Source organism: Myotis daubentonii, chromosome 5, assembly GCF_963259705.1.
Source record: "Myotis daubentonii chromosome 5, mMyoDau2.1, whole genome shotgun sequence".
Classification (NCBI taxonomy): domain Eukaryota; kingdom Metazoa; phylum Chordata; class Mammalia; order Chiroptera; family Vespertilionidae; genus Myotis; species Myotis daubentonii.
In genome coordinates, this window is record NC_081844.1 from 47,160,895 (window position 1) to 47,289,339 (window position 128,445).

Consider the following 128,445-nt stretch of genomic DNA (forward strand, 5'->3'; position numbering starts at 1 on the left):
CCTCCTTTTTCCCAATTTCATTTTTGCACTCCTTTTTTTGGTCCCTACTTTTCTTTTCTTTTTTCTCTTTTATCTTTTTCTCTTCCTTCTTCCTTATCCCCTAATTCTCTTTATTCGGGTGGTCACCTTTATTTGGGGTTATTAATATCATGAATATATTTGTGTATAGTGCCTGGTACGTGGTGCCTTGTTGTGTTGTATTTTGTGTCTTTAAATCAACGCACCAGATCCAAGCAACAGCAACCTCCTGAGCACCACACCCTCTGCTGAGGAACAGCAGCTGTACGTGAAACCTCACCCCACCAGCCAGAAGAGCCACCACAGCTGTGAACAGCACCCACCAGAGGAGCTGCTGCCAACTGAAGAGCAGCTGCTACCACAACCGCCCGAAGAGCAACCACAGACCAAGGAGTCACTGCCACCAAGGGAGCAACGACTGAACGACTCAATGTCTAGATATGTCAGTGAGATCAAACATGGGTAGACAAAGAAACCCCCAAAGGAAAGAGAAGGAGGACTCTCCAGAAAAGCAGCTAAATAATACAGAGGCATGCAACATGACAGAAAAAGAATTCAGAATAAGGGTCCTAGAGTGCATAAACCGGATGGAGGAAAAAATCGACAACCTCTGCAAGAAGCAAGAAGAAACAGATGAAAAAATCAATAACATATGGAAGAAGCTAGAAGAAACAGATGAAAAAATCAACAACTTAAGTAAGACCCAAGAAGAAATGAAGAGTGATATAGCTGCAATGAAAAACACCATTGAAAGTATCAACAGTAGACTAGGAGAAGCAGAGGACCGAATTAGTGAATTAGAAGACAAGGAAGCAAAACACACCCAAAATGTACTGCAATTAGAGAAAAAAATTAAAAGACAGGAGGAGAGCCCAAGGGAGCTTTGGGACAACATGAAACGAAACAACATACAAATAATAGGGGTACCAGAACAACAGAAAGATGAACAAGGATTAGAAAACCTATTCGAAGAAATAATATCAGAAAACTTCCCTGAGGTGGGGAAGAAAAAAGTCACACAAGCCCAGAGAGTCCCATACAAGGTGAACCCAAAAAGACCCACACCAAGACACATCATAATTACCATGGCAAATGTTCAGGACAAAGAGAAAATCTTACAGGCCGCAAGAGAGAGACGGAAAGTCACATACAAGGGATCTCCCATTAGATTATCAAATGATTTCTCAACAGAAACACATCAGGCCAGAAAAGAATGGACAGAAATTTACAAAGTGATGCAAAGCAAAGGACTGAATCCAAGAATACTCTATCCAGCAAGGCTATCATTCAAACTTGAAGGGGAAATAAGAAGCTTCACAGACAAAAAAAGGCTAAGGGAGTTTATCACCACCAAGCCAGCAATGCAAGGAATGCTAAAGGGACTGGTATAAAAAGAAGAAATAAAAAGCTCAGAAAGAAAACAGCCACACACACAAAAAAAAATAAATGATTACAAACAAGTACCTTTCAATAATAACTTTAAACGTAAATGGACTAAATGCTCCAACCAAAAGACATCGAGTGGCTGAATGGATAAAAAAACATGACCCATACATCTGCTGTCTACAAGAAACCCACCTCATTAGAAGGGACTCACACAGACTGAAAGTGAAAGGATGGAAAAATATCTTTCAGGCAAATGGAAAGGAAAAGAATGCTGGGGTAGCAATACTTATATCGGACAAAATAGACCTCAAAGTGAAGGCCTTAACAAGAGATAAGGAAGGCCACTTCATAATACTAAAGGGATCAATACAACAAGAAGATATAACCCTGGTAAACATATATGCACCCAGTGCAGGAGCACCCAAATTCATAAAAAAACTCCAGGAAGATAACAAAGGAGAGATCGACAACAATACAATCATAGTAGGGGACTTTAATACACCATTGACAGCACTGGATAAGTCCTATAGACAAACAATCAGCAAAGATACAGCAATCCTAAATGACTCACTAGATCAGATGGACTTAATAGACATCTTCAGAACACTTCACCCCAAAGCCAGGGAATATATGTTCTTCTCAGGTGCTCATGGGACATCTTCAAAAATAGACCACATATTGGGTCACAAGCAAAGTATCCCCAAATTCAAGAAGATTGAAATCATAAAAAGCATCTTCGCAGACCACGATGGCATAATACTAGAAATAAACTACAATAAAAACAACCCAAAATACTCAAACACCTGGAAGCTGAATAGCGTGCTATTAAATATTGACTGGGTTACCAATGAGATCAAAGAAGAAATTCAAAACATCCTGGAAACTAATGACAATGAAAACACAACAATCCAAAACCTATGGGACACAATGAAAGCAGTCCTGAGAGGGAAGTTTATAGCGCTACAGGCCTATCTCAAAAAACAAGAAAAAATGGTAGAAAATCACCTAACTCTACAACTCAAAGATTTAGAAAGAGAGCAACAAGAAAACCCCAGAGTGAGCAGAAGGAAGGAGATAATAAAGATTAGACCAGAAATAAATGACATAGAGACCAAAAAAAACAATACAGAAAATCAATAAAACAAAGAGCTGGTTCTTTGAAAGGATAAACAAGATTGACAAACCTCTAGCCAGACTCACCAAGAAGCAAAGAGAGAGGACCCAAATAAACAAAATCAGAAACGATAGAGGCGAAATAACAACAGACCCACAGAAATACAAATGATTGTTAAAAAGTACTATGGACAGCTCTACTCCAACAAACTAGACAACCTGGAGGAAATGGACAAATTCCTAGAAAAATACAACATTCCAAAACTCAATCAGGAAGAATCTAAAAATCTCAACAGGCCAATAACTATGGAAGAAATTGAAGCAGTCATCAAAAAGCTTCCATCAAACAAAAGCCCAGGACCAGACGGCTTCACAGGGGAGTTTTACCAAACATTCAAGGAAGAACTAAAACCTATCCTCCTCAGACTACTACAAAAAATTCAAGAGGAAGGAACACTTCCAAGCTCATTCTATGAAGCCAGCATCACCCTAATACCAAAACCAAGTAAAGACAACACAATGAAAGAGAATTACAGGCCAATATCCCTCATGAACATAGATGCCAAAATCCTCAACAAAAGCTTAGCAAATCAGATCCAGCAGTACATCAGAAAGATCATACACCATGACCAAGTTGGATTTATCCCAGGGATGCAAGGATGGTACAATATCCGCAAATCAATAAACGTGATACATCACATAAACAAATTGAAAGAAAAAAACCACATGGTCATATCAATTGATGCAGAGAAAGCATTTGACAAAATTCAACACCCATTTTTGATAAAAACTCTCAGTAAGGTGGGAGTAGAAGGATCATACCTCAACATAATAAAAGCCATATATGACAGGCCCACAGCCAGCATCATACTCAACGGACAAAAACTAACACCATTTCCCCTAAGAACAGGAACAAGACAGGGATGCCCCCTCTCACCACTCCTGTTCAACATAGTACTGGAAGTGTTAGCCATTGCAATTCGGCAAGAAGAAGAAATAAAAGGCATCCAAATTGGAAAAGAGGAAGTAAAACTGTCCTTATTTGCAGACGAAATGATATTATACATACAAAACCTTAGAGACTCCATCAAAAAGCTACTAGACTTAATACATGAATTTGGCAATGTAGCAGGATACAAAATTAACCCCAAGAAATCTGAGGCATTTCTATACACCAATAGTGAACTTTCAGAAAGAGAGATTATAAAAACAATCCCGTTTACCATCGCACCAAAAAAATTAAGCTACCTAGGAATAAACTTAACTAAAGAGGTAAAAGACCTCTACTCAGAAAACTACAGGACGTTGAAAAAAGATATAGAGGAAGACATAAACAGATGGAAGAACATACCGTGTTCATGGATTGGTAGAATCAACATCATTAAAATGTCCATACTACCCAAAGCAATCTATAAATTCAACGCACTTCCCATTAAAATACCAACAGCATACTTCAGAGATCTAGAAGGAACTCTCCAAAAATTCATCTGGAATAAAAAAAGACCCCGAATAGCTGCAGCAATCCTGAAAAAGAACAAAGTAGATGGGATCTCAATACCAGATATCATGATGTATTACAAAGCCACTGTTCTCAAAACTGCCTGGTACTGGCACAAGAATAGGCATATAGATCAATGGAATAGAATAGAGAGCCCAGAAATCGGCCCGAACCAATATGCTCAATTAATATTTGACAAAGGAGGCAAGAACATACAATGGAGCCAAGATAGTCTCTTCAATAAATGGTGTTGGGAAAATTGGACAGATACATGCAAGAAAATGAAACTAGACCACCAACTTACACCATACACAAAAATAAACTCAAAATGGATAAAGGACTTAAATGTACGACAGGAAACCATAAAAATTCTAGAAGAATCCAAAGGCAACAAAATCTCAGATATATGCCGAAGCAATTTCTTCACTGATACAGCTCCTAGGGCACTTGAAACGAAAGAGAAAATGAACAAATGGGACTACATCAAAATAAAAAGCTTCTGCACAGCAAAAGAAACCATCAACAAAACAACGAGAAAACCCACTGTGTGGGAAAACATATTTGCCAATGTCATATCTGATAAGGGCCTAATCTCCAAAATTTATAGGGAACTCATACAACTTAACAAAAGGAAGATAAACAATCCAATCAAAAACTGGGCAAAGGACCTAAATAGACACCTTTCAAAAGAGGACATTCAGAAAGCCAAGAGACATATGAAAACATGCTCAAAGTCACTAATCATCCGAGAGATGCAAATCAAAACAACAATGAGGTACCATCTCACACCTGTCAGACTGGCTATCATCAACAAATCAACAAATGACAAGTGCTGGAGAGGATGTGGAGAAAAAGGAACACTTGTGCACTTCTGGTGGGAATGCAGACTGGTGCAGCCACTATGGAAGACAGTATGGAGTTTCCTTAAAAAAACTGAAAATGGAACTCCCATTTGACCCTGTGATCCCACTTCTAGGAATATATCCCAAGAAACCAGAAACACCAATCAGAAAGGATATATGCACCCCTATGTTCATAGCAGCACAATTCACCATAGCTAAGATCTGGAAACAGCCTAAGTGCCCATCAGTAGATGAATGGATTAGAAAACTGTGGTACAGCTACACGATGGAATACTATGCTGCTCTAAAAAGGAAGGAACTCTTACCATTTGCAACGGCATGGATGGAACTGGAGAGCATTATGCTAAGTGAAATAAGCCAGTCAATGAAGGAAAAATACCACATGATCTCACTCATTCATGGATAATAGAGACCATTATAAACTTTTGAACAATAATAGATACAGAGGCAGAGCTGCCTCAAACAGATTGTCAAACTGCAGCGGGAAGGCCGGGGAGGGTTGGGGGGCAGGAGGTAAGGGGGTAAGAGATCAACCTAAGGACTTGTATGCATGCATATAAGCATAACCAATGGACATAAGACACTGGGGGATAGGGGAGGCTAGGGGACTGTCTAGGGCAGGGGGAAAAAATGGACATATAGGTAATACCCTTTGTAATACTTTAAGCAATACATTTTAAAAAAATAAAAATAAAAAAAATAAAATAAAATGGCATAGTTAACTTATGCTCTCACAAGGACCTGCACAGGGATATTTACAGCAGTTTTATTCATAATCACCAAAATTTGGCCCTGGCCCATGTTACTAAGTGGTTAGAGCATCTGCTTGCACACTGAAAGGTCGAGGGTTCCATTCCCAATCAAGGGCACGTACCTAGGTTGCAGGTTTGATCCCTGGCAATGAGGCAATGTGTCTCTGACATCAATGTGCCTCACTTTCTCTCTTTCATCCCTGCCCCCTACCTTCCACTCTCTCTAAAAAGTAATGGGAAAAATATCCTCGGGTGAGGATTAATGAAAAGTAATAATTACAAAATTTGGACACAACCACGATGTTCTTCAGTAGGTAAATGGATAAATAAACTATGGTACAGATAATGGAATATTATTCAGCACTAAATACAAAGGAGGTACTAAGCCATGAAAGAAATGTAGGAACCTTAAATACATGTTGCTAGGTGGAAAAGAAGCCAATCTGGAAAGAGCAGGAACTCTGTTTCATTCAGCGCTATAGGCACAGGGCCTCACACTTAGGAGAGTATATGGCAGAGCACAGGGCATGTACATTCCTATCTCCTCTATCTCTTCCTCCCTCTAGTCCAGCGGTTCTCCCTGTGGGTCACGACCCCTTTGGTGGTCGAACGACCCTTTCACAGGGGTCGCCTAAGACCATCCTGCATATCAGATATTTACATTATGATTCATAACAGTAGCAACATTACAGTTATGAAGTAGCAATGAAAATAATTTTATGGTTGGGTCACAACATGAGGAACTGTATTTAAAGGGCCAGAAGTTTGTGAACCTCTGCATCTAGTCCCAGACCAGCCTTGATTCTGAGCTGATAGTAAGAATGCAATAAATTCCTGATTTGTTCAAATGACTGGCTAAAACAATTTTGAAAGAGGAGAGTTGAACTAAACTATAAAAGACTGGCAGGCATTTCATAGAGAGAGAGAAAAAGAGGGCTGGGAAGGGCATTCCAGGTGGGAAGGAGCATGCAAAGAGAGGAGAATCCTGGCATCTTTGGAGGATGTGGGAAAGATCATTCTATTGGAGTGGAGGTTCTTGGAAAATAGATGCTAGGAGCAAGGTGAGGATGCCACATGGAGGGAAACACCAGGGGGAGAAGACCAAATGGTTATAAACTATTGGGGGACCACTTTCTTGCAAGGCCTTCATACTAACCTTGTCTCCACTTTCTTCATCACAGTTTCTCATGGGGGTGGACAAGAGGTCAAGTGCTAAACAATTTTGAAAGAGGAGAGTTGAACTAAACTATAAAAGACTGGCAGGCATTTCATAGAGAGAGAGAAAAAGAGGGCTGGGAAGGGCATTCCAGGTGGGAAGGAGCATGCAAAGAGAGGAGAATCCTGGCATCTTTGGAGGATGTGGGAAAGATCATTCTATTGGAGTGGAGGTTCTTGGAAAATAGATGCTAGGAAGCAAGGTGAGGATGCCACATGGAGGGAAACACCAGGGGGAGAAGACCAAATGGTTATAAACTATTGGGGGACCACTTTCTTGCAAGGCCTTCATACTAACCTTGTCTCCACTTTCTTCATCACAGTTTCTCATGGGGGTGGACAAGAGGTCAAGTGCTCCCTCGGCTATTTCTCCTGTGGGAACATCACCAAGTGCTTGCCTCAGTATCTTCATTGTAACAGCGTGGATGACTGTGGGAACCAAGCTGATGAAGAAAACTGTGGTGAGTGGACCGCCTGTAGTCACAGCAAGAATCTGAGGCCAAAGGACTGACTGACCATGAAGTCCTGAGACCTCTTGTAACAAAAATAGAAATAGGAAGAGAGAAAACTACAGAGAAATGCAAAATATATGTCACTTAAGAAAATCTTACATTTATTTCATTAGCTTAAGATATCCATTCTTGCCCTAGTTAGTTTGGCTCAGTGGATAGAGCATCAGTCTGCAGATTCAATTCCGGTCAAGGGCACATGCCTGGGTTGCAGGCTCAATCCCCAGTGTGGGGTGTGCAGGAGGCAGCCGATCAATGATTCTCTCTCATCATTAATGTTTCTCTCTCTCTCTCTCTCTCTCTCTTTCTCTCTCTCTCTCTCTCAAGTCAATACAAATATATTTAAAAAAATTAAGTGGTTGGCGCCACTCAACCCTCACTTTAAAAAAATTCATTATTTTCTATATATTAGTATCACAGCCAATATTTCAGGAAAGTGGTGATTGTGCACGTAGTAAATTTTTTAATGCGAGAACCTGCCTGGTTACTCTCTTGGAGGTGGAATGGAATAGAGATTGAGAATATGAGCACGGGAGCCAGACTGCCTAGTTTGAACCTGAATACAATAACCAATATGCATACTTGAGAATGTTTCTTACCCTCTCTTAGCCTCAGTTTCCTCGTGATAAAAGGGTTCAAAAATTGTATCTAAACTGAAAGAATTTGAGAAGATTAAATGTAAAAGATTGTAAGTGTACAGGCATATAGCAGGCACTCGTATAGTGTTTCTGCTCTTATCTTTTGCTTACTTCAGTTATGAAGGAAAAATGAGATCTCCTAAGAAAGAAAAAAACATATTAAGTCCAGCTTACCTACTATTTAACAACCATATTTATGACCTTATAAAGCAGTGGTTCTCAACCTTCTGGCCCTTTAAATACAGTTCCTCATGTTGTGACCCAACCATAAAAATATTTTCATTGCTACTTCATAACTGTAATGTTGCTACTGTTATGAATCATAATGTAAATATCTGATATGCAGGATGGTCTTAGGTGATCCCTGTGAAAGGGTCGTTCAACTGCCAAAGGGGTTGCGACCCACAGGTTGAGAACCGCTGCTATAAAGCTTCTGGCCAATTAGTATACCTGGGCAAACAAGGCTGTCAGGACTTTCTTCAAATGTCTGAAGCTTCAAAAACACAAATGTGTAAAAGAACTTGAATTGGCTAGATCTGACAGTGAGAAAATGAGCTTTGGTTAATCATGTAAAATAATGCGATTTCTCACTCATGGGAAAATAAGGTACTATTTGGGGAAGACAAAGACATCGCACAACAATTGTTAAGTGCTGCATAACGAACTGTTACACTGAAGAGGCCTTGCTGTTATCAGTCCCTCTAGTATCGTAGACTTTTTAATGTGCCCCCTTGAAGAAATTAAACTTCTTGGAATGCTGTCTCTAGATACTGGCAGAAACTCAAGAGTAAGCAACTAAACTGCTGAGCTTAAGCTATAGTAACCTTTGATTTAAATGCCTATATATGTGTTCTTTTCTATAGATAGATGGATAGGTAGGTAGGTAGGTAGGTAGGTAGATAGATGGGTGGATGGATAGATAGATAGATAGATAGATAGATAGATAGATAGATAGATAGATAGATAGATAGATAGACAGATCGATCATCTTGTTAAAATAACTGAATGCTACAGAAAATTTTTTAAAACTAAGATAAAAGTGTCTGCTCCCTGCGAACGTCCCCTTCCTCCTGCTTGCAGTTCAGATGGGGAGAGTGACTGCAAGCTCCCAGCCAATAGAAATGGCAGCAGGAAGCAGGGAAGGGAACCTGGTAGGAGCAGCCAATTCACCTCCAAAAGTAATTTCTCTGTGAGAAAGGAGTGGGAACTCCTGCCTTAGTGAGAGACCAAATAACAAAAGTAACAGTCCTTAAAGTTATGCAAGTTTCTCAAGATTCACCAACCAGCACATTCGGATGGAAGCATTGGAGTGTAGAGATCAGGCTTGGGAGGCCTGGGCATGAATCCTGCCTATAAGGAGGGTAAAAATGACTGTTTTCTTTATGCAAAGTAGGAATAATAAGAGTATTTGTATCCAGGGGATGTTAAGAGGATTCAGTAAGATAATGTGTCTAAAGATGTTTAGCAGGGTATCTAGCATATAATTAGCGCTCACTAAATGTTAGCTGGTGTGTGAGTCAGCTATAACTCGATTACAAACTTAGTGTCCTAAGCAATAACCATTTATTTAGCTAGTGATTGTGTGGGTCAGCACTCAGCTGGGTTTGTCTGAGAGCAGCCATGCAGTTTCCTGCACATCAGCTTTGTCGGCATGCCTGGGACCTTGGCTGAGACAGCCGGTAACTCAGCTCTGATCCGCCCGCAGGTTAAGAGGGCTTGTTCTCAGGGTAGACACATGACACCCAGGAGTGAAGTGAAAGTCTGCAAGGCCTCCTGAAACCTCCGCTCAGAAATGTCCCATGGCATTTCCACCACAATCCTTACTGAGGCAAGTCTGCAGGCCAGACTCGTTTCAGGAAGTGAGAGGGATCCTTCCTCCCGCTGAGAGAAGCTGCAAAGTCACACTGCAAGGGGCTTGGGTTGAGGGAGGGCAACATTTGAAGCCACGTTTGCAAATTCTACCACAGTTGCTGTTCTCATTGCGTTTCCCACAAACTTTAATGTTGACTCTTGGTGACTCAGAGTCTCCAGCTGCAGGACTTTTTTCCTGTCTGTTAAACAAGTTAAGTACTTCTAGGAATAACCATGGTTTGTGTATTTACTATCTTATTGAAACAGTAGCTACTATCTGAAGGAATGAGTTTTCTACACTCTTGATTTTATAGTTAAACTAGTGGCCTGATGCACAAAATTTGTGCATGGAGGGGGGGTTTCCATCAGCCCAGCCTGCACCCTCTCCAACGGGGACTCCTTGGCAGATGTCTGACTGCCGGTTTAGGCCCGATCCCACAGGCAGTCAGACATCCCTCTCACAATCTGGAACTGCTGGCTCCTAACTGCTCACCTGCCTGCCTGCCTGATTGCCCCTAACTGCCCTCCCCTGCCAGTCTGATCTTGCCCCCAACTGCCTCTGCCTGCCTGATTGCCCTCATCTGCCCTCCCCTGCTGGCCTGATCTCACCCCCAACTGCCCTCCCCTGCCGACCTGATCTTGCCCCCCAATTGCCCTACCCTGGTGACCTGATCTCCCCCCAACTATCCCCCCCGCCTGTCTGATCTTGCCCCCAGTGGCCCTCCCCTGCCAGCCTGATCTCCCCTAACTGCCTCTGCCTCGGCCCCCACCACCATGGCTTTGTCCAGAGGGAATTGGACATCTGGAAAATGGCCAGTCAACCCAGTATAATTAGCATATTATCCTTTTATTAGTATAGATAGATTATATAGGATAGGATTGCTTAAATGGGGGGGAAAAGCCTTTTACAGCAAGAGGAGATGCTCTTGGCAGACAAAAATACATAATCCCTATATCTGGACTGATAGCTAGCCATATGCACTATACTGCCAAACCAGTCATTAAAAAATTGAACCGCTTTCTTACACCTTACACCAAACAGCTATTGCCCTTAAAACCCCTCTTCAGCCCCCACCTTAGGTTCTGCCTTCACACTTCACCCAGATTAGGTTCTAATTGCTTGGTTTCTATGCCAGTCAGCATCTCTGGGCCTGTCTCTGGGCCAGATCAGAGAGGTGGGGCTGATCAGCAGTCCCCACAGAGGCCCGGAGAAAAAGAGAGGTGCAGTTACTGGCCAGGCCCAGAGAGAAAGGGAGAGGCAAGGGCTGATCAACAGCTGCCACGGAGGCTATGGATCAGACCCTGCTTCTCTCTCCAGACTTCTCTCCACACCTGATCTGCAGCCCCATCAGCAGTCAGTGCTGGGTCGCCACACCCGCAGTGGCGGCAGCCCGTGCTGGGTTGCAACAGCAACCCAGCACTGACAGCAGGACTGACTTCCGGTCAGTCGAGCCTTTTGGTTGTTTTGGACATTACGAACCCTGGGATTTTATATATTAGGATATTTTTATTGATTTCAGAGAGGAAGAGAGAGTGAAAGATAGAAACATCAATGATGAGAGAATCATTGATGGGTTGCCTCCTGCACACCCCATACTGGGAATCAAGCTTGCAACCCAGGCATGTGCCCTTGACTGGAATAGAAGTGGCAAGGTCACTCTGTTTCCATGTTAGTATGTCTATAATCCATAGGGGAAGTGGAAACCTCTTCTAATACATTTTGGGTGTAGTCGATTAGTATCCGCTAAATATTCATGTCTCCCCAGACCCTTAGAATGTGACTGTATTTGGAAATAGAGTCTTGCAGATGTAATGAGGTTAGAGTTTCTGGTTTTCCCCAGATTCAGCCTAGGGAGAAGAAAGGTAAAGAAGACCCTTCCACTCTCTCTCACTTCTTGTCTAGCCTAGAAATAGCAAAGCCCACTTTTCTTTTTTCTTCGTTCCAAATCTATTAGCAATGCCCAAACCTAGGCCTTTGAAAAGCACATACTAAGAATTTGACTCCTTTCTTATCTGCAAGCTTCTGCATCATCCATTTCCCAAGGCAACGAAAGTGGAAAACTTTAGCTTTCCACTTACAGGAAAAAGGGCAGAGAGTGCAAGGAATTCAAGGGGAGAAAAACTTTGTTAATGCCCCAAAATATGTTCCTGTCCTGGCTTGGCACTTACTAAGCTATGAGAATTAGATACGCAGCATTTATTGATCAGTGCAATAGTGATTATATATATATACTACAGGCCCGTTGCAGGAAGATTCCTGCAAGAATAGGGCTTCCTCAGGCCTATTCCTGCAAGAATAGGGCTTCTTGCAGCCAGAGCAAAACCAGAAGCTGCCTCACTCCTTCCCATCTTCGCTGCCTCGGCTCCCGTGTCTGCTGCCTCGGCTCCACTCCCATGTCCGCTGTCTTAGCTCCCTCCCTTCTCCGCCACTTCGCTCCCTTCTGCAGTGCTTGGGTTCCTTCTACACTGTCTTCAGTCTTCACACTGTGCCTGTGTATACAAATTAACCACCATTTTGTTGGGTTAATTTGCATACTTGCTCTGATTGGCTGCTGGGCATAGCAGAGGGATGGTCAATTTGCATGTTTCTCTTTTATTAGTGTAGATATATATGGAATTATAAGAAGGTTTCAAGTATATTCAGTGATTCTTTTAATTGTTAATTGGGACTGCATTTAAAATTCTGAAACACTAAATATTCCTTTAGTTCCTAAGTACAGCTTGTTATACTGCTATCAGAATGACGGCAGTTTGATGTAGAACTTAGCTGTTCTCATTTTAGAATATTGCATTAAAGTTGCTGGCTTGTCTTTTTTAAGGTTAAAAGACAGGAGAAAAGTGGCATGGACCATTAACTATGTGTGTTAACACATTTCATACCACTCAGGAGTTTTCTCGTGTTTCACGCGCCATCTGTTAAGGACTGCTCACGAGTGTTCTCGTTTTTCACGCCCATGGAAAAAGAAACGAATCTAGATACTTATGTAAATTTTGTTTGGTCCCTCTTCATAGAGGAAAATGTTTTACGCAGTACCATATGTTAAAAAAAGTACTAGGAGCTTTAATTGTTTAATTGTTTTTGTAAATAAAAATGTTATAATTATTGAAAAACAACACCTAAAGTGCATTATGATGATTTAAATAATGTGCAGTTTGCCCAAAAACGTGAGGTCCCTGGCGTATGTCTTAGAGATTTCTATGCGGTACGCAATGTGTTAATATACAACCATGCATTGTGTGTGCAAAAATGATTGCTTTTCTATTTATCATTCTCAAGATAGCATTGGAAATACTTAAGTAGCTGAACCCTTGACTTTTCTATAAATATGTTTTGACCTCAGATTTATTTATCTGTTTATCCAACAATGCTCAAATGATATTTGGGTTAACTCCACAAGGATTTTTTCATTTCAGGACACTTTCCACTAGATAGGACACAAAATTCAGTTGCATAAATGGCCTCAATTTTCTTTAAAATAGGCTCAGGATAATGTCACACCTCGTAATTTCTTCAAAGGGTTGTTTCCAAAGGTACTAATGTTATCAGAGAAGTTGAGGTGTCCGCTCCCCCACTGGGTGCTGGGGGTGGGGTCCTTATAATACCTCGAGAGAAAGAATTTTCTGAGACTCACATGAGTGATTTTTATTTTCGTGGAATTACTTCCCTGGGTTTCCAAAGTCCCATTTCCCTTAGTTCATTTTTAGAAGTGTCATTGTGGTTTCAGTAGAGCTAGAAGCAGAGCTAGTGTCCAGAGTTTTCTTTCCATGTTGGATCCGGGTCCAGTTCAGCATCAGGCTAATAGCAGTTCATTAGTCCATTATGAAGCTGCCCAAATGACATACCTATAATATTGGGCCTTCCCTTTGCTCCTTCTTGCTATTAATAACTAGTTAATTTCAATGGTATCACTAAGATCCCCAGAAGAGGTAAAGCCATTCTGCCCAGCAAATTGCTGTTGTAATTCCAATCTAGGGACATTCCATACAACTAGCTTGATGAATTGCTCTGCCTGGTCAGGCAGCATCCAGAGGTTTATTCTAATGACCCAGGGCACTTTCTGAGAAAAAGATACTCCACTGTGTCCCAAGAATGGGTGCTGAGAATTGAGTAAATGTCTTAGAATCAGGAATGCTTGCCTTTGCATAAATCTGAACTTTGTAGATTAACCGCCTATTTATTTATTCATCCATAAAGCATGTTGTACATTTTGTAACAAATAGGATTTATGCCTTCATTTAAATAAAAGAGACCATTTTAGCACACAGTATCATCCCACCCTCCTTTGTTCTGGCCTCCTCGCTGACAGAGGCACAAGTCCCTCAGCTTTTGATTTTTCAAAATCCAAACATCCAGGGAACCAGGGAGTGGCCTCTGCACATCTGTGGGAGCATTTGGGAAGCTAACTCTGAGGACAAGCTGCAGAAGAGTCCCCTGGGAGCTGGTGAAAGGTGTGGAGCCCTGAGCCCCATAAATCTGCATTTTAGCAACCACCACAGGTGAATACCACACCTGTTAACGTTATGGAATGATTCACTTCCCAATGCAAACAATTTTATCACCAATTCAGAACACCTGGACAGCTGCTTAATTAGCCTCGGCCAGTGGTTTGCCAACTTTAGCGGGCACTGATCAGCCGCAGGGCTTGTTAAAATGCAGGTTGCTGAGCCTCGTCTACAGAGTTTCTGAGTCAATGCCTCTAGAGTGGAGCCCAAGGGTTTGCTTTGCATTGAAGTTCAAAAGAAATGGTGAAACTGCTGGTCCTGGGTCTACACTTGGAAAATTACTGAGCTAGACTTACTCTCTCCTGTGCAAACGCAAAAACAAACACTTTCAAAACTGCGTGGTATCTTATTAAAAGGGTTAAACAAAATTAAAGATATTTCTTTGCTGCCTTTCATCATACTGGCATGTATTATTAATTCCATGTGGGGAGAGAAAATGCAGTATTTCTCACATATATGTTACCACAGAACTCTCTTGTCAAGGAGAATCCTGGGAAACTACTTGAAAAAGCCTAATATAGCACCGTGACAAATTAGTGCATGCAGGAAACTTGGACTTTCCCCCCCCCCCCCCTTTTTTTTAAATAAGGGAACGTTTATTTAGAAAGTTAAAGAAGTAGTAGAAGGGCCCTTGGAGCTTAGCAAAAAGAGGGAGAGATATATGTGTTTTTGTTCACAGGGGAGTTGAGGTATCCCTTTCCCCACTGAGTGCTGGCGGGGGTGGGGGAGGGGGGGTCCTTAGGATATCTCAAGAAAAAGAATTTTCTGAGACTCCCCTGATAAAAATCACAAGAGGATGAGTGATTTTATTTGCGTGGAATTACATCCCTGGGTTTCCAAAGTCCCCTGTCCCTTAATCCAGTCCTGGAAGAAGTGTAGCTGGGGATATAGGACAGCTAAAAGCAAAGTCAATGACCAGAGTTTCTGTTCCATGTTGCAGCCGGGTCCAGTTCGGCATTAGGTGAGTTACAGTCCATGAGTCCCCTGTGTGGGGGGCCATGTGGACCAACGCAAGAGAGCACAACACACCAAGAGCACAAGAGCCCGAGATCAAACCTCTTTTCCGGGGATTAAATATCTCAAATTTCAAGCCTTTGCAGTGGCCACACCTATTCTGGCCAATGACCTGTTCCCAGGTGTGACTGACAGACAAGTACCTTCCTGACACCACCCCAGCTTTACCGGGCATGTGTCTCTCTTCCTCCCTGTCCTGTCCCTTTCCCCAGAGATCTGCAGGGAATAGACTGGTGGCTGCTTGGGGAGTGTGAAGTTTTCGCTTCCTGGTGAAGCTGCCCACATGACTCACCTACGATATGTGGCCTTCCCTTTGCTCCTTTCCTGTTATTAATAACTATGTTAAGTATAACGGTATCACTTTGAGGGACAAATGAGGGAGGAGAGGTGCAGGCATACTCTGGAAAAGAGAGAGAGAAGATGCTGGACTGTCCCATTTCCATCCCCCCAAAAAATGTATACACACTGTAACAGCCATCAGCTCGATTTTGAAAATGTAATGTATTTTAGAAAATACTGCCTTTATAATTATTCAAAGTGTGTATATACATTTTGGGGGGACACTCTATATAAATAAGCATAGTGTGAAACAATTACAGTAAGTGTAACAAAAGAGCCATAAGCAAATTGCCCTTAAATTAGGGGCCACTTGCATTAATCTTATTTGGGTTTGGACCACCTGATTGTTAACAATCAGCAAGCCTGCTAGGAAAAGAAATATGCTGCTTCTGGTTGACAGCTTTCCATTGCCAAAGCTAGCTGTCCTCCACTGCAGCGTGAGAAGACTGACTGAGGTGAATCTCATAACATAGTTCTCCCAAGACTTGTTCTAAGACTCACCTAAGGTACTTATGGAAAATTGAAGTCTAGGCCACCCTGCTTACCAAATAAATCAGAATCCACGGTAGAGGAGCCTGAAAACCTGTGTTTTTAGTAAGTACCCCAGATTCCAGGATTTTATTGTAGCATAAGAGAAACTGGATTTTCTCTAAGTATCTGTGAGGACAGAGCTGCATCGTCCATCCTTCCATTCATTTACCCATTCATTCATTCATTCAATTAGCAAATATCTATTAAGTTCATGTAGCATGCAAAACCAGATTTTTATTCATCTATGCCATTAATTTTTATTCCCAGCAACATTACATTCATTTTTAGCTAAAAAATATATTGCTTAGTCAATGTATACATTTTTAACAATGCTATTCATATAGTACTACCAATATGTACTGGAAAGCAAATCCCCTAGCAATATTCTCTTAATGCAGTGCTCTTTATATTAATCCACGATGTCTCAAACCAAAAAAAAAATCAAAGGATCAAATTTCAGTGGGATTATTGCTAAAGTGTGAAAAGCCATTCAGTTCATTGCCCCATACATTCTTAAAATATAAAGATACAGGATTTAAAATATAGAAACGCATATACCAAAAACTGTTTTCTTAAAAATGCGAACTTTCCAACTTTGCGGTTTGGGCTACATTCCCTAAGTTCTATAGACCTGCCTTCTTGTGGGAGGAAGAAAATGCTTCCGGAAGGCAGAGAAGAAGCCAAAAAAGAATTACTAAAAAGCTTGTTTGTTTGAAGATGTTGTTGTTTAAAAAGAGATCTCCACACATAATACTGTGACTTGGGGAAATATAAGCAGGTTTGTCCTGTCTCCTTCTGCATTCTAAATCCCCCGCTTCCTTTCTGACATCACTTATGTTCTCCTTTCCTTTTTTTTTTTTTTAACTGTTGGGGAGTGGGGGGCGGGGAGAGGTGTAAAGGTAAAATAGGGTACAAAAGGAGAAGGAAGGAGGAGGATTAAAAAGAGACAGAGACAGAGAAGAAAAGCAGCACAATAACTACATCATTTGGATTTGTTGGACTGAAATGTTTCAACGAAGGCCACTTAGAGTGAATCCCTTAAAACAGAAGAAGGGCAAGAGAGTTGATGGCGGGGGCAAAGGATTAGGAGAGAGCACGAAGCCCATGATTTTAATCACTACACACTGTGAATGGTAAAAATGCAGCAAATTTGAAATAGTTCATTTGTGGAAGTCCAGTTAAATATAGGGCCTGCTTTAAAAAACAAAAAAACAAAAAAAACACACAGAAATATCAACATGTTCTGGCAGTCAGCCAACCTCCTCATCTCATGAATTTCATAGCAGCAGTCAAGCACAGCCCACAGAAATAGCCCTGTGTTCTGGAGTGCCATCGCCTCACCTACTTTCCATTGCTGTCTTCTGAGGTCAGGAACATGAACATGAACATGAACATGAACATGAACATGAACATGAACATGAACATGAACATGAACATGAACATGTATGTGCACCTCCTCCTCCTACAAAGCGCCACAGCACTGGCGGCCTGCAGGGTTAAGGCCTTCAGAAACCCGCAAGCCCACTTTTCACCCTTACTCTGTAGACACACACAAAATTATTTATAAAAATAATCAATGCCTCAACGTAGCAAGAGCCAAGCAATTTACCTCACTCACATATTTTATTTCTGATTTGTCCACGTATAAAAGTTTATAACACTACGATGAAAATTAATTTATTTTTAAGTTGATTTTTTCATAGTACCTCAGTGATTTGCAACATTTTCACCCATTCCATCAATAATGATAATGATGAGTTTAAATTCCAGTTAATAATGACTTGTTTATTATATAAATGAATTTTTGTGTAATTCACATAATTTTGATGTAGGGGCCTCAATAATGGAAATGAAATAGATAACTGAAAACAAATAGTAACAATCAAATATTTAGCCCTGAACGTGGAACTTGGTTGGTTAGAGTGTCATCCATATACACCAAAGTTTGCAGGTTCAATCCCCAGACAGGGCACATATAAGAATCAACCAATGAATACATTGAAAAGCATCTCTCTCTCTCCCCTCCCCCCCACCCTTTCCTCTCTCTCTAAAATCAATAAACCTGATGTCACACAAAAGTTGGACTTCTGTTAAAATAATTTATTTGGCCTAGAAAATAAAATAAAATGACTGTTTTAATTCTTTATTTTAAATAATTATGTTTCTTAGTGAATCCCTTAAACTTCTCAAAATCAGTTTTTTATCTGTAAATGGTGATGACAACAATGATCAAATATAGTAATTGTGAAGATAAAATAAAGTTCCCAGTACAGTGTAGTAGGCACTTGCTAAATATTATTTCTCTCAATGTTAAGTGCTAATATTCAATTTCTCTGTTAAAATGAGAGAATTAAAATCTCTCACAGAATTTTTTTCTCTTTTTTTAAAAATATATTTTTATTGATTTTTTTACAGAGAGGAAGGGAGAGGGAGAGGGATAGAGAGTTAGAAACATCGATGAGAGAGAAACATCGATTCAGCTGCCTCTTGCACGCCCCCCACTGGGGATGTGCCCGCAACCAAGGTACATGCCCTTGACCAGAGTCAAACCTAGGACCCTTCAGTCCGCAGGCCGATGCTCTATCCGCTAGGGCAGAATTTTTTCTCTTTTATATCTAAAGATATGAACCAAGTTTGTAAAAGTAAAAACTTGCCAAAACTCAACAAACTCAGCCAAATCAAGAAAAAGACACATTTTCATGCCATAAATTTCAAAACCTGACAGCCAATGACACAAATAGATGATTCTGGATCCCAGTGGAGCAGAACGCTTCAGAAGGCTCTTGCGTCTATCCCCAGAACCCATAAGGAGAAGCAGAAAAATGCTGAAAAGTATCACCAACATTCATTCCTACAATGAGACCACAAAACTAAACTACACTGAGACACATGGGTTCAGAATAAAATGCACTACTTTGTTCTCATTCATAAGATTCCACTTGAGCTCCCCAAGTGTCTTCTACCAACCAAAATATGAGTGCGTGCACCCCAAACCCTGGCTATAAAGGAGCTGTGAAATGCTGTAAGCTTTTCAGCCTCTGCTCTACAGCAACATGCCAGGCAAGGGGGTGTTGAATGGAGGTTGAGTGAGTTCATCTATACTATCCACTATTGCAGCTGATACAATGGCCACATCCCTCATAATCTATCCCTTTGGTGACTCACCATCCATATGCATTTGCCTCTCAATAACTCCTGTTGTTTCCTTTCTCTTTTTTTTAACTATCATGACCATCTATCCATGTTAAAACATCTCCAACATCAGTTTTCATATTAAAGAAGATAGAGGGAATCATAATTAACATGCCAAGAACAGTGTGTCATGTTTCAGTACATCTAAAGTACTGTATCTTAAAGTATGGTCCAAAGAATCACCTCCAGTATTTATTAAATATGGAGATTAGGAGACCCATCTCTGACATATAACATCAGGATCTATAGAAGTGGGGCCCAGAAATTCACATTTGTAACAAGTTCCCAGAAAATGTTTATCTCACTCAGTTTGAGAATCACTCATTAATTTTAAAGTGAGAACCTATTTCCCCCAACACACCAGAATATTTCTGTGTTCTTGAACTTTTCTGCTCTCTGATTTTTATTTTAGGGGACAACAATGGATGGTTCTTGCAAATGGAGAAAAATTTTATCAATTATAACAGAACGGCCTTCCCATATCTCTTTGAGTCAGAAACACCGAAATGTTGTAAGTAACCAGAGGAGTTGAGTCTCCTTTTCCATGAGTTCATGAGACACCATGTCTTTCAAAGTTGGATCCAACATTAAAAAAAAAAAAAGGCTAATTATAGTTTTCCTATTGCAAACTCTATTAGAAATGCAGTCTTAATTTGAAAAGTTTATATAACAATGACTCAGGGATCTTAACTGTAAAAGTAATAAATCATGCTAGGTATGTTGTAAATAAAATGACTGTCAGTCAAGGTTGCCATTTTATATGTCCCCTTTTTACAGTCACTATAAACTCCGATATAAAGGAAACTGAAAATAGAAGAGCATAAAGCTATTTGGATTTTAAATCTTGTAAGTGAAAAATCTTCTGAGGTCTAAACCATGCTTTAGAGCTACAGAAAAAGGCCTTATTAATTATAACCTCCCATGTTTAATGATATATCAAAAACTTACAAAAACACTAGAGGGGGATGGGAGGGTATAACCTTGAGGATTAAGCCTTTAATATTTTAGATCAGGAAGATCTATATAAATAAATTCTTTTAAATAAATTTAGTCTATTCTAATAAATTGTGCCAATGTAAATTTGCACCTTGGAATTGTAATTTTGATTCTAGCTTTTCAAAATCTCAGTTGAGCCCTAGCTGGTTTGGCTCAATGGATAGAGCCTAAGCCTGTGGACTGAAGGGTCCCAGGTTCAATTCCAGTTAAGGGCATATGCCTGGGTTGTGAGCTCAATCCCCAGTAAAGGTGTGCAGGAGGCAGCTGATTCTCTCACATCATTGATGTTTCTATCTCTCTCTCCCTCTCCCTTCCTCTCTGAAATCAATAAAAACATTTAAACAAACAAAACAAAACAAAAAAACCTCAGTTAAAAAGCAGGGGTTGTGGGGAGGGGTACTTTACTATTTTTGTTTCCTTTATGTTCTACCACAAATTGTAAATTATAGCTTTTGTCTTAATTTTTAACATTTCTGTCTTTACTACTCAAATGAGATTAATAAAAACTACTAGCAATCCCGTTTAAGGGGGTGTACATTCTTCCCGCAAGTCTCACAGGCTACTCAGCAATCTGTCTCGGCCTCACGTTGTTTCCCAGAAGATGAAGACCAAATTACTAGATCATTGAAAAGCTAAAAGCTTTGGGGAAAGAAAAAAGTTAACAGGTATAATTTAACTGCTAATATAATGAAAAAATAACAATGGATTAAGCCACATTTCTCAAAACATAGTTTTTCTTTTCTTTTTGTTTTATGTATACTTTTCATAAGATCCAGAGACAGAAGCATCAATCAGACCGTCAAACCTCAGAGGGAAGGTAGGGGAGGGTGAGGGTAAGGGGGAGAGATCAACCAAAGGACTTGTATGCATGCATATAAGCCTAACCAATGGACACAGACAACAGGGGGGTGAGGGCATGAGTGTGGGGTGGGAGTGGGGCAATAGGGGGATAAGGACACATATGTAATACCTTAATCAATAAAGAAATTTAATAAATAAAAAAATGTTTAATTAGATCTTTTTATATCTCACCTATTCCCAAAAGGCTTTAGGCAGTTCACAATAAAACTATGGCTACTAACAGACTTAAACCATTAACATAACATAAAAGACAAAAGTTCAAAGGTGAATAGGAAAAGGAATGGAAAAGGAAAATAAGGAAATCTTCGCTGAGAAAAGTTCAGTAGCTGCATCCAAAGCTTAGTTCTGAATTTTGCAGTCATTAGGTCAAAGAGGGGGAAAACAGGCTACATGGCTTTCATAGTCTGGTTTCTAAAGTAAAAACAAACAAATGGGAGGAAAACCGATCAAGTGAGCAAGAGAAATTAATTTTTTCCTGAACCTGAACTCTGAGAGAAATTGTCACAAGTAATATTACACAACAGAAATGGAGCTATACAAGAAGTGATGTATCAAAAATACAGAGGTGATTTTTTTATCAGTACTTAAAAGAACAAATATATGTTTTTAATTATTTTTAAAGACAATTCAAGGAGAGGTGGTAATAATTAAATATCTTTTTGAAACTTAAAAGCACGCAATGTAAAATGGGATGGGAAGTGTAGTGTAAAATTTGGGCGTGATACTTGAATTAAGGTTCCTATTGTGCCACTTTATCTGAATGAGATTGTTATAAGGATTTATTGGAAATTAAACTGAGGAGGGCTTATAATCATTTTTGGCTGAATGACAGAGTGTGAGGAGCTCACATTTATAAAGGGTACCTCTCAAGAAAAGTGTCACAAAAAGCATATGTCTACTGTTAACTAACGTATTAATAAAGTTTACATTTGAGGGATTTAGAAAGTACAGAGATTTGGGAAGAATTCTTTACTCAGCCATAATTTCTCTAACTAGCTGGTACATTGTTCATCCTTTTCTATTTTAACATAGTGGAAATTTCATGTTCAAACCATTTTTATCATATTTTCAATTAGCATTTTAGCATAATCTAAAAGCATAACCATTTGATAACCACTGGAGTTAAGCTAATCTCACTGCCCTTCTTACTCTCACTCCCAGGACCTTCATCTTCCTGCCAAACCCTCACCATTCCTTCCCCACAACATAAACACACTCATGCTGGAAGGGCTTTTACGTGAAGAGACAGAATCAGTTTTCGGAGACTCATAACCAAAGCGGTCACTTACCACTATAAAGCTGTTTAAAAGTTCTTGGCAGAGTCTCCGTTTACAAAAAACACAAATCCTAAGCTATGATCTTGATCTCTCGTGATCTTGTAAAGGTGTCTGCAGAGTTATTTGGGAGGAGAGGAAGTACAGCTGTCACCAGCCAGTATCTGAGCAAAGGAGAACCCTTCCTATTTCCAAGGCTGCAGCCAGTTGTGCTGGTGAGCAGTCACCCACCCGCTTTGTCACGGGAATCTCTGCTCTGCCATGAAGACACAGTTCTAGTCTCTGAAAGCTCTACTGTGAAAGTCACAACTGAAGCCTGCAAGCAGGACATTCTCGTAGAAAGTTTGTTTGTCCTGATCTTTTAAAATGTTGTTCGCTGTGATCATTTTTAAAATAGGTAATTGTATAGAAAACACTGTACTTCTGAATCTTGGAGGAAGCTGGTTGACTTAGCTACACATGTTCCTCTCTTAATATGGCAACAGTTCGGAGACGCTGATCCACTAGGACATCTGGACACAGCCTGTTCTACTGTGCCTGTTCTCTGTCGACATTGGAGCCTGTAACCTTAACCTCTGCTATGCAGTTCAGGGCTTCAAAGTAAATGTAGAAGGGGAGCATTCCTCATTGCTCTCAGTAATCATCCACTCCTCATAGAGCAGTGATGGCGAACCTATGACACGCGTGTCAGAGGTGACACGCGAACTCATTTTTTTGGTTGATTTTTCTTTGTTAAATGGCATTTAAATATATAAAATAAATATCAAAAATATAAATCTTTGTTTTACTATGGTTGCAAATATCAAAAAATTTCTATATGTGACACAGCACCAGAGTTAAGTTAGGGTTTTTCAAAATGTCAAGCTCAAAAGGTTCGCCATCACTGTCATAGAGGCAGGGATCAGACTGTATTTATTATACCTAGTAATAATCCCATTTTACTCTTTAGCTATATAAGCGCATTACGGCAAGTCTCATGTAGACTTTAGAAATACTGGGTCACATCTTTTAGACTATCACTCTAGCCCCACATGATAACCAAAGGCATATATCCCATTCTCCCTCTTTCCAACACCATTAGTAAGACTAGAATAGCTTTGTATAAAAATATATTCAATCCCATAAATGACATTTTAGACATTCTTACATCCCTACAAAAGCCAAAAGATCACTTTAAAATCCTTTGAAAAACTCCTGAATTTTTCAGGAAAAAATAAATCTACCAACGCTATATCTCAGCATTTAGTTCTCCGCCTGCATGATTGTTAAAAATGATTTAGTCCTCCATTAAAGATTTGGTTATATTGTCAGTAAACACTTTATTCTTAAGTAGCATCTTTAATGTGGACATTAAAGGCCATCACACACTATCATAACACCCTCAGACTAGCTTTTCTCCTGAGCTAACTAAGAGCAAATGATTTTGTTCATTTACAAAATTAAAAAAAAAATAAAGGAGAATTGCAGTCTGCTATTTAAATCTGTATATTTTTATATCTTAATGTTCAAAAGAGGACATCCAGAAAGCCAAGAGACATATGAAAACATGCTCAAAGTCACTAATCATCCGAGAGATGCAAATCAAAACAGCAATGAGGTACCATCTCACACCTGTCAGACTGGCTATCATCAACAAATCAACAAACGACAAGTGCTGGAGAGGATGTGGAGAAAAAGGAACACTTGTGCACTGCTGGTGGGAATGCAGACTGGTGCATCCACTATGGAAGACAGTATGGAGTTTCCTTAAAAAACTGAAAATGGAACTCCCATTTGACCCTGTGATCCCACTTCTAGGAATATATCCCAAGAAACCAGAAACACCAATCAGAAAGGATATATGCACCCCTATGTTCATAGCAGCACAATTCACCATAGCTAAGATCTGGAAACAGCCTAAGTGCCCATCAGTAGATGAATGGATTAGAAAACTGTGGTACATCTACACGATGGAATACTATGCTGCTGTAAAAAGGAAGGAACTCTTACCATTTGCAACGTCATGGATGGAACTGGAGAGCATTATGCTAAGTGAAATAAGCCAGTCAATAAAGGAAAAATACCACATGATCTCACTCATTCATGGACAATAGAGACCATTATAAACTTTTGAACAATAATAGATACAGAGGCAGAGCTGCCTCAAACAGATTGTCAAACTGCAGCGGGAAGGCCAGGGAGGGTTGGGGGGCAGGAGGTAGGGGGGTAAGAGATCAACTAAAGGACTTGTATGCATGCATATAAGCATAACCAATGGACATAAGACACTGGGTGATAGGGGAGGCTAGGGGACTGTCTAGGGCGGGGGGATAAAATGGATACATATGTAATACCCTTTGTAATACTTTAAGCAATAAAAAATAAATAAATAAAATAAAGGAGAATTGCAGTCTGCTATTTAAATCTGTATATTTTTATATCTTAATGTTCTAGCACCATGTAATGTCAAGTTAAAAGCAAACTTTGGAACCTTAATTTAAAGCACTGACCAAATTGCTTAGGTAAGACATGATAGACTTTGTACTCAATAATTTTCATAGCTTTTTCTTACTTCCCATTACCCTCCTGTTCCTGGTCCCTCACTGTCCTCATGTCTTACTTCCTCCTCTTTATTCAGCAGTCGGTTCTGTGCCCGTGAAATGTCTTTGCCGAGATTTACAGCTTGACTGTAATGAGTCCAAATTACGAGCTGTTCCATCAGTTTCTTCAAATGTGACCTCCATGTAAGTAGAAAAGAATGGCTTTCCCTGAGCCGGAATATAGCCCTTGGAATACTGTGTCATAATGAAGGCCTTGTCATTCTTGATATAGTGCATTTTTACTCAAAGACCATGTCTTTGCTCCATGCTCAATTCTGGTTGCTGATATTTATTTTGCATTTATTAAATGCTACCCTCATTGTAAATTATTCCATGTATTAACTTAGTTAGTCCCTCATAACAATATAGTGTCACCATATTTCATCTAAACAAAGGATGCCATCAATTGTATGTGCTGCTGAAGAAAAAAAGCTGCCAATTAAACTCTTCTATAGAGCTTTCTTATTTTATCAAGTATTTACTTGACACATATTGAAAGAGCTCTTTTAAAGTTTATTGAACATAAATTTTAATACACTCTGATATATAAATTTTTAAAAGTTAAATAAATGGGATTAAATATTCCCAAAGCTTCACATTTAAAATTGAACTCTTCTGAATCACATTTGATTTGGAGATGTTGATATTGGGTTTGTTTCTAAAGTAGCTCAAACTTATATATGTAAAACAGAAATCTTGATAATAAGTGGTTTGTTGATCCGGTACAAATTTGAATTCAGCAAACTTCAGCGCCACAAATACACACATTTGTCTGAGACTTTGAAAAGAAATCAGTAAAAAATAGATATTTTAATCCAATATTTTTGCTGAGGGTTTTTGTTTTCATCCAGATGTTTTAGTGACTTATGGCTCTGTGTATATGAGGGCAAAATAGAAGTTATTCTTAAATTTATAAATGTTGGCAAGGTCTGCCTTGTTTTAACCCAAACCACATAACCCAGCAAATCATATGCTTGGTATATATAAGAGGTGGGGAATAGCTATGAGGATAGTGGTACCATCAAATTAATAGAATCTCGGAGTTTACCCAAGTGATGTCATCTGGGGACTTTACCCAAATTGACAATAAGCTGAGAGCATCCAGCAGGGTAAGCTCCAGAGACTTTTCCAAAGGAGGCAACTTTCCCACCTAAACTAAGGAAAGCATTCTTTCCTATCCCCAATTCACCAATGCTCTTTTTTATAGTAATTAGTCTTACTAGAAAAATAATAATAATCTCTTCCCCCAAAATCTGAGATCCTATGGAGAGTTTCCATGATTTAAATTCTGACTGGAACTGCTGGATTTTTATAATGTATGATGATTTCATTCTATATTCAAAGAAAAAAGTATCACCCCAATGCTTATATCAAATTACTAGAAAATGCAAACCAAAGGATACCTTGATGCTACCAATCTTATTTTTCCACAAATAAAATTTCATTTTATTCTTAAGCAATTCAGCTAATCTTTGTAAACAAGAAACAGAAGAAGGGCACTGGAGAAATAGAGGAGGATAAGGCAATGACTAACTAGAAAGTACATGTCCCACCTAAAGGTATACTGATTTAATTAAAAAAAAAAAAAAGCTCTTCTGACTCAGTACAAATATATAAATACTAGAGGCCCGGTGCACGACATTCGTGCACTCAGGGGTTGGGGGAGGGGGAGTTCGGGTTCCCTCAGCCCGGCCTGCACCCTCTCACATACATACATCACACATACATATGTACATACATACATATATACGTAGAGATGTGTGCAGATATATGAGCCACCAGTTGTCAACCCTTGGTATAAGGAAAAAACAGGGATCATAAATGATGGGATACAGAAAGATGAGGATGAAGGAAGACCCCAAGATGACTAACTGCGAGGTTTCTATTCTAAGTAATAGAGTGATCCAAGGATGGGGAGACTGGTAACAATAAGTAGGGGAGGACTCCAGTTTTAGATGTGTCTTTCAATTTGAGGTTAACAGGTCATGCAGTGGAAATTTCCAACAGGAATTTGGAGATGTGAGAACAAAGCACAGAAGTTTATGCCTGTACCCCTTTATTTTATTTTGTGTTTTTTAAAAATAGCATTTTCGTGCACTTTGGGTTGAGCAGCTTGATTGAGGGTGTCCATTTCTATTTTTCTCTGCAGAACACTGACTTAGCACCACATCTCGTCCCAGTATTTGTTCCATTCCACAGATAAAAGGCTTTAGAGCAAATACATTAGGAGAGTAAATATCAAAGTTTATTACTGAGCTCAGTCCATATTTTAAGTTGGAACTATCATACAGAAATGTCAGAAATGGACTAAATCATATATAAGTAAAGTAGTAAAGAAGCCAATAACCCAAGTAATGCTTATTGAAGTTGGGATTTTTAAAGATATTTCACATAAATGCTAATGAACAAAAGAGACAAATATATAAATACTAGAGGCCCAGTGCACGACATTCGTGCACTCAGGGGTGGGGGGAGTGGGAGTTCGGGTTCCCTCAGCCTGGCCTGCACCCTCTCACAGTCCAGGAGCCCTTGGTGGATGTCTGACTGATGGCTTAGGCCCACTCCCCACCTGCCCACCCCGCCACCGGAGCAGGCCTAAGCCAGCAGTCGGACATCCTTAGTGCTGCTGCAGAGGCGGGAGAGGCTCCTGCCACCACCACTGTGCTCGCCAGCCATGAGCCCAGCTTCTGGATGAGCAGCGCTCCCCCTGTGGGAACGCACTGACCACCAGGGAGCAACTCCTGCATTAAGTGTCTGCCCTCTGGTGGTCAGTGTGCGTCATAGAGACTGGTTGTTCTGCTGTTCGGTCAATTTGCATATTAGCCTTTTATTGTATAGGATGTTTATTTCTGCATTGTTCTAACTTGCTAAATATTAACTCTATGAAAGTTGACATTAAGGTCCTGGAATTTAATCATTAAAATGATATCATCCAATAAGAACTTCCTTTATAAAAACTAGAGGTAGCTCTAACAATAATAATAAAGCCAGCAGTTGCTCTCTTTCATTCACATACTTCACTTTGTGAAGAGTCAATCTTGGAATTTTAATTTTAAAATACAAAAATCTATTACATTAAAAGTATTTGGGTTTGTTCTACTAGGTGTGAATAATAACACCTACCTCTTTGCATTTCAATGGGGCCCTGTGAAAATATAGAGAATGCTATTTGTGAAAATATTTGACATCATTTAGGAAAAAACAGCCTATAAATTCTAGGCACCATTAATAAAAACTCAAATGTTCTAAGAAACATTATTTAAGAGATCTTACTAGGTAAATGATCCTCCCTTCCCTTGAAGGAAACCTGTTTTCTCCCAAGGGTCATTTGGATATTTGTAGCATCATTTGCAGGCCACACAAAATTATCAGTTTAAAAATTTAGCCTGCTATATTTGGTCAAACATTTAATTAACTCACCACTAATGCCTTGGCAGGGCCAGACCAAATGCAATTAACCTCTTCCTCTTGGGTTCTCTGAGGGGACCTCCCTTGTGTCTCTTTTAAGTATATTGTGCACCGGGCCTCCAGGGCTAGTAATAATAATAATAGCATCATATTATGAGAGGTAATCCATTTTTCAAAATTAAAGAAAAGACTGACATGGACAGATTATGTATGATTCATGTAAAGGATCCCAGCTGCAATTGTTTTGGAGTTTTTTGTTTTTGTTTTTTGTGGGGTTTTTTGTTTTGTTTGTTTTTTGCTTGTTTTATTTTGTTACTACTACTTTACATTGCTTTTCTTTAAAAAAAAAAAAAAAAGAAAGAAAGAAAGACAGAAAGAAATGAAAGGTTTAGGTCCTTCTCAACACAACCACAATTAAAGTGGAGGACCTGGTCTGTGTCAAGCTGCTTTTCAAATTGTGATGCAAGGCAAAAGCTTTCCATATGATTTATTAGACATTGAAATGCACCACTTATTAAATAAAGATGGTTCAATTGTATGTACCAATTGTCAGTTTTCTTCACAACTAATTTTAAAAGAAAGTAAAGGTAGTGGAATTTGAGCAATGAAATACTGCAGAATATAAAGTTATTTAAGTCCTTGAATGTGTTTTAAAAAGAAACACTATTTTTATTATCATGCAAAAACTGAGATGTTTTCTAATGTTTGTTAAATAAAAGTAGAAAAGGAGAACATAACTAAAAATTGTTTTCTCAGTTTTATTATCTTTAATTTGTATGTCAAATTTATAGTGCTGTAATCTAATTTAAGAAAAGAGAATATATTTAATTAATACAAAATCAACCATTAGACCATGTTTAAATGATGCTATGAATATGAGCATAGCATCATGAAACAAAGTATTTCCTGAAAGCTGCTGCTAAAGTAAATAAAGTTTATAATTATCCATATTGTTATGGCTTAAAAATAAAGAAAAGCAAACTTCAAGTAAGAATCCAAATTACCTTTATTTCAGGTCACTTCAGAGAAACTTAATAAGAAAACTTCCTCCTGATGCCTTCAAGAAGTACCATGATCTTCGGTCATTGTAAGAAAAAAATTTAATTTTTTAAAATTTAATTATTGGTATTAAAATTAATTAATTTTTTGGCATATCTGTTTCTTCCCATATCTGTAACACCAACACTGCTACTGCATAAACTTAATCCCTCTTTGGGGACTTATTTAGCTATTAGTTGGAGACTACCAGATAATTTTTTTTCAGTAGCTCTAGAAGCCATTCTAGAAAAATCTTATATACCTATCCCCAAGGAAACTAGAGAATGTGTGTTGTAAATCTTCCTGCCCTACTCTGCCAAAATGAGGGCCATCAAGAGGTTTCACTCTCTGCACTATTTAACAATGGGTCACCTCAACACACACCTTAAAGAAAGATGTGAAGAACTTGTACTACATCTACAGCCAAGATTAGATAGTGAAGAGTTTTCCCCATAGCCCAGCTGACATAGCTCAGTGGTTGAGCATCTACCTGTGAACCAGGAGGTCACAGTTCAGTTCCCAGTCAGAGCACATGCCCGGGCTTGGAGGCTCCATCACCAGTGGGAGCGTGCAGGAGGCAGCTGATCAATGATTCTCTTTTTAAAAATATATACTTTTATATATTTATTGATTTCAGAGAAGAAGGGAGAGGGAGAGAGAGATAGAAACATCAATGATGAAAGAGAATCATTGATCAGCTACCTTCTGCATGCCCCACATTGGGGATGAAGCCCCAAACCTGGGGATGGAGCCCAAAACCCGGGCATGTGCCCTGATAGGGAATGGAACAGTGACCTCCAGATTCATAGATCATCTCAACCACTGAGCTACACAGGCTGGGTCAATGATTCTCTTTTATCATTGATGTTTCTATCTCTCTCTCCCTCTCCCTTCCTCTCTGAAATCAATTATATGTATGTGTGTGTATACATACATATATATGCTGTATATGTGTGCATTTTTCTTTAAAATAGCAGACAGAAATAAAGCACAATCAGAAGAAGCAAAATTAATCCTTTTCAATGAAATGTTCTTAAAACCCAGATAATCTGCAAAAAAAAGTATATTTCATATTTGAAAATAGAAATTCCAATAAAAATTACTTTTTAGAATTTTATTCTGGGGCATTTATCAATCAACAAAAAAAGAACTTGTCAAGATTACGCCTGATACAAAAATTTCAAGATGATATTTCTTTATGCTATATTCTGATTTCTGTAATATGAAGAGTTTTCCTGATCTGTAGCACCACCTTATGTCCACATGTTTAAAAGAAGTTAGGACTTCAAATTTAAATAGCAAAATTCAGGTTTATATAACACAGTAGTTTAGGATTTTTAAACAATGAACATTAAATTAATTCGTGAACAGCCACTTTGTTCCAAATAATAAAAAATCAAAATAGCCTAATTTAAAAAAAATTCTAATTGGTTATCAGATGTATAGCTTGGCTCAGCCTCCAGAAAATATACATTGCTTGCTCATTACAATAGTGAGAAATAAATAAATACTAGTAAATGTTAAAGTCTTTGTATTAGTGAGAAAGATGCATTACCTACTGTGCGATTGGGCCACATGATCTGTGAATTGCTATGCATAATAAATTTAATAATAACATTTTATAATCAAAGTTAGGATTTCTTGCATGTTGCAGAAATAGGGGATCTCTTTTAGTCAAAATTTCTAATTAACTTCATATTGGTTTCTCATTTATCATTCCTAAAATTTATAAAATTTATATGTATACTCAGACTACCCTAAAGGACAGCTCTCAGAGCAAGAACTCAGGCTTGGAGGCCTTCCTTGGTCATCCCCACCACCTGGGCCATAGAAGCACAAAGCTTCTCTGGTGAATATGATGCAATTGCTTGTGCCTGGGACCTATTTCCTTTGACCTCCAGCTGCCTCAGGGTCAAACTATCAGTGTGATTTTAGTTATTAACTATGTAAGCCTGCCTTCTTGTCCTGATATTCCTATCTAATTTATATTCTTTTAGTCCTGATTCTTTTCATTTTCATTTTTCTCTTTGTTGTGTATATTCCTCATAAGATTCCTCCAACATTTTTTGTGTGTGGGGGGGGGCAAGACTTTGGGTGTCAAATTAATAAGATTAAAGTCAACTTGCTTAGCAGATTTGTGATTAACATGGAATATTTCTGGGGGGCCTTAAAGATGTCACATACTTGTATGTTTGCCAGCACTATGTCAAATACCAACAAGTTTGAAAAATTATAGCAGGAAATGCTAAAAAGTCTGACTTCTGAGCCTGTTTTATTAATAAGTGCCTTACTGTGCACTTATTCATTCCTAGAAAATTCAAATATTAAATTTTAGCTATTACCTTTTTTACCTTTACAACTGGTATTTCTAAACTAAAAACTAGCCTAATCATGCATGAATTTAAAATAGCAAAACAAAGTTACATTATGTCCACCTTCACTAAATTATTTCATTATATATACCTTTTATAATTAAAAAAATTTTAATTGTGGTAAAATACATATGACATAAATGTACCCTCTTAACCATTTTTAAGTGTAGTTTTAGAGGCATAAGTACATCAATTCATTGTGTTACCATCACCACCATCTAGCCACAGAATTCTTTTCATCTTGCAAAACTGAAAGTCAGTTTCATTGTTTTCCATTTATTTATTTTTAATCTTAGAACAGTTTTAGGTTTACAGAAAAACCATGAAGATAATACAGAGGGTACCCACATACCCCTCACCCAGTTTCCCCAATTATTATCATCTTCTATTATTATAGCATACTTGTTACAATTAATGAATGACTATAGATACATTATCATTATGTTTTCCTTTTAATAATCATTTTCACAGGTTCCTGCAAGACAATAAGATTAGATCCATATCCAAGCATTCTTTCAGAGGACTGTACAATCTCATTAAACTGTAAGTACCAATTAAATTTGCCTGTTCCACAGTGGTTTGTCAGCCTGTCCTATCCCAGTCCATACCAGCCCTCCTGCCCACAACAATGCCAAGGAGATGTGCAAAGAGCTGAAGGGGCACATAGCATTGCAGCTAAGTGCATGGGATTCTGAGTCATACAGGCTTTCAAGTCCTGACTTCATCACTCACTTAAGTGTGTGAAGTTTAGCAATTTTTTTTTCCTTTCTAAGAATCAGTTGCCTCTCCTATAAATATAAATTATAACAGTACCTACCTTAAGGTTGTTGTGAGGAACAAATGAGAAAATTTATAGAAAGAATTAGGCACACTGTGCCAGGCATATAACAAGATCTATCCTATATAATAAAACCCTAATATGCAAATCTACCAAACGGCAGAATGACTGGTCGCTATGACCCACACTGACCACCAGGGGCAGACACTCAAAGCAGGACTGCCCTCTGGTGGTCAGTGCACTCCCACAGGGGGAGCACCACTCAGCCAGAAGCTGGGTGCATTGCTGGTGAGCAAGCACAGCAGTGGTGGTGGGAGCCTCTCCTGCCTTCAAGGCAGCACTAAGGACTCCCCGGGCCTAAGCCGGCAGGCGGACATCCCCCGAGGGGTCCCAGACTGTGAGAGGAAGCAGGCTGGGCTAAGGGACCCCCCCCCCACCACCAAATGCACAAATGTCATGCACTGGGCCTCTAGTTATTATATAATGCATTAGTCATGGTGACAGGAATAATGATTGAATGAATTTAATCAAAATAAGAAAGTCTGATGATTATTAAAATTCATGAAGGAAAAAACCCAAAGACTTCCCCAGTTATTCTTTTTCTATTAATCCTGCTTTTATGAACATACTAGGTGTGCCAGTTAATGAGAATTTTTTTCAATAGATGGAGTTACACATATGTTAATATATATGCAATTTGATATGTATGCTATTTTGTTGTATTGACAACAAGCTTCAACACTTCATATGTCAAATTTTCTGAAGGTGTTAACATCATAGATATTTTTACACTTAAAAAATGTCGAATTTCGTGCCAAAAAAAAAGAGCATTTGTGGGAAGTTTTAATTCATTATTTTGAAGAAAAGTGCTGCTGAATACTTTGGGACACTTATGGTGAACATGCTCCATCTCAAGGTATTTGTAAATGCTGGTTTAAACGCTTTAAAAGTGATGATTTCGATGTGAAAGACAAAGAACATCCAGGTCAACCGAAAAAGTTTGAAAACCAACAATTACACGCATTATTGGATGAAGATGGGTGTCAAACTCAAAAACAACTTACAGAAAGATTAAACGTTGCTCAGCAAACAATTTCGATCATTTACAGGCAATGGGAAAGATTTTAAAGGAAAGAAAATGGGTGCCACATCAACTGAACAAAAGACAAATGGAAAACCAAAAAAGTCGTCAGTAAAATGTTGCTTCAACAGCACAAAAGAAAGTCTTTTTTTGCATCGAATTGTGACTGGCGATGAAAAGTGGATTTATTTTGAGAATCCCGAATGCACAAAATCATGGGTTGATCCAGGTCAACCATCAATGTCGACTGCAAGGCCAAATCGCTTCAAAAAGAAGACAATGCTCTGCATTTGGTGGGAACAGGAAGGTGTGGTGTATTATGAGCTTCTAAAACCAGGTGAAACCATTAATACTGACCACTACCAACAACAAATAATCAATTTGAACCACGCTTTGATTATGAAATGACCAGAATATTCCAGAAGACATGGCAAAGTAATTTTGCTTTATAATGATGTAACATCACACACTTCAAAAGCACTTAAAGACATGTTAAAAGATCTTGCCTAGGAAGTATTAACCCACCCGCTGTATTCACCAGACCTTGCTCCTTCATATTCCCACTTGTTCTGATCGATGGCACATGCACTTTCTGAGCAGCACTTCAAAACATATGATGAAGTGGAAAATTGGGTCTCTAAATGGTTTGCCTCAAAACAAGAAAAGTTGTATTGGGACGGTATCCACAAATTACCTGAAAGATGGGAAATGTGTAGCTAGCGATGGACATTACTTTGAATAAAGCACTTTTGATGTTTCTCTTGAAATTGTGTTTTCTTTGATTACAAAATCCATTATTATTAACCGGTACACCTAGTATAAAGGTTGAAAGAGTAAAACATTTTTTAATTGTGGTAAATATGCTCACATAAAATTGACCATTTTGACCATTTTAAGTGTACAGTTCCATGGCAATAAGTACATCCACCTTGCTTGTAGCCATCACCACAATCCATCTCTAGAACTTTTCTATCTTCTTCAACTAAAACTCTGTACCCATTAAATAATAACTCACCACTCCCCCACCCCTGAACTCTCACAACCACCATTCTACTTTCTGTCTCTATGAATTTGACTACTCTAGGCACCTCAGATAGGTGGAATCATATCTTATTTGTCCTTTTGTGTCAAGCTTATTTCACATAGCACAGTGTCTTCAAGGTTCATTCAGATTGCAACATGTGTCAGAATTTCCTTCCCTTTTTAAGGCTAAGTAGTATTTCATTGTATGTATATACCACATTTTGTTTATCCCTTCTTCCATCAATAGACATTTGGGCTGCTTCCACCTTTTGTCTATTGTGAATGATGCTGCTGTGAACATGGGTGCACAAATATTTGAGTCTTTGCTTTCAGTTATTTCAGATATATACCCAGAAGTGGCTTTGCTTGGTCATAAGGTAATTTCTATGTTTGATTTTTTTTTAAGAACATCCATACTGTTTTCCACAGCATCTTCATAGTTTGACATTTTCACCAGAAAAGCACAAGGTTTCAATTCCTCCAAATCTTCACCAACTAGTTATTTTTTGGATTTTTGTTGGTGTTTGGATTGTTGTTTTTATAACCATTATCCTAATGGGTGTGAACTAGTATGTCATGGTTAAGAGTAAAGCTTTTTAAAATAGCCTTTCTCAAAATTCCATTTGTAGTTATTGAATGGAAACAACAACAACAAAAAGTCACATGAATAAACAACTCCCTCTATTTTCCTTTCTGCCCCTTGCTTTCTATTCTAACCCAAGAGACTCCAGCAGATTCCTAGCTTATGGTATCAGAGTTTGGGGTTGAAGGCCACCTAATCATTTTACAAGCAAAATGAAAGAAGCCACTGGAGACTCAAAGCCTTCACAGTAATCATGTTCGCCATGTTCTCTTCTCTCCTATCCCAACCCTGCTCTTTCTTAGCAAATTAGCCATAGTCAATATTCGACTCATGCTCATCAGCCTCCTCACTATCTTTCTCTCCAAACCCCCTATGACTGTTCAAAACGTGCTCAACCACATCTTCTTGGTTTAATGTTGCATGGATGTGGAAGGTGGTACAGACCCGGAGAGTAAATTTAAAAGTGTCCTCCATCTCTTCCCATGGTTGTTGTTGTGGTGGGTGTTTGTTTGTTTGTTTTTCATAAAACTGGAATATTGTTCCGCTACTAAAGATGTCACAGACGTTTAGTTTTTCGTAGATAATCCTCACTTACCTGCTCTTCATTCATCCATTAATATTCACCAGCCCTTATAATGTGCAAGTTCCTCAGCTAGACTCCATGGGGAGCCAAGAAAGATAAGTCAGACCAGCTTTCTTCTAGCAGCCTGCACATCAGTGTTTCTGGTACAGCCTTGTACTACCGCTGGGGAGAGGTAGGCCTCTCGTTCTCCAGAAGTTTAGTCTTAGGTGGAGAAACAATCGCAGCATGCAGCCAACAAGAGAGAATGATAAAAGAGGTTACTTAATTAACCCCTAAACCTGTATCATTCAAACCAAAACTGCTGTGTACAATGATTCAGTGAAAGGATGGACCACTCTGTGTCCAGAGCAGTGAAGAGTGGCTCTGAAGAGGGACTGGGCTCAACAGATGAACACGGACTGCATGGATGGATCAAATGTCTGTACCTGGTGGATTTCCACTGGCTTTCAAGGGAGCCCCCCGAGGTATTCAGGGAAGTGTAGAAGCTATTCTTCACCTCTTCTTGTGCCCACCTGAGGCTCCAGGTTTGAAAGGGAGGGAAGGAAGTGGTTCTAATACGGGGCATCATCCCTTCCTGCCCCTAAGCAAAAGTCAAACTTGGTGGGGGAGGGGGAGGTTCCTGTCAGGAGAAATTTTACAGGATGTCGACTTAAGATCTGCCAGAGTGGAGAAAAGAGAGAAATCAGTGTGGTCCTTGTTATCAGTGGAAATGAAACTTGAACCAATACTTGTATATGAAGCATAGGCAGAGAGGAAAACGAAGAGGAAAGACATTGAAGTGGGAGGCATGGATGGAAACACTGTTATAATAAACTAGAGGCCCAGTGCACAAAAATTTGTGCACTTGGGGTTGGGGGGATTCCTTAGCCCAGCCTGTGCCCTCTCGCAGTCTGGGACCCCTCGGGGGATGTCCACCTGCTGTCTTAGGCCCGTTCCCTGGGGATAGGGCCTGTCAGACAGACATCCCTCTAGCTGGCAGTCAGACATCCCTCTAGCAGCCTGGGAGCCCTCAGGGGATATCCACTTGCCAGTGGGGAGCAGGCCTATGCTGCAGTCAGACATCCTTAGCGCTGCTGTGTAGGCGGGAGAGGGTCCCACCACCACCGCTGTGCCTGGCTTGTGGCTGAGCAGAGCTCCCCCTGTAGGAGTGCACTGACCACCAGGGGGCAGCTCCTGCATTGAGCGTCTGCCCCCTGATGGTCAGTGTGTGTCATAGTGACCAGTCATTCCCAGTCGTTCTGCTGTTAGGGTCAATTTGCATATCACTCTTTTATTATACAGGATAATATCTACTGAGTACTGTGACTTGCCAGTGCTGATGCCATGCATTGCCTCAAATTTTACAACAACCCTTAGGAGCAGGCACTAATATTATCTCCATTTCAGAGTTGAAGAAGTAGTGGCTCTCAGAAGTTAATTGCTTGCTTAAGGTCACACTATAAATAAGTAACGCTAAGAATCAAACTGCAGCAGACTCAGAGCAGGGTATTGATGCACTAAAGCAATTGAGCTAGAAATAAACATGGCAAGAGGAGATCAATGTAGAAGAGAGGGGGATTTACTCTGTAAAAGTGTGAGAGGTTGGGTAGGTATGGTGGGGTCAAACTCTTTAGCAAGACATGCCATGTCCTTTTAACCAGAACAGAGGCCCCTGTCTGCCTCCCAGGTGCATCTCTTAACTGTCTTCACAGCTCCATGGTGAGGCCACACTGAATTATCTGGCGATCCCTTCACTAGTCACTCTCTTCTTGCCTTTGCATAAGCAATCTCTTCTAACTAGAATAACTTCTACTCATTCTTTGCTTTGTGAATGACATGTCTTCGTCTAAGGTTCTTCTCAATCGTGCATCCTTTTGTAAAGCCTTCCTGTTTCCTCACTCTTTCATGCTCTGCAGCCCCAACCCCAGCAAAGCCAGGTGCCTTCTCCTCTGCATTGTCAGAGTAACATGCATGGTGCACTTCTCTCCTCTCCCCTACGTTGCTGTAATAACCTATTCACATGCTGCTTTCCCTTGAGATTCAAGGTCCTTCAAAGAAATAAATGGTATGCTTATCATAAAGCCATAGAGTAGGTGCTCAAAACAATTTGATGAATAAGTGAATAGATGAATGAAGACATGGCTGATTGGTTTATTGATTGATTGTGAGAGAATTAAAAACTAGACATAAAAACATAAATGATAAAGAACTTTTAGATCCAAAGCCAGGGAAATGGCTTGATGAGAAGAGTATATAAAAAAAAAACAAACTTAAGATGTATGATTACTTTTTTTTCATTTTCTTATTATAAAATATCAGGAATACCAATTTTACTGTGGTCATTTCTCCTTTTTCAGGCATCTTAGTAACAACAGAATAACCTCCTTGAAGCCTGGTGTTTTTGAAGATCTCCACAAATTAGAATGGCTGTACGTTTAATTTATGTGGCATTTTATGGTATTGGTTTTTATGTTCTAAAACTGTATAAGTGAATTGATTTTTTTTTCCTTCTGGCTGGCAGGATAATTGATGATAATCACCTCAGTCAAATTTCCCCACTAACATTTTATGGACTAAATTCTCTTATACTCTTGTAAGTACTAAAATTAAAGCAAATATTTTAATTAAAAGAAAATACATGTATGAAGATTACTGCTTCTCAGAAGGAAGGTGGGGTGGGGAGAGATTATGCATATATGCATAACCCATGGACACATACATGGCTGATGAAAGTCTGGGAGGCCGTGCAGAGTGGAGAGGGTCAATGGGGGCAAAAGGTAGACATATGTAATACTTTCAACAATAAAGATTATTTTTTAAAGAATGAGAAACAAAAATATTTGGGGGTAAAAGTAATCTTCCTATAGTTCCTATTCTGGTTTTTTTTGTTGTTGTTGTTATTAGTGTTTTGGTGTGTTTTTTTTTGGGGGGGGGGTATGCTTAAATGTTAAATATTTTGATTTATTTCTACTTTTTATTTTTATAATTTTCCATATTATCAACTGTGGCATTATTTCTCATTCTATATCTTATTTGAATAATAGGTTGAAAGTTTATGGAAAAGTATTTACTTTAGTGGTACTAACTTTCCAAATGCATAACAAAATATAAAAATGATTTTATATTTTTCAGTGAGTTTGTTCCATATAAACGATAAATCTACATCCTTTTTAAAAATAATTACTGCTTTAAGTTTAACAGCATTAAGTTTGGAATTGTGAAACCCTAAAAAAGGATTTACAACTAAAAGCCATTACTTAATTATAGTTTATAAGGCTATTTTGTAGTTTTAACAGGTTTTAAGATTTTCTGTCTTCTACAATTTGAGCCCATCCAAACTGAATACATCCTCACAGTGGTATTTTATTGAAATATTCTTAAGCATACCATTACTACCTTATGTTAATCTTGGTAAATAAAAATAACATTCATTTAAAAATCACCTCCTTTCTGGCCAGTGTGGCTCAGACCTATGTTGAGCGTTGACCTATGAACCAGAAGGTCACAATTCAATTCCTAGTCAGGGTACATGCTGGGTTGCAGGTTCAACCCCTAGTAAGGGGCTTGCAGGAGGCAGCTGAACAATAATTTTCTCTCATCATTAATGTTTCTATCTCTCCCTCTCCCTTACTCTCTGAAGTCAATAAAAATATTTTAATTAAAAATAATATCACCTCCTTTTTATTGCCCACTGTTGAAAGGCACTGGCTTTTCTTTTAGTTACTAACATTACTGCTTCCTCTATATGACAGATATTATTTATCTAATTTTACCACTAACAAGCAATGAAATATAAAACACAGGACAAAAATAAAGAAAACAACTAAATTAATAGATTTCCATGGTTTCACCATGTTTGGCTTAAGTTAAATAAAATAACTAGAAAAAATGTGATTTTTTAAAATTTCTTTTCTTTTTCAGAGACCTGATGAATAATGTCCTCACCCATTTGCCTGACAGACCTCTTTGTCAGCACATGCCAAGACTGACTTGGCTGTAAGTTGCTCTGTCTTTTCTTAAAGACGTCAACTAACTTTTCTAGTTTTGCCTAGTTCGTTTGGGTATTAGGTTTTGTAAAATGGTAAATTGTTAATGTCATATCACGTTTCCTCAAATGACTTTAACATGATTTTGTTATTAAACATCCCCATCATCAAACTAACTCCTCTAAACTCTCCCCAAAATAAAACATCTCAAAAACAACAACAAACAAAGAAAAACACTTGGAGGCAGAAAGAAGGCAGAAGGGATGGCATAGCATCTACATAACATCTCCCCCTTTTCCCTGTTGACCTATCCACCTATTAATATGTACAAAAAGACTAAATTTTCTAAATTCTGCATAGTGAAAATGTGATACTTAGAATTTAATTTTGAAGTCTAATCACAATAGAATATGTTCCATGAAATGTGTTACCGAATAGCTTTGCTTGTTGTAATAAGTATCACTCCACTATTCAGAACTCAATTACCCTGTAAATTTTCCTATTAAAATACAGGTAAAATGAAGAAATAAATAACCAAAATAACAATTGAAATATTTGATCAATAAATGTCAAATACAGTACCATATGAAAACTCCCTCTGTTTCTTATTATGTAGGAAATTCCCAAATTTTTCTTTAATTCTAAGCCCAAAGTAGATTTAAAATGCCAAATTAAAAGTAAGGGGGAAGCCCTGGCTGGTTTTGCTCAATGGTTAGCGTGTCAGCCTTCAGATTAAGGGTCCTGGGTTTGATTCCAGTCAAGGGCACCCCTGGGTTGTGGGCTCCATCCTCAGTAGGGGGCATGCAGGAAGCAACAGATCAATGATTCTCTCTCATCATTGATTTCTCTCTCTCTCTCTCTCTCTCTCTCTCTCTCTCTCTCTCTCTCTCTCTCTCCTTCCTCTCTGAAATCAATAAAAAATATATCTTTTTTTAAAAAAACATAAGGGGGAAGAAGCCCTGGCTGGTTTTGCTCAGTTGCTAGAGTGTCGACCTACAGACCAAAAGGTCAGAGGTTCGAGTCAAGGGCATGTACATGGGTTGCAGGTTTGATTCCAGGGCCCAGTAGGGACTCTCAGGAGGCAACCAGTCAAAGTATCTCTCTCACATCAATGTTTCTCTCTCTCTCCTCCCCCTGCTTCTCTTCCACACTCTCTCTAAAGATAAATGGAAAAAGAGATCCATGGTTGAGGATTTAAAAAAAAAAAAAAAGTAAGGGGAAAGTTAGAGTAAGAAACTATTTTTGTAAGAAGTGACAACTATCAACCTGATAATTAAGCAGGAGGGAGAGGTACTATAAAAAGCAGACATAGTAATTCAAAACATACTATAGTTTGGAACTATTTAGGGGAAGGCAAATATCTCAGAAATCATGACTTGGTCCAGAGGGCATCTTGGTGTAGTCATTATGGAAAGGGCAAATTAAGTTTAATATCCTGTGTTGTAATTAAATTTTGGTTCAGATAAATACATTAATGGTTAATCATGCTCAGTAATCCAAACTTAGTCATAAGTAAATTAGCAATGAAGGAATCATGCATTGAGACCAGAAGCAAATATGGGAGATACTAAGCTTTCCCTTTGCGTTAAAAATGATAGCTATATATCACTTCAGATAAAAATAAAAATTATTAAGATTTATTACTAAAAAGTGGACTTTTAAAATTTTTAAGTTTTAGCTATCCAAACAACTCATTCCATGTACATTCCTGATAGTGACTGTTACCCCTGTTTTAATGCTAGTAATAATTTTTACTTTATAAGTATTTATGTCTTTTCAAATAATTGTAATATCTTTACCCTGCCCATGAACTTTGATTTAGCAAGTATAAACTAGAAAATCTGATAAATGTGTTGGCCTAAATAAATAAATAAATAAATAAATAAATAAATAAATAAATAAGTTTAACTCTGATTTAGTGAAAAAATACACATAAAATAAAAAGACATATGATAGCCCAGGATAATATGCTTCCAAAATATATGACAGACAACAGATTAAAACTTTTAATATGGCTCTTTCAAAGCAATTTTTAAAACTGTAAACATTATAGTAAAGGTAGGGAAATTTTAAAAGGAAGCAACATAGGTAATAAATAAGCATATGGACAGATGGGCAAAAGCTGAAGGAAGGTGAACTAAATATCAAGAGAGTGAGGTAAACTTTTAATTTGAGATAAGACTGAGCAAGATTATATATGGGTTGAAGGAGCTAATATATATAATTTGAATATATAGAAAACAGGGAGGCTATATTACGGAGCAAGGTACTGGAAGACGTGGAAAAGGATGGAAATGTGATACACATAGAGCAATGAAATGAAGGAACTAACCTTACTACAATCAACATGGCTCAATTTCAAGAACATAATATGAATTACAAATAAACTATACAGGTTGGGCATACAAGGATATGGAGAACTATTAACATACTTAATCAGTTAACTCTAATTGATGTATATCAAACTGCAGTGTCCCTTCTCAATAACAAAACTGGTTTATTTGGGACAGCAATGTACCCAGCTAAAACACTACCTTCCAAAACTTCCCTACATCTAGAGCTATCCACATGACTAACCTCTAACTAATGAGGCTGAAGAAGTATAGTGTGGCACTTCTGGGAAATCTCCTTGAAGAGAAAAAGGCAAACCTTTCTTTTCCTTCCTTACCTAGAACAAATGGATATTATGGCCAAGCATTATCTTGGACCATGAAGGCTAGGACATGTGAACAGTGAATGTGAAAGATCTGGGTTTTTAACAACTTTGTAAAACTGCCATACTAGCTCTGGGCTGCCTAATTCTACATTATTTTTTTCTTAAAAAGAATTCATTATGTATTTATGCTGTTATAGTTGGGTCTCTGTTATATGTATCTGCACCTAATCCTAATAGATATAAAACTGCAAACAAAGAATGCCCAAAGAGCATTCACCGAAATTGACCATGTATTTTAGGACATACACAAACCAAACTCGAGAAAACATATGGAGGGATTGGCCTAAAGCAGGAGAAGGGCTATCTCTTCCTCTGAGACTAGAAAGAGACCAGGTGCACTTACAGGTAAGTCTGTAGATGTTGGGCAGAAAGTCAAAGGCTTTTCCCTCCTTGATCACCTCAATATTTTCTGTGAAATAGGAGTCAGAAATGTTTAAAAGGTTGAGAGGAAGTAGAGGACAAGGAGGTTTGCATGATTAGAATGTCACTAGGGCAGTGGTCGCCAAACTGCGGCCCCTTGAGTGTGGCTCTTCCACAAAATACCACGTGCGGGCACACACATACAGTGCGATTGAAACTTCGTGGCCACACTCAAGGGGCCAAAGAGCCACATGTGGCTCGCGAGCCGCAGATTGCTGACCACTGCACTAGGGGATAAGAGAGAAAGTTGAGCCGGAACCGGTTTGGCTCAGTGGATAGAGCGTCGGCCTGCGGACTGAAAGGTCCCAGGTTCGATGCCAGTCAAGGGCATGTACCTGGGTTGCGGACACATTCCCAGTAGGGGATGTGCAGGAGGCAGCTGATCGATGTTTCTCTCTCATCGATGTTTCTAACTCTCTATCTCTCTCCCTTCCTCTCTGTAAAAAATCAATAAAATATATTTAAAAAAAAAAGAGAAAGTTGAGAAGGAATAGCCAAGATTGTTGGTGTTTTTGTTTTGTTATTGTTGTTCTACAGATTAAAGAACCAAATTTTTATTTTTGACAAGTTCTGCCTTGGATAAAGAGAAAAATGAAATGATTAGATTCAGAGGCTCATCAAGTTGGAAAAGTGGTCTAAACAAACAAACCAAGAACAACAACAACAACAAAAACACACCCTTTTCAACTCCCTAAAAGCTAGGAGCTGGACAAGAAGCAGGTTTGGATGCTTCAGCTAATATGTTTGCTGCAAACCAGATCCCTGCATATCAAGGACCAAAACCTCTAATTGTAGGAAGAAAGCCAAAGCCAACTTACAACTCAAGGTTAAAACAAATTTAAAATTAAATAAAACTAACAATGTAATCAAAAGTCCCTAATTTGAAGTTTCATTAGTAGCTAATATCACCTAAGGATATTTTCTGAGGCTTAAGAGAGCATCACCGCCTGGTGGTAGATTCATGGAACAGCAATAAATATTACGAAAGGCCAAAGCTTTGGCCAAACCTAATGACCTTAAGTGCTTAGTTTCCAATTTAAGAACATAATAGGAATTTTTCTTTAAAAGAATGTTCTAGAGCAGTGGCTCTCAAACTTCTGGCCCTTTAAATACAGTTCCTCATGTTGTGACCCAACCATAAAATTATTTTCGTTGCTACTTCATAACTGTAATGTTGCTTCTGTTATGAATCGTAATGTAAATATCTGATATGCAGGATGGTCTTAGGCGACCCCTGTGAAAGGGTCGTTCAACCGCCAAAGGGGTCACGACCCACAGGTTGAGAACCGCTGTTCTAGAGTATTGTATTCCATGTAGTACAAAAATCCCTTCTACAAAATTCTTGAGTTATGGTACTACCTCTGTAAAATATCTATAGTGAGACAAGCTGCTTCTCTGAACACCATAGATGGCGAGCTTAAACTTAAAATGTTTTGTGTCTTTCAACCAGTAAATCTAATTTTGCAACCTGATACAACATAAGAAAACCCTATATCTTCGACAGCCTTACTTCAAATATATCTCTTGTTTTACTCTTCTCTATTATAAACACACCCTTTTCACCCTAGCTGGTTTGGCTCAGTGGATAGAGCGTCGGCTGAAGGGTCCTGGGTTCGATTCTGGTCAAGAGTACATGCCTGGGTTGCAGGCTCTATCCCCAGTAGGGGGCGTGCAGGAGGCAGCTGATCAATGATTCTCTCTCATCATTGATGTTTCTATCTCTCCCTCCCCATTCCTCTCTGAAATAAACAAAAAAATATACTTTAAAAAATAATAAAAAATAAATAAATACGCCCTTTTTTCCAAATGACTTGATTCTAGATCCCTTACATCCAGATCTGCCAGAGATACTTTGATTTGTCAATATCTATTTTTTATTGCAGTGCCCAAAATAAAACTAACTCTCCCAGATGTAGCCTAGCCAGCAGAATATCGCACTTCTATTATTGCTACTCATGTTTCCCTTACAGATTTTAGTAGCTGTGTCACACTGTAGCTCATATATTTGAGTCATGATTATCCCTATAGGTCTATGTTATAGGGTGATCAGTAAACTCAGTGTTGGTACTGAGATTTAAGAATCAGCATTTACTTTTGAAAGTATATCCCTACCCTCAGCTAATTCTGAGGGTCTGCAAACATTCACCATAAACCAAACAATAAAAGAATACTTTCATGATAAATACAAGAGAATAATAAAGCATAAACAGTCTGACAAATTCAGCTGCTTAGACCAGGCTCCTGACAGTGACTAAGTCACGTAGCAGGAGAGTTCAAGTAGGGTCAATAGGGTGTCGCAAGAAAATATATACACATACTTTGAATAATTATAAAGGCAGTGTTTATTAAAATGCGTTTCATCTTCAATATTGAGCTATCAGCTGTTAAAGTGTGAATGCGTTTCTTTGGGACACCCTCTGTATGTAATCCCTAAACTGGGAGTGGACAGCCAAGAATAGCCTGTGCGGATTCCTCTGTAAAAACCTGTGTGGCAATATAATAAAGCAATGAGGTTATTTATAGTGGGAAAGGCTAGTGAAAAATTTTTTCTGAGGAGTATTTAGGCAAGGGAGGTAGAAGCTAAGTATTGTTTTGGCAGTAGTGGCTTCTGCAGGCTGCAGCAAAATAGGGTCACACCACTTAGAGAAATGCCATTGGTAACTGTAGACAGATGCTTAATACAGTCCACTATGAAATCTCTGTTAATAGTGAGTGTCTACCATAACAAAGATTTTCAATTTGACTTCTCATTCTTTTCACATTTCTCAGAATAACATGTGCCCATATGGACACGTGATATAGATATGGTGATTCAAACAATTTTTACAATTAACTGCGAAAAAAGAAACATTAAATATATGTAAATATTATTTCAGCTATTATGTAAGTGGCTACCTGTAAGAATCTATATAAAATAAACAGCATGTGAAATGATTTTATTAGAAAGCAAATAATTCTCAACCAATTTATTTCTGTCTATGATTAAAATTTAGCTTTATCATCTTTTATGTTTCAGGGATGTTGAAGGCAACCATATCCATAATTTAAAAAATATGACTTTTACCTCCTGCAGTGGTTTAACTGCTTTGTAAGTAATGTTTTATCCTTTTCAAATAATGTTATATCTCTTTACAAAGAAAATGATTTATGTGAACAGTAGCTAGCATAAACATGCATAGTAATTTACGGCAAATGTTCACTATCAGCTTGAAGTTTTTTGAAACTGAAGCACATTGGCAAAATTGCTGAAGTTCAAATTAAGGGTAACCACAGAGTGTCAATAGACATAAATCATTACAATGTCACTGTATTATCTGAGGCCTGTTTTTCCCAATCTGAAATAAAACCCATTTTAGTGGAAAGAAATTCTTAGAGACCACATAGAATCTGTCCCTGGGCCTCAGTATGAGAAACACTATAAGCAAAAGTCTTACTCTATAAGAATATTTGCTCTTTATAAATTATTACTGCAAAAATAGTGAGAGGGGATTAATTATAATAAAAAATGTTTTAGCAATACTGCAGAATGTTCACGCCCTAACTATATAATTGTAGACACCGGGATAAAGCTTAGAATGTTCCTGAGTATCATTTACCCTTATGCCTCTCTGGCCTATTTTAAATTCACACTGCCTCTTCCATGAAAGTGAAGGATTCTGGGGCTTCCTTTAATATAAAAATACAGCGGCCTAATTCACAGTTGATTTTTCCAGGAGAATGTTTTTCAAACTGTGAGTTGCAACTCACAAGTGAGTGGTGAAAGTAATGTAGTATGTCCTGACCATAATTAAAAAAAAATGAATTGAATTGAATAAAAATATCAGAGTGTAATTTCCATAATTAAATGTATTGTTTCAAGCATCTTGGATTGTGTAGTTGTATTTTATGTCCCAAAGTAAAATGCATTTCTTTTACTGTCGGTTACCATAGAAAATTTTGAAAACCATCATGTTAGAATATGCAGGGCTCCTGTGTATTGGCAATGCAATAGCTACCACTAAAACAACAATAACTTTTCTCCAATTATGCCTCCCATTGTAATGGAATCAGGCCACTGAAATATTTGAACTCTTCTGCAGTGAGTTCAGCAGTCCTCAGATGCAGGATGCTCTATATTAATCATGCAAAATAGTTCATATGGATGTTCACATTAATTGGCTAAAAGAAACCAAATTGCACCCAGCCAGGTGTGGCTAGCAGTTGAACAACGACCCAGGAACCAAGAGGTCACTGGTTCGATTCTTAGTCAGGGTAGATGCCCAGGTTGTGAGCTTGATCCCCAGTGTGGGGTATACAGGAGGCAGCCAGTCAATTATGCTCTCTCATCATTGATGTTTCTATCTCTCTCTTCCTCCCCCTTCCTCTCTGAAATCAGTAAAAATATGTTTTTTAAAAGAAACCAAACTGTACCTAAAGAATATGTATCAAATATATATCCAAAAAATTTAGAACTTCTTTTTTGTTCTACTTGTGTTTGCTTTTTAAACCTGTGCATGATGTTAATTATGTTTTCTCTTGGTACAGAGATATTAGGAGGTGGTGGTACTGGTTTGGAGTAGTTGGAGGAAATAAATACTTAAGGATGAGACGAGGCCAATATCCAAGCATGTCACACAACGTTTAAAGAATTGGGAATCCTTTGACTTTTCTATGAGTTAGTCCTTTATGCCAGCTCGTCCACATGAGATCCTGCAGAAGTGAATTGTCCAGAGTTACAGTCATCATTCAGCATCCCAAACTAGAGCTCTAACTTGGTCCAGCTTAGGCTAGACTTCCTTCAGCAACTCCACCCTAAGTTACATCAACTTCCAAATATGTATGAATGATAATTGTTTAGAGCATATTTTGTTAGACAGACATGCTACGTGGGCTGAAGAAGTGACTCTAAAACAGCTCCCTAATGCTCTCATGGTCTGATATTCAGACTGTTCTCAGAGTCCAGAGTGCTAACCATTACACGATGGAACCCCCTAAAGACTGTTCTCAAGAGTTGAGATTTTCTTTTTTTTTTTTTTAATTAAATCTTTATTGTTCAGATTATTACATTTGTTCCTTTTTTTTTTCCCCCCATAACTCCCCTCCTCCCATTTCCCGCCCCACCCTCCGCCCTCACTCCCCACCCACTGTCCTCATCCATAGGTGCACGATTTTTGTCCAGTCTCTTCCCACATCTCCCACACCCCTTTCCCCCCCAAGAATAGTCAGTCCATTCCCTTTCTATGTCCCTGATTCTATTATAATCAACAGTTCATTCTGTTCATCTGATTATTTATTCACTTGATTCTTAGATTCACTTGTTGATAGATGCATATTTGTTGTTCATAATTTGTATCTTTACCTTTTTCTTGCTCTTCCTCTTCTTAAAGGATACCTTTCAGCATTTCATATAATCCTGGTTTGGTGGTGATGAACTCCTTTAGCTTTTCCTTATCTGTGAAGCTCTTTATCTGACCTTCAATTCTGAATGATAGCTTTGCTGGATAAAGTAATCTTGGTTGTAGGTTCTTGGTATTCATCACTTTGAATATTTCTTGCCACTCCCTTCTGGCCTGCAAAGTTTCTGTTGAGAAATCAGCTGACAGTCGTATGGGTATTCCCTTGTAGGTAACTGAGTTTCTTTCTCTTGCTGTTTTTAAGATTCTCTCTTTATCTTTTGCTCTTGGCATTTTAATTATGATGTGTCTTGGTGTGGTCCTCTTTGGATTCCTTTTGTTTGGGGTTCTCCGCGCTTCTTGGACCTGTAAGTCCATTTCTTTCACCAGGTGGGGGAAGTTTTCTGTCATTATTTCTTCAAATAGGTTTTCAATATCTTGCTCTCTCTCATCTTCTGGCACCCCTATAATTCTGATGTTGGTACGCTTGAAGCTGTCCCAGAGGCTCCTTACACTATCCTCGCATTTTTGGATTCTTTTTTCATTTTGCTTTTCCGGTTGGATGTTTTTTGCTTCCTCGCATTTCAAATCATTGACTTGATTCTTGCGCTCCTCTGGTCTGCTGTCGGGCGTCTGTATAATATTCGTTATTTCAGCCCGTGTGTGCTTAATTTCTAGTTGGTTCCCCAATATAAGATCGAGGGTCTTAATAGTTTTCGTGTAGATCTCATTAAGTTTATCGGCAGCTTCTAAACAGTTCTTGAGAGACCTTAAAAGTGTGGTTCTGAACTCTATTTCTTCCATTGACAATTTTGTCCTGTTTCTTTGTCTCCGCATTTTGTTATGCTTCCTTGGTGCACCCCCTAGTGGTCTTTGTTCGCAGTCTTATAGATAAATCTTGATTGTTGTAGCTAATTCCAGGGAGGGTTTGACCTCCAGGCCAAGTGGCTATGAGAATCAGCTGTGTCAGCAGTGAGAGAACTTCTGTCCTCTAGGGAGGTGCTAATCTAGCCTTTGCCTGAGGCTATCCGGCAAATGTCTCTGTGCAGGGCTTGGGCGGGGCGGGTCGCACAGGATCAACAGGGTGGGCCGGAGAGAGCAGTTATGGCGGCTCTCAGTCCTGTCCCCAGGGGCTCTGCCTCTCTGAGTCCCAGCACCTGCTGCAAAGCTGGGAGAGAAAGCTGCACTCGCTCTGACCGAAGCCAGACAGTCCCGCTTCTCCCGTTTGAGTCTGGGTCCCTAAAGACTCGCCCGGATCTGGAGCTCAGAGTCTGCGACTCCCTCCCGATTGACAACACCAACCACGCCCTCCACCACCAGCCCGCTCCGCACACTCCGCACCTCAGAATTTGACTTCAGCACTGCGCCTCCTCTGAGTGTCCGTATGCGTTTCTCTTTCCTCCTAGTTGTAGGACTTCCACTCAGCCAGCGTTCCTGTGGTTCTGGGTGATGTCTGTTCCGTGTTTTAGTTTCACTTTTGAAGTAGTTGTTCAAAGCAGCAAACTCTGGCGTTAACCTATGCCGCCATCTTGGTTCTCCTCAAGAGTTGAGATTTTCACTATTTCCCTTGCAAAGCTCTTCCCCATTTCACTTTAAAATTGTAATGTTTTATTTTTGTCATTATTAAAAGATTTGGAAATTTGAGATTAAAATTAGGTTGAGTAACATCATACTCCTTCAGATTATCTTGATGTGAAAAGTACACTATATATAATTACCTTTGTTTTTGCAGGCTGTTCATCTCCTCTAATAACTCATTTATCAAGAAGCTATAATGTGTGTGTTGTTTTTTCACTTTCAGGATAATGGGGGAAAACAAAATTAATGACCTAAAAGAAAATGCTTTTGCACCTCTCCAGCAATTAGATGAATTGTAAGTTTGATTAAACACATAATGATAAAAATTTTCTTTCTACTGTTGTAGTTCATATTTGCTATGTATATATGCTTTTATACATTAAGAAATCTTTATTATCTCTTTTCCTAGCATAATTTATATACACCTTGGGCAACAAAGGAATTCTGAGAGCATATAAAAATGTGTGTTAATGAAAAATATAAAATAGATATTTGAGGAAAATGAAGTAAAGGAAACATAGATGCAGAGAAAAGAATAAATTTAGGGTAAATTTAATAAATAAAATACATCCAACACCACTCTGTTCCACTGCTAGAGGGACAGCAAATTTGTCTTGAAGTTTCCTAAAGAGTTAGGATTCAGAGACCATTAAGATAAAGGGACTTCACTTTGCTAATTCTGAAACCAAAGGGTAATCTCTGATTCATAAAGAAATTAAACACTGCCATGGGTAACATCCCAACCTATAATAATAGAAGAGAGAGATCAATTAAATCAGCTATTTATATGTCCCTTTTTTAAAATCAGTAACAATTCCAAAATAAGACCCAAAGCATGGAGGCATGGAACAGATTGTCGCTCCCTTTTTTAAAACTTTTAGAGTTCTAGTAATTAATATTAGTCATCAATAGCATTGTTAAAAGTGCTATGAATCAAGTATAGAACAATAAATAAAATCTTAAGAAAATAATAGGACTTTTTCAATTATTTCCCTAGGGACTTAAGAAATAATAAGATTGAACATCTTTCACCGCATGTATTTAAGGATCTAAAGGAGCTCTCAAAATTGTAAGACTGATATTTTGTCACTTCATTTCTTTAATTTTTAATTTATGTTTTAAATTGTGATCAAATATGTACACATAAAATTACCATTTTAACTATTTTTAGGTGTACAGTTCAGTGGCATTAACTACATTTACTTTATTGTAAAAACATCACCATCATCTATCTCTAGGACTTTTTTATCTCCCCAAACTGAAACTCTATACCTGTTTAACAATAATTTCCCATTATCCCCCCACACACCAACATCCACCACTCTGTGTTCTGTCTATAAATTTGACTCCCTCGGGTATCTCATATAGGTGGAATCATACAATATTTGTCCTTTTGTGACTTGCTTATTTCACTTAGCATAATGTCTTCAGATCCATCCATTTTGTAGCATGTGTCAGAATTTTTGAGTATTATTTTTCTAAATAATAATATTAATTCTATAATTGTATTTATGTAATATATATTGTTCACAATAACAATCCACTGTATGTATATACCATAATATGTTTATCCTTTCATCCATTGATGGACACTTGGGTTGTTTCCACCTTTTAGCTATTGTGAGTAATGCTGCTATGAACATGGGTATACAAATATAAGTTCAAGACCTTGTTTTCACTCTGACCGGTTTGGCTCAGTGGATAGAGCGTCGGCCTGCAGACTCAAGGGTCCCAGGTTCGATTCCCGTCAAGGGCATGTACCTTGGTTGCGGGCACATCGCCAGTAGGGGTTGTACAGGAGGCAGCTGATCAATGTTTCTCTCTCAATGATGTTTCTAACTCTCTATCCCTCTCCCTTCCTCTCTGTAAAAAGTCAATAAAATATATATATATTTTTAAAAAGTCCTTGTTTTCACCCAGCCTGTGCGGTTCAGTGGTCGAGCACTGACCCATGAACTAGGAGGTCACTGGTTCAATTCCATGTCAGGACACATGCCCTGATTGCAGGCTCAGTGTGCAGGAGACACCAATTGATGTTTCTCTCTATCTCTTTCCCTTCCTCTCTCTAAAATCAATAAAAAACATATATATATATATATATATATATATATATATACACACACACACACACTAGGGGCCCGGTGCACGAAATTCGTGCACTGGGTGTGTGTGTGGAGGGGGAGGGAGTGTCCCTCAGCCCAGCCTGCCCCCTCTCACATACTGGGAGCCCTCAGGCATTGACCCCCATCACCCTCCAATCGCAGGATCGGCCCCCAGCCCAGGCCTGACGCTTCCGCCAGAGGCGTAAACCCCCATCACCCTCTGATCACCTGATCGGCCCCTTGCCCAGGCCTGACGCCTCAGCCAGAGGCGTAAACCCCCATCACCCTCTGATCACCTGATCGGCCCCTTGCCCAGGCCTGACGCCTCCGCCAGAGGTGTCAGGCTTGGACAGGGGACCCCCATCTACCCCCGATCACTGGCTCTGGCCCCCGCCCAGGCCTGAGGCCTCTGGCCCAGGAATCATGCCTGGGCAGGGGACCCCCATCTCCCTCTGATCGCTTGCTCCACCCCCCGCCCAAGCCTGACGCCTCTGACCCAGGTTTCAGGCCTGGGCAAGGGGACCATCATTTCCCCCCAATCCCCGGCTCCGCCCCCTGCCCAGGCCTGATGCCTCGGCCAGAGGAGTTGACCCTCATCACCCTCCGATCACCAATCACCGGATCGGCCCCTTGACCAGGCCTGAGGCCTCCGGCAGAGGTGTCAGGCCTGGGCAGGGGACCCCCAGCTCCCCGCGGTTGCAGGCTCCGCCCCTGCCCAGGCCTAATGCCTCTGGCTGAGGCGTCCGGCTCGGGCAGCGGGGACCCGCAGCTGCAGCGGCCCCGCGATCGTGGGCTCCGCTTTAGGCCCAGGCAAGGGGCCCGTAGCTCCCGGGACTGCCAGCTTCGACCGTGCCCAGCTCCCATCGCTGGCTCCACCCCTGCTTCCTGCTATCACTGGCCAGGGCAGCAAAGGCACCTGATTCTCCGATCATGGCTTGGGGGCAGGGCAAAGGTGGCCCCAGGGCTGCCTTTGCCCTGCCCCCCAGCTCTTAGCTCCCCCCTGGGTTTCCGATCACTGTCAGTGACAGGGGGCTTCTTCCTGCTTTCCCTTTCGCCTCCCTGCATTGTGCCTACATATGCAAATTAACTGCCATCTTGTTGGCAATTAACTGCCAATCATAGTTGGCAGTTAACTGCCAATCATAGTTGGCAGTTAACTGCCAATCATAGTTGGCAGTTAACTGCCAATCATAGTTGGCAGTTAATTTGCATATAGCCCTGATTAACCAATGAAAAGGGTATCATCGTACGCCAATTACCATTTTTCTCTTTTATTAGATAGGATATATATATATATATATATATATATATATATATATATAAATTTTAAAAAAAAAAAAAAACCTTGCTTTCAGTTCTTTTTATATGTAGCCTCAGAGTTGTTGGATCAACTCTGAGGTCACATATTCTTAATTTTTCAAGGAAAATTATATTCTTAATTTTCAAGGAAATATCATACTGTTTTTTCATAGTGGCTACACCATTTTCCTTTCTCACTGGTAGTGTACAATAGTTATAGTTTATCCACAACTTCAACAACACTTTTTATTTCCTATTTTGTTAATAATAGCTATCCTAATGGATATGAAATGGCATCTCGTGTTTTTGACTTGCATTTCCCTAATGATTAATGATGTTGAATATCTTTTAATTTGCTCATGCATTTGTATATTTTTTGGACAACTTATAATATTAAAGTATTTTACCCATTTTAAATTGTGTTTTGTTATTGTTGTTCTTGAATTATAGAAGTTCTTTATATATTTTATATATTAAATCTTTTCAGATATAATTTGAAAATACACTCATTCTGTAAGTTGCTTTTTCACTCTGTTGATAGTATCTTTGATGCACAAAAGTTTTTAATTTAGATGTAATCCAATTTTTCTATCTTTTCTTTTGTTGCCTACGCTTTTGGTGTCATATGTGAGAAATCTTTGCCTAATCCAATGTCATGAACCTTTTCCCCTAGATTTTCTTCCAATAGTTTATAGTTTTAGCTTTTATATTAAATCTTTGATCTACTTTGAGTTAATTTTGTAAATGGTGTAAGCCAGTAATTTTCAACCTTATTCATCTCGTGGCACACATAAACTAATTACTAAAATTCTGTGGCATACACAAAATATATTTTTGGCCAATATGAAAAAAAAAAAATAGGTGTACTATTGATTCATTCACACCAGACAGCTATTGTTAGGTTGGCTGTTGTCATTTTTTCATTTGACAATCTAAGGGAAAAGAGGTCAGTGTCCCTCACTAAATAGTCAGGTATTGCATGTTTTAAAAATTCTTGTGGCACACAGGCTGAAAATTGCTGGTGTAACCTATGGGTCTATATTCTTTTTTTTCTTTTTTCTTTTTTCTTTTTTGTCTTTTTTTTGGTATGTGGATATCTATCTAGTTTTTCCAGCACTATTTGTTGAAAAGACTACCCTTTCTCCATGGAACAGTTTGGCACCCTTGTTGAAAACCATTTGACCATATACCTAAGAGTTTATTTCTGGGCTCTCTATTCCATTGGTCTACACAGGGGTGGGCAAAAGTAGGTTTATGATTGTAAGTACATGAAACATAGTTTATTCCTATATTATTATTTATTAACTAGAGGCCTGATGAATGAAATTCGTGCAAGGGGCTCGGCTCTCTCAGCCTCAGCGGCTTGCCTTGGCCCTTGCAGCCCTGGCTTGTTCCGGAAGGTCGTCCAGAAGGACATCCGGAAGGGCGTTAGGCTGTCTGGTCTAATTAGCATATTACACTTTTATTATTATAGATTATTGTATTATCTATTCGTATTACAACTGTAAACATACTTTTGCCCACCCTTGTATATCTGTCTTTATGCCAGTACCACATGGTTTGATTACTGTATTTTTGTAGTACATTTTGAAATCAGGAAGTGTGAGACCTCCAACTTTGTCCTTCTTTTTCAAGATTATTTTGGCTATTCAGGCTCCCTTGAGATTCCACATGAACTTTAGGATAATTTTTTTTTTATTTCTGTAATCTATATTGGGATTTTGATAGAAATTGCACTAAATCTGTAGATTACTTTGGGTAACATCTTAACAGTGTAAGTCTTCCAATTCATAAGCACAGAATTTATTGATGTCCTCTTTATTTTCTTTCAGCAACATTTTGTTTTCAAAATATAATTCTTTCACCTATATATTGAATTTTCTCCTAAGTATTTTATCCTTTTGATACTATTATAAGTGGAATTGTTTTTCTATTTTATTTTGGATTTTTCATTGTCAGTGTATATAAATACATTTGGTTTTGTACTTGGGAACTTTGCTGAATGTGTTTATGAGTTATAACAGGTGTTTTGTGTGTGTGTTTGAAATCTTTAGGGCTTTCTACATATAAGATCATGTCATCTGTGAACAGAGGTCATTTTACTTCTTCCCTTCTAATTTGGGTGCTTTTTATTTCTTTTTATTGCCTAGTTGCTCTGGCTAGGACTTCCGGTACAATGTTGAAAAGAAGTAATGCACGTGAACACCCTTGTCTTATTACTACTGGATTTAGAGAAAAAACTTCCAGCCTTTCACCACTGACTATGATATTGGCTGTGGACTTTCATATATGGCCTTCATTATGTTAAGATAGTTTGTTTCAATTCCTAAACTGTTGAGTCCACTTTTGTTTGTTTTTTTAATACATTTCATTTTTCAATGTAATTCTTCCTCTCTTTTCTTCTTTCTGTAATCACCACCCCCCATGGACACCCCTATTCCTCTCCCCCACCTAACTAATGGTCTAATCTAGAGTAAATGTCTTAAAAAGAGAACTTGCCCTGAGAAACGTCTTTTTAATCAATGATTCTTGTTTCAAGGTGTTGTTTTACAAAGACTCAGAAGTTTTCTACATTCAAATTCTGCTGTACTATCTGATTTACCTCTTTGTTCCTAGCTAGAGCCTTTTACTTTTAATTATGCCTCACAAATTGCTACAACATACCACTCTTTGACATATAATTTATGTAAAAAATTCTCAATGTGATTCTATGAATTCAAATTTTTTAAAATTTACCTTTATTATTAAAAGTATTCCAGATGTCCCCTTTGTTTGTTTGTTTTCCCATTGACCCCTCTCTACTCCACACCCACCCAACCCAGGCCTTCATCACTCTATTGTCTGTGTCCAAGGACTATGCACATATGCATATAAATTCCCCAGGTTAATCTCTCCCCACCCACCCACCCCACCCCACCTTCTCTCTGAAATTCCTCAGTCTGTGCCATGCTTCTATGTCTAGGTTTTTCTATTATTTAAACCATACCTGATTCTAGGCAAATGTGAAGTAGGTGTGGCTCCTCTCTGGGTACCCTACCATGTTTCTGGTAGGAGCTATTTCTTGACAACTCCACCTCCATGCTCATGTCTTAGTCCTCTCTCTCTCTCTCTCTCTCTCTCTAGTTCTCTCTCTATCTTTAGATAGATAGATGATAGATAGATAGATAGATAGATAGATAGATAGATAGATAGATAGATAATAGATAGATAGATAAACTTACACAATTATAGAGTACTTCCTAAGAGCCAGGAACTGTTTTATCTACATTAATTCATTTAAATGCTAATGTACGCTATGAAGCATGTGCTATTACTGTACTTTTTTTTGTTGATGTTTAAAAGTAACCCAAAGTTAGCAGATATACTTTATCTATCCTCAAGCAGTTTCCAGAAATAACTTATTGCTGCCTTTTTTTTAAAACACAGGAGTCTTTCCTATAACCCAATCAAGAAAATTCATGCAAATCAATTTGATTCTCTTGTCAAACTCAAGTCTCTGTAAGTATGTGCTTATGGGGATGTTTTATGATAAAATTTTTATTTGTATACTAATAGCTAATAAATTCTATGAAATAAGATTTATAGAATCTTTCAAATCAGAAGATTTATTCCCAGGATATTAGTTAAGCTCTATAAAAACATATATAATGAGTGCACACTGGACTATAAATAGGTAACTATTGGTTTTATCTTATATATTTGTAAACTAAAAATTAGATAATGATGAATCATTTCAAATTTTTCTATAATCACCAGGAGCTTATATTGGATTGATTGCTTCAATCCTCTGAAGGCACCTATGCATATTCATTCCTCCATTTGCACTGGATTTCTAAGATTTATATGCCCACCTTTATTCCAAGAGAGAATATTCTAGATTACATAAATCATCCCTTGTACCATAAAAACATATTCTGATAGGATCTAAGAATTGCCTTAAAAGATAAGCTTCAGTTCATTTAGGTGTTCCCTTAGCAAAATGACATTTTATTAGAAAAAAAAAATTTAATTAGTAGGAATTTTTCAAAAATATAAAACTCCTCTGCCATTTTAATATTGTCTGAAAGATAGTGCTTGTTTATTTATTCTGCAAACATTTATTGAGTGGTTACTATCACAAAGCATTGTGCCATCTTTGAGCATACAAAAACAATCAAATAAGGGAGATGTATATGGGTATATGTGAATAACAGAATCAAAAAGGGGTTGGGGAAGTGCCTAGGGCAGGCTGAGTACGAATGTTTAGTTTAGAGTATATGTTAACTAACAGCATTTTATTAAATTGTCCTTCACAAAACCTCATTTTATTTTACCCTGTATAACATGTTATTTTGATTATGAATTTGATATTTTTAGCAGTCTAGAAGGAATTGAAATTTCAAATATCCAACAAAGGATGTTCAGACCACTTATGAATCTCTCTCACATGTAAGCAAATGTTTTTCTTGTTCTTCACCTTGATTTTAATATTTTATGTTTCCACATGTATTGTGCTAATGCATCCATACCCCCAATCCATTCAATCTGTTAACATTTTCAAGTGACTAAGTTGCCTAAACAATAATTAACTCTTAAGTGTTAATATTGAATGGGGTGACATTTAGTTTCCATGGTTTGGTAGAATCAAAGATTTTTGAATGTCAGAGAACATGAGTATGGAGGGAACCCACTCAGCTTTGTAAGTTCTCCTCACTCTTATACCACTCATAAATATTGATGTTTGCCCAATGATCTAGTAATTTGTACACATAGTATAAGTGCTACCAAATAAAGTAGGAATTATAAGCATCATAAGATAATTATAAATAAATAATTGCTATAAATGGAGGAAGCTAAAAATGCCCTCAATGTCGGGATATAACTGAAGCAAGTGTGTATAGATACCATGGTAAACGAAAAATATTTCATTCAGTGCGTCTGATTGTGCCATTGATTCGATGCTTTAGAAACATTTTCTTTAATTGAATGCAGTCTTCTAACAGGAATTAGAATGATCTCCTTGTCAGAATAATTAATTCTCAATAACTTAGAAAGTGTCATGTCAGTCACCACCACTCTATAATCTTGCTTTACATTTTAAATCTAACATATGACTGTCTGTTTTTGTTTTCCATTATTCCTCAGAAATAAGACTTGTAAAAGTTTCCTTGGTTCCACACAACATAAAATACTTTGATTAAATTAAGCAAATTAGAATTTATTGGAAGAAAATGATATAGCTCCCAAAACCCAACAAACAACTCAAGAAACAAACTTGAATTGAGCAGACACCATGGCAGATCTAGGTATGCAGGCAGCAAGAGTTAAACAAGACAATTTACTGTAATTGTCAAGCTTTTATCTTGTATCATTACTAACTCTTTATCCTGTAAAGATCATTTATATTTTTGGCCAGAGTACATAACTTTAGAGGCAAAAAGATCTCATTTTATCCCAATTTCTACATTTATTAGAAAATTTCCTAGCAAATAATGTGCTTCTATGAATGATTCATCTCCTCCTGCTGATACTAATACCTATCTCATGGAGTTAATTTGAGAATTTGTTCCTGAAACCTAGCAAATGCTCAATAAATAGTGCTGGTGTTGGTGGTAACACAATAATTTTTTATTATCCAGGTAATGTCTTTATTCAGCAAGGAAGGTCTCTCTATTGATAAAAGAATTCCCTCCACAAATATGTTCCAAAATCCAGTGTAAGAGATAGGCATACTAGCAAGTAGTTATAGGACACACAACTTCCGTAACAAAAAAGCCATGGAAGCACAGAGAAGAGAGCACTTAACTCTCCCTTCCCCAGAGGGTTCAAAAGCAAGATCAGTGGCAGCAACAATAGGAACCATGTAACAGTGCGTTTACATATACTAAACACTAAAAACCCAAAATAGTTTCATTGACGGGTTCTCTCTATCACATGTTAACAGTTTATTTATATTCTAAGACATGGCTAGCATTTGGATATTCATTACGCCTACTTGCTGCTCTCACCCACATGTTCTTTTACAATAACAATCAAGTTAATGAGAATTAAACTTAGGTTTAAAGCTTCAGTATTCCTAATGTTTTACACCCCCCTGAGTCTCATTAGTAAGACATTGCATTTTCTTTCTACTGAGAAAATGTAGAAAATACATATTTATGGATAGTGAGGCCAGATTAAATTTAAAATCTTATTTTACCTCCTCTTTGCATACCAGCTATTTTAAGAAATTCCAGTACTGTGGATATGCACCACATGTTCGCAGCTGTAAACCAAACACTGATGGAATCTCATCTCTAGAGAATCTCTTGGCAAGCATCATTCAGAGAGTGTTCATCTGGGTTGTGTCTATAGTTACATTCTTGGGAAACATCTTTGTCATTTGTATGCGACCTTATATCAGGTCTGAGAACAAGCCGCATGCCATGTCCATCGTATCTCTCTGCTGTGAGTATTTCCTCACTGAAGAGGAATTCTAGTTTCAAAATATAGAAAAGCATTGCTATTCGAAAATTAGTAAACAGGGACAGACATAATTATGAGATTTAAAATTTTTCTCCTTTTCGCTTATATATTGTTTTCACATTCACTACAATGAAAATAAAATTTCTTTAGTGATGAGAAAGAAAATAAGTTTTATTTTATTTTTCCAGTCCCCCTATCCCCCTCCCCTCTGACAGCTGTCAGTCTGTTCCATGCATTCATGCCTCTGGTTCTATTTTGTTCATCAGTTTATTTTGTTCATTAGATTCCACATGTGAGTGAGATCGAATGGTATTTGTCTTTCTCTGACAGGCTTATTTCACTTAGGGTAATAATCTCCAGGTCCATCCATGTTGTTGCAAAAGGAGAGATTTCCTTCTTTCTAACAGCTGTATAGTATTCCATTGCATGGATGTACCACAGCTTTTTTATCCCCTTATCTTCTGATGGGCACTTGGGCTGTTTCCAGATCTTAGCTATTGTAAATTGTGCTGCTATGAACTTAGCGGTTCATATATTCTTTCAAATTGGTGTTTGGGGATTCTTGGGATATATTCCCAGAAGTGGGTCAAAAGGCGTTTCTGTTTTTAATTTTTTGAGGAAACTCCATACTGTTTCCACAGTGGCTGCACCAGTCTGCATTCCCACCATCAGTGTACTAGGGTTCCCTTTTCTCCACATCCTCGCCAGCACTTGTCATTTGTTGATTTATTGATGGTAGCCATTCTAACAGGTGTGAGGTGATATTTCATTATGGTTTTAATTTGTATCTCTCTTATAATTAGTGACCTTGAGCATTTTTTCATATGTCTATTGGCTATCTGTATGTCGTCTTTGGAGAAGTTTCTATTCATGACCTTTGCCCTTTTTTTAATTGGATTGTTTGTCTTCCTGGTGTTGAGTTGTGTATAAGTTCTTTACATATTTTGGAAATTAACCCCTTATTTGATGTATCATTGGTGAATATGAAAATGAGTTTTAAAAGAAGAAAACTCAGTCACTTTACACAGATTAATGAAGTTCTCATTTATTACTCTCCACATAAACAAGCTCTTATTTATTAGTTTTAGTTTTCTTCTCTGGCGGCATAATATATTATTAAAGCTTGTAAATCTTTTACTATGCATAAAACCTTTCATGGTCATATTTTATATCTAGAGCTATATTTACTTTTTTGTTTGAATGTCCAATTCATAAATATTGACTTAGTTGTTTTTCTGGACTCTGAGATCCTAGAACCTTTTGCAGTCATAATTTGAAATATTTACAGAAAATGTTTTTAGTTCATATGAAATATTTTAAAGTTTTTGAAATGTGATCGCAAGCTAATATGTTAAATGAGGACTACAAAGAAAAATAAGCATGAAACTAGCCATCAGGATGTTCATAGTGTAAGTAAAGTGGTCTATAATTTACCTATATACTCTCAAGCAACCATCAATCTATACACTGTGTGCTGTCCCATGTCTTAATCCTATCCTCATTCAAAGTCTAATGTCCAATTGTGTGAGGGTGTTTTCCATTGCAAGCTAAATTATTTACTACTTTGTATTGTTAGTTACAAAATTTTGAGGACTCTCAATTTCCTTGGTGAAGGCCAGAATATAATTTCAGTATTTAAGGACTAGGGTCAGCCTTATGATTTATACACTGATGGGATTTTAGGAACTTTGTGTAGACTGCTTGTGCAGTCAGAAAAAAACCTTATCTACTTTCAGATATGTAATGTTTGCTTAAAAAGCAAATACACTAAGTAGGGCATTACATTGACAGCTAATTTAGGGGATGGGAAGACCTAAAATGAGACAGAGAAATGTAAAAAAAAAAAAAAAAAAGGAACTGAGAATCAGAGAGAACAGGCCTGCTTTGGCCAGCTCTGGATAAATAATGTCAGTCCCCTGAAATTGTACTGACTGCAAAGCACGTCAGAATTATTCGTATTCTAAATTATGGGCTTCAAAATTCAGAGTCACTCCTCCATCACAGCAACTTCTGGATTATTCTCTCTGAGATTTTGGATGATGTCTTTAGCTTGTTAAGCTGGGAGAATTTCAGTGGAAGAGATGAACCAAGTAATAACATCCCCATCTTGGTCCCTAATCCAATGCTCAATATAATTGCATTTTATTCATTTATTCAACACTTTTGGGTGATGGAGCTAGAATGAAAAACATAACAGACAAGATCCCTGCTCTCACAGATTTAATGTTCAAGGAGAACAGAGAAATGATTACTTTTTAGTTGTAAAGGATGTTATAAGCATGGTTATCAAGAGAGTTGAAGAGGCTCTTACCCATAAATGAATTGTTAGAATAAAAATTACCTGCCCCAAGATGGAAGAAACTTGGCTAGTTTGTTTTTGGGTTTTTTTTGCTAAAATATTAGATATATTATGTATATATATTATTACATATACTCAAATATTAATACTTATTGATAAGTCTTTTATACCTATTTATTTCTCTAAATTTGTGACATTTACTGATCCCTATAGGTGCTGACTGCCTAATGGGAATATACTTATTTGTGATTGGAGCCTTCGACCTAAAGTTTCGTGGAGAATACAATAAGCATGCACAGCTGTGGATAGAGAGTTTTCATTGTCAGCTTGTGGGATCTTTGGCCATTCTCTCTACCGAAGTATCAGTATTACTTTTAACATTTCTGACAGTGGAAAAATACATCTGTATTGTGTATCCCTTTCAATTTTTAAGGCCTAGAAAATGCAGAACAATTACAATGTTGATTCTCATTTGGATTATTGGGGTTATAGTGGCTTTCGTTCCATTGAGCAATAAGGAATTTTTCAAAAATTACTATGGTAACAATGGAGTATGTTTCCCTCTTCATTCAGAAGACACCGAAAGTATTGGAGCCCGGATTTATTCCGTGACAATTTTTCTTGGTAAGAAAATCTGTATTATGAGCCTTTTCATACAAATGTTACAATAAATCACAACATGAACCTCGTTATACCTTCTAATGTTTACAAAATTTTTATATGAGATCTTCTAACCAGTTTTTCTCATTGACATTGGGGGTGAATACCCTAAAGGGATTTTTAAAAATTTCCTTTAATCATATAAATTCCAACATGATGCACCTTAATAAAAGACAAGACACTAAACACGTATATATTATGCATTCACCCTAATAATACTAAGCAAAATATATTTTAACTCTTTGCCTTTATATTATAAACAACTTCAAAGTAGCCAGACAAGTTTTTGGCTTGAGTACACATACAAGTGTTTTCTCTTGTAATTTTTTTCAAAATATAATAATATAATTGAATTATTACAAAAATAATACTAGAAAGATTAGTTTAATAGGCCCAGTATATTCATTGAATCACTATCATCTCATTTTAATATGCCATTTCAAAATTAAACATTTTATCATTCCTCATTACTTCAAAAATACTTCAAAGTCTTAAAAATTCATGATTTCTATATACCCTAGCAATTATGAAGAACAAAAAAAACTGTATTGGTCTTTGTTTCTTAATAACAGCTAAGAGTAGGTTTTGTTTGTTTGTTTCTTTTGTTTTGAAAGAGTATTTATATACATTAACAATAACCTTTGTGTTCTAAATAGGTATTAACTTGGTGGCATTTATCATCGTAGTTTTTTCCTACGGAAGCATGTTTTACAGCGTTCATCAAAGTGCCATAACAGCAACTGAAATACGGAATCAAGTTAAAAAAGAGATGACCCTTGCCAAACGGTTTTTCTTTATTGTATTTACTGATGCATTGTGCTGGATACCCATTTTTGTACTGAAATTTCTTTCACTGCTTCAAGTAGAAATACCAGGTACTACTTTTTTCTTCTTTATGTAAAAACAAAAATAATGTATCTGTTTCTGCAATGTACTTCTAGGAAAGAAAATTAAGATCCTTAACACTAACTCATTTCAAGAAATATAAGTCAGTTACATGAACTTCAGGTTCTCTTCACAAATAAAATGTTCACTGGGAGGAAGCCGGTCAGTTATTTCCATAAATACCTAAAACCACAATTACTATTGGGACAAAGGAACAATGACTCAACTAAATTATACTCAATGTAGTGAAATTTTGGTAATCCCATGCTTAAGATGACCAGAAGGGAATATAGATGAAAACAATGATCAAAGAATTATTTATTTCAGAAGGTAAGATATTTTTCTTCCCTGAGTACATAGCAATTCAAAGAATGTTACCCCAGAGTATGAGAGGTGACAGAAGAAAACACTCTTGATATTTAAAAATAATGTGTATCATACTCATTACGATGGCTATCATTTAAAAAATAACAAGTATTAGTAAGGATGTGGAGAAAGTTGCACTCTTATTCTTTGCCGATAGGAATGTAAAATGGCACCACTGCTATAGAAACCAGTGTGATGGTTTCTCAAGAAATTAAGCATACAATTACCATATTTCCCAGCAATTCCACTAATGGGTATATACCCAAAAGCAGTAACTCAGACATTCACACACCCATGTTCATAGCAACGTCATTCACAATCACCAGGGTCCATCAATGAATAAATGGATGAACAAGATGTGTTACATACAGAAAATGTGTTACATACAGAAAATGCAATGTTATTCAGATTAAAAAAGAAGGAAATTATGATACATGCTACAACATGGATGGACCTTGAAAACACCATGCTAAGTGAAGTAAGCCAATCACAAAAGGACAAATATATGATTCCACATCTAGGAGGTAACTAGAGTAGTCAAATTCATAGAGACAGAAAGGTTGTAAATGGTACTGTTAAGGTTTGGGAGGAGAAGGGGATGTGGAGTTATTAATTGGTACGAAGTTTCATCTTGGCAAGATAAAGACATTTTGGAGATGCATGGTGGTTATGGTGCACAATAATGTGAAATGTACTTATACACTTAAAAATGATTAAAATTGTAAATTTTATGTTATGTGTATTTTACAATTTTAGAAATGTGCAAAATCCTGTTAACTGTATGTATAGTGCAGTATGTATTCACATTGTTAAAAATTTATAAACATATATTTTTAATTTTGTTTTATCCCATGGTTTGTGGTAATAGTATCTGACATTTTATAAGCAACAAAGAAGACAGCATTGATTAAATTCTAATAAAAATTTGAGCATTTGGTAGATGCATACATAATATAGTGATTTTCTAAGATAAGGTTAGTCAAAGATGTTTTTACTGAAATAGCTAGTGAAAAGTCTAAAAATGCATACCTATCTTTAAGAACCAAATAGTTGAAATGAAATTTATTAAATATAAGTATGTGTCCTGAGCAATATTATATCTACTAATAATTAAAATATTTCAAAAGGTCTGATTTAATACTAAACAATAGTTTTTTGTCTCTCTCTGACTTTCCCTCTCTCTTCCACTTTCTCTAAAAAATCAATGGAAAAATATTATTTAAAAAAAAGAATTTAAAATAATCTTTATGTGAGTAGTGCTAAGAAGCCTGAATCAGAATATTAAATGGAATCATATTTTAATAATATATAGTCATTTGATGGGAAATATTTCTACCTTATAGAATAGTTTTTGATGTATTCAAGAAAAGCTATTTAGCAATGAACCCTGGTTTTTTGTACCACAAACACTCCCCTCAAACACTGGCACCCTGGAAAGATACCCTGGAAACACATATAGACTTGGTATTTAAATATGTGACATCCTAATGGAAAAATAAACACTTGAAAGAGGCTGAGGTACAAAGGGAAAGGGGTTTCTATAACTTGCAAACATCCATAAATACTAAACGATGTCATTTTTCTCTTCCAGGCACCATAACCTCTTGGGTAGTGATTTTTATTCTGCCTATCAACAGTGCTTTGAACCCAATTCTCTATACTCTGACTACAAGACCATTCAAAGAAACGATCCATCAGTATTGGAATAACTACAGACAAAGATCTACTGGCAGCAAAAGAAGCCGGAAAAGATATACTCCATCACTCATGTGGACAGAAATGTGGCCGCTGCAGGAGATGCCACCTAGATTAATGAAGCCAGCTCTTCTCACAGACTCCTACGAATTGTCACTAATTTCTAAATCAACTAGACTCAATTCCTATTCATAACTGACTCTGACCCCCATTGGGATGCTTCAAAATGGATTTATTAGTATAGAATGAATGCCACAAAATTAATAATTTACATGAATGGCTAAGATAAATTAGGGAAATAAATTATTTTGATAATATGTATATACTAGCACATATTTTGCATAGGAAATTTAAGAAAAATCTACTTCAGAAAGATTCATTCTTTTTTAAAAATGTTTTTATTGACTTTTTTTTTTTAAGAGAGAGGTAGAAAGAGGGATAGAGAGACAGAAACATCAATTAGAGAGGAACATAATCAATTGGCTGCCTCTTGTACAGCCCCACTGGGGATCAAACCCACAATCCAGGCATGTGCCCTGACTGGGAATCGAACTGATGGGTTGACGCTCAACCACTGAACCACACCAGTCAGGCCATTCATTCTTTTTGCATTTCTTGAGTACCCACTATATGCATGGCATGCAGTAAATTCTTGGAAGTAGACAGTATAGAACCTTCTCAATGTTCAATGTTAAATTTTGTTTACAACCAAATATACATAGTGCATCTGCAGCTCCTATGTTAAGGTAGAGCTTTATCTGTCATGCATATCATGGACACTTTCAAATAAGGGTTTAATACTCAGTATAATAGCATCAGAGAAAATGTCTGATTGTTTGCAAAATATTCTGTTTTAAGAATTCATCTTAACTCTCTTCAAGTCTTCATACACTTTAGAGCCAATACGATGTATTTATTACTATGGAAAAAAAATGTTCTGATATTAACTCAAAACAGCACTTCTCTGCCCAAATGTCTTTTTGCTTTGAGAATCATCATGTGATTGGAAAAGGAGAGTGAAAGTATTGCTAAGGAATGAATCAGAAAAACTAGGATGAGGCTAGAGATCAGTGGAATAGAATTTGAGTGTCCAAAAATAAAACCCTCACATTTACAATTGAGTTTCAACAAAAATGCCAAAATAATCAAATAAAGAAAAAAAGTCCTTTCAACACATGATGCAGGGACAATTCAGGGCAAAAGAATGAAGTTGGACCCCTTCCTTACACCATATACAAAAATTAACTCAACGTGAATCAAAAACCAAAATATAAGACATAAAACTCTTAGGAGAAAACATTTGGGTAAATCTTCAAGACCTTTGACTTGGTAACTGATTCTCAGATGACAATAAAAGCATAGCAACAAAAGGAAGAAATAAATTGGATTTCATGTAAATTTAAAACTTTTGTATATCAAAGGACATTCTTAAAAAAGTGAAGACAACCTATGCAATGAAAGAAAATACTTGGAAATCACATATCTGAGAGGGGGTGGTTAACATACAAAATAAAGAACTCCTACACTAAACAAAAAAGTCAGCAGCTCAATCAAAAAATGGGCAAAGGATCTGAACAGACATTTCTCCAAAGAAGGTATACTCATGGCCAATAAGTACATGAAAAGATGCTCAGCATCACTAATCACTAAGAAAATGCAAATCAAAACCACAATAAGCTAACACATCACACCTACTACCAGGGCTATAATTTTAAAAAATAACATTGGCAAGGATATGAAGATTGAAACTCCTTCCACATTGCTGGTTGGAATGTAAAATGGTGCAGCTGCCATAGAAAACAGGTCAGTGGTTCCTCAAAAGCTTATCATACAATTACCATATGCTCCAGCAATTTCAGTCCTAGGTGTGAACCGAAGAGTTGAAAACAGGACTCAGATACTTGCATGCAAGTGCTCTTTGCAGCATTACAACAGTAGTCAATACATGGACGCAACCCAAGTGCCTATCAACTGATGAACAGATAAACAAAATGTAGTTTATACATGTGATGGAATATTATTCAGCCATAAAAAGGATTTAAGTTCTGACACATGCTACATGATGAATGTGAAATAAGCCAGCCAATACGGACAAATACTGTTTGATTCCACTTGCATGAAATATTTGAATAAGCGAAGTCATAGAGACAGAAAGATGAGAGTTTACTGGAGGTTGGGAGGGTTGGGAGGGTGATGCTTAAGAAGTGGAGAATATCTTTTTGGGGCAAAGGAAAAAGTTCTAAAATTGATTATGGTAATGGATAAATAACTGCGATTATACTAAAAGCCACTGAATTATATATTTTAGATTGGTGAATTTTATGGACACATGAATTATATCTCAATAAAGCAGTTAAAAGGAAAAGAAAGAAGAGCTAGAATGTACATTCAGGAACTTAACTTCAGGAAGGAAAAATCTAAGTACATGTTTTGCTCTAAAGACAAAATAGTTGTCATCAAGAGATGAATTCAGCCGAAACCGGTTTGGCTCAGTGGATAGAGCGTAGGCCTGCGGACTGAGCAGTCTCAGGTTCAATTCCGGTCAAGGGCATGTACCTGGGTTGCGGGCATATCCCCAGTGGGGGATGTGCAGGAGGCAGCTGATGGATGTTTCTCTCTCATCGATGTTTCTAACTCTCTATCTCTCTCCCTTCTTCTCTGTAAAAAAAATCAATAAAATATATTTAAAAAAAAAAAAAAAAAAGAGATGAATTCACCTTTTGTTTGCACGGCCAACCAGATCTTAAGATGCTACTTTTTTGCTAGTTAACTCTTCTGGTCTCTGAGCTATAGCAATCTTATGCTTTCGGAATTTAAAACCTTTAAAAAGGAATAAAATGTTTTCAAGTAATTTTAACTACAACAAAAATGTTTGAAACATGAAAATACTGGACTCAAAACATATTTATTGAGTATATAATTGTATAGGTTTATTTTGAAAATAAATTACCTGAAAATTAATTCTATTAAAAATTAATTCTATTAAAAATATGGATTGCTTTGAGTCCTTTCTGTTCTCACTTAAAATGGTTCCAGTTTTTCTGCATGAAGAATGTGGTATACTTTCAATAAAAATCAAATAGAAAGCTATAATTCTGCTTATAATATTAAATTAACTACTTAGATTATAATTTTTTAAAAAGCTTACAAAAGTACAAATACATTTAAATTATTTGTTCGGATTATTTATTAAATTTTACTTTTTTAAACACCTCTTGATAATTTTTTTAATTTTTATTGATTTGTTGTTCCACTTATGCATTCATTGGTTTATGCTTGTATGTACCCTGACTGGGATCAAACCTGCAACCTTGACATATCAGAAGGACGGTCTAACCAACTGAGCTATTTGGCCAGGACTAAAGTATTATTACTATTATTGAATAATGGAATGGAAAATTATTTTTCTTAAAAAGAGTATCTAGAAAAGGAAAAGCAGTAATCATGAAGACATAATAGATAAAATGTATTCCTATGAAAATTATGATTGTGAGTCTTAGAAATTCTGTTAGTATTAAGTATCTTTAAATTGCTGTGAGTTATAAAAATATACATCTGAAACTACCTGTTAACATCTCAAATGTTTTTCTGGAAGCCATTTGGTTTCCTGTCTGTTTAATTCACTCACTCTTCCATCCTTCCACCTCTCCAAATAGAGAAACTTCTATACATACATAGATCTGAAGAAAATATAGCCAAATGTTAACATTTATTAAATCTGTATGGTGGAAATGCATTGGTGTCCATTAGATCATTCACCTTTCCTGTTATGTTAGAAAATATTTCAATAAAAAATTTTAGAGTAATGAACCCAAGGAAATGGAAATTTTCTTTTAACAAATTTATTTTTGTACATTTTAATTTCAATTTTCATGATATATAAAAAATATTTTCTAATATCAAAATAAGCATCTCTATGGTACAGGTATATATCATGTGTTATCTTTAACTTTAAAAAAATTAATCAAGTACTATGACTTAATATGCTAAACAAAACTATTTGCCCATCCATTTGTCCCCTTTCATAGCCCCATTGTGGAGTTTTAGAATACAGTTTTGTACACATCTCCATAACTACAAAGAATAAGATGCTATATCAAAGATGTCCAGAATTATTACATAGTACAGAATTAGTGGGCTTAATCACTGACATATGACACAAACCACCAGAGAGAGAGAGAGAGAGAGAGAGAGAGAGAGATAGGAAAGCAACATAAGCTATAGGACAAGTAAAATAAAACATTGTCAATAAAGTCAAATAATATGAAAATAATCACATCATTTAAATTTGATGCATTAAAAACAATAACTTCTTTAAAATTACATTTAGAATTAAGAATTATTACTTACAAAGCTCCAAAAGTAATAGTTAGTACAGAGCCATAATTGTGATAAGGCACTTTAAAGAGAACAATCAAAGACCTAACAACATGGAATGCAAGAAATATTATCTGTAGAAGCACTTAATCTTAGAAATAAATATGGGGGAAAATATGCATTCTTTCTATACATGCTTTCATTTTCTGAAGTAAAAGCTGTTTTAAAAAGCATCCTAGAGGGCAAAAAATATTTAGCATATATTTTAAAAAGCTGTCATCAGTAGAAGTTCAAATCTCCATTAAAAAAAAAATGTTTTCCTTCAAGTCAATGAGGTTGACTCTTTTATATGACACTGTCCTAGGTGCTGGGGATTGGTCTAGAGAAGTTAGCCTAATGGAGCTGGATCTAACATTACTACCCAGTTACCTTCTTTGGTAACTTCAAACTCTGCCATTCTTGCCATCTTCTTGCAAATCAAATAAAATAATGTTCTACCTCGTTTGCTCCTAGTAACACTGTGGTATTTTTGTCTACTGATGAAATTAACTTTCATAAAAGATTCTATGAAAGTTTAGTCAGAAGATTATGCAAATACTAGCCGGCATCAAAAATAACATCAGGCCCTAAGCGGTTTGCTCACTGGATAGAGCATCGGCCTGAGGACTGAAGGGTCCCAGGTTCGATTCCAGTCAAGGGCATGTACCTTGGTTACAGGCACATCCCCAGTAGGGGGTGTGCAGGAGGCAGCTGATGGATGTTTCTCTCTCATCGATGTTTTTAACTTTCTATCCCTCTTTCTTCCTCTATGTAAAAATGTCAATAAAATATATTTTAAAAAAATAACATCAGTATTCTGCTTTCACAAAAGTGAGGAGAACCAAGAAAAATTCCATTTTTAGTGTACAGAACTACTGGGGATTCTCCTATACATATGATACATGTGAAAATATCATAAATGAGGACGTATGAGTTATTCCACAGCTAAATCAGTTGTCAGGCTTCAGAGAATTGTAGCCTTCCTTCAAGAGGTCCCGCCATGTTTTCAGGAAACGTGCATTTTCTGTACATTTCAAGGCAAGCTCTTCCACTTGAGCTGATACTGCAGATGTGGCTTCAAGCAGTTTGGTCAGTGAAAATGCTGCCTGAAATTATATTTTTTTAAAAGTCAAATAATAGAAATTTATTCTTTAAGGTTTTAATTTCATCTTATAGTCTAAAAATAGCTTAAAACAAAGGCCTAAATTATTTTCTTTAAAAGTAAAAAATCTGCAAACTAAAAGCAGACACTCTGAGCTAACAAAATCAACACAATCAAAATACATGTAGAAAATATCCAACTCTTGGTGCTAAACTCACTTCTTAAATGTTTTCTTCATATAAACAACACGGACATAAAATAACACTGTTCCTAGATAACACATCTGCACTCCTTTGTACATATTCACTTGAAACCAGTCTTGCTCAGCAAAAACAGAAGCTGTGTCAGCATTTTGTTAAAAAACAACACAGCCCTAACCGGTTTGGCCCACTGGATAGAGCATCAGCCTGCGGATTCAAGGGTCCCGGGTTCGATTCCGGTCAAGGGCATGTACCTTGGTTGCGGGCACATACCCAGTGGGGAGTGTGCAGGAGACAGCTGATCGATGTTTCTCTCTCATCGATGTTTCTAACTCTCTATCCTTCTCCCTTCCTCTGTAAAAAATCAATAAAATATATTAAAAAACACACACACACACAAATACTTGAGCCATGATATAATCCAGTTCATTCCCCAGTTTCCAATCTGCACAGGCAGGTCTATTCCACAAACTTCTCCCAGGAAGACTACACCTCATTCACTAAATACTTCATTCTACCTGACCCACTCAGGAGTCCTTAAATACGGAAACGGTGACCCCCTCCGATGATGTCTTATGTGTTACGGTTTCAGGTGTGTGTGGGGGGGTGGGGGGAGGGGATGTCAGGGGTGTGTGGGGGGATGTCAGGGGTGTGTGGGGGGAGGGGATGTCGGGTGTGTGTGTGTGTGGGGGGGATGTCAGGGGTGTGTGGGGGGAGGGGATGTCGGGTGTGTGTGTGGGGGGGGGATGTCAGGGGTGTGTGTGGGGGGATGTCAGGGGTGTGTGGGGGGGGATGTCAGGGGTGTGTGGGGGGAGGGGATGTCGGGTGTGTGTGTGGGGGGATGTCAGGGGTGTGTGGGGGGAGGGGATGTCGGGTGTGTGTGTGTGGGGGGGGATGTCAGGGGTGTGTGTGTGGGCGGATGTCAGGGGTGTGTGTGTGGGGGGGGGGGGTTCAGGGGTATGTGTGTGTGCGCTCGCGCGCTAGCACAGGGGCATTAGTTTCTGAAAATTCGAGATTCAACAGAAACCAACCAAAGATCCCTCCCTGTGATTCCCAGAACCGTTAAATGAAACAATCTGGGCTACGGGGCGGGGACTAACCCCTCCAAACTGAGTCCAGCGAGAAGCCAGCCTGAGAAAGACAACAGCCTTGTCAGCTGGCTCTGGGCAGGTGGCCAACCAGAACAGCGGGCTCTCCGGTCCCGCGGAGCGAGAAGTCACAGCCTGACCCACACACAGCACTGGGGGAGGATGGGTGTGGGGGGGGGGGGATGGGAGGGGAGGAGGGGGAGGATGGGGGGGGGGGAGGATGGGAAGGGAGGAGAGGGGGGGGGGGTGGCAGACGGAGCCAGCACAGTCCTGGCAGCGGAGCGCGTGGTTTCGGGTTTCAGGGATGATGGGAACCAGAAGCGAGGCAGAAAGACGGAGGGATGGGGATGGGGGGGGGGGGGGGGGGGAGGGATCGCCCTAATTCCCCCACGCTAAATCTGAAGGCGGATTCCGTCCTTCTGCACGTTAGGATTCCCAGCCCCTCGCTCCCGGACCCCGCCGCGGTCGGTGTGCCAACAGGCGCGGGCTGGGGACGCGGTCGGGGCACCTGTCCCCGCCACTCACGTCTCCGATCTGCAGCTCCACTTCCTCCAGCCGGTCCACCGTTGGGCTCCTGCTCGGAACTGGCCAGTCCAAACTCACTGGGATGCCGGGGGAAGATGTGGAAGAGGAATCAGAAGACGAGGGAGAGAAGGAAGGCGGCGGGGACTGCGAAGAAACCCGCGCCTCCTCGGGGTCTGCCATGGAGAAGTGCTGGGACGGCCGAATCGAAACTTATCGGAACCGACATCAACCGTCTTTCAACTGCTCGCGCCCTAAGGCCAGAGGCCCCGCCTCCTCTCCCCCGAAATCCCGCCCCGTCTCCTGTGGGCGTCCGCCCAATACCGAAAACGGCATTTTTTCAGGACAGCCTATCAGATATCAGTGGATTCACCGTGGGCAGCTCGCTACTCCAGCGCAAAGCTCCTTACAGGCTTACCAGGCTCTTCAGCAGAAGACTACAACTCCCAGGATGCCGTGCGCGTTGCTTCGCCTCTCACTGCCTTTGGCTGCGTGCGCGGTGCACCATGGGGCTTCGGAGATGGTCGGGACAGACTCAATCCACCACCAGAGGCCGCGGGACACGACCCGGAAGCCTGGGCTGGCCATTGCGTCACGCGTGGCGCCGGCGCAGAAAGAGAAAGGGGCGGGAACACCGTGAAGCCTGAGAGGTGGGCTGAGCAGAGAGGCAGGTTTCAGCAGAGCGGTTGGTGCCTCCCGGCAGGTAATGGCGCCCCCCGAGGCCTAGAGGTCCAGCGCCCGCGGCGAGCCACTGGCAGTCCTCCTTCCGCTGGTGTCCGACGGAGAGTCCCGATGACAGTGAACATGTTGGTGCCACTAGCCAAGCTGTCCTGCCCGGGTGAGAGGGCATTTCGGGAGGGGAATTAGCGGGGAAAGGTCGAGTAGTTTAGGGAGAAAGGGTCACAGGTGGGGGCTGTCGACACCTGTCTCCTCCCGCTTCTCCTCCGGTCGCTTTCTGAAGCCAACCTACGACAAAGGTCACGCCGCCTGCACCTGGCGGTGGACCCCGGGATCCTCCGTGGTTGGCCGTCCGCAGCCGGAGAACGGACAACTAGGGGAAAGGTCGTGGGCCGGGAAACGTCTGCGCACGGGCCCCCGGTGGACGCCCGGACCGAGTCGTCCCGGGTTCTGGCTCGGACCCTTACCCGAGGCTCAGGTGTTATCTGCGGCACCGCTGGAAACGGGTGGAAGAGTATTTGCGCAGGTTTTCTCCTGGGTCTCCACCTGAGTTGCGTCTTTGCCGCCAACCTCACATATGAATGTTAATCGTGATGGTTAACATTCATATGTGCCGCCTAAGTCACCAAATTATTTCGAGCGCCAGGAGTTTTTCTGCATTATGTAAAATTAACTCGAGGGGCTCCTCGTGTTGTGGGCGTCCCTAGAACCCCCACGATAACTCGTGAAAATACCACATTGCCTCTCCTGTCACTTAAAAAAAAAAAAGGTAGAATGATGCACTGCGATGGTGTTTTGTTTTACTTAACAAAACAAAAAATTCCAAAAAAAAGTTCACTTACAGGATCTTGAATTCTCTCACATCTGGCTTAATATTTTTCTAATCTGATTTAAGTTAATTTTCGAATGTGGAATAAACAAGTATACCTATTGCAACTTCAAGGATGTTCTTATTATGTAAATTTCATTAACGTGGGATTCTGTCAAAGTTGGCCATTATATATTAAATAAGTAAAATTTTGTTTCAAGTTCATTTTACGCATGCAGGTATTACTACACTTAATGTGTAGATATGTTGTGGGGTTTTTTGTTCTTGTTTTTAATATCAAAGTAGTCAGATGCTGCTATCTGCCCTACTGCCTAATTTAGTTGAAGTTAGAAGTCATTCTTGGGCTAAGTGCTAACATAATTCCACCAAATTTACCATTTCCATTTTCCTTGGATGCTTAAGTCATTGCCATTTCCACAGCCTAGTGTTAGTACTACTGGGCTAACATTTAAATGTTTTAGAGACAAGCACATTTAGAGACAAGCACAAAATGCACTGTCAGTGTGACTTTGATAGGGTGATGTTATGAGTTCAATGGACTTTTGAGCTCACTTCTCCACCAAAATTAAGCCAAGGTGCCTAAGTGTACACTTTAATGTGAAATATCAGATTTGTTTCCAGAAAAGGAGTAAAGGTCATGATTTTTTTTTAACCCTCCAGAGGATATCAGACTGCCCAGTTCCAAATATTCTCAAGAAAATCACTAGCTGTATGAGCAACAGAATTACAGTTTTGTCTAATACCAAATCAACAGTTTCCAGGAGCAGATGAAAACTTTTAAACTTTAAACTATGGTAATGCGACACTAAACTAAAACTTAAAATACTGCTATGTCTTTTAATAAAAATGTAAGTAATAAAGATTCTTAAATGCTCTTTTGAATGATGCTATTACTATATTTGAACTCTGGGACTGAGTTCTATAGTATCTTTATTTGTCTTAAGTACTTTTTTAGATTTAGGATATGTGAAGGATTATTTAAGGTTTAAAAAATTATTCCCAATAAAACATTTTTAGTATGCATTTGCAATAGAGAAATTTAGTTTACTTACCAACTTAAGAGTGATTATCAAAAACAGACATTTAGTGGGGGTTTTTTAAATATATTTTTATTGATTTCAGAGAGGAAGGGAGAGGGCGAGACAGATAGAAACATCAATGATGAGAGAGAATCATTGATTGGTTGCCTCCTGCACTCACCTAACTGCACTGCCCTGACCAGGAATCCAACCCAGTAACCTCTTGGTTCATAGGTCAGTGCTCAACCACTGAGCCACACTGGCTTGGTGAGACTTTTAGTGTTTAAAAGACTTTAGAAGTGTCACTCCAAATCTCTTTTCCTTCTGCATTCATCTGCCCTACTACCTAATTTAGTTGGAATAAACAAGGTAGTATTATGATTAAGATTAATCATAATCTTTAATTATTGTCTGATGCCAGGTTTTTACTTCTGTCAAAAAATCATTTTATTGGAGAGCCCTGTCTGGGTGGCTAAGTTAGTTGGAGTGTTGTCCAGTGCACCAAAAAGTTGCAGGTTCAATCACCCCTTTGGGGCGAGTAAGTGAGTCAACCAATTGGTCTCTCTCTCTCTCTCTCTCTCTCTCTCTCTCTCTCTCTCTCTCTCTTTTTCTCTCAAATCAATAAACATAGCCTCAGGTGAGGATTTTAAAAAATCATTTTATTGCAAGGAGTAAAACATAAAATGTATGAATTCTGCAATTGGGTTTAAAGAATAGAAATAATTATCCTATGCCAGGTTGTCATCTCCCCCTTAATTAGAAAAATAAATAAAACAACTTGTTTCACACAGCTCAGGTTCTATCACTTCAGATATCATTCCAAATCCACTGGAGTCTCAGAACTAGACAGATGATGGAAGGATTGAGACTCAGCTTGGCTGGGATCATCTTAATTTCTTTTTATCTAATGTAAATGTGGATTGTAGCTGTCCCAAATATCTCATAAGGTCATGAAGGATGAGATGTGGTATTAAAATGGAAAATTCTCAACTGTTTAGTATGAAACAGTCCATGAAAATGTAAATTTTATTATATACAGGGTGGGACAAAGGTAGGTTTACAATTATGAGTATGTAAAACACAGTTTTTTCTTTTATTATTATTATTTTCCATATGAACAACTGTAAGCCTACTTTTGTCCAACCCTGTATTCCAAATCCATGCAAAAGTCTTGGTTGATCTTTACTCTTTGTTTGTTATAGTCCATACTTAGGAAATTGTTCATTTGCAGATAGATGTTTCATTTATAAGAGACAAGTTAAAAATTAGAAAAGTCCTCATTATTATTATTGCTCTATAACTCAGGAATTAGTGTTAGGAAATTAAACCAGAGATTTGTGCATTCCTGGGTGGGAGTTGAAATTTTAACTAGGAAGTTTCCTGTCCAGCTAACAAATATATTAGCTACTTGCTTGTATAAGACATATACTAGATCTTATACCATAGTATTTCCAAGTCAAAGATTGATCATAAACTTTAGAGCTTATGTGGTAGGGAAGAGTAAAGTAACTTGCTGAAAATTTCATTGCTATAACTCCTTCACTATCTTGGCATTGGTGTGGTACATTTATTACAAGTGGTGAACGAATATTGATATATTATTAATAATAGTTTACATTAGTGTTCACTCTTTGTGTTGTATACTCTATGGGTTTTGATATGTGTATGTCATGTATCTGCCGTTAATGACATTATCATACAGAATAGTTTCACTGCCTTCCCCCCAAATTCCCTGAGTTTGACTTATTCATCTCTTCCTCTATCTTTCTGAACCCTGGCAACCACTGATCTTTTTAATATCTCTATAGTTTTGTCTTTTCCAGAATGTCATGTTGGTTTCTTTCAATATGCATTTGTTTCATCCACATCTTTTCATGGCTAATAGCTTATTGCATTTTAGTAATAAATAATATTTAATTGTACGGATGCACATCATTCTGTTTATCTGTTCACCCATTAAAGGATATCTTCCAAGTTTTGACAATTATGAATAAAGCTGCTGTAAAAATTCATGTGAGGTTTTCTTTTAAGTCATGGATATTTTCTATCTTTTATTATGATATGAACACTTAACATGAGATGTAACCTCTTGAAAAAATTTTAAATGTGTAATATATTATTGTTGGTAGCTCCCTATAATATAAGATGTTCATATCTTTTTTAAAAGATTTTTAATTGATTTTTAGAGAGAGAGAGAGAGAGAGAAACATCAATGTGAGAATAACATCAGATCAGCTGCCTCCTTGCACGCCCCTTACCGGGGATCAGCCCCCAACCCAGGCTTTGGCCCTGACTCAGGAATCAAATCAGCAACCTTCTGGTTCACGGAAGAACATCCAACCTACTGAGCCACATCAGTCAGGGCTGTTCAGCATCTTTTCATATGCCTATTTTCCATCTGTACATCTGTATTTCTTTGGTGGGTTGTCAGATCAGATCTTTGGTCCATTTTTTAATTGCTGTGTTTGGTTTTTTATGAGTTCTTTTATATTTTGGATACCAGCTCTTTATCAGCTACATGTTTTGCAGATATTTTCTTCCACTCTATGAATTATCTTTTCATTCCCTCATGTTGGTTTTTTTAATGCTTCTGATTTATAACTCTAGTTTGCCTTTACACAGAGAATGACACTAAAAAAAGCATTAACCTGTTTTATAAAACCATGGCTGAATTGTAAATGAGTACTATAATGAAGGAGAGTGTAAAATATTATACCTGTAAATTAGGGTAAGACTGGGGTTTAGCATACAACAAGGAAAAGACAAATACTTAAGGACTATGCTGTCTACTGGTAGCATTCAGACAATTAAGCAAGACATTATGTTTATATCAATTTTTGTCAAAAAAATTTTTTTAAATTTTTAGTCAAATGACGTAATGATTTTTGAGATTTATACATACCTAGAAAAACCTTCCTAAATCCAAGATTCTAAAAAACAAAACAAAACAGTGTTTTCCCCATAATCTTTTGTATGTGACTATAAATGTTCTTTTTTTAATAACAGTGTTATTGAGATATGTTACATACCACACAGTTCACACTATCTAAAGCAGTGGTTCTCAACCTTCCTAATGCTGCGACCCTTTAATACAGTTGCTCATGTTGTGGTGACCCCCAACCATAAAATTATTTTCGTTGCTACTTCATAACTAATTTTGCTACTGTTATGAATCGTAATGTAAATATCTGATATGCAGGATGTATTTTCATTGTTACAAATTGAACATAATTAAAGCATAGTGATTAATCACAAAAACAATATGTAATTATATATGTGTTTTCCGATGGTCTTAGGCGACCCCTGTGAAAGGGCCATTTGACCCCCAAAGGGGTCGCAACCCACAGGTTGAGAACCACTGATCTAAAGTTTTTAGTATATTCACCAAGTTGTGCCATACCACCGTGTATTAGAACATTTTCATCACCCCAAATAGAAACTCCATACCCATTAACAGTCACTCCCCAACCCCTCTAGCGCCAGACCACTAATCTACTTTCTATCTCTATAAATTGGTCTATTCTGAATATTTCATATACATGGAATATTCATAATACATGTGGGGTTTTTGTGGCTGACTTTCATTTAGCATAATGTTTTCAAGGTTCATCCATGTTGTAGCACATATCACTACTTAATTTCTTTTGATTGCTGAATGATATTCCATTTATGGGTATATTTTTATTTCTCAATTCACTAATGAACATTTGAGTTGTTTTCACTTTTTGGCTGTTATGAATAATGCAACTATGAACATCTGTGTACAAGTTTTTTGTGTAGACCTATGTTTTTATTTATCTTAAGTATATACTTAGGAGTGAGTCATATGGAAACTCTATGTTTAACATTTTGAGAGACAGTCAGACTTTTTTCCGAAGTGGCTGTACCATTTAACATTCCTGTAACAGTATATGAAGGTTCCAATTTCTCCACATGCTCATTATCACTTTTTTTATTATCTGCCTTATATAAAGTGGTAACTTGTTATAGTTTATATTTGTATTTCCAGGATGGTTAGTGATGTTGAGCATCTTTTCATGTAATTAACAGCCATTGTATATCTCCTTTGGAGAAATATTTAATTAGATTCTTTGTCTGGTTTTAATTGTTGTTGTTGTTTTGTTAATATTAGAAATGAATTCTTTATATATGCTAGATACAAGTCCCTTATCAGAAATATAATTTGCAAATAGTATTTTCTCCCATTTCATGGGTTATTTTTTTACTTTCTTGATAATATCCTTTGAAACACAAAAGGTTTTCATTTTGATGAAGTACAGCTTATCTATTTTTTCTTTTGTTGCTTTTGTCATTGCTAAGTAACCACTGTTCCAAGGTGACAAAAATATACACCTAGGTGTGGGGGTATTTTTTTTTAATTTATAGTTTTAGTTCTTATATTTAGGTCTTTGATCTTTTCCTAGTTACTTTGTATCATCATAATCTTTATTTTTAAATTAAAAAAAATAATTTTAGATTTACAGAAGAGTTGAAAAGATAGCACAGAGTTCCCATAAAACCTTTGCCTAGATTAACTTCTTACATGACTATAATATAATTATCAAAACTAAGAAATTAACATTGATACAATACTGTTAAACTACATACTTTATTCAGCTTTCGTTTTTTGTTATAGGATCCAATCCAGGTTACCAGATGCTCTTAGTTGTCTAGTTCCTCAGTCTACTTTAGTGTGACAGTTTCTCTGCCTTTTCTAGTCTCTCATGACCTTGACACTTTCGGAATAGACTGGCCTGGCATTTTGTGGAATGTCCTTCAATCTAAGTTTGTCTGGTGATTTCTCATGACTAGACTGAGGTTATAGATTTGGTGGAAGGGTACCACAAATACAGATTACATTAGAGGTTGTTGCCCAGGAATTGAGAAAGTTCCCACCTAATTGCTTCTCTCTTCCTATGAGGTTTGATATGCTAGATTATCTGCTCCAGGTAAGGGAAGAAGGAGATGGAGTTGAAGGTTTAAGGACAACAGAGGCTTAATAACTTTCTTGCAGATAAATGTTTTCATACTTCTGTTTATTTCCATTAAATTCTATTTGCTAACTCAGATTATGTATACATTTTTTAGGCTCCGAAAATATTGCCATATATGAGAGCCAATCTAATTTAAAAAGAGGCTGATTATAAAACCCATTTTTGCCAATATTGTTCCAACATAATTATTAATACTAGCCTTTATTACTCTCAAAAGTAGCTAGTTTGGATTATAAATTATATGGTCATCCAATTTATAGGTTAAACTTGACATGAGCTAGATTGAATAAATTGGTTTATTAGCTACTTTAAATATTATAATTTGAAAACATTGCTTTATAAGAAAAAAAGCTAACTGAATTGTTCATCTATGAAAGGGTACAGTCTATTTTAGTTTATGTCACAACTAATAGCTCTATAGCACAGATCAAACTATTCCCTGAATGTCTGCAGTTTTTATAGGGTCAGAATATAAACAAGTCTCCAAATATAAGGCATTATGTGTAATCATGCAGTTTTAGGTCATGAAGGTACCGTAGACCTGTGACCCTTTACTTTTTTGGATGAGGAAACAAATCCAGTAATTTGTTTAAAGTGTTAGGGCTAATTAATAGAAAATTAACCAGAAACCAGCTCTGATCCTTAATCCTAGATTTTTTAAATATATTTTTTCAGTCTACTTCTGAGAAAAGCTAATTGAAAAAATAATAATGTTTATAATTTTTGTGCAGCATATCAGTGCTTTCATGCCTTAAAAATTAAGAAAAATTATCTACCTCTGTGTGCTACGAGATGGGCTTCAAGTTCCGTTGTACCTCGAATTACTACCCACTATACTATTTATCCCCGGGATAAGGACAAACGATGGGAAGGTAGGTAATAATTTGTGTAAAATTGTTGAGACTTTATAGATACTTTGTATCATTTTGTAGAGGGAAATATTTTTCATGGTACTGTAAAAATATCTAATCATACATGAAATTTATAAAATCAATTACATATTATTTAGAAAAACAAATATTTGCTAAATTTATAATAATAAATCTCAAAGCCAAAAGTTCATTTATGGAAGCAAAAATAAAACATGCACTGGAACCAGAAGTAAGAGAACATACAATTAATACAGTAAGATCTTTAGTACACTTCTCATGCAAAGGAGAGGGGCAATTTTTGAAAATAATAATGTTTTAGAGCAGCAGTTCTCAACCTTTGGCGGTCGAACGACCCTTTCACAGGGGTCGCCTAAAACCATCCTGCATATCAGATATTTACATTACGATTCATAACAGTAGCAACATTACAGTTATGAAGTAGCAACGAAAATAATTTTATGGTTGGGTCACAATACAAGAAACTGTATTTAAAGGGCCAGAAGGTTGAGAACCACTGTTCTAGAACATAGTGGGTATTTATAAGCCACTATGTGATTTTGGCAGGTTATATTCATCCCAGACTTTTTATGTACTTCTTAAACTTTTTTCCTCACAGGAGTGAGCATGGAGAGGTTTGCAGAAGAAGCAGATGTAGTAATAGTTGGTGCGGGCCCTGCAGGGCTGTCTGCTGCTGTTCGGCTAAAGCAGTTGGCTGCTCAGCAAGAAAAGGACATCCGTGTGTGTCTAGTGGAGAAAGCTGCTCAAATAGGAGCTCATACTCTCTCAGGGGCTTGCCTTGATCCACGTGCTTTCGAAGAACTGTTCCCAGACTGGAAGGAGAAGGGAGTATGAAAAATTGGCTTTAATGAAAAGTCTAATCTTTATTGAATCTTTATTTCCAAATTACTGGCATAATGGAAACCCTTTTTATGTAATTCTGTCTTGTAAAGGATAACTACTGATTTTTTTATTTAAAAGGAGCAAAAATAGATAAAATTATGTCATATATAGTTATAATTTTAAGATATTAACTTATTTTTGTATAATGCCTTTTACATGTTGTATTTTTGTACTGGGTTTATGAGAAGGCATTATCTTGAAATCTTTTAATATTTGTACTGAAAAAAAAATACAGCATTTTGATTTTGAGGGCATTTCCTAACTTTCTCCATACGTGTTTATATCATTGTTCTTAATAAAGTGTTACCTACATTTCCTGGACATTGCAATAGCTAAAGCCAAGGAGGATAATCTGATCTAATTTTCTAAAGCAATGAATCATGGTCACTCACATCTAACCCGAAAAGGCACTGGTATGATATGCAGAGAACCAAGTGTTGGTTTTACTGCTCTTATAATTGTATGACTTGGTTAAAATTTTATACTCTATATATTTCAGTTTTTTCTTATGTGAGATGGGTTATATTATATATATCCTACCTTTAAGGTTAGAATATTTAGTATCTGTGAATATGCTTTGTAAAGGTAAAACATTGTATAAATATTTCTGTATTTTTTTCCATGTGGAGTAAGCTAAATTCCCAAAATTTAACTTCTGCTGTTCTTTCTAAAATATCAAGCTCCTTTAAAGTAGAAATACTTTAATTATGCCTAATTAACTTTCTCTTTTCAATATTATATCAGATATAGATATCAATGAATGATTATTGATGAATATCAATTCTAATAGAAAAAGTTTTTCACATCAAAGCCCTATATATCTAGGCAGAAACAATCTATTGTATACATGTTAATTATCTTTTTCCAAAGGAAAAATAAAATTTGTCTTATGTTTTCATCAAGCAGGAAATTACAACTTGGAGCAAGCTCCTAGGCTAAACTCCCACAGACAGGGAGACAGGAAGCCATCCTCCTTGATGTTCACATTTCACAGATGTCTCCAAGGCCCCCAAGAAAGACATTCCTGGGATGCAAAACTGGCTTATTTAAGTTTTAAAAAGATCCCCATACATCTCAAAGAGACAAAGACAGTCCAAATTTTCTAAAGAAAATGATGAAAGAAAATTGAGGAGGGTAGTTCCCTTTTTAAATTTTTATTTATATATATTTTATTGTTGACAGTTGAACGCCTTCCACCCAGCCCCTGCTTCACCCCATGCCTTCACCACACTATTATCTGTGTCCATGTGCTCTGCATATATGTATATAAGTTCTTTGGTTATTTGCATCTCCCAAGCCACCTCCCCTCTAAGATCTGTCAGTCTGTTCCATGCATTCATGCCTCTGGACCTATTTTGTTCATTCGTTTATTATGTTCATTAGATTCTACATATAATTGAGATCATGTGGTATTTGTCTTTCCTCTGACTGGCTTATTTCACTTAGCATAATATTCTCAAGGTCCATCCATGCTGTCTCCTTACTTTTTGTTTTTTATCTGTATTTACCCTTACAGATATGAACTAAAACTTTCCTTTCTTAACATATTTTATTTCTAGGCTCCCCTTAACACTCCTGTAACAGAAGACAGGTTTGCAATTTTAACACAGAAATATAGAATTCCTGTGCCAATTCTTCCAGGTAAGGTATGATAAATAATCACAGAATTATAGAATTACACAGTGGGAAGGAACTACATTTCATCTGGTGAAATTCCGTCCTTTTACAGATAAGAAAGCTGAGGCCCGAGATTTGTAGGCTTTACCCAGAGTTATACAGCTAGCTTATGGGGAAGCAGGATTGGAACCCAGTTATTTTGTCTTCCAGTCTAGAAGAATTGAGTTAGTCTTGAAAGGCAACCAGGAATTTTTAATTGAATGCTGTAATATTGTTTTTAATTTAATAGAGTTCTAGATCAAAATTATAGAAATCAAAATTGTGACCATAAACGACTATATGTTTATGCAGAAATTATACATTGATTTGAATTTTTAAATTAAGTATTTATGTTTTTTAGTTTTATCAATAAAAAGTCAGATTTATAAAGTAAGCATTTATTTGTAGGTCTTCCAATGAACAATCATGGCAATTACATTGTGCGCTTGGGACATTTAGTAAGCTGGATGGGAGAACAAGCAGAAGCCCTTGGTGTTGAAGTATACCCTGGTTATGCTGCTGCTGAGGTTTGTATAGTGTTGTTTTGTGTTTAATATTTATAGGAAGTGATGTTTTCTTTAGAATAAACAAAGAAAGGTACAGAGATAAAGAAATAAAAGGAAAAGCCATATGATTTTAGAATTGCAAAATTAGAAGGAATCTTAAAAAGATCTAATCCAAAGAGTACTTGAATTCCTTATATTATATCCACATCAAATGATGGTCCAACTTATGATTGAATCCCATCAGGGATGAAAAGACCTCTAAATTTTCATTTGGTAATGGATTGTTGGTAATGCACTCTTTCTCATATTGAATAGAAATTTATATTTTATATTATATAGACAAATCTATGCCCTCTTCCAATTGGAAAGAAACCTTTCATTTATAATTATGCCCTGCTCTTTCTTCTTCCTTAACTTTACTCTTGTGGTTTTTCTTTCCCAGCTTAAACATTCTCAGTTCTTTCAGTTGTGTTAATAATTTGAGTTCCTTCAGTATTCTCATTGCCCTCCTCTGAATACATTTCCCTTTTATTTTCTTACTAGAGGCCCGGTGCACAAAAATTTGTGCACTCGGGGGGAGGAGGGGTCCCTCAACCCGGCCTGTGCCCTCTCGCAGTCTGGGACCCCTCGGGAGATAACGACCTGCTGGCTTAGGCCTGCTCCCAGGTGGCAGAGGGAAGGCCCAGTCCCTAGGTGCAGCCCCTGGTCGGGCTCAGAGCAGGGCCGATTGGGGAGTTGGGGCGCCGCCCCGTCATGCACAGAGCAGGGCAGATTGGGAGGTTGTGATGCCACCCTCAGTCACGCTCAGGGTAGGGCCAATTGGGTGGTTGGGGCACCGTCCCCTGTCACACTCAAGGCAGGGTCGATGGGGAGGTTGCGGCGCCACCCCCTGTCATGCACAGAGCAGGGCCAATCAGGGGGTTGGGGCGCTGCCCCCGTCACACACAGAGCAGGGCCCATCAGGGGGTTGGGGCACCGCCCTCTATCACCCACAGAGCAGGGCCCATCAGGGGGTTGGGGTGCTGCCCCTGTCACACAAAGAGCAGGGCCGATCAGGGGGTTGGGGCGCCGCCACTCTCACACTCAGGGCAGGGCCGATGGGGAGGTTATGGCTCTACCCCGTCACACACAGAGCAGGGCCCGTTGGGGGGGGGGGTTGGGGAGCTCCCCCCTATCAGGCACAGAGCAGGGCTGCTCAGGGGGTTGGGGCCCCACCCCCTGTCACACACAGAGCCGCAGGGCGATCAGGGGGTTTGGGCGCTGCCCCCTGTCACGCTGATCCCGGTGCCGGGAGGCATATTACCCTTTTACTATATAGGGTAGAGGCCTGGTGCATGGGTGGGGCCGGCTGGTTTGCCCTGAAGGGTGTCCTGGATCAGGGTGGAGGTCCCCACTGGGGTGCCTGGCCAGTCTGGGTGAGGGGCTGAGGGCTGTTTTCAGGCTGGGAGTGACTGAAGTTCCCAACCGCTCCTTTTTTCTTTTTCTTTTTTTTTATTCTGGGCCAGCTTTACCTTGAGGCTTGGCTCCAGCTCTTAGGCCTCCGCAGCTGAAAGTAGGTTTCTGGCCTTTGCTTACAATGTTGCGAATCTGCTGGCTGAAGTCCGGCGGTATTTGTTACAATGTTTCTTAAACTGCCCGCTCAGAGGCCTGCAGCCGCAGGCGGGGAACGTTGGTTTCCTCCAACGATCCTCTGTCACTGAGGCAAGCAAGCCTCATGTTAGTTTCAAGCTGCCTGGCTGCCGGCCGCCATCTTGGCTGACAGTTAATTTGCATATCTCGCTGATTAGCCGATGAAAAGGGTAGCGGTCGTACGCCAATTACCATGTTTCTCTTTTATTAGTGTAGATAAGGTGGCACCCAGAATGCATACACTACTTCAAGCCTAGTGTGGAGTAGGGCCAGTACCTTCTTCATTCTAGAAAATGTTATTCTGTTAATTCTCTCAAAATAACTCTTTTGGCAACCATATCATACTGTTGATATTCACTAAGTACTATTGGGGAAATTATTAAAAACAAAATCTTCACCCTAGCTGGTTTGGCTCAGTGGATAGAGTATTAGCCTGCTGACTGAAAGGTCTGGGTTAGATTCTGGTCAAGGACACATGCCTGGGTTGTGGGCTTGATCCCTAGAAGGGACGTGTAGGAGGCAGTCGATCAGTGATTCTCTTTCATTGTTGATGTTTCTATCTATCTTTCTCTCTCCTCTCCTTTTCTCTCTGAAATTAATAAAAATATATTTTTTAAAAATAAATAAAATAAAATGATTCACATATATCTCAGAGAATGAGTTTACAGTTAAGTTTCCTAACAGATTTGCTGAAAGAATCTCTTATTTTTGAGCCAGGGAAAATTCAAAATAATTTTTTATTTTTACCTTTACAGTGTGTAAGTCAAATAAAAACTCTTAGGTCCCTGTATTATACTTGCTGTTACTAATTTGTTTTTCCAGCCCATACATATGTCCCTGTATTATACTTGCTGTTACTAATTTGTTTTTCCAGCCCATACATATGCATTTTGTATTTTGGGCCCAAGGTTGGAGCTTTACATTTCTCCTGGTTAAAATGTTCTTGAGATTCATGTCAAAATCACAAATAGGTGGTGTGTAGAATCCATGATTTTTACATTTAGAGTACATACACACTCAAGTCTCTAGTACCTCCTCTTTTTCTTACTTCCTTAAAGATCATCTATAACAGTGGTTCTCAACCTTCTGGCCCTTTAAATACAGTTCCTCATGTTGTGACCCAGCCATAAAATTATTTTCGTTGCTACTTCATAACTGTAATGTTGCTACTGTTAGGAATCGTAATATAAATATCTGATATGCAGGATGGTCTTAGGCTACCCCTGTGAAAGGATCATTTGACCGCCAAAGGGGTCATGACCCACAGGTTGAGAACTGCTGATCTATAATAATAAAAGCATAATATGCAAATCGACCGAATGGCCAAACAGCAGAATGACTGTCCAGATGACCATGCTATGACACCCACTGGCACCAGGCCAGCCAATGCAGGTGCTATGCGATTGGTCGGGGGGGGGGCCTGCCATCACCCCATGATCACCCCACAGAGGGAGGCCCAGGCTACCCCATGGTGGCTCTGTGGTGGGTGGGCAGGGTCTACCTCTTTGGAGTGATCCATCGCAGGGCTCCCAGACTGTAAGAGGGTGCAAGCTGGGCTGAGGGACACCCTGTCCCCGAATGCACAAATTTCATGCACTAGGCCTCTAGTTATCAATAGGATATCAGTTTTTTGGGACTCTGAGCCAGCCTTCAGTTCTAGTTCATAGCTATATTCTACTGTTAATTCATTTTCAAGGTATCAAGTAAAATGTTTTTTTCTTTCTTTTTATTTCCATTGCTGCAAATCCTTATTTTACCTTTCCACTCCTGTGCTTTTTGTTATGTGCTTCTAATGTACATTTTGTACTTTCCTGTCCAAAGAGCATTTTCCTCCAGAGAGGAAACAGAAGCAGAATAACCTATTTCTCATCCTCAGAAGTATACTTTTGACCAGTTTTTCCCCTTTCTTCTTGCTCCAGAAATAAACTTTAATCAGCTTTGGGCTGTTGTCAACCTGTTTTGTTTTGTTGTTATGTTTTCGTTTAGGTTTTTCTTGCGGGGGTGGAGTGGGAGGGAGTCTTCACTCACTTGGGACAGAAGCTTTCCTGACACTTCGCTTTCCATCCATGCTGATGGTCTTCATTTGTTACAGGCCTTGGTTTCTGGCTCTGTACATGTTTTTGATATCGGAACTCTTCAAACAGCTTTTGGTTTCATCTTACTGATGTTTTAGTGAGCTCTCTGGTAGCTTCCCCATTTTCTTCCTGATCAAGGTGGTGGCATTTCTTTCATTTCCAGCTGTTTGAGCTGTGTTCTTTCATACTCTAAAAGGCAGTATTTTAAGAACATGTTTTTCCTTTTGCCTAGATGTTTTAAAGCCTGTATTTCTATAATCTTGAGAACATGTTCACTTTCTAAAAAAATCTAAGGCTGTTTATTGTTTCTTTTCTAGGTCATTTTGAATCCTAAGGTGATAATGAAATATGTTTTCATTTTAGGTCCTTTTTCATGAAGATGGTAGTATAAAAGGAATTGCCACTAATGATGTAGGCATACAAAAGGATGGTGCACCAAAGGTAAATGTTTTCATAATTATGTGCTTAACAAATTGACAAATTAAAAAAAAAAGAGTCAATTTAAACTTAATAATTTAGTCTTGCTACAAACTGCATGTTAAGTGTATGTTAGAATAGAATTATTAATTTGGAATTTTTCTCACATTCAAAATATATAAAGGTGTCTTTGAATTAAACATCTTTTAATAAATAGATAAAACATGTTTAAGAATTTTTTTAAAAGATCAAAACATGCTCTCGCTGGTGTGGCTCAGTTGGTTGGATATTATCCCTGCACCAAGAGGTCATTGGTATGTTTCCCGGTCAGGGCACATGCCCGGGTTGCAGGCTCAATCCCCAGTGGGGAGCTTGCAGGAGGCAGCTGATAGATATTTCTCTCTCTCCTTCCCTCTTTCTAAAAATCAAGAAGAAAACCTATGAAAAAGATAATTTTTAAAAAATCAATAAAAACATATTTAAGATATAAAACAAATGTGTCGAAGATTTCATTTCACTCAATCAATAATGAGGGAATCAGTAAGATATTACAACCAAGTCAAAGAGCATTCAAAAAACATACACATATGTAGGTTATCAATCAACTGCATTGCCACCTGAACAATTTTCATTTCTATAGACAAGAATCATTTGCATTGCTGTCTAATACTAAAGCTCTTGAGCTTTAGCTATTACATTGCTTCTTCTAGTAGTTTGGCTCAATCAGTATCAGATGAGGTCTTGAGACTTGGTATGTCTCATAGTTATGGCTCAAAAGCTGTTTTTGTTTGTTTGTTTGTTTTTTTCCTCACCCAAGGTTATTTTTCCATTGATTTTTAGAGGGAGTGGAAGAGAGATGGAAAGACAGACTGAAATATCGATGTGAGAGAAACACATCGAGTGGTTGCCTCCTGCACAAGCCGATACCATGGCCTGGGTGAGGGAGGAGCCTGCAACTGAGGTACATGCCCTTGGCCAGAATCAAACCCAGGACCCTTCGGTCTGCAGGCTGACATTCTATCCACTGAGCCAAACCAGCTAGGGCGAAAAGCTGTTTTTTTAACAAGTCCCCAAGGATTCTAGTATATAGCTAAGTTTGCAAACGAACTATTATCTCATACTGCTTCTCATAATGATAAAAGAATATTGGTTTTTTTATATTTATCCTTTATTTTAATCCTCACCCCAGGATATGTTTATTGATTTTTGGACGAGAGAAAGAGAAAGAAACATTAATGTGAGAAATATTGATCGGTTGCCTCCTGTATGCACTGCAAGTGGAGATCAAACCTGCAACCTTTTTGGTATACAGACAACGCTCCAACCAACTGAGCCACCTGGCCTGGGCTATTTTTTGTTGTTGTTGTTATAGTTATTTTTTCTATACTGTGATCATAATAAATTAATTATAAATTATACACACACACACACACACACACTAGAGGCCTAGTGCACGAAATTCGTGCATGGGAGGTGGGGGTCCCTCAGCCCAGCTTGTGTCCTCTCTGGGACCCCTCAGGATATGTCGGGCCTAAACCAGCAGTTGGACACCTTTATCGCAATCTGGGGTGCTGCATGCACCAATGAAAGGCATCTTGCTGTTGTATGTATATTTTTTTGCCCTGATTATAGAAAGTAGTACATAACATGATCCTTCTGAGGCAGTAGTACCATTTTCCCCATCTTATGGGTGGAAAAACTGAAGCAGAGAGAAGTTAAGTAATTGTCTTTGTCACAAAGTTATAAGTGTCAGAATCAGGGCTGACCACAAAATGTGGAAGCCAGAGTCCATGTATGTCATCACTGCATCATCCTGTTTTTTCAGTGTTAGAATAGCCTTGCCCGGTTTTAATTTTTAAATCTAAGAGAATGTTTCCAATATATAGGGTAGGGTCCCTAGGCCTGGCCAGCAATCAGGGCCATCTATGGTGCAACCAGCAGGCCCCCGCTCACACCCTCCTTGGCTGGCAGCCTGGTGCGGGCAGCTCACCAGCCCTGCCCTCTGTGGGGTGACCAGCAGGTAGGGTAATCAGGGGGCTCCCACTGGCACCTGCCTTGGCTAGTGGCCTAGCGCTGCCCGCGATCACTGCCGCCAGTCGCCTTCCTCTCGGGGGCATACACCCGTCACCTCCTGGTCGGGCAGCTCCTGCATTGAGCATCTGCCCCCTGATGGTCAGTGAGCATCATAGCGACTGGTTGTTCCGCCCATCGTTCTGCCATTCAGTTGATTTGCATATTAGGATTTTATTTTATAGGACATTTTTAAATATATTTTTATTGGTTTCGGAGAGGAAGGAAGTGAGAGAGAGAGATAGAAACATCAATGCTGAGAGAAAATCTTTGATTGGCTGCCTCCTGTACACCCCACACTGGGGATCAAGCCCACAACTTAGACATGAGCCCTGACCAGGAATCGAATCATGACTTCCTGGTTCATAGGTCGAAGCTCAACTACTGAGCCATGCCAGCAGGGCTATATTTTATTTTTTAGAAATGTTTATATTTAATATTACAACAAAACTGAAGCACACAAATTCTGTCATCTGATATTTCATTTTTCGTGTGTTCTCATATTTGTTCTGGTACATATTTTTGTGTTCTGTGCTCTGTATTTGTAAAATATTTATATTTTAGATATTGTATTCATATAGACAACTACAGTGGAGTCTTAACCATTTGAACTCCAAAATCTCAGTTTTTAAAATAGATCATTTAATACCACAAGTTTGTAGCAAGAAGACCAAGAATTCTGTTTACTCTGCTGTTCCATTCTCTGTTTAACCCACTATAGTTAGGCTCCCTTCCCCACCATTTCTGTTTTCTCTTACTTGACCTCCTTACTAGGCAGCACTGATACAAATAACTTCTTCCTTGTTGAAACACTTTCTTGACTTGGCTTTTAACATCACCTTCTCTTGGCTTTCCTTGTTTCACTGGCCTCTCCTCCTGTCACCTTGCTTATCTTCTTCCTGTTCTCTAAATTTGGAGGCTCTGGGGCTCAGTGTTGGGTCCTCTTTCTACATTTTCTCCATGGTGACTGTATCCAGTCACATGGTTTTAACTACCTTTTCTGACTCCCAGAATCATATGTTCACCTGCTTATTCAGTACTTCTCCAAAGTCTAGTAGGCATCTTATTATAAGAATTCTAACTTGGACATTTTTAAGTTTCAGAGGTTAAGTAGTTTATCCAATGTCAGACAGCTATTAAGTAGTCAGGCTGAGGTTTGCTTATAGGCACTGTGGCTCCAACACTAAGGGACACATTTCCTCTAAGACGAAGCAGAAACATACTAAGTAATATTTTAGTTTATTAAAATCAAATTGTTTTATAATTTGTACCTACTGGGAAACTGTATGTCCATCTGGAAGCAAATAGAATTGGACCTTCATTTTTTAAAAATTCTAATGATTTCTTAAAACGGTGAAAAAGCCCGGCTAGTGTGGCTCAGTGGTTGAGTGTCGATCTTTGAACCAAGAGGTCAAGGTTCCATTCCCAGTCAGGGCACATGACTGGGTTGTGGGCTCGATTCCCCCAGTGTGAGGCATGCAGGAGGCAGCCAATCAATGATTTTCTGTCATCATTAATGTTTCTATCTCTCCCTCTCCCTTTCTCTCTGAAATCAATAAAAAATATATTTTAAAAAATAAATAATAAATTTCAAAAAACAGTGAAAAAAATGAGAAAGAACCCTAGATTATCATTACAACCTAGGGGTAGGACAAACCATGCTATAGCACAGGGTTGGGGTACCTTTTTCTGCCAAGGGCCATTTGGATATTTATAACATCATTCATGGGCCATACAAAATTATCAATTTTAAAATGCCTGCTATATTTGGTCAAACATTTAATTAAATCATCCCTAATGTCTTGGCAAGGCCAGACCAAAAGATTTCCCAGCATTTTATGGCCTGTGGGCCAGATGTTCCCCACCCCTGATAGTGACAAAAAATTAAAAACTTCCAAGAGACAAACCTTTTTGAACTATATAAAATGTAAACACTTATGTATATCAAAAGATACTGTGAAGTCTGTGGATAAACAGTAAATTGGGGGGAGGAATAGCAAAGAGCACTTATATTTATTGACAAGAAAAAAGACAACACATTTTACAATAGCTAAGATTTGGAAACAGCCTAAGTGCCCATCAGCAGATGAGTGGATTAAAAAACTGTGGTACATATACATAATGGAATACTACGTTGCTATAAAAATGAAAGAACTCTTACCATTCACAGCAGCATGGATGGACGACATGGAGAGCATTATGCTAAGCGAAATAAGCCAGTCAGAGAAAGATAAATATTACGTGATCTCACTCATTTGTGGAATATAATAAACAACATAAACTGATGAACAAAAGTAGGTCCAGAGACATAGAAGCATCAAACAGACCATCAAACCTCAGAGGGAAGGCAGGGGAGGGTGTGAGAAGGGGGGTAAGTGATCCACCAAAGGACTTATATGCATGCAGATAAGCATAACCAATGGACACAGACAGTAAGCAGGTGAGAGCATGTGCTTGGGGGTGGGGGCAGCTGGGGAGAGGTCAATGAGGGGGAAAGGAGACATATGTAATACTTTCAATAATAAAGAATTTTAATTTAAAAAAAATAATCACAGGGATGTAAAGTACAGCATAGGGGATATAGTAAATAATCCTATATAATAAAAGGTTAATATGCTAAGTGTCTGGTTAACTGTTCAACCAATCAAAGTGTAATATGCTAATGATATACTAAGGCTGCTCAACTGCTTGCTATGACATGCACTGACCACCAGGGGCAGACACTCCAACCAGCAGGTTAGCTTGCTGCTGGGGTCCAGCCTATCAGGACTGAGCGAGATGGGCTGAACACGCCCTGGAGCCCTCCCGCAATCCCTTCCCTGTTTGCCAACCTCCCACATCCCTCCCCAGCCCCAATCATGCATTGGTGAGATCTCTTGGCCTGGCCTGCATTCTCTCGCAATCCGGGATCCCTTGGGGGATGTTGGAAAGCTGGTTCCTGCCAGATTCCACAGGCCAGGCCCAGGGACCCCACTGGGGCATGGTTTTGTGCACCGGGCCTCTAGTCTATATATATATATATATGCGCCAAGTGACCAGAATGACCTGTCACTATGACACACACTGTGCGGCCAACCGCCCATGGCCCCTTCCCCCACCCTACCAATCCTGCCTTGATCAGCCCCTATCAGGGCAGGCTGGCCAGACCCCACCTGTGCACAAATTCATGCACCAGGCCTCTAGTATTATAACTATGTATGGTACAAGTGGGTACTTGAAATATCTGGGGATCACTTTGTAAAGTATATGATTGTCTAACAACTATTCTATACACTTACCTCTAATACAAAAAAATGTTGAATATAACTAGTTAAAAAATAAAATTTAGAAGAAACCAAGATGGCAGCATAGGTAAACACCAGAAATTGCTGCCTCGCACAACCACTTCAAAAATACAACTAAAAGACAAAAAGGACATCATCCAGAACCACAGGAAGGCTGGCTGAGTGGAAATTCTACAACTAGAAGGAAAGTGAAAAGCACACTGAGACTCAGAGGAGGTGAGGAAGTGAAGTGCAGAGGTACAGAGGCTCACGTGGAAAGGGCTGGCAACTGAGGACACGGTTGTCTTTTTCAATCAGGAGGGAGTCTCAAGCTCCCGACTGCTCTGAACTCCAGTTTTGGGCGAGTCTCTGGGGACCCAGACTCATACGGGGAGAAACTGGACTGTCTGGCATCTGTCGGAACTTGAGGGCGGCTTTCTCTCAGAGGTGCTTGCAGCGATTACCGGGACACTGAGACTTGGGGCTTCTTAGCGTAGGACTGAGGAGTAGCCATAGCTGTTTGCTCTGCCCTGTTGATCCCCTGAGACCACGCCCCACCCAAGCTGTGCCCAGAGGCTTTTGCATATGAAAGGCCTGGCCCTTTGCAATCTGAAAATTACCTAACAAACTGCAGCTGGGTCAGAGAGACCCAGAACTTCCAAAAGAAGGCCCAAGGCCCCATAGCAGCTTGCATTGCTTCACAGCTGGGCCTCATCTGGGCACCTCCAAACCCCAAACAAAGAAGAGGAATCTGCAGATCTCTCCATAGCTCCTGCTGGGTAACCTCAGGAAGAGGCTAAATTAGCACCTCCTTAGAGACCCAAGAGCCAGTGTACCCAGTGGTCAGAGTGGGACCATCCAGATTACAACTCTTCAGATCCATAAGGGACACACTCAGGGGGCAGACTCAGTGAGCACCAAAGCCCCACTGAAGCAAGTCTTGCCCCAGAAGGGTGTCTCCAGCACAGAAGTTCTCCCACTGCAGACACAGCTGATTCTCACAGCCAATTGGCCTGGAGGTCAATTCCTCCCAGTGATACCTACAACAATCAAGACTTAACTACAACAAGACTGCACACAGCCCCAAAAGGTAATTGGGGAGGCTGATTCACTGGGCCCTATAGGGCACCTAGCACAGAAAGCCACTCATCAACACAGGGAAGCATAAAAATGCAGAGACAAAGAAACAGGTCACAAATGACAGAAATGGAGGAAAGCAAACTACTGGATATAGAGTTCAAAACCGCACTTATGAGGTTTTTCAAGAATTTTCTAGAAACCTCCAATAAATTGAGTGAGACCCTCAAGGTTATGAAAAAGGACCAACTAGAAATTAAGCATACACTGACTGAAATAAAGAATATTTTACAGAGTTACAACAGCAGACTAGAGGATCGCAAGAATCAAGTCAAAGATTTGAAATACGAAGAAGGAAAAAACACCCAACCAGGAAAACAAAAAGAAAAAGAATCCAAAAATATGAAGATAGTGTAAGGAGCCTCTGGGACAACTTCAAGCGTACCAACATCCGAATTATGGGGGTGCCAGAAGAAGAGAGAGAGCAAGATACTGAAAACCTATTTGAAGAAATAATGACAGAAAACTTCCCCTACCTGGTGAAAGAAATAGACTTACAAGTCCAGGAAGCACAGAGAACCCCAAACAAAAGGAATCCAAAGAGGACCACACCAAGACACATCATAATTAAAATGCCAAGGGCAAAAGACAAAGAGAGAATCTTAAAAACAGCAAGAGAAAAAAAGTCAGTTACCTACAAGGGAGTACCGATATGACTGTCAGCTGATTTCTCAACAGAAACTATGCAGGCCAGAAGGGAGTGGCAAGAAATATTCAAAGTGATGAATAGCAGGAACCTACAACCAAGATTACTTTATCCAGCAAAGCTATCATTCAGAATTGAAGGTCAGATTAAGAGCTTCACAGATAAGAAAAAGCTAAAGGAGTTCATCACCACCAAACCAGTATTATATGAAATGCTGAAAGGTATCCTTTAAGAAGAGGAAGAAGAAGAAAAAGGTAAAGATACAAATTATGAACAACAAATACACATCTATCAACAAGCAAATCTAAAAATCAAGTGAATAAATAATCTGATGAACAGAATAAACTGGTTATTATAATAGAATCGTTGCATAGAAAGGGAGTGGACTGACTATTCTTGGGGGGGAAAGTGTTGTGGGGGATGCAGGAAGAGACTGGACAAAAATCGTGCACCTATGAATGAGGACGGGGTGGGAGGGGGGCGGGTGAGGGTGCAGGGTGGGGTGGGAACCAGATGGAGAGGAGCTATGGGGGGGGGGGGAGAGGAACAACTGTTATAATCTGAACAATAAAGATTTAATTAAAAAAATATGATGGACAGAATAAACTGGTGACTATAATAGAATCAGGGGCATAGAAAGGGAATGGACTGACAATTCTCGGGGGGGAGGGGGGTGTGGAGGGTGCGAGAAGAGACTGGACAAAAATCGTACACCTATGGATGAGGACAGTGTGGGGAGGGGGGGTAAGGGCAGAGGGTGGGGTGGGAACCGGGTGGAGAGGAGCTATGAGGGGGGAAAAAGAGGAACAACTGTAATAATCTGAACAATAAAGATTTAATAAAAAAGAAAAAGAAAAAATAGAGCAAGAGAGATAAGATTTTAATCATAGCTTTTTCCCCTTTGGGAAAAAAACATTTGTTTTCAATATACATTCAGCAATACAGAATAAGTAAAATTAAAGTGAAAAAGGCAACTAGCTGACGGATATATTTAGTGTGATTCTATTTAGTGTGATTCTATTAGGATATAAATAGGCTCTGTTTTTTATTCATGGAAATTTTCTGCCATGAAAATTTCACAAGTAAACTATTATTTTTTGCTTCAAATGATGGGATTGGGAAGTCAGGAATAGTGGGGAAATGGCCTTTCACTTTTTGCTTTATATTTTTAGATAATTTGAGGCGGGGCGGGGGGGGCAAAAGTGCTTTATTTGCTGTCTTAATTCTTACAAACTTAACTGTTCAATCAAATACTTTTGAAGTAAAATAGGAAAGTATCACGAAGACACAGAATATATTATTAAACTTAAATTAGATTCCACTTATAACAGTACTAAATTTTACTTCAAATATATATGCATTGTCTCTACTATACCTGAATCATAATTCAATTCAAAATTGACCAGAATATGAATATTTTTAAAATTATCAAATGTTGCAATTTAACATTTTTATTTTTTAGACAACATTTGAGAGAGGACTAGAACTACATGCCAAAGTTACAATTTTTGCAGAGGGTTGCCATGGACATCTAGCCAAGCAACTGTATAAGAAGTTTGATTTGAGGGCCAATTGTGAACCCCAAACCTATGGAATTGGACTGAAGGAGGTATTCTGGCTTGTCTTTGTAATTTTTTATGTTGAAATATGGAACTTTCAATTCATTGTATTATAATGTAATTATAATGTTGATTTAATTTTACAGTTATATTTTTCATTGACTTGAAAGGTTATGACTGAAAATATTTGGGATATTTTTCAAAGGGCTAGAAAATATTGCAATCAAAATTCATTGTCATCTAAATTGCATCTATATGTTCTAATTGTTTTATCAAATATTGCTGAAAGAAGTCTTGAACTTGAAAATATTTGTAACATTGATTTTTTTTATTGTAATGCCATCACCCATAATAGTATTGGACCTGCTATTCATATGCTAGTTTTAGGATGACTACATCCTACAAGAATTTTTCATTCAAAACTGTAATGTGAAGATAACTTCATTTATGAAACTTACATTCAGTCCTGGTATATTGACATGAAACCTAAAATTTAGTTAGTTTAAGTGTTGTGTATTTTCTCAATTTATCCAATCACTAGACTATTTTTTCACTTTAAGTGTATCTATAATAATAAAAGCATAATATGCTAATGAGACCGGACTTTCTTCCGGATGTCCTTCCAGATGAAGCCTGGGCTGCGAGGGAAGCCCAGGTCCCAGGTGCCAGAGGGAAGCCGGTGCCAGCAGCTGGGGGAAGGAGGGCCTACTCTTGCATGAATTTCGTGCATCGGGCCTCTAGTTAGAATCTAAAAGTTTCATTATATCCTTTTGTTTAAATTTATTTTTAGGGTAAAGCTCAGAAAGGTTTAGATTCATTATGTTGTGAATAGGGTTTAATTGTTTTGGTAGATTGTACATATTACCTGCTTTTTAGACGATATCTTAGATGGAAATTGTTTAAAATTTAAACTTACCATTCTAAAAGTAGGATGAATCATTTGCTTAATTTGAGGAGGGGGCTGTGCAAGAAAGTAAAATATTTTTTTGAAGAGTAACAGAGTCTACAGTACCAGATCTTAGGTGTACAGTTCAGTTAATTTTTATAAGGTTAACACACCCATATTACCACCACCCAGATTAAGACAGAGAATATTACAAAAACCCCAAAAGTTTCCCTCATCTCTTCTGGGGTGTTTCCTAGAATCATATGAAAGTCTTATTGATTTGAACATCTTAATGTCTAAAAGTGTTCATAACATTTCTGACCTTTCTCTTTACTCTGATTCATCATGCTGCAGTTTGGTATAATTTTCTTTGACATTTGAAGTACTTTTTTTATGTTTCTCTTGTTACAGTTTTTTACTTGTAATTTTCATAAATAAGACAAACTTGGCAAGTTTTATACATTGTAGTGACATAAAAATTTAAATAATACTCTAGGACTTTTTTTTTTAAGCTATGGCTTATTGATGAAAAGAAGTGGAAACCTGGGAGAGTAGATCACACTGTTGGCTGGCCCTTGGACAGACACACTTATGGAGGCTCTTTCCTCTATCATTTAAATGAAGGGGAACCCCTGGTGGCTCTTGGTTTTGTGGTAAGTTATATGCCCGTTATGGAGAGTTCTGTTAGTCACTGGATCATCAAGGTTATAAAAGAAGGGTATTGAATCTGAAGAATGTAAAATGCTTTACTTAAAGCTTATGTTCTAATGCAGCGGTTCTCAACCTGTGGGTCGCGATTCCTTTGGGGGTCGAACGACCCTTTCACAGGGGTTGCCTAAGACCATTGGAAAACACATATATAATTACATATTGTTTTTTGTGATTAATCACTATGCTTTAATTATGTTCAATTTGTAACAATGAAATTGGGCGTCACCACAACATGAGGAACTGTATTAAAGGGTCTTGGCATTAGGAAGGTTGAGAACCACTCTTCTAATGTAATCAGCATGTAAAGTGCTTATGGTTATTAGAGACATTAGTCTACTTAACACACATAGCTTTACTAATAGTAGCTACTATGTGTCAGGCACTGCTAGATATTTCACTGAGAATTCTTAAGTTTCATAAATCCTTTGAAGTAGGTATAGCCTTTTTTACTGATGGGAAGTCCAAACAAGTTAAACTACTTTCCCAAATAGGCCTATTAAATGATAGAGGCAGTTACACACTTCAAAGCCCATTATGACCTGCTGCCCCTGAAAATTTAGTCAGCACTGGATTTGAACTTATAACTTTTTAAAAACATGAGCATTTTCTCCTTTTTGGCCACTTCTACCTTTAGTAAATTACATCTTGAACATCACAAGGAACAGAAAAATTGCGAATTTCTGCACCTTGGAATTGGTAGCAGTTTATTGTGTAATGTCATGATTAAACCTGCATATGAACCATTGTTAAACTTATGTGCTTTTTGAAATCCAAACAAGTTGCAGCAGCACTATCTTTGTGTAGTTATTCTAGTGACTTAATCTTTTCAAAGCATAAAAGCCTTGGTTATTAATTTCAGCACTACAGTAATGCCTTTAAAATGTAACCTTTAATATTTCTTGTCCTCTTTTTTCTAAGTGTGATTACATCCTGTTCATTTTTGCCTCAGTAGTACTGCATATAGCTTATGTATTTGTAGAGTTGGTATTGGTAACTGAATAATTATTACAATTCCTTTTATAGAAACACAATGTGAGGGACACTTACCTACAAATATTTTTCTAATATGGACTTTGATATATAGAGCATAATGATATATTAATATGTTCCAAATATTTAAAGTTTTTCTGATTATAAACACAAGGTATTCTTTGTTTACCCTTTCTTTTCCAAACATTTGATTTAGTTATTTATTTAAATTTAGGTTACAGTATATAATTCTCTTAAGTACTTTGAGTATAAGAAATTTAATGTACATGTTTTCTGATAAAAATTACTCACATTTTAGCTTAACATAATTTGAAATAAAAATGTCTAATTGCATAAATATATCAAATTTAATTATAAAAATTTTAAGGTTGGTCTGGACTATCAAAATCCATACCTGAGTCCATTTAGAGAGTTCCAGAGGTGGAAACACCATCCTAGCGTTCAGCCAACATTGGAAGGTGGAAAAAGGATTGCATATGGAGCCAGAGCTCTCAATGAAGGTGGCTTTCAGGTAAGTTTCCCAACTTTTTTATTCTTTATTTGTGTATTATAAATCCAACATTGAAAATATAATGTTATAAATTTAAAGAATAAAAAATCACTTCATAGGAAAAAATTTAGGTAATTCAGCAAGTCACCTAGTATTTATAAGACTGTGTCACACTGTAGTTAAATAAATTACACCATGAATTTAAAGAATATATTGACTTGCCCTAACCGGTTTGGCTCAATGGATAGAGCGTCGGCCTGCGGACCAAAAGGTCCCGGGTTCGATTCCAGTCAAGGGCATGTACCTTGGTTGCGGGCACATCTCCAGTAGGAGGTGTGCAGGAGGCAGCTGATGGATGTTTCTCTCTCATCGATGTTTCTAACTCTCTATCCCTCTCCTTTCCTCTCTGTAAAAAATCAATAAAATATATTTAAAGAAAAAAAAGAATATATTGACTTCACTGGCTTTTTTTGTTGTTTTTTTAACCAGAAAGGTAAAACTATGTGACCCAAGATATTTTTCTTTATCCTTTTTTATAGTATTGTTTTTTAATATATATATATATTTTTTTTCCTTCAGAAAGGAAAGGAGAGGGAGAGATAGAAACATCAATAATGAGAATCATTGATTGGCTGCCTCCCACATGCCCCCCACTGTGTATGGAGCTCACAAAGGAACCTGGGCATGTGCCCTGGGTTCAACCACTGAGCCATACTTGTTGGGCCTTTTATTCTTTAGCTGCCAGGAAATTCCAAGGCAAATACTAGGTTTTGTTATATTCAATAGCACATACACATTCTCATTTTAAAACATCTGCCTTGTATGCGTCAACATCTCAGATGGTTTTTAGGAAAAAAACCTAAACTTTTTACTTAAATTTTCCAATTTAAATAGTCAAAGATTCAGAAACTTATTTTCAGTTCGTTTTAAAGACCATAAAAGCAGTAATTTGGAACATTGTTTTATTTTTATTGATCTAACAAATATTACCTGACTATTTTCATTGTCCTTCAGTCTATACCCAGAACTCACCTTTTTCTGATAGGTTTCTAATTATTTGTAGTCCTAGTTTAATGAATGCTCCAGAATACAGCATTTCTGAGTGAACTTTTCCTTGTTCCAGCACGCCCCCTACTGGGGATGGAGCTCACAGTGCAACCTGGGCATGTGCCCTGACCAGGCTGAACCACTGCTCAACCCAGTTCCTTAACAAAATGCTCAGTGCTGTAACACTGTCCACACAGGGGATCCTTCCAGAACTTAAAAACACATATTTTCATTGTGCCATACGATTTTTTTTTTAGGATTTAAGCACCAATTTGGAAGAATTTGCACTAACAATCCACATCCTGTCTTCTAGTTCTTGAATCAAATTTAGTGTTAACAAGATCACAGCCTTGAGAAGTGCTGTCATTATCCAAGTTTTTAGCCATTATCTGGTTTCAGCTAATGGCATTCCGGAAAGTCCTTTACCCATACTGTCTGCTCTGTGATCCTGATGTGATGCTCTTGCATTTGGTCCAAGAGAGCTACAGTCATAAATTCATTCCCACATGTACTGTAAAGGGATGGGGACCTTGATCTCCTTTTTACCAGCATTCTTCTACCGCATTTTGCTTCTCACCACCTTTCCCTTACAGCAGTGTTTCTCAACCTTCTGGCCCTTCAAATACAGTTCCTCATGTTGTGACCCAGCCATAAAATTATTTTCATTGCTACTTCATAACTGTAATGTTGCTACTGTTATGAATCATAATGTAAATATCTGATATGCAGGATGGTCTTAGGCAACTCCTGTGAAAGGGTCCGACAGCCAAAGGGGTCGCGACCCATAGATTGAGAACCGCTGCCTTACAATTAGAATTCTCTAATTGAAGGGACCTGTGTGGCCACAGATTGGTCATCATGTCTTCCTGCAGCTGATGGCAGTTGTTTCCCCGTTAATCACCTGTCCTCTGAGTTACTTTCAGCACCATAAGCCAAACTTTACCACCCACCACTTTCTCAACAAAGACCATGGCTTCCTTCAGGAAACCCATAGAGAAGAAAAAATGCAGGAGGAATGAACAACTCTGTCTTTCCTCTCTCCTTTCCTTTTCAAACTATAGATTATAGTACATTTTCCCATGCAAACAACCTGTAATTTAGGTGCCACATTATGGGGTATATATAGGCTTTTATTGGCTAACCCCAAAATATCACCAGCCTTTATTACATTGTTCTTTATCAATAATGTATATTGAGGCCCAAACAACTATCTTTGGCGGGGGGATTTAACTTATTCTCAAGTTAACTAAAATGTTATTTAAGGTAATAGCTAATTGTGATGCCATGATTAGAACCTATGTTTCCATCCCTAGATATCAAAGTAAAATAAAAAGTGTATACAGAGGTAAGATACCATCCTTTGTATATCATGTTACAATGATGTAAAAGCAGATCACAATTTAGATAATAGTCATTCCGGTTTAGGGAATGTTTTTCACTATGATGCAAGTGTACATGAAAACATTTTATTTAAATGTTAACCCTCTGTTCTTAAATCTGCTTCATATAGGTTAGTCATGGGGAGGGAGAAGGAAAAATTTGTAATAGAAAAATGATAATAATTCTAATCCTCCTTCATTGGGAAGGGGAAAAAACTGCCCTTGCTCTGTTTTTTTTTCCCCTTTAGTATATTCATTTTCTTTTCTTTTTTTAATTTATTTATTTATTTTATTTATTTATTTATTTTTAAATATATTTTATTGATTTTTTACAGAGAGGAAGGGAGAGAGATAGTTAGAAACATCGATGAGAGAGAAACATCGATCAGCTGCCTCCTGCACACCTCCTACTGGGGATGTGCCCGCAACCCAGGTACATGCCCTTGACCGGCATCGAACCTGGGACCTTTCAGTCCGCAAGCCGACGCTCTATCCACTGAGCCAAACCGGTTTCGGCTCTTTTCTTTTTTTTAAAGAAATGTTTCTCTACATCTTTAAACTTATTTAAGAGGCTATAATGTGGAGTGGTCAGTTTTGCATGTTAAATTTGAGCTAACAATATACTTTAAATGTTTCTTTCCTCAGTCTATACCAAAACTCACCTTTCCTGGTGGTTTACTAATTGGTTGTAGTCCTGGTTTCATGAATGTTCCCAAGATCAAAGGTACTCACACAGCAATGAAAAGTGGAGTTTTGGCAGCAGAATCTATTTTTAATCAACTAACTAATGAAAATCTCCAATCAAAGACGATAGGTAAGAACTTCCTATTTATTTAAAGTATAGAAATTTGTCAGGTTTTTCACTGAAACATTGATTTCAAGTTGGTGAGTACTGCATTACATTACACACATATAATATACACAGTAAGATATCTCGTAAATACCAGAGTGTCTTGTCTGAAAACAGAAGAGCTGTGCCAACTACAGAATCCAGCACCATCCTTGGCAGGGTTGGCAAGCACCAGCATTTATGACACTCCTGCAGTAGTGGAGAGGAACAGCTAGCACTGAGGCCTCAGTAAACCCTTAGTCTAAAAAGACCTTCTAATGACTCTCCACTTTTCTTAGAGTAAAAGCCAAAGTTCCCTCACCTCTGACTTCACATTTTCACTCTCGTTCCAGTTGCAGGGCTTCCTCCCTGACAGGAACGTGTCAAGCATGCGTCCTTCTCCTGTCCTTGCTCATGGCCAGCTCGCTCCTTCCTTCTCCTTTGTCAGATACCTCTCATGGTGAATCCAATTGATTCGCAACACACAGCACTCTCAACACGCCCCACTCCACACGAAGTTTTTTTCTATAATTTTTTCCCATCTTTCATACACTATATAATTTATCAACTTAGTCTTTGTCTCCTGCCTCTTGGGAGGAAAATCTGATTATGCCTTCGGATCTTTGTAAGAAGGGAAGCCTAGAATGGGGGAGAAGGAGGAGATAAAGTAGAACAGAAACAGCAAGGTGGAGTGTGATGGTTGAGTAGTGGAACATTTTTCTGATTTTCTTGCCAAGTGTCTTTCCTTTTTGGACCAACCTGTCATGTAAACATAATACCGCACATAGAAAGTACTGGAGCAAGTACATCACCAAAAACTAAGTTAGGGATTAAAGCCTAAAGGAGAGAAGTGGAGCCAGAACAGGAAATAATGACTGGAAGGAACATAGTCACTACCCGGCTGATGTGGATAAGGGGTTGAGTATCGACCCGTGAACCAGATCACAGTTTGATTCTGGGTCAGGCACATGCCAGGTCATGGGCTAGATCCCCAGTAGAGGGCTTGCAGGAGGCAGTCGATCAATGATTCTCATCATTGAACTTTCTATCTCTCCTTCCTTCTCTCTGAAATCAATAAAAACATTTAAAAAAGAACAGTCATTATGTAATTCACAAATGTTTATAAGAACCACTTTGTCCCATTAAGTATTAAATGCATGCACCAAGTTTTAGGTATTGTTATAATTTCCTAGGGCTTCCACAACTACCACAAACTGGGTGGCTTAAAACAACATTTGAGTTTTACAGGCTAGCAGTTTGAAATTAAGGTGTTGACAGGACCATACTCTTTGTGTAGTCTCTGGGTGAATCTTTTCTTGCCTCCCAAGCTTCTGAAAGCCTCGGGCATTCTCTTGGTTTGTGATAGAATTAACTCCAATCTCTGCCTCCATCTTTACCTATCTTCTGCTTGTCTGTGCCCCATAAGGACCCCAGTCTGGATTAAGGGCTCCCTTTACTCCAGTATGACCTCATCTTCACTATTACATTTGCAACAACCCCATTCTGATCCATTCTTAAATACTGGGAGGTTTAGACTTTAAAATGTCTCTTCAGGGGTGGGTTGGGGGGGGGGTGGTGGTCAAAATTCAACCCATAACAGAAGTGTTTCATTGATCAATGATAATTTTTTTTTTTTTTTTACTTTTATAGGAAGCATAAACTCAAGCTTCCTTTTCAGGTTCCCTAATTTTAAAACTTAACTTTCCATGCCACCAATATAAGAAATCAAATTTAGATGCTGCCAACATTTATAAATGAAACATTGTGTGTTCTTGTGACCACCTGTTTTTTAAATTCAGGTATTTTATACTCCTTGAGGCAATTTCACACTTAACATTTCGTATTTTTAATAAAAGGACTCCATGTAACTGAGTATGAGGACAATTTGAAGAAATCATGGGTGTGGAAAGAGCTATATTCTGTTAGAAATATAAGACCCTCCTGCCATGGATTCCTGGGTTTATATGGAGGGATGATTTACACTGGAATCTTTTACTGGATATTTAGAGGAATGGAACCATGGACTCTAAAACATAAAGGTAATAACATATTTGTGTGTGTTATAATCATTAAAAACTCATGAACAGAATCCATTAAGTAGCTGAGAAAGTTATCTTTTTTATTACTTTGTTTTAAATTTGCTTCAGTCTCTTTAAGTGAACAGAGTATCATTATTATGAGAGCAAAGTCTTATTTCTTTGGTATATTTTCAAGTTTTATAAAAGTTTTTTTTTTAAGTACTTCAAAATTAGTGTTGTATATTTATTTAAAATCTTCCTCAAAACTTTTGAAGGTTCTGACTCTGATCGGCTCAAGCCAGCCAAGGATTGCACACCTATTGAGTATCCGAAACCTGATGGACAGATTAGTTTTGACCTTTTGTCATCTGTGGCTCTGAGTGGTACTAATCATGAACATGACCAGCCAGCACATTTAACCTTAAAGGATGACAGTATACCTGTAAATAGAAATCTGTCAATATATGATGGGCCCGAGCAGCGCTTCTGCCCTGCAGGTCAGTACTGTGATTTCCATTCATTCCTATTTGCTTTAAACATGTACGAAATATGTCTCCATTGCTTGGAAATTATAAATGACTCCTATATCCAGCTTTTTAAAGAAAACATTATTTTATGGTTCTTACTCTAGCAATGTTAAAATAATAGGATTTCTTTTTGAAGCCTAATTCAGAGGACATTTCTCAAGAGGTCTTTCTGTGTCTACCCTCGGACCAGGATAAGGCCCACAGAACACCAAAGAATACCTCTTTCCACATTCACACAACTTTAAAAAAAATGTTATGGTTGTGTGCACACACATACACACACGGTGTGTGTGTGTGTGTGTGTGTGTGTGTGTGTGTATATATATATATATATATATATGCTAAAATACCGAGCTATAGCCACATTCAACTCAAGAAAATGGTCCCAAATTTGAAATTCATCATGAATACTGTATCTTTTAGTGCTGAGTTTTTAACTACAATTACAAAATGGTAACTGAGTCTCAAATGATACACTAAAATAGTGTTCAGCTGTGTAAAAATTAGTACACTGTGGAGAGGGACTAGAATGTCTGAGGGCAGGGACTTTGACTGTATTTGGCTTTATTTTAATCACTTCTGTCATAATACCAGGTTATAAACAGGGTTAAGACTGGCTCTGTTGTTGTTTTTTTCAGCTACAGTACCATATAGCACATTATATATACAGAATTGTAACTCAAAAGCAGCCAAGATCTTTGTAATATGCTCTATGGGTAAACATTCTGAAAAAAAACTTTCAAGGTTTCTGTAGCTACTATTTCCAGGACTTCAATTTCTATTTTTGAATTTTGAAAGTTGAAAAAATTAGGTACTTAACAATATTATTTCTCTTTACAGGAGTTTATGAATTTGTACCTTTGGAACAAGGTGATGGATTTCGGTTACAGATAAATGCTCAGAACTGTGTGCATTGTAAAACATGTGATATTAAAGATCCAAGTCAGAATATTAACTGGGTGGTACCCGAAGGTGGTGGGGGACCTGCTTACAATGGAATGTAAACTATAACTAATTTCATTTGCAGGCAAGTCTTATAAACACTTTCTTTATAATGTTGAGAAATTAGCAAGTATCAACATATCTTATAGCATATTACTGATCAGAATGTTCATAAAATATCAGGGAAATAATTTTATACTATACCTAAATTTGTCCCATAAAAAACTATCAATATTTATCTTAAATAAAACTTTATTAGTGATGTAGCATTTACTTATCTCTTCAATTCTTCAAAGATTCATTACTAACAGCAGAATAAACCATTGGCCTTTCATGTACATTTGACTTGCCAAATTTAAGACTTCAAGTATGAAAATAAATGTATAGTTTAGACCTGAGGTTGGCATCCAGCCCACCACTTTTCTTAGTTTTCTTGGAACACAGCCATGCCATGCCTTTTGCAGAAATGAGTAGTTGTGACAGAATACAATGGTCCTAAAAATTTACTATCTGGCCCTTAGAGTCACCAGCACAAACCAACCAGTTTACAGAAAGCTATATCAAAGAATTGAGGGCACTAACACAAAAGTAAGCTTTCATCTGTTTATTCAACAAGATGTATCTTTAGTTTAAAAATAGGTTGAACACCATTATTCTTTGTAATACAGATAGCTGCAGGGGTGGGGTCAACTTCACTGTACTTTGTAACACTTTTATTAAGAGTGAACCAGTATAAGTATTTCTAAACTGTAAACAATGGGGAACTGAAGTATCAAAGGAAACACATTAGGGATCATATTTAATAGACAAAAATCCCTTAAATTTTCTTATTGCCTTTATACATCAATGTGTAATATTTAAGGATAACTGAATTCCTTATTAAGCAAACATTTTTGCATATGCTGCCTTCTCTTTATCTTTCTGTGCCTTTATCTTTTGTTTGACTTTCAGCAATTCTGCCTGGATAGCTGCAAAATAAATATGTAATAGGAGTTAGTTTTCAAACATCCAAAAATTAGGTTGAACAATAAACAGATGTTTTAGTATGATAGTTAACTTCCCCTTGATAAATTCTTCTTGCCCTATTAACAGAATAATGTATACTGAGAAAGCAATACATAATCACTAAGCATAATTTTAGAAAACTGTCTATTGAGAGAATTCAATTGAATTATACAGATTTGCCTTCTCCATTAGAGAAGTGCCTCCTGTTTTACTTTAGTATTAAAGAAGCCAAAGGTATATTTTAATATCTAGATGTAGTATCACTATTAGTAGTTGGTGTAGTTGAAAGACAACCTTATTTTTGTCATGGTATCACAAAGCTTTTCTATTAGTCTATTGGCTAGAACAGCCGTGGGCAAACTGCGGCCCACGGGCCGGATCCGGCCTGTTTGAAATGAATAAAACTAAAAAAAAAAAAAAAAAGACCGTACCCTTTTATGTAATGATGTTTACTTTGAATTTATATTAGTTCACACAAACACTCCATCCATGCTTTTGTTCCGGCCCTCGGGTCCAGTTTAAGAACCCATTGTGGCCCTCGAGTCAAAAAGTTTGCCCACCCCTGGGCTAGAATATTTGGGTTATGGCCACATTCAGTTTAAGGAATGGTCATAAACATTAAATTCACCATAATAGTCATTTGGTACTTTTGACTAGAATTAAACGAATAGGAACTAGATCTCAAATGATACAGTAGAACAAATAGTATTCAGATATGTGAAGACAGTATTCTGGAGAGGGTCTAGAATGTAAGCTCTCTGAGAGCAGGGACCCTAACTTGCTCAATGAAGTATGATCAGTGCCTGGCCCAATGACAGGCATTCTGTAATATCTGTGGAATAAATATCTAAGTGGCAAAGGGTACAGTGTTTCATTAAGAGAAATTCTTAAAGGACAAAGTGAACTTTCACTACAAAAACTGCCAACTTACCTTTATCTTCTGGTGCTATTTCCTGAGCCTTCTTAAGATCAGCCTTCAATTGGAAAAAAGTTTTTAGGAAATATTAGGTATATGACTTACGAAGGTGGTTGTCTATTTTTAAAAACTGAAATTTAGGACAAAATTTTACCAATGCTTGGTCGTATTCTTTCAATCCTTGCCATCCTTGAGCTCTACGGTACAGTGCTTTGGTATTTGATGGATCTATTTCAAGAGCCTAGAAAAAAGAATCAAATTAATACTTTATATTAAGTATTAAATGTATGTACTAGATTTAAATTTATTTCCTGTCAGTTCCAAATCAACCCTTCACTGCTCTGTGAAGATGAACCCTATAAATCTCTCCTCTGCTAGGTGGCACAATGTTAAGTTTTTTCAGTAGAGGGCTCTACATGGACATGGAAGAGAAAGCATTTCTCTTCCAGGTTCCAGTGTGCTCCTCTTATTAGGTTCCTGCAGTTTGTCAGTAGCAACTCTCCACAGACAAACTCCCCAGGCACTCCAGTGAGTCGCACAAGTGTGGTGCTCAATGACTGCCTCTGCCACACAAAAGCCATGGCCATCCCCTCTCCAAAAAGGTCTGGATCTCAGCCAGAGGTCTAGAGAGGTGCCTCTTCCGAGGGGCTCCATACCCACCTAGGGGAAACAGATCCGCTGGTCCCATCACTTTAGAATCTCTTTACTAGCCAATCCCTTATTATTCCGGTCCCCTCTTATATTTTCTTTTAAAGTTCTGTATAGTTTCTATTTCCTGATTTGGCCCTAACTGATCAAAGAAAGCCATCTATACTAATAAAAGGGTAATATGCTAGTTAGACCGGATAGACTGGACATCTTCCAGACAAAGCCGCTGTGGCTGCGAGGGCCGAGGGCTGGCGGTGCAGGAGAGACGAGAGGCGGCAGTGCGGGCCAGTCCAGCGCCATGGCCCCTTCTGCAGAGGCGGCGGGAGAGAGGGCCGAGTGGTCTTGGTCCCAGTGCTGCCCCTTGGACAGAGGCAGCCACAGAGGCAGTGGCACAGGCCCAGTTCCAGCGGCACACCTCCACAGAGGCTGGATGGGGGTGCGATCTGCTGTGCCTCAAGCTCCCACAGCCCCTCCCCAGCCAGCCTGGCCCCAGATCGCCCCCTACCTACCAGTGGGTGAGGGGCAGGCCAGCACTAAGAAGTGAGGGCTGAGGGCCAGCAGCAGTAGGATGATGGGGGTGGCACCTTCCCTGATTGGCCCAGTCACCTCCCTCAGAGGGAGGCCAGACTGTGGCTTAGGCCCACTTTCCACGCAGAGTGGGCCTAAGCCATCAGTAGGACATCCCTGAGGGTTCCCGGACTGTGAGAGGGGGCAGGCCAGGCTTTGGGAAACCCCCCGTCCCCGCACCCCCCCCCCCTCCGTCCAGTGCACAAATTTTCATACACCAGGCCTTTATTTTGGATTAAAGTCTGTTTGCATGTAATTTTTTAGGAGGATGAATAACTTTTAATAGGTCTCTACTCTGAAATAAATGTTTTAAAAATATTTTTTTATTTAACATCTTTTAAAGGTCAGTACTTTCAGATTTACTGAAAAGGGTACATTATCTGACTCACAAAGGTCAAAAAGAGATCCAGAAGATTGGTGAAGACTAATCTTTTCCTCTGATAATGTTTTCCCTCTGTTGTACTCCATTCTAAGTATATTCTTTTCCCTATTCCACCTACCCTACCAAATTAGGACCTCATTTCTCCTTGCTGTGGATGTTACTGATCTATGTACAGAATGTGCAATATACATTAAAATTATTGGAGGTGGTCTTTCTAAAATACATGGTTTAGTACAGAAAACTTTTCAGCTCTACAATAGGGAGAAAGTCATAATTGTGTATTTTAAGTAAGGTATGCTTTTACCTTTCTAGCTTTTGCTGTTAGTATTCCTGGATGTCTCCATAAAGGTGCTTAACATGAGCCCAACACTGGTAAATGCTTTACATATCTAACTTACCTAATAATAGAAAACATGTAAATTGACCGTCCCTCCACTACTCTCACCAGCCAATCAGAGTATGCAAATAACCCAACAAAGATGGTGGTTAATATGCATACACAGGCACAAAGTGAAAACTGAAGGCTCTGGCCGGAGCAGCAAAGACTGAAGGCTGAAGAGGTTTCGCCTCTCTGCTGCGGCCGGAGCGAAGGCCTGGGTCCCAGGTGCCAGAGGAAAACCAGTGCTGGCAGCCAGAGGAAGGAAGGCCTATTGCACGAATCTCTTTGTGCAACAGGCCTCTAGTCTATTTAATAGTAGGGTAATATACAAATTTGTTGGGACGCCATCACAGTAACTACCGATCATCAGGCTGCGTGTGTAGCAGATGTGGGTGGGCGGGAACTTGCAGCATCGGGGACAGGGGTGGGGCCATGTCGGGGGCCTCCACACACGAGCACCAAGGCTCCTGAGGTGCACACGCGGAGGTCCACAGGCCTCCACCGTGGCCCGGGGGTCCACAGGCCTCCCCTGGCTCCGGCCTACCTCTTTAGGGCAATCCATCGAGGAGCCCCAGGTGGGCGATGTATCGCGGGGCTCCCGCACTGTGACAGGGCACAGGCCAGGTTGGAGATCCTACCCCTACCCCTGCTCCCAAGTGCACGAATTTTTTGCACCGGGCCACTAGTCTATATATAAAAACCTAATATACAAACTGTCCCCTTGGGAGTTCAACCAGGAGTTCAATCGATCGCTATGATGTGCACTGACCACCAAGGGGCAGCATGGAACGAAGGACAGCCCCGGCTGGCAGCTGGAAGGCCCCAATCAGCCCCGATCGCTGGCTAGGCCTAGGGACCCTAGTGTTATATAATCCTTATAATAAACTCATGAGGCAGGTATTATTTCCACTTTACATATAAAGACTTTTAAATTAGGAACTTACCCAAGATCACAAAGTTAGTGAGAGGTCTAATAAAAAAACTATGACTGACTCCATAACCCATATTCTTAGTCATTCCTGGCTTTGTCTTCAAATGCCTAGCATATAACAGGTGTTCAATATGTTAAATGAATAAGTGAGCTGATACATGTGCTTTGAGGAAAAAAGGAAAAGTATCTTAATAGATATTGAGTAATACAATAAGCTCAGTAAATGGATTGAGAGGAAAACTGATGTCCAAAATATTTAGAGATGAAATGACATGTTTTATCGAGTCTCATTAGGACCTATGCATTAATATATTAATGTATATAAAATTGTTTTGTTCAAGTTCATAAATCATAATCCAACACTGTCAAAAAGTTCAACAGCAAACAGACTTACCTCCAAACAACTGTCAACTGCTCCCTGCCAATTTGACATCTTTAGTTTACAAGCACCAATATTCAGCATGCAACTTAAAGCTACAGGTTGCAGCTTCACTCTATCTGCTTTCTCAATAACAGCTCTTGAACCTTCCACATATCTGGAGAACACATTAATAAAAGTAAAATGTAAAACTAGCGTAAGACATATTCTGCTTCTTCAACTATGCCAAAAAATGTTAGGTCATTTCTGATATTAAAAGTTTATCAAATGCTAATATTAATATTCTTAATATTCATTATCTTTTCTTCTTCAGATAACTTATTTTTGTTACAACTTTTTCCCAAATTGTTCAAACAGGCCAATTTAAGAATAATCCCCATATCTAAAGATAATTGTGCACTATTAACACTTTTTATTTTTAAAAACCAGGTCTCAATTACGTACTTTGAGAAGCAAGGTTCTCATTGTGTGACAGGGAATGGAATGGGAAAGGTGAAGAACTCTGTAGTGTTGGTTTTGAATTGTCATTTAATACAGTTCCTAGCTCTGTCTACTGACAAGGACTCAGAAACAATAAGCATACCTGGTTCCCATAATTTGTTCTCTAAAGTTTATACCCTACTGAAAAGAATCAGCACTCCTTGGAGAAATTGCTGATACCCAATCAGGAAATGGGTTAAGTATAAAAAGGAGCCTGGAACATCTTGTGTCAGAAAGTAAGCCAAGTGATCACAGACTAAGAGGAATATGTCAAAAGGATGCAGAAAAGGGGGCTTCCACTAGAAAAATCTGGAAACCTTTGGGCTTCAAAAAAAATTATAGTAATAGTATAAGACCTGAAAAAAATCCACAGTCTATAGTGATACTTGAAAGTGGGGAGAGGAAAGGTTCTTTGAAACAGAAGAATGCTAGCTTATAATAACTGTATAATGAGTGATAAAATTAGAAAAATCACAGTTCTGCAGTCATCAAGGCAATAACTGATTAGGCAAGGGTCTTCAATGATGTAAAACCACTGGATGAAATGTTAGAAACTGAATATGCACACAATCTCACAGTATCACCTCAGAGTACTTACTATTTACAAAGGGGAAAAGGCATTTTTATAAGACATCTGGCTGACATCACTTTAATCAAGTGCCAAAACTCAAAACTGACATGTGCCTTCAATATGTGTGATGTCATAGAAAATATACATCACCTACTTAAGTCCTCTTGCCAAAATATCCTCAACCTAACCTTGAGGAAGCAATCAAACAGATGGTATTATAGAAGACAGCCTATTTAAGACTCCACAAAGTATAAGTGACAAAAAACTTGTAGAATAGGGACTATTAAAGATGAATAAACTAGAGACATAAAACCAAATGATACAATTGACTCTGGAGTAAAAAAAATTAAATAATTGGGGAAATTTGAATGTGGATTACATATTAAGTAATATTGTATGAGTGCTATTTTGGGGTGTTTTAATGGTAGTAAGGTTATGCAGAAGAATGTCTTTGTTTCTTAGGATATAATAATAGATATTCAGGGGCGAAGTATCATGGTATCAGCAACTTCTTCTCAAAAATGATTCTTCAAAAACAAACAGTAAAAACTAGTGAGTTGTAGGTTAAGATATATGGGCATTCATTCATGTACTATTCCAACTTTTCTGTATTTGGAAATTTTTCAAAATTAAGAAGTTGGAGGCAACAAAAAAATGCAGCTAATCTGCCAAAAATACAATAAACTCTTGAATTTCAGTTTACAATTCAATTTACAAGTTCTTAAAAGCAATTTATTAAAAATACTTTATTACCTTAAAACCTTTGTATATTTTTTAATGGCCATCTCCCAGTTCTGGGATTTGAAAGAAGTATTTCCAATGTTTTTTAAGTCTTCTGTTATTAATAATATTTTATCTACCTGTATAAAAGAATACAAATATTTTGGATTTTAGTAAGTAATGTGGTTTAATGCTGGGTTCTATCACTAAGACAGATTGACACAAATATCTCAAAATTTTAGTACTAAATAGTTTTAGTAATTGAAGTAATTAAAGCTTGACTAATTGAAAGTACTCACGTCTTTTAAATCTATATCTGCATCCTCGGGGAAATCTGGATGACTGTCACCAGAACCATCTTTTGGGCATATTCCCCAGTCATCCCCTTCCTTCAATTCTCCACATTCTGCAATAACGCACAACTGTAAAAATAATCCTAAATTGTAGAAGGGCACTAACATATTGATATTATATATATAAAAAAAGTCTGGGTTTAAAAGCTATATAGCTTCAAGTTATATGCAACATGGTCCAAGTCACTTCTAAAATGACAGACTGACTTTAGGAGGCTCACCTATCTGCTCTAATTACAAAATGCCCTTTAAAAACATTCCAAGTAATAGAACAATGTCACTATTTTACAAAAGTCTTTTATTGCTATTCAGCATCTCAGTGTACACAAAATGAACTGAAAACTTTATCATTCTCTATATAATTTTCTTTAGCTGGGGCACTGCTTTCAATTTACTACTGCTGAGTGACAGCCTACCTCCTACAGGTATCAGAGTTCCCAATTCTTACAACCCTACCAATTGGGTTGGGTAGTAGTATGGCCATTGATCCATAGACTTAGAACACAAGGATCTTTAGAGTTATATAATCTATTCTAAACCCTTAAGTAATTTATGTAGAATGAGGAATCAGACTAAGAGAAATTGAATAAGATCAAGGCCAAACCACCAATTAAATGGCAGAGTCTGAACAGGATTGTTCATTTCCTGTCCTCTTTCTAGTGATGAACTAGTATACAGGCTGACTCAAAGTTTTGCAAATATAGGAAGACTTAAATCACCAAGATTGAAATTGAAATAATAAAAATCTTTTTAAGCTGCCCTAATCTTTTTCTTGAGTTTAAGTGGCAGATTCAGGCTTCTATACCAAAAGTCATCCTAACTTTTTCCAGCTAATAATCCTCAGATTCTTTTACTTACATTTCTTTAAGATAGCAGCTAGGGTAAACTTTTTACTTACTTTGGCAGGTTTTTCACCTTCCACTTCTACATTTTCCAGGATTCTTGCCACACCCATTCCTTTAATTACTTGGCCAAATACCACATGTTTCCCATCCAAATGAGGAGTTGGAACTGTTGTGATGAAGAACTGAGAACCATTTGTATTGCAGCCTGCGTTTGCCATGCTCAATAAACCCTCCTGGTCGTGCTGTAGAAACAAAATTAATTTAATGAAAACCAAGGTTAGAGGAACTAGTCTGAATTGTTCTTTTACTGACCATACACAAAACTATGGTAGACTGTAATATCATTTAGATCAAAAAATATAATAGTACTTTATTTTAATAGCAACCTTTAATTCACAAAATGTAGGGTTACTTAATCACATTTTAAACTTTAACTAATGCTGATGAAATCAAATAAAGTGACAAACAACAGTGAGGGTTGTATTTCTAAATTGGCCATATTAGGAAAATGCTTATATTTCATCTTTAAGATGAAAATGCTACATTAAGGAAATCTAATAATTATACTGTCTTTTTTTATGATGGTCTTTTTTTCTGAGAAACACTAAACAGTCTTCTGACTTTTATGGGCCTACATTATGATTCTTCCTTTACACATCAATAAACAGGGAACCATGATAGATTATTCAATTTAGACAGGCTATTCAATTAGGTACTTTCAAATCTCAGAAGAATCCAAAACTTAATGGCTTTCATCCGAGGTGAATCACTTCTTAAGGGAATGCCCAAAAGAAACTACTGCATCCATATATATTGAAGTCAAATTTTTTCCTTGGCACCAACCTGTTCAAAGGTTCTGTGAAACCCAGTTTTCATCTTTGCACTTTTTCCTCAGGTTTTCTAAATTTATTCCTTGTTGGGCCAAGCATTATAAATCTAATGTTAGTCTTCCCACCTAAAATGCCTTTTAACCCTCCAATCTAAATCTAATTCAGCTTTCAAGGTTACCAAGTTTGTAGAAGGCAAGAACTGTGTCCTTTCAATAGGCCTCCTTTCTTTAGATCGGGGGTGGGGAACTTTTTTTCTGCCAAAGGCCATTTGGATATTTATAACACTATTCGAGGACCATACAAAATTATCAACTTAAAAATTAGCCTGTTCTTTGGTCAAACATTTAATTCACTCAACCCTAATGCCTTGGCAGGGCCAGACCAAATGATATGGCGGGCATATTGTTATTCTCCAGTTGTCCCATGTGTTTTAATCTTGTCTTCCCTTAAGATTATAAACTCCTTGTCATCAAGGCCTTTCATTTTTATAAACCCTTTGGTGCCAGTGACAGTATTAAATTCAAACAGCTGCAGTCAATAAATACTGCTTAAAAGATGGATGAGATTTTCTTTTCAAGTTATACTCATTACCTTGTTCATTTTCCTCATTTCCAAAAATATCACTTTACTTTTGTACTTACATGTCCATTCTTATAACTTGAATGATGCAATATAACCCGATTACATCTTGGGACAATGAAGATAAGAAGGCACAGGCACCACTAATGTCCTTTAGGAGTGGACATTAACCATATCCTCTAGTTTGCAAATCCCCTGATATCCTGGATATTAGCGATGGTTTTGTTGCTCTTCAAATTCAAGCATAAAGATGCACAAGTTACCATCCTTCTGATAATGAGAACATTTTCCTGGAAACAATTTTGCCATATGGTGGTGACACTTTAAATCTCATTAGCTTTACTGAAGTATGTAAACCTGGATCACACTGAAACAACTATAGTATTTTTGCCAAATCATTACTGGATGAAAATATTCCATATCAAAGGCGCATATTGCCAAATATGACACCTTTTAAAAAGAGGAGAATCTAAACGCACTTGAGACATTTATCGGTGTCTTAACCCAACACGTGCCCATGCATAGTACCCTTTATTATCATAACATGCATTTTGTCTACTTTACCTTATAATAGAAATTTTCATCTTCAAACTTTTCACCATAAATACTTTCTCCACCTGTCCCATTCTGATTTGAGAAGTCTCCACCCTGAATCATAAATTTCTTAATAACTACAAAAAAGGAAAATAGCTATTAGAAACAAAGCCATGTTCATGTTAACCATCACCCAAAAAATTTAAAAACAAAGCTATGACTTCAGCAATGTTAACTAATGAATATATAAAAAAGACAACTTCCTAAAATGACTCTAGTCATGTCACTCTCCTGTCTTTCTCCACCATTTTACTCTTAAAAGACTTTTCACAATTTGAGTCCAAAGTACTTTTACTGCCTGATCCCCCACGAACACCAAGAAAATTAGTTCAGATGGCACCTCTGCAATAAAACTGTCACTGGCATCCAGAAGTTGGATCGCCTAATTTTTCTACCCTAGTAGACTTTACCTCCATTGTATAACACCTAATAATAGACAAACATGTAAATTAACCATCCCTCGGCTATGCTCACCAGCCAATCAGGAGAGTATGCAAATTAACCCAACAAAGATGGTGGTTAATTTGCATACGTAGGGGCAAAGCGGCAGAGTGAAGACTGAAGGCTCCAGCCGGAGGGAAGGCCTGGGTCCCGGGTGCCAAAGGAAAACCGGTGCCGGCAGCCAGGGGAAGGGAAGGCCCACTGCATGAATCTCTTTGTGCAACGGGCCTCTAGTCCTATATAATAAAAGGCTAATATGCAAATCAGGTCTAAGTCAGATATCTCCAGAGGGCTCCCGGACTACGAGAGGCTGCAGGCCGGGCTAAGGGGACCCTCTCCCCAATCTAGTATATCAAAATTATCTGTCTTTTCTGGCAAATAATTAACTCCTTAAGTACAGCATCTATGTGTGGTTTTTAATCCTCACCCAGGGATATGTTTATTGATTTTTTTAGAAAGAGGGAGAGAGGGGAGGAGAGGTAGAGATAGATAGAGAAACATCCATGTGAGAGAAACACTGATCAGTTGCCTTCCATATAGGCCCCAACTAGAGATCGAACCCGCAACCTTTTGGTATACAGGACAACACTCCAACTGAGCCACACCAGCCAGGGTAGCTACTCTGTCTTTCATCCTTGTTACTATGTGTATGGCTGGTCACATATTAGTCACCCAATAATGTCTCCTGAATAAAGGCCAATTATTCTAAGATTTGTTATACTGTGGCAGAAATACTTCAGCAAAAATCATCTCGTGGTGTCAAGGATTCCCAAGACCACCCCAATGTTCAGAAATTCCCTAAGATTCATGGGATTCAGCATTTGGTTGTATTACATCAACACAGTAAGGAAACACAACTAGATAATAAAGGGAAAAGATACAGGCAGAGTCTAGAGGAATCCATGTGCTGCTTTGTGCTCTCACCCTCCCACAAGCTGCTCACAGAGCATTTTCTTCCCCCAGCAAAGAAAGTGCAATAACGTATATGATTTGTTCCAGCCCAGGAAAGCCCAGCAGAGACTCAGCACCCTAGGTTTTCATTGAGGATGATCATATAGGTATTCTCTGCCTAGTATGAACCAAAATTCCAGAATCCCAAAAGGAAATTGAAGTAGTTGTATAAAGAGTCTAGGCTTAGTAATCCACCTTTATGATTTTGGGACTGGTTCAAGTTCCAAGTTCCCAGACTCTACACAATTCTACACAATGGCCAACCTTGCAAGCAGACCTTTCTAAGGACAGCAGTCCCAGGGCCTGCTCTGTTAACTCTTTAGAACCTTCAGTCTATTGGTGGAACCACCAAATAATCAGTAAACAAAAGTATAATTAGAAAGTGTGATAAGCTGTGTGAAATGTCATCTTTTCATCACATCACACCATGTGCCCAAGACACTAAAGTTTTAAATCGGCAGCAGCCTTCCCAAGCAATCCTGCCCAAGAAGATTTAACTTTTTTATGACCTGGTAGTCAAGCTATCCAAGGTCTACCTACTTATCATGGCCACTCACTTTTTTCTCAATCTAATCACATTGAAGTTAGAGGACTGGTGAAACTAGTGTATTTCATTTCTCTAGAAATAAACCTTAGTACACTCCTATAATTAATTCTACCTTCTGCAGCCCAACCTTTATGAAATTGAGCTATTGCCTCAGGTGTCAAAGCATCCTCTTGGAAACTAATAGTAATTTTTAACCTTTGCCCCACAGTGTGTTCCCCAGCTCCTATAGGACAGGATTTGATTATGTGTAAGAATCAGTTTCAGAAAATTTACATACTTCGATGGAAAGGGCAACCTTTGAAATGGAGAGGTTTCCCAGTGGTGAGTCCAATGCCTTTTTCTCCTGTACACAGTGCACGAAAATTTTCTGCAGTTTTGGGTACAATATCTGCAAACAATTCTAAGACAATTCGGCCAACTGAAAAAAAAAAAAATAAGAAACAGTGTCAGTAGCAAAACAACCAACCAAATAAGCAAATGATAAAAGGTCAGTTAGTAAAATTATGATGACTAAGATTTCAAGTTCTCTTTTTTTTAATTTTTCTAGTATTCAGATTTAGTCAACTTAAGCGTACAAATTTGAAACAATTATTTTTCTACACCTTACAATGGTTCATAAATACAATAGCCAGAAGATCAGCACCATATAAGGGACACCATGAAGAACAAATGTTTTACGTTCTGAGTAATTTCTTCAACATGTACTCAGCATTTTCAATCACCAACTAACTACAGGGGAAAAAAATTAAAAATTCTTTGTGTCGTCAGATTGGCTGAGTTTTGAGCATGGCTGAAGCCTTTGTGCTTTGTGGAACCTGCCTGCTACAGCTTCTGAAGCAAAAGCTGGACAAGTTGCCATTCCAGCTAACGCCTGAGCCAGGTGAAAATAAACCTGGCACTAGTTTCAAACCCAACTGAATGTACATATAAGTGTGTGTGTGTGCGTGCGTGTGTGTGTATCCATATGATCCACGGGGACCCCTGGATCCTGTTATGTACGTTTGTACAACATTCAAGCACCCTGCCTGGTCAGCAATTCTAACGTGTTCCAGAACCAGCGCCATTCGGTTACCAAGCAATAGGCAAATCCAGAGTTTAGGGAGCGTCGGGGCTGCTAGCGTAGCCTAGGCAACCACGTCCCTACAAGGAACTTATTTCCCCCAAGGCCAAAACAGAGACAATGGTCCCCAATCTGACTGGACCGCGGAGTTAAGAATCGGTCATACAGAAGAAGGCACACGCAAAAGTCACTTTAATTTGTAAATCACATGACAGTTGCTGATCAAGCTCGCGTCGCCAAACGCACAGCGGGACGGGAGCCCCACTGACGCACACCCATGGGTTTCCTGGATGTCTCACTGCAAACATAAAACCATCTTATTTTATGCCAACGTAATGCTGCAAGGTGGCGGGGGGGTGCAAATAGGAGAGGCAAACCTAATGGCTACGATCCCCGAACCAGAAATTTCCAGAAACTTCCGCACGATCGGTGGCCTTCTACAAGGGCGCGGGCTCGACCCAAGCCCAAATTCAAGGCTGATTTATTCAGGCGGGACAGTCAGCGTGGCCATTCCCGCTGCCCTACGGAGCAGCCCCCGGCCCGAAGCGCACCCGACCCGCGGCGACCCCTGAATCCCGGGAAGCCCAGCCCCCTCGGGGCCAGTCTACGCATCTCAGACTCCGCTCACCTCGCTCGCCTCCGACGTCCACGTCAAAGAAGACTCGGGGGTTACTTGGGTTGGAGGGCTTCGTTTGGGGGGACGGGTGCGACATTTTGACTTGCAGACGCGTTTGGAAGCGGATTCCGGGCACCTCGTGGCTGCGGAGTCACCGAAATCCAAGAGCGGCTGTGTCAACGGCGACCTGAAGGCGGCGCCGACGAGCCACTTCCGGCGTCAGGTCCGGAAGGGGCAGCTCGACTTCCGGCACCGCCTCCCCTCCGCGCTCCCACGCGCTGGGCCGGCGCGCGTCCGGTCCTGTGTACTGTGCCTTCTGGTTCTCCCTTGTTTCTCACTCAGTGCGGCTGCAGCTTCAGTCTTTTTATCCTTTTCGCTCGCGTTCCATCGCCTGTGCTACCATCATGGTGTAGAGGAACCTCGGAGGTAGCCACCCCGTGCCAGCAGCCTCAGGTCTGCCACGAGTTGGCGAATGCCCCTCTGAAACGCACTTTGCTTGTCTGGAACATGGGGATGGAAGTGCTGACCGCGGAGGGTCGTCCTAAGGATGAAAGGAGTAAATCACTTCCTGGACACAGCCTGCTGGTAGCTAACCCGTCAGTTGCGCATTATTGTTATAATTTGACCTGACAGAGGTTAGGCTAAAGGCTCCAGGCGGCTGAAGCTGGGAGTACGGAAGAGAGCGGTAGTATGATCCGCAGCACTTTGTAATGTTCTAATTGTTCGTTCATTTACTACTTCACCTTCCTCCTCCCAGTAAACTCCACGAGGACAAAAATTTCGTTATTTTTTCATTGCTCTATCCCCAGCACTTCTAACAGTGTCTGGCACATACCATGTGCTCAGTCAATATTTTTGAATGAGTGGGTGAGTTACACAATGCTGGTGGCCTGGAGAGTGTTTATAAGAGAGGTAACATTTCATTTCTGCCCTGGCCGGGTTACTCGGTTGGTTGGAGCGCCCTCCCCTGTACACCAAGAAGGTTGCAGGTTCTATGCCCCGGCAGGGCACATACCTAAGGTTTGGGCTGGTGCCCAGTCAGGGTGGGTACCCGAGGCAACCCATGGATGTTTCTTCCCTCTCACATCAGTGTTTCTGTCTCTCTGCCTCTCTCCAAAACAAAACAAAACAAAAACAAAAACAAAAAAACAACATATCTTCGGGTGGGGATTTTTTAAAATTTTTATTTCCTTGTGCCTTTTATGTATCATTTGAGAGGATTATCAGCTCTTCATGCTGATCCTTTCAAAGTCCAGCACATTAAAATTAATATAAAACGTTAATCTCTTATGAGTTGATGACCTTCAATTCCATGGTGTTTTTACCTTGTGGTTCCCTGAAGATCAAGGACAGCTGAGCACAGAACCTCTGTCTCTGGATAAATAAGAGTCAAAATCAATTGTTCTCTAACCCAGTCTCATTTCCAGGCTGCAGACTGGTAACTTACACTTTGTCTCACAAATACCAAATGGTAAATTCACATTAAAATTTTTATTTTAATTTACTAGCTTAAAATCAGCCTTTAGATTATTCAAAGAATAATCTCCTAACCATTATCATGCTGAATATCATTATGATCAACTAGATAGCATACACATTTCTACTCCACCATCAGACTTCTGGGTTTCTAACTCAATCTCATAGATACTAACTTGTGACTTTGGACTTAGTCTCTGTGCCTCAGTTTCTGTATCTAAATTATGATATTATTTGTATCTTAAGGTTTTTATAAGGATTAAATGAATTACTTAGATATTTTCATATGTGACATGTCAGCAATAATTAATTACAAATACCTAATACTTTATTATAGTAATTACTAATATTAACATACTTTAAAATGAAAATAAAAACTGGAAAGGTGCTTTGAAAATGCCTCTGCATTCTCAGAATATATAATGTGATTCTTGCTGTTATACAAGTTTCTGGGTGTAAAAGACAAAATGTTACTCTCACTGTGTCTAGACTTTTCAGTGAAGTAACAGCTTTGCATAAACTGTCATATTCCTAGAATCAACTTGAATAACAGAATCATACCTTTCAAAACCACTTCAGAGCTGCTCTCTAGTGAAAAGATAAACCCCCCTGGCAGACAGTTTTCCCCCTTGTCAGTCTGCTTACTTACAATGAGTCTTCTGACTTCTGAAGTCTTCTTGCCCATGTGTAGCAAGAAACAAAACAAAACCAAGGCCATGCACTATGTATTAGGGCTAAGGACACAATTTCATCTGGGTAGAAAGAAGAATATTTGCTCTAAGAGCCCTATTGTTATTAAGTCTGTCTGTTCTTCGTAAGTGTGGTGGGATAATATTAACAGATTTCCTCCCCCACCCAGTATTCTCTCAGTCTCTTTGCCCATCGTTCTACCCCAACAAGCAGCTAGGCATTCTGTATTTATTGCTTTAAGAAAAAAAATGTGACAGCCAAAAAAAAAAAAAAAAAGAGGTGGGGAGGGCGTGGGGGGGGGGGAATCTCTTCCTGGCTTTGGTGTTACAAAAGGCTTGGTTTTACAGAAACAAAAAAGCCTCCCAGCATAGCCAGAGATTAGGACAAAACATTTTTTCTAAGAACATAGCTTTCTAATGGCAGAAAATACTAAAACAAACAAACCCATCTCCTATGCTGGAGAATCGGGGGTTGTAGATAGTAGGAGGGGAAGCAATGGTGGGGCAGATGTCCACTGTCCCAGAGATAAGGAGTCTGAACCATGTTCCCTGGTTACATTCCTGAGAAGCCAGCAAACCTACATAGATGGGTTTGGGAGATCTGAGGGCAGAGGGGAGGTGTGCCGGAATTTCTGAATGCAAAAGTCCAGGAAGGCAGCAGGCCTCAGAGACAGGTTATGGATTCGTGATGAGTAGGTAGCTGGGAACTACACAGACTCCCAAAGATCTCCCATGCCCTAACTTGGCATGGGAGCGAAACAATATCCCCAAGTGTGCCCTGGAAGAGGAAAGACAGCCTCCACCCTGAAAGGGAGCTTGCAGTCGGGAGCTCTGACCTCAGGAGAGACCTGAGAGAACTAATGACTGACGTTAGAATGTTGGGTTTTCATTGGATGCCTATGTAGATAGATGACATTAAGAACCAGAGATCCCCAACCTAAAAACTTGCCAGGGTACTAGATATTCTCAAATCTAGATTCACCCCCAGGAGGAAAAGGTGGGATAGTAGAAATTGGCAAAGACTATGATATCACCAACCCTTTGAAATAGGCAATTCAAAACTGAACTTAAAGGTGAGTTATGGGAAAATAAACTTGTGTTTTATACACATCTGAGTTTACATCTTTATAGGGGCATAGGTTGTAGATCATTGAGGTCCTCACTAGGACCCAGACAAATTTACTTTTATGTTTACTAAAATACTCAAATATAATAAAGTGATAATTTTTGTGGGAAAATCTGGTCTGTATTCAGCAGACATTATTGAGTACCTGAGACATGCCAGCCCTGGCACAATAAAGTTGCTGTTTTTAAGGAGTTAAGTGTTTTCTAACAGAGACAGATCATAACTTGTATAATATGGAGGTAGACTCAAGACTGTGGGGGAAAAAGTTGGAAGATCCAACTTTGGAGCTCTCTAACAATTTCATAGGGAGATGCCATTTGATCTAAGTCTTAAATCCTGAAAAATACTTTATCAGCCTGAGATTAGAGTCTAGATCAGTGGTTCTCAACCTTCCTAATGCCGCGACCCTTTAATACAGTTCCTCATGCTGTGGTGAACCCCAGCCATAAAATTATTTTCATTGCTACTTCATAACTGTAATTTTGCTTCTGTTATGAATCGTAATGTAAATATCTGATATGCAGGATGTATTTTCATTGTTACAAATTGAACATAATTAAAGCATAGTGATTAATCACAAAAACAATAGTAATTATATATGTGTTTTCCGATGGTCTTAGGCAACCCCTGTGAAAGGGTCATTCGACCCCCAAAGGGGTCGCGACCCACAGGTTGAGAACCGCTGGTCTAGAGGTACACATATTAATACTATTTATATATAGCATGACCTAAAACTTTATGTCTAAGAAATTAAAAACCAAAGAAAAAAGAGAAGCTATTATTACCAAAGTATAAGGGAGAACAAGACGAAAGGTTATAGTAGAATATACTAGCCAGCCGTGGGCAAACTACGGCCCGCTTGAAATGAATAAAACTAAAAAAAATAAAAGACCGTACCCTTTTATGTAATGATGTTTACTTTGAATTTATATTAGTTCACACAAACACTCCATCCATGCTTTTGTTCCGGCCCTCCGGTCCAGTTTAAGAACCCATTGTGGCCCTCGAGTCAAAAAGTTTGCCCACCCCTGTACTAGAATATCTGATAAGAGTGAGGAACCTAGATGCACAGTTTATTGAGAAAAAGGCTAATGCAGCCTGAGTCTTAATGCATATGTTAAATAGAAAAATGAGTCTCTATTTGTTCTCAATTCATCCAAACTTACTCGAAACTCAGAACTATATGCAAAACTCAACTATAAATAAGTAATTCTAAAGCATGGTAGGATTGTCATTTCTTCTTTAAAATCTAATAATGTTTGAGGGAGGCTTAAATGGCACCTATGATCCACCAAAACTTTCAGTAGCTCAAAGACCAACTCATGGGAAATTCTCATTTTTATATGGAAAATGTTTTCTTCTAGTCATGTTCTTTGCATAAGTCCATATTTTAAATTAGCAAATATTTTAATGCCTTTATTAGAAATGTAAATGAAAACAAATCCAGATGGTAGGACTTCTTGGGCTAAAAGATGTGCCTTTATCATTTGTAGTAAGATCAATTCTATTGTTTAAAATTACTTATATATATAAAATTTGTAGTATTTAGAATTTTAAACAGCTAATTTAAAACATCCTTAAGATATATTTATTTTAGTGAAGAATAATTATAATTAAGTTGAAATTTTAAATCAGCACTAATATGTATTTCATGCTTATTATATTCATCAGTAACCTAGAAACTTTATATTGATACATTTTTTAATCTTTATTTTTTATGAATTCATTGGAATGACATTGGTTAATAAAATTATAGGTTTCAGGGATACGATTCTATAATACATCATCTGTATATTGTATTGTGTATTCATCACCCCAAGTCAAGTCTCCTTCCATCATCATGTATCCCCCCCATACTTTCTTGTACCTCCCTGGTCCCCATTTTCTCTGGTAATTATGCTATTGTTGTCTGTATCTATGAGTTTATATTGATTTATTTTTTTAAAAAATAAGTTATACATTCACAGTATTATAAAAAAAAAAAAATGAAAGGCTATATAGTAAAATGTATCCTGACCACTTAGGAAATTCTTAGAAAAATTTCACCAGGAAATACCAGTTTTAAAGGAAATTAATGCTTCCATTTTCTTAAGTGTTTTCCTTGAGCATTTCTATAATTATACAAGCAAATATGCATGTGTGTTAGGTACTTTCCATCCCTTGGTTTTTCACCCTGTTCGACACTTGGCTTCTTCTGATTAGCACTATGTCTTGGCAGTCTCCCATTTGATAACACAAATGTGTCCTTGTTCTTTATTACAGCATGGTATTTGATTGCATGACTCCATCACAGCAGCCCCTTACAGAGGGAAATTTAGGTTGTTTCCATTCTTGTCTTACCTGTGACAGTACTGTTATAAGTATCTGCATACAGATGTCAATTTGTTCATTTACAAGTACATCTGTAATCAATTCCAGGTAGAGGAAGTGCTGGTCAGAGGTTTATATGTGCATTTGTAATTCTGGTAGATAGTACCAAACTGTTTTTTGTGGTGGTTATACCAGTTTACACTCCCCTAGACAATGTATGAGAGTACCTATCTCCACCATACTCTCACCACTAAATGTAATATTAAACTTTTTGACCTTTGCCAGTCAGATGGTGGGGGAGTGCCTTATTTGTGCTTTAAATTTATTTTTTTTATAAACAGTATAACAGTAAATGCTGTTAATATCATTTATATATGAACAAATTAAGGTTTATAAAAGTTAGATTAATTGCTCAAAGTCGTTCAGATAAAAGGTGAAAGAATCAAGATTAAACTCACCCTTTCTGCATCTTGAATAGAGGTTTCCCTATTTTGTTATACTAGAGCAGTGGTTCTCAACCTTCCTAATGCCGCGACCCTTTAATACAGTTGCTCATGTGGTGACCCCCAACCATAAAATTATTTTCATTGCTACTTCATAACTGTAATTTTGCTACTGTTATGAATCGTATTGTAAATATCTGATATGCAGGATGTATTTTCATTGTTACAAATTGAACATAATTAAAGCATAGTGATTAATCATAAAAACAATATGCAATTATATATGTGTTTTCCAATGGTCTTAGGCGACCCCTGTGAAAGGGCCGTTTGACCTCCAAAGGGGTCGCGATCCACAGGTTGAGAACTGCTGTACTAGAGGCCCAGTGCATGAATTCATGCACGGGGGGAGAGGGGGATTCCTCAGCCTGGCGTGCTCCCTCTCCAATCCGGGACTCCTTGGAGATGTCCAACTGCCAATAAGTATCAGGCCTAAATCAGCAGTCGGACATCCCTCTTGCAATCTGGGACCACTGGCTCCTAACCGCTCACCTGCCTGCCTGCCTGATCACCCCTAACTGCCCTCCCCTGCTGCCTGATTGCCCCTAACTGCCCTCCCTTGCCGGCCTATTCACACCTAACTGCCTCTGCCTCTGTCCCCATCACTGTGGCTTTGTCCAGAAGGAAGGCAGGATGACCGAAAGATGTCTGGTCGACCCGGTCTAATTAGCATATTACCCTTTTATTAGTATAGATATTGTTTCCATTAAGGAACACAGCCAAATAACCTTAAAACTTAACTTGTATTTTTCATAATTATTTTTGACAATTCAGAACTTAATTCAAAAGGTATAGCCAGATTTTTCAGTATCTTACTGGCAGCATTATCATATGATTATCAGTGAACAATAGATGTGTGTCCTAGTTTAAAAAGCATCCTAGTCAATAATGCCAGGTGAACCAGCTTTCATGGCCTGCTATGACATCACCAGTTCTGAAAAGTTTCATCCCATTCCCAAAACATTGGCCCTCATAATCCACGCCCAGTGGCCTGGTTTCCCAGCTAGTTGAGCACAGAGGGATAAATTTATACTAATTAAAATATAATCCAGTAAGCCTAGAATGCTGATGTCTCAATAACATGCTTGAAATCAAAAAAGATAACATGAGAATTACAATAGCACTCTTCTTCTCCATCGTTCAAAGTGATTTGAAAATATTAAGTTCTGGTCTTCCTCACATGTTAATGGAGTAAATCTGTAAAACAAACAACCAAAAACCATGTGACTATTCCCTGCCACCCTTGACATTAGTTCCTGGGTGGAGCACGTGTCATAAGAAGCACGTGCTCATAGCATTTTAGGCTACAATTTGGCAACATTAGATATGCATGGGTGTGGACTTTCAGCATGTTACAGGTTTGACTTGTTTGCAGCTCTCAGTGGGGTGTTTGAGGTCTCTGCCAGCCAGGTGA

General features: G+C 38.4%; 4 protein-coding genes across 5 annotated transcripts; 2 read left to right on the plus strand and 2 right to left on the minus strand.

The window, feature by feature from the left end:
• Positions 1 to 19,822: 19,822 nt before the first annotated feature.
• RXFP1 (relaxin family peptide receptor 1) lies at positions 19,823 to 65,994 on the plus strand. The gene is made up of 16 exons (XM_059697721.1): positions 19,823 to 19,933; positions 25,171 to 25,276; positions 29,556 to 29,627; positions 32,422 to 32,493; positions 38,335 to 38,406; positions 38,499 to 38,570; positions 39,899 to 39,973; positions 46,116 to 46,187; positions 50,273 to 50,344; positions 51,047 to 51,118; positions 56,877 to 56,948; positions 57,807 to 57,878; positions 59,647 to 59,876; positions 62,407 to 62,817; positions 63,510 to 63,728; positions 65,696 to 65,994. Exons 1-16 carry the CDS (start codon positions 19,861 to 19,863, stop codon positions 65,992 to 65,994), a joined length of 2,061 nt encoding a protein of 686 aa, XP_059553704.1. The 5' UTR covers positions 19,823 to 19,860.
• A 3,631-nt stretch (positions 65,995 to 69,625) lies between these two features.
• C5H4orf46 (chromosome 5 C4orf46 homolog) lies at positions 69,626 to 73,524 on the minus strand. The gene is made up of 2 exons (XM_059697726.1): positions 73,071 to 73,524; positions 69,626 to 71,261 (listed from the first exon to the last, which is right to left on the minus strand). The coding sequence occupies exons 1-2, from the start codon at positions 73,248 to 73,250 to the stop codon at positions 71,106 to 71,108; spliced, it is 336 nt and encodes a 111-aa protein (XP_059553709.1). The 5' UTR covers positions 73,251 to 73,524; the 3' UTR covers positions 69,626 to 71,105.
• Positions 73,525 to 73,710: 186 nt separating this feature from the next.
• Positions 73,711 to 107,405, plus strand: ETFDH (electron transfer flavoprotein dehydrogenase). 2 transcript variants are annotated; one of them, XM_059697723.1, is made up of 13 exons: positions 73,714 to 73,905; positions 81,319 to 81,459; positions 82,076 to 82,305; positions 83,919 to 84,000; positions 84,424 to 84,542; positions 88,589 to 88,666; positions 97,221 to 97,367; positions 98,716 to 98,856; positions 100,272 to 100,415; positions 103,466 to 103,634; positions 105,506 to 105,688; positions 105,943 to 106,164; positions 107,035 to 107,405. In XM_059697723.1, exons 1-13 carry the CDS (start codon positions 73,860 to 73,862, stop codon positions 107,196 to 107,198), a joined length of 1,866 nt encoding a protein of 621 aa, XP_059553706.1. In that variant the 5' UTR covers positions 73,714 to 73,859; the 3' UTR covers positions 107,199 to 107,405. The 2 variants fall into 2 exon arrangements, with proteins under 2 accessions (XP_059553707.1, XP_059553706.1); XM_059697724.1 differs by lacking the exon at positions 98,716 to 98,856 and having other exon boundaries at positions 73,711 to 73,905.
• A 320-nt stretch (positions 107,406 to 107,725) lies between these two features.
• Positions 107,726 to 121,137, minus strand: PPID (peptidylprolyl isomerase D). The gene is made up of 10 exons (XM_059697725.1): positions 120,943 to 121,137; positions 119,532 to 119,672; positions 117,286 to 117,392; positions 115,366 to 115,554; positions 114,414 to 114,536; positions 114,148 to 114,254; positions 112,359 to 112,500; positions 109,212 to 109,298; positions 109,073 to 109,115; positions 107,726 to 108,104 (listed from the first exon to the last, which is right to left on the minus strand). The coding sequence occupies exons 1-10, from the start codon at positions 121,025 to 121,027 to the stop codon at positions 108,016 to 108,018; spliced, it is 1,113 nt and encodes a 370-aa protein (XP_059553708.1). The 5' UTR covers positions 121,028 to 121,137; the 3' UTR covers positions 107,726 to 108,015.
• Positions 121,138 to 128,445: the final 7,308 nt, after the last annotated feature.

Coding starts and splice junctions, on each gene's coding strand:
- RXFP1 (XM_059697721.1), top strand. CDS start 19,861: ATGGAGAAAAATTTTATCAATTATAACAGAACGGCCTTCCCATATCTC. Junction 32,494..38,334: donor CTGTACAATCTCATTAAACT/GTAAGTACCAAT, acceptor CTCCTTTTTCAG/GCATCTTAGTAACAACAGAA. Junction 38,571..39,898: donor CTAAATTCTCTTATACTCTT/GTAAGTACTAAA, acceptor TTTCTTTTTCAG/AGACCTGATGAATAATGTCC.
- C5H4orf46 (XM_059697726.1), bottom strand. CDS start 73,250: ATGGCAGACCCCGAGGAGGCGCGGGTTTCTTCGCAGTCCCCGCCGCCT. Junction 71,262..73,070: donor TGGAGCTGCAGATCGGAGAC/GTGAGTGGCGGG, acceptor ATATAATTTCAG/GCAGCATTTTCACTGACCAA.
- ETFDH (XM_059697723.1), top strand. CDS start 73,860: ATGACAGTGAACATGTTGGTGCCACTAGCCAAGCTGTCCTGCCCGG. Junction 97,368..98,715: donor ATGGAATTGGACTGAAGGAG/GTATTCTGGCTT, acceptor TTTTTTTTTAAG/CTATGGCTTATTGATGAAAA. Junction 98,857..100,271: donor TGGTGGCTCTTGGTTTTGTG/GTAAGTTATATG, acceptor AAAAATTTTAAG/GTTGGTCTGGACTATCAAAA.
- PPID (XM_059697725.1), bottom strand. CDS start 121,027: ATGTCGCACCCGTCCCCCCAAACGAAGCCCTCCAACCCAAGTAACCCC. Junction 119,673..120,942: donor GGACGTCGGAGGCGAGCGAG/GTGAGCGGAGTC, acceptor TTTTTTTTTCAG/TTGGCCGAATTGTCTTAGAA. Junction 108,105..109,072: donor AATAGCACCAGAAGATAAAG/GTAAGTTGGCAG, acceptor TTTATTTTGCAG/CTATCCAGGCAGAATTGCTG.